At 32.1% G+C, this 144,179-nt stretch overlaps 8 protein-coding genes and 3 long non-coding RNA genes across 17 annotated transcripts; 4 read left to right on the forward strand and 7 right to left on the reverse strand.

Moving 5' to 3' along the window:
* Window positions 1-4,868: 4,868 nt before the first annotated feature.
* On the reverse strand, window positions 4,869-7,229 carry LOC123918044 (probable WRKY transcription factor 51). The gene is made up of 3 exons (XM_045969980.1): window positions 6,711-7,229; window positions 6,441-6,590; window positions 4,869-5,484 (listed from the first exon to the last, which is right to left on the reverse strand). Exons 1-3 carry the CDS (start codon window positions 7,034-7,036, stop codon window positions 5,280-5,282), a joined length of 681 nt encoding a protein of 226 aa, XP_045825936.1. The 5' UTR covers window positions 7,037-7,229; the 3' UTR covers window positions 4,869-5,279.
* On the forward strand, window positions 6,111-7,657 carry LOC123918045. Its single transcript, XR_006812682.1, has 2 exons — window positions 6,111-6,317; window positions 7,277-7,657. It is a non-coding gene; the product is annotated as an uncharacterized LOC123918045 (long non-coding RNA).
* Window positions 7,658-11,885: 4,228 nt separating this feature from the next.
* LOC123916851 (glucan endo-1,3-beta-glucosidase 5-like) lies at window positions 11,886-13,862 on the reverse strand. The gene is made up of 2 exons (XM_045968416.1): window positions 13,395-13,862; window positions 11,886-13,177 (listed from the first exon to the last, which is right to left on the reverse strand). Exons 1-2 carry the CDS (start codon window positions 13,757-13,759, stop codon window positions 12,076-12,078), a joined length of 1,467 nt encoding a protein of 488 aa, XP_045824372.1. The 5' UTR covers window positions 13,760-13,862; the 3' UTR covers window positions 11,886-12,075.
* Window positions 13,863-18,028: 4,166 nt separating this feature from the next.
* LOC123918703 (glucan endo-1,3-beta-glucosidase 5-like) lies at window positions 18,029-19,762 on the reverse strand. Its single transcript, XM_045970827.1, has 2 exons — window positions 19,398-19,762; window positions 18,029-19,178 (listed from the first exon to the last, which is right to left on the reverse strand). Exons 1-2 carry the CDS (start codon window positions 19,760-19,762, stop codon window positions 18,077-18,079), a joined length of 1,467 nt encoding a protein of 488 aa, XP_045826783.1. The 3' UTR covers window positions 18,029-18,076.
* Window positions 19,763-20,693: 931 nt separating this feature from the next.
* On the reverse strand, window positions 20,694-24,501 carry LOC123918704 (protein SLOW GREEN 1, chloroplastic-like). Its single transcript, XM_045970828.1, has 4 exons — window positions 23,745-24,501; window positions 21,687-21,836; window positions 21,222-21,302; window positions 20,694-21,047 (listed from the first exon to the last, which is right to left on the reverse strand). Exons 1-4 carry the CDS (start codon window positions 24,384-24,386, stop codon window positions 20,853-20,855), a joined length of 1,068 nt encoding a protein of 355 aa, XP_045826784.1. The 5' UTR covers window positions 24,387-24,501; the 3' UTR covers window positions 20,694-20,852.
* A 17,722-nt stretch (window positions 24,502-42,223) lies between these two features.
* On the forward strand, window positions 42,224-45,298 carry LOC123915909 (probable WRKY transcription factor 13). 2 transcript variants are annotated; one of them, XM_045967184.1, is made up of 4 exons: window positions 42,331-42,742; window positions 42,818-42,920; window positions 43,293-43,541; window positions 44,877-45,298. In XM_045967184.1, exons 1-4 carry the CDS (start codon window positions 42,595-42,597, stop codon window positions 45,046-45,048), a joined length of 672 nt encoding a protein of 223 aa, XP_045823140.1. In that variant the 5' UTR covers window positions 42,331-42,594; the 3' UTR covers window positions 45,049-45,298. The 2 variants fall into 2 exon arrangements, with proteins under 2 accessions (XP_045823139.1, XP_045823140.1); XM_045967183.1 differs by having other exon boundaries at window positions 42,224-42,920.
* Window positions 45,299-56,223: 10,925 nt separating this feature from the next.
* Window positions 56,224-57,953, reverse strand: LOC123914985. The gene is made up of 4 exons (XM_045966146.1): window positions 57,918-57,953; window positions 57,660-57,831; window positions 57,086-57,554; window positions 56,224-56,887 (listed from the first exon to the last, which is right to left on the reverse strand). Exons 1-4 carry the CDS (start codon window positions 57,951-57,953, stop codon window positions 56,224-56,226), a joined length of 1,341 nt encoding a protein of 446 aa, XP_045822102.1.
* Window positions 57,954-64,965: 7,012 nt separating this feature from the next.
* LOC123913014 (systemin receptor SR160-like) lies at window positions 64,966-69,257 on the reverse strand. Its single transcript, XM_045963625.1, has one exon. It carries the CDS (start codon window positions 68,853-68,855, stop codon window positions 65,298-65,300), a length of 3,558 nt encoding a protein of 1,185 aa, XP_045819581.1. The 5' UTR covers window positions 68,856-69,257; the 3' UTR covers window positions 64,966-65,297.
* Window positions 69,258-93,318: 24,061 nt separating this feature from the next.
* Window positions 93,319-99,465, reverse strand: LOC123915758 (UDP-rhamnose/UDP-galactose transporter 6-like). 6 transcript variants are annotated; one of them, XM_045966989.1, is made up of 8 exons: window positions 99,188-99,464; window positions 98,107-98,315; window positions 96,834-97,018; window positions 96,536-96,736; window positions 95,990-96,151; window positions 94,366-94,689; window positions 93,984-93,995; window positions 93,541-93,567 (listed from the first exon to the last, which is right to left on the reverse strand). In XM_045966989.1, exons 2-8 carry the CDS (start codon window positions 98,234-98,236, stop codon window positions 93,556-93,558), a joined length of 1,026 nt encoding a protein of 341 aa, XP_045822945.1. In that variant the 5' UTR covers window positions 98,237-98,315; window positions 99,188-99,464; the 3' UTR covers window positions 93,541-93,555. The 6 variants fall into 6 exon arrangements, with proteins under 6 accessions (XP_045822946.1, XP_045822945.1, XP_045822944.1 ...); XM_045966987.1 differs by lacking the exon at window positions 93,541-93,567 and adding an exon at window positions 98,794-98,825 and having other exon boundaries at window positions 93,954-93,995; window positions 99,188-99,465; XM_045966986.1 differs by lacking the exon at window positions 93,541-93,567 and adding an exon at window positions 98,674-98,825 and having other exon boundaries at window positions 93,954-93,995; window positions 99,188-99,465.
* Window positions 99,466-104,676: 5,211 nt separating this feature from the next.
* On the forward strand, window positions 104,677-106,131 carry LOC123916522. Its single transcript, XR_006812196.1, has 2 exons — window positions 104,677-104,824; window positions 105,840-106,131. It is a non-coding gene; the product is annotated as an uncharacterized LOC123916522 (long non-coding RNA).
* Window positions 106,132-109,696: 3,565 nt separating this feature from the next.
* On the forward strand, window positions 109,697-110,417 carry LOC123916788. The gene is made up of 2 exons (XR_006812261.1): window positions 109,697-110,200; window positions 110,326-110,417. It is a non-coding gene; the product is annotated as an uncharacterized LOC123916788 (long non-coding RNA).
* Window positions 110,418-144,179: the final 33,762 nt, after the last annotated feature.

Consider the following 144,179-nt stretch of genomic DNA (forward strand, 5'->3'; position numbering starts at 1 on the left):
TCACACGTAGGTAGAACCCTACCAAGGGAATGATGCGAACAATAGAAATTGCATTCCTTGCAATTGCCGTCTGATTTCAATTAATGGTTGATATTGTTTAAAACCGATTTAATGAATATGTAATTCAAACTATTTGATTTCAAATCAACAAATGAGATTTTTCTTTTGAACAAGCCAAAATAAAGTAACTTCATAGTTTTATACTTTTATTAATGAAACAAATTTGGATCCGTAGAAAACCATTTTGGACATTCATTTACAATGTGTTTGGAAACACCAAGTTAAGCAGTCAACTTAAAGCTAGTTCTTGGTCTTGTTGTAGATACCTTTGAATGGTAACCATGAAACTAAAGCTCTCTTAATAATCAATTATCACTGGCTGTAGTTGAAAAGTCACCAGGACCCTGAAATTTAGTGACTAGAGGATGAGATAGATATGTTATCCATGTAGGGAACCTTGTTTAGCCAATACACAAGAAATGTCGCTTGTGTAGGGAACCTTGTTATTTGAGGAAACGGATTGGGATTTCAAGTTTTATAAAAGAAGAATCCAAAATAGTGGGTAAATGCATAATGCAGTCGGTCTCACCTATTTGCAAGAAGGCTTCTTAGTCATCAAAATTAATTTGGTCACTTCCAAAGGACCATTGACCATACTTGCTAGCTAGCTGCTAGTCTAATGTTGGAAGCTAGACTTCAATCCCACTTTATAGGGAGAAATAAATATATTATCTATTCCAAAAGAAAAATAAAGAATCTCAATTATTAACAAATAAACTTAAGTTAGTCTTAAAAAAAAAATACTTACGGTCCATTTGAATTTGTCTTATTTTTGAGGTTATGAAAATAGTTTATGCAAATAAATAAATTTTTATGTTAATTCATAAGTTTTCACTAACAAAAATTATATATTTATAAACTTTTTTTTCACAAACTACCTTAAAAAGTTTATAATAATACATAAATATTTATTTATTTACATAAGTTGTTTCTCATAAGCTAAAAAATAAGTCAATTCGAACGGACCCTTAATTGTTGTCCATGCGAATGAGGTTTTCCTTCTCTAAAAAGTGAATATAAAAATTTTTTTTGGTTGACATATAATAATTAATTAGGAGTGTATATGAAATTACCAACTTTTTTATTTTTAATTTTCTATATCAATCTTATATTTACATAAGTACATATGCACTTCTTTTGTACTAACAAATATAAGAAGAAAAAAGTTCATGTATTCGGTCTATATTTAGACTAGTGATATAAATATACTTTTTTTCTTATGTTTTTTGAAATATGTAGTTTGTAACCACATACATCTTTTAAAATTTGAAGAGAAATACCAACAATAAGTGATAGAATATTTGAATTTCTTAAGCAAGTGGTCACAAGCTTTGTCCCGCCTCTTCCATATGAAGAAAATTTAGTCGGAAAGGAGAGAATCTATCTTCTACGCCCCACAAATTCTCCGACTGAAATTAATTAATGCTAAACGGAAACTTCGCATCAATAATATTTTTATCAGTGGTTCAATGCGAGCATATTTATTTTCCATTATTTTAATTGAATCAGTATCAATTAAACTCAACATCTCGATTCAATGACGACTATTAACTTTTACTTCCAAGAGACATTGTTTGTCGTTGTGTTTGATTCCAATTTTGGAGGTGTCAAGGTTGATGCTAGAGGTATAAAATTATTGTGTTCAAACTTCAAATATTTTTGGTAGAATTTGTGTCTGCCTCTAAAATAAATTCTAAAGTTAGAATTTGTAACTTTTGACTTCAAACATGATTTTTATATTCAAATTTATTGTGATCACCTATACATATGAGTAGTGTATCAAGATATAAAACCATTTTACATTTCAAATTATTTTTAACTAAAATCAATCTTGCAGAAGAAAATCATTGGAGGCCTGTTGGGATTGATTGCAATGTAAGTCTCACATTGCTAATGAAGAAAAAGAATGAGGTTAAAAAATAGCTATTGAAAGTCCCACATCGCTTAGAATTGTGAAGCAAGGAGGAAATCAAAGCTATATAATGGACCTAAGTTCTTTGTTTATAATTACACCAAGCAGTAACACTTGTAAACACTTTAAGTTTATATTTGTGTCTTTTTGCTTTTCTCTTATGCTCTTGTTTAAGAGTATTTGAGATGTAGTTCAAATATTTACTTTGGAGAGTGTGGGTGTATTGGGGCATGGGGTGATTGAGAGTGAAGTCTATGTGTTGTAACAATTTTCACATAGTGTTTATTCTCTGGTTGTTGGTTTTGACAACGACCGTGGTTTTTTTCTCCGATTTGGAGTTTCCACGTTATATTCTTGTGTTGTTGATTGCGTTCTTTTATTTTCTCTATGCCGGTTTTTCCCAACAACTGGTATCAGATCTCTTGGTTTGATTCAGGAGGAGGGAGTTCCGCTGTGAAGTTTAGACTAGAGAAAATTGATGTTTGGCTTGTGGAAAATCAAGTCAAGGATGTGGTGATGCAATCTGGGTTACACAAGGTCAGCCTGGAGAGGCGGTGATAATAATACTCAACATCAGTCTAGAGAGGCGGTGCTAAGAATACTCGGGTTACGTCTGAAACAACAACTTATTATGAGGATGCGGAGGTGCCAGTGGAAGTTGAGAATCGGTGGAGTGTTGAGTCATATGGACTTTGGAAGCTCCTATCACATGTGTTTGAAGAAGAAATACTTTTGAATCCATAGAGCTAGTTGAAGGTGGAGTTGTTCATCTTGGAGACGGGAAAGCTTGTAAGGTTCAAGGTATGGGTGAGTTTCTTTTAATACGATGTGAGGTATTTTCTTTAACTTTGATGCATAGATAGTTCTACTATTATTGGTTATGCATCTGTTACTAGTGCTGATTCTCATGTTTTGGTTAAGTTGTGGATCTTCGGGTGGGTACTTGTTAGTGACATGAGTTTAGTTGGACTAGTGAAACAAGGTTTACTAGGTGATGTAACTAAACTTGAATTGTTGGAGCCTAACAATGGTCTGAAGATGGTTTCAAAACAGTTTGAAGTTGTTCAAGTGGCACATGGGAATCGTTTGACATGGATGCAAGGTGTGTGATGATAGCGTGCAGGAATTGGTTGGCATTGATGCAAGGTACGCGGTTATCTCGATGGCTGATGAACTTCCGGAGAAAGCCAACATGAAAGTTGCACCATAAATTTTCAGCGAGGTTTCGAGATGAAATTCTTGGGATGGCTTGGTTCCAAGTGAAGAAAAATCTTGGGATTGTTTAGTTTCAAGTGAAGAAAATTCTTGGGATTGTTTAGTTCCAAGTGGAGTATACTCTTTATGGTGGAGTATGATAATTTAATTTGTCGGTATAGACAATGAGAATTATGATTGTCGGTGAAGACAATGATTGTCGGTATAGACAATGGAAGCAGAAGATAATGATTGTCGGTGTAGACAATGAAGATTGAAGACCATTACAATCAAGGTGGAGATTGTTGGGATTGATTGCAATGTAAGTCCCACATTGCTAATGAAGAAAAAGAATGAGGTTAAAAAATAGCTATTGAAAGTCCCACATCGCTTAGAATTGTGAAGCAAGGAGGAAATCAAAGCTATATAATGGACCTAAGTTCTTTGTTTATAATTACACCAAGTAGTAACACTTGTAAACACTTTAAGTTTATATTTGTGTCTTTTTGCTTTTCTCTTATGCTCTTGTTTAAGAGTATTTGAGATGTAGTTCAAATATTTACTTTGGAGAGTGTGGGTGTATTGGGGCATGGGGTGATTGAGAGTGAAGTCTATGTGTTGTAACAATTTTCACATAGTGTTTATTCTCTGGTTGTCGGTTTTGACAACGACCGTGGTTTTTTTCTCCGATTTAGAGTTTCCACGTTATATTCTTGTGTTGTTGATTGCGTTCTTTTATTTTCTCTATGCCGGTTTTGGAGGCTTCATTAAAATCCATTTTTGTTAACTGCATGACCAAACACACACATCATTGAAATCTTGAATATTTTGAAGTATTGATTCATGGTAGACGATATTCCACGTTATAGTTTTTCATATTTTACTTTCTTGTCTTTGAAATAGCAAAAGATTGTAGAAGGTCAAAGTAAAGCTGAAGTTATAGCTTCAATTCAACATCACCGAGTGGCTATGATTTGTTCCAATCCAATCTAACCCAACCAACAAATACACCAATTAATTGATAGCATTTCATTTCGATCAGTCAACACTTTTGTCATATCATATGATTGATTAACCATTTTGTCACTATTATTATCATCATCCTCTCTCTTAGAGTTTGCTATATTAGTGCATCTTCTGCGCCCCATTCATTTTCAAATTGGATGACATTGAAAATGATCAGACTACGATGTTTAGCGCCCGCGCGGAAGAAAATATCTCCTACTGTTTAACACTGTAACCAAATATAACTAAAAATAAGTCAAAACAAATTCAGGTATTTGATCAAGTTTTATCTAAATATATTAATGCGAAATTGCACTTTTTGTCACCTAATTTTTACAAACTTGTGATTTTGATCCCATAAATTTGCGACTTTGACCCATGGTCAAGTTAACACAAATATGGCAAGTGATTTACATGCCACATCATCATGTCATTGTCCACGTGGCAAGACATGTTGACGTGGTATGAGTCACTGGTCACGTGTGCGCTGACTTGATCAAAATCAGTGAAATCATCCTTTTGCAAAAGGGGTTGTCAAAAGTGCTATTTTAAAAATTATGAGGCTAAAATTGCAAGTTTGTGAAACTTAGAAGCCAAAAATACAATTTTGCCATATATTAATTTTATCCGGCCAATTTTCGTTTTTTGGAATCCACAAAATTTTATTGAACGCACGCTAAAAACTGATCACAAGATATATCAGAAAAAGAGAGGAAAAACTATATACAAGTTAACCACTGTAAGTCTGCAACAGAATGTAAGTGGCAAAAGAGCCACAAAAACAAAGCAAGATGACCTATACAAAGAGGAATAGCTAGAAGCTGAAGCTAGCTAAACACGGCTCGCAAAATTCACCGGACAGATACCACGCACATCTTTCCCCGCCGTTTCAGCTTTCGAGTACTTCTTATACTCTTTGTAATTTCTAATATATCTTTGCCATTAAAAAAAATAGCACGGCGAGCTATAATAGCCGATGCAACTTAATTGGCAACTCGATCAAACCTAATTCCCAACCTTTTATTAAGAGTAGCCAGCTATAGCCTATAGCTACATATATACTTACTAATTACTATATAATAATATGGTATATAACCTATAGACCAAATTAATTAGAAGATGATGAGTTTGCAGAAGTCCATTGATCGGAATAGACCAAATTAGAAGACACTGGACTAGTGTAGTATGAAGTGCACGGGGACTCATGATTGTGAACACCTTCATAAGTTGTTAGCACGTAGCTTGAGTCTTCCCTATCCCTTTCCACTCTTTTCTTCACTCCACATCTTTCACCTGAACACTTGTAGTAGTTCCTGCATGTATGTAAACCATTCATTCATTCATTATTGTTAAGTTTTTTTAACTTGTAAGTTAAGCTAATCAAATTTAATTATAGGCGCTCCTAATAACTTAAGTTGTTAATTTCCAATCACCTCAAGAACAAAACCAAAACACAATTTTTTTTTAATGGCAAATATATTATATATAAATACAGAAACGAAAACAGTACAAGAGAAAGTTCAGGAAAATAAAGAGGTACTAGAAGTACACCCCACCTCAAGAACAAAACCAAAACACAAATAAATGCAAAAGTGTGGCAATTATAAATCCACGAGGCCGAAGACGACTAGCAAGTGGGAGTTAGCTGATGATCTCACATAAACATAGAGTACTGATCATGTAGACAAAGAAAGAATAATTATTTGTCTTTAACTGCATCAAATTGAAACATCAACTTGCTTGCTACTACTTTTTCTGGATTCTAAAGGACAAACAAATGAGAGCCAGTAGCTCAACAAGTAGGGTTTATTAATTCTACACCATTTGTTTTACTAATTATAATTAAGCAGCCAAGAATTAATTAATTAATTAATCCATACATTACTATATAATATTAAAGCTATAAATTATTGGGATCTATATAGTTCATGTCCCCTCCATCAACTATATCAGCCGCCATACATTTATATGCTGCTGATCATACAACAAATTAATCAGACCCACCCACCATCAGCCACTATCCTATGGATCTAAATTCTACTTCACGCAGTTACACGCATTAGACAATCTCAGGTCTTGATTTCTCATCTGACGGCTATAATTCATGCTTCGTGTACATGTTTTTTATTGGATGACTAAAGTGTATGTAAGTGCTCAAACATTGATTTATTTTCAATTTACATAATCTTTAAAAGACTTACACTCATCATGACATGTAACTAAGATTAAGACGAATGGTTAAGTGATGTATATATAATTAATAAATTACCTTGGGTTTGGACTATTCTTGACTGACTTCTTTCCATACTTCCTCCATTTGTATCCATCATCCATAATCTCAAGCTGCGATCGCGTTCTAAACGTGATTCTTGGGCTCACTTCTACTGTATTTTCTTTAATCCCTCCAGTTTTGCGCTTTCTGTCAAACCAAACATTCCACAAAATATAATTAATACATTAGTAGTATTATTAGTTGTAATTAACCATTTCTGTTTAATGAAAAACAAAAATACAGATCAAGAAAATAAAAAGCACTTGCATCGTCGTGGTCGTGTTATTGTTGTTGATAGAGGTTTCATCACTGATTAATCCTTGATTAATGACAACATCGGCGGTGGTGGTGGTGGTGGAACTAGAAGCTGCCTTATCTGATGATTGTTCAGTTTCTGAACTTTGTGACCATGATGAGTAATACTCTTGATTATTAATATTATTATTGTTATCAACAAAAACAACATCATCAAGCACAAGATAATCAGAAAAGTTAATGAAATCAGATGAAGAAGAAGGAGCTATATTATTATTCTTATTATAGTGATGATAAGGGTTTGAAGCATTAGGGTTTCCAAAATAGCTAATATCCATTTTTTTGCAAATAATTAAGATAAAGATAGATAACTACTTCAAAAATCCCCACAGAATTTAATTTGGTCTTTTATGACAGCTTCATAGCTAATTGCTATTAGTATTAGTAGAAAATTTCATGGTGCATCCACTTGATATATATATATTTAAATAAATTAAATAAATATATGTAATAATAATGAAAAAATACTTTAGTTTTTTAATTCTAATATATGCTTGCTCTTTTTACATGTTATAAAGGAGAATGATCCTTCCAAACATTTTCGTGGAGGATGCAACGAAGGCTCCGCCAGTGACACGTGTCAACATCTGAGACGTGAAGGTGACGTCATTCTGATGACGTAATATTAGGTCCAGCTCATCGGACGTTTATGACACTGTTGATTGTGGACACTGATACTCCCAAATAATATCCATAAGAATATCACTTTCATGGCTGTTTAGGGTGCAAATGTAAGATAATCTTACACTATTATTAGATGACACAAGTCTTTTATATAAACTTGCGCATCAAAATTTGATTTAATGATAAGATCTATTGTTTTAATTAATAAAATTAAGTTTGCTAATGGTAACAGACTTGTTTTATTTGTATATATGTACTCATTTACGATTTAATTAGAACTTCGATTCGTGCGGTGTATCAATCTAATTATCCTAATATTAATAAAAAAATATATAATAATTGTAACATTAAAAATTAGTTTAACAATAAATTTAGAAAAACAATAAAACATTCGTACAAAAACAAAAATTATGGTATATTACGAAATACTTTTTTATAGGCTACATTGGAAGTCTTATTCGTCGTATCTTCACCGTCTTCGTCAATAATCAATATTTTTAATCATTTCTAGAGGTAACTCTTGAAATCGCAACATACAACTGACCATGTAAAAACACTGGTGACGGAAGATATCTCCCAACATGCATAAGAGATTGTCCTTAACACTTATTAATAGTCGTCATCGCAAAACAAACGATTAAAGAAAATTGACTCCGTTGAAATTTAACCATATTTTAACATTGCAGATTTAATATTAACCGATGATCAATTGATACAATATGCACTAGCAGACCAATTGTGATTTAAATTATGTCCACAAAGCGTTAAGCTCCATCAACTTTCATAGGAAAGATTTTATACGACAGTTATCATCAATTTTTTAACCTTTAGTTATCACCAATTTTTTTTAATAAGTAAACAAAACGATGTGGTTCCAAAATTATTTAAAGATATATAAAATATGAAATAAGCACATAAACAAATATAGAATAATTAGTCCATGAATTCCCTATACTACTCTTATTGAAAATGCTCTTAGAATTTTTATATTTTATTTTTTATTTTACATATTACACCTAATTAGACCCATGCATCGCATGGGTCAAAATTCTAGTTGTATATAATGGTTATAATATGCAATTAGGTTAACCCTAATTTGCATATGCAGTTTTGGAGGGAACTTTTTCACTATCTAATTTATAAAAACAATAAAAGAAATGTGTTGTCAGTGGGAATCAAACCCGGGGTCATTTACTATGAATAAAGTCTTTCAACCACTATGATATGTAAACCATTTGTGATTGAGATTACGTCCAAAAGGTGTTAACCATATCGAAACTTTACAATTGATAATAAATCTTGCCGTATTAATTTATTTATATATACTCAAATAGGAAATATTTCATATATCAGTTAACCACCATGAAATAAATTTTATTTAACTCAAATTTATTTTTTTGATATTGGAATATGTATTTAGTATGCATATATGAAAATAAAAAATTAAAATTAAAATTTTTAGCTGTTAAAAATTATTATAGTTTATTTTTTTGTATATGAAATTAGACATTATCGATTTCAAAAAAAAAGTTAGTTTTTTTTTTTTACATGAAATTAGACATTATCGATTTTTAAAAAAAAAACCTATGTAAATTTATATTTTTATCAGCCACAAAAGAAAAACACAAATCTTGAAGAAAAAAACTATTGATTTCTTTTTTTTTTAAGCAAAAAAAATTATTTATTAGGAAGTTTCTTAACCTAATTTAAAAAAAAAAATAATCCAACGTTCTACATGTGTTTTTTTTGATAAGCAAAAAATTGTATTAATAAGGAGTACAAGAAGTACTCAAATCCTTACAATACAATGAAATTCCTCAAATGCTAAGAATACATTCTAAAGGATTAACACACCAGTCATAGTACGAATAGGAGCAATCTCTACCCGACCGACCAATAAACCAAAACCACGAAATGAACTTAATTTGATCTACCAACTGATTACAATCAAATATAGTACCCCTGAAAATGATGTTATTCCGTACCCTCCAAGTACACCAAGTGGTTGCTAGCCATATCAAATGTTTCACTTTCGATCCCTTTTTCGATTTAACAATATCACCAAAGAAATTAAAATGCTTCCATCCTTCCTCATAATGATGATACGCACAGCCTACCCATTGGTAGATACTTTTCCACACTTGTTGCATCAAGTTACAATTGAAAAAGAGATGTTTGCAGTCCTCTAATTCCTTGAAACAAAATACACAAGATAAATCATGAGAATTAGTTAAAATACCTCGATAAGCAAGAGCTGCTCTTGTAGGTAATTTTTCAATAAGTAATCGCCAACCAAAAACACCAACTTTTGATGGGATATCGTTATTCCACATCCCCTGCAAAGATGTTAATACATTTGTGTTCAATTCCCGCGCAGTTCTACCATTTTGCAGTAGAGAATAGACAGATTTAACTGAAAACATCCCCTTATTGTCCGGCGTCCATCTCCACTGATCTGACTTATCCTGCATCACATCCACATCCATCAGCAGCTGCTGTAAATATAATAGTTCACCCTGTTCCTCTGAATTTAACGTTCTACATGTGTTGATTCCTTTGTCAAGTTTGTTTGGCAGTGACTTGTTTTCACCTTTTAAGTTTGATTATACGCTAAATTGTGTTTATGCAAAACCATATTTTCAATTTCCATTTATACTATAGCTATTATTTTTCAAATAATAATTAGACATTAATGATGATTGAAACAATTTGAAGTATATTGTAATCAAATCATTTTAGCCCATATTTATAGTCACAATTAGAATCAAACCGGGAAAAAAAATATTGATGTAAAAATTCTTTGTGCATCACAGTTATATATATTATCAATGAATATCACTCGTACTAACAACTTTTACAATATTTACGTAAAAAAAAAATCTTTTCACATTTCAATGGCTCATGTTAACAATTTTGTCACACTTGCACTTAATTTACTCAGAGGTGTGTATCAATTTTCATTCTGTGTCGTGATTTATCATCTTTATTTATGAAATCGATATTGTTTTAAAAAAATTTGCTAGCTTTATTTTTTAATATATATATTAAAACAGGTCCTTTGAATCTCAATCCTTTATCCGGTCAGAAGAAGTTGGTTAATGAATTACAAGTTAGATTTCGGACCTACTGCGTTGAGTTTTGCGTAACCGAAGTTACTACAGTTCTTAATTTTTTATTAGAATTTTTTTACTATAATTCTCAATGTTGTTCGATTCTAAATTTTATTGTGCGTTATTTTTATAGGGTGCAGTGATGCTTCTGAAAATGTTTTCTGTTGATTTTCGAGATGAAATTTACCGTTTTGCAAAATTGGTTGATCCGTTTGGGAATTTGAAGTATTAGTCAAAAAAATTAACAACAATATATATTTAACACATGGCTGGTATGCTTTAAAAGATTTTTAAAATATTGGATCTACGGGGGCTTGGGTTACAATTTGGTATAATTTTATGCGATAGGTTTCGTGCAGTTATAGATCTACCAAAATTTGAACCTCCTATGAAATTCAAAATAGACAAATCACGTGTTGAGTCTGACTTCGTAGATGGTCTATCAGAAGATACAGATCTACTGTCTATACTCATGAAATTGGTGTTGATGACACCACTTTCGAGAAAAAATTAACTGCTTATAACATTACAACAGAGTTTTTGGTAAGTTTTATAACAATGTATTTTATGATACAATGTGTTACATAAATATATTTACTCACACAAATTTTATGTTTTTATTTTCTTATATGGTACCGTATGAAGAGTTTGGTGAGAAAGCTTTTAAGAAGAAAATGACTACACTTGAGAATTGAGATTGTTGATGACCGTGAGAACATATGAAATTGTATTCTCATATGTGGTTCTTTTCCATACAAGCATTATAAAATTAGTGGCAAGTGGAATAGATTGGTGGCGGCATGGAGAATTGCTATGGGTATTTTCGCATGGTCAGTTATATGTTGCTGTGTCAAGAGTCACATCGATAAATGGTTGGAAGATTTTAATCGTTGATGATAACAGCAATCTTACAAATACCACTTCAAATGTCGTTTATAAAGAAATTTTTCGTAATTTATAGGATTGTTTGTACTTTCATATTTATGTAAGTTGGTGGAAATAAATTAGACAATAAATATTTTTGATTTATACGCGTATGAATTATTTTGTTTATTAGTCAAAATAGATATAATAGAATTGATCTACAATTTTTGACCCGTGCAAACGTACGGGCATGGTGACTAGTTATATGCAATGTCCTTACCAACTAAACTATGCACACGAGGTCTTACACCTAATCTTTAATACTACCTTCATCCCAATATATAAGAGTATAAGACCTTTTGCGAAAATTTGTTGTTTCATTTTATAAGACCCTTTTTAAAGTTCAAGATGAAGTAATTAAATTTTCACAAAAATACCCCTAATTAAATGAATAGAAATAAAAGATCAATGTTTCTATCTCTTAATAATTGAAGAGTAATTTTAAAAAAATGGTGTACATATTGACAAATTTAATGCAAAAAAGTACTTTTATTAATTCATATATTTTTGCCAAAACAGTCTTATAAATTGAGACAACTAACCAAAAGAAATTACAACAAGGTTAAAAATCCCACCAAATACACAAACATGGCATATCTACATTATTAATCAATCATGCTCCAATGATATATATACCATCAACATAAATTTTATTAAATTCACAATGTTATAAAAAATAATGACAATCCAATTAAAAGGATTGTCACCATACGCATTGATGTTACTATAACTCCGCTGCTCTCAATTTCTATAGGGAATAAGCATGTTCCCTTTGATGGATCCTCTGTTACAATACTACCCATTCCATTAAAATCACATGCCTCAACACTTTGATCTCTTGCTTGAAAAAATTGGTTAAAAGCATAAGATGCATTACCAGCTAATCCCAAATTATCACAAGTACAACCATATCCTAAACTTGTACAGTCAGCACCAGCACAAGCATAGTCTAATGCCCCTGGCACCAAAGAATAATTCTTAACATCTGCGCTTAGGACACACCATTTATGTTCTTGGTACTTAACACCTTTTGCTTCTTGTGGCCATTTTTCTTCTCCGTTACCAGAAAAATCTATAGGAAACTTCGCCTTTCCATCGTAGCGAAAAATTCCCCAATGACGTTCGAAAAAACCAGGTGCAATACTCTTTAAATCCTCATCAAAAAGAGAAAATAGATAAGCATCCATTGGTCCGGGGAGCATCGGAGTTCCTTTTTTGCTAGCCATGTTTTTAAGAAATCCTTGGTAAAATCTTTTTGCATTGTTAGCATTAGCATGTTTGTTACCATCAGTTGGCCAACCAATTTCACCAACAACAATTTTAAGGTCTCCATAACCGGCCTTTTTTAATGCCCAAACAAGAGTATCTAAATTTGCATCAAACACATTGCTATATTGTGTATTATTGTCACTAATTGTCATGCTTTGGTTATCAAAGAATGCAAAATCTTCTGGAAAACCTTCACTTTGATATAGACTTAGGAAAGGGTATATGTTGACGAGAAATGGCGAATTCCTTTCGTGTAGAAATTCAAGTATTTGTTTAATAACATCACGAATGTCATCTCGAAAATCTCCATCTGATGGTTTGTTTGAATTAGACGCATAAACATCTGCATTCAAAGCTGTAGTCACCTTTACTATGTCTCCATGCCCAGCCTTATCAAGAGCTTTTTGAATATTTTGCATAGCCGGGAATGTTTTCTGCACATATGCAGAGCCATAACTTTTCAAGAATGGTTCATTTCCAACTGATACGTATCTGCAATAACACAAGAAACAAAACTCAAATATTTTTTCAAACAAAATAAATATCATTATTATTAATTTTTTTTTCCTTCTCTAATTTTTCTATAAATAAAATAAATAAATTTATTATATTGTTATGATGTCATCAATGCAAAAATATATAACTGTGGTGTCTATTGTATAGGAAAATAACATTATACATGCATGCGCACGAGCACACACACACACACCTGATATTCACACCCCCATTATGAAGATGTTTGGTGACATTTATTTTTACCCAATCTTCTGCATCCGAACTACTGCTAGCAAATTTACTCAGTTGATCATTAGGAATTCCGACCATGACTTCAATGTCCATACCAGAAAAAGCCTTAACGATCCAAGAATCTGCATCAAAAAGTTTTACCTTCTTAATTCCATTATCTCTCAACATATTTGCAACAATGCTAGGACTCATAGGGTGTGATGCAAGAGCACCCCAATTGATACCAAGACCTGGTATAGATTCTGCTCCTTGGACACATTTTAGGGTGCCATAAGCTAGGACAAGTATGAAACAAATTGCTCCCATGGAGAATTGAACTCGAGCCATTGGTGTTGAGTTTCAAGCCAAATTGTAGAAGTGGTAATTTATTGATTGTAACAATTGAATTCATGAGGTTTATATATTAATAAAATGTTAAGTATATAACGAAAATAATTTATTACAACTAGAATTACAACATTTTAAGCCAATATGGTTTATGCTTAGATGTATCATTAGTTACAATGTCTAAGTTTAGTGTACTATTCTAAAAGTCGGATAGTCGTTTAACTCGTTGTTTATTTTCTAATTGTAGTTTTCATTCATTATAATATACAGGAAATGAACGGTTAAATTAACAAAGAAAAAAAAAACTAAATTATATTACTTCTAGGCATATATATCCTTTGGTTACTTTTTTCCCCGGTTTTGATAAATTAATGTATAGTTTAGACTTTTCTTTTGGGCCAAATGTATAGTATATAAATAGACTTATATTTAATTATGCATTATTAAAAATTATGAAAATTGATATTCTAAAAATATTAATCGAGACAAATTTAACAAATCTTATATGATAATATTTGTCTTTATATATTAATAAAAAAATATGATCAAAATAACTTATATAAATAATACATACAGCTAAGTTAACACTATAGTGCATATAATTAAGTGGACCCAAGTGACATCTTTTATATTATAAGCTTGTATACACAAGCAAATTCTAAACCCTAATTTGTTTTTCCTGTTTTCCCTCCATTTTATCTTGCAATTTTTATTAAAAAATAATACAATTTTGTCTTGACCATTATTCGAACCCGCAACACTTCAGTGCAAGGCAATATTTCCAACCATTATGACAAATATATCAATTGTGATTAAAATTATGTGCAATAATTGATAAGCACCATCAATTTTAAAAGTATACCATATCAAAATTATTGTTGACTATATTATTCATCACGAAATATTTTTATGTCTTTCCTGATCAATGATTTTTTTTCTACCGGATCATAAATTTAGAGAATAATTATCATATGAAATTTAGAAAGTTATTATCACGTGTAATTTAGAAAATTATTATCAAACTCAATTCTGCTAAATCAATTTTTTTTGCAATACAACCAAACACAACCATAGTCATGTCACTAATCACATTTATTATTTTGATTTTAACATTGCAGATTTAATATTAACCGATGATCAATTGATACAATATGCACTAGCAGACCAATTGTGATTTAAATTATGTCCACAAAGCGTTAAGCTCCATCAACTTTCATAGGAAAGATTTCATACGACAATTATCATCAATTTTTTAACCTTTAGTTATCACCAATTTTTTTTAATAAGTAAACAAAACGATGGGGTTCCAAAATTATTTAAAGATATATAAAATATGAAATAAGCACATAAACAAATATAGAATAATTAGTCCATGAATTCCCTATACTACTCTTATTGAAAATGCTCTTAGAATTTTTATATTTTATTTTTTATTTTACATATTACACCTAATTAGACTCATGCATCACATGAGTCAAAGTTCTAGTTGTATATAATGGTTATAATATGCAATTAGGTTAACCCTAATTTGCATATGCAGTTTTGGAGGGAACTTTTTCACTATCTAATTTATAAAAACAATAAAAGAAATGTGTTGTCAGTGGGAATCAAACCCGGGGTCATTTACTATGAATAAAGTCTTTCAACCACTATGATATGTAAACCATTTGTGATTGAGATTATGTCCAAAAGGTGTTAACCATATCGAAACTTTACAATTGATAATAAATCTTGCCGTATTAATTTATTTATATATACTCAAATAGGAAATATTTCATATATCAGTTAACCACCATGAAATAAATTTTATTTAACTCAAATTTATTTTTTTGATATTGGAATATGTATTTAGTATGCATATATGAAAATAAAAAATTAAAATTAAAATTTTTAGCTGTTAAAAATTATTATAGTTTATTTTTTTGTATATGAAATTAGACATTATCGATTTCAAAAAAAAAGTTAGTTTTTTTTTTTTACATGAAATTAGACATTATCGATTTTTAAAAAAAAAACCTATGTAAATTTATATTTTTATCAGCCACAAAAGAAAAACACAAATCTTGAAGAAAAAAACTATTGATTTCTTTTTTTTTTAAGCAAAAAAAATTATTTATTAGGAAGTTTCTTAACCTAATTTAAAAAAAAAAATAATCCAACGTTCTACATGTGTTGATTCCTTTGTCAAGTTTGTTTGGCAGTGACTTGTTTTCACCTTTTAAGTTTGATTATACGCTAAATTGTGTTTATGCAAAACCATATTTTCAATTTCCATTTATACTATAGCTATTATTTTTCAAATAATAATTAGACATTAATGATGATTGAAACAATTTGAAGTATATTGTAATCAAATCATTTTAGCCCATATTTATAGTCACAATTAGAATCAAACCGGGAAAAAAAATATTGATGTAAAAATTCTTTGTGCATCACAGTTATATATATTATCAATGAATATCACTCGTACTAACAACTTTTACAATATTTACGTAAAAAAAAAAATCTTTTCACATTTCAATGGCTCATGTTATCAATTTTGTCACACTTGCACTTAATTTACTCAGAGGTGTGTATCAATTTTCATTCTGTGTCGTGATTTATCATCTTTATTTATGAAATCGATATTGTTTTAAAAAAATTTGCTAGCTTTATTTTTTAATATATATATTAAAACAGGTCCTTTGAATCTCAATCCTTTATCCGGTCAGAAGAAGTTGGTTAATGAATTACAAGTTAGATTTCGGACCTACTGCGTTGAGTTTTGCGTAACCGAAGTTACTACAGTTCTTAATTTTTTATTAGAATTTTTTTACTATAATTCTCAATGTTGTTCGATTCTAAATTTTATTGTGCGTTATTTTTATAGGGTGCAGTGATGCTTCTGAAAATGTTTTCTGTTGATTTTCGAGATGAAATTTACCGTTTTGCAAAATTGGTTGATCCGTTTGGGAATTTGAAGTATTAGTCAAAAAAATTAACAACAATATATATTTAATACATGGCTGGTATGCTTTAAAAGATTTTTAAAATATTGGACCTACGGGGGCTTGGGTTACAATTTGGTATAATTTTATGCGATAGGTTTCGTGCAGTTATAGATCTACCAAAATTTGAACCTCCTATGAAATTCAAAATAGACAAATCACGTGTTGAGTCTGACTTCGTAGATGGTCTATCAGAAGATACAGATCTACTGTATACTCATGAAATTGGTGTTGATGACACCACTTTCGAGAAAAAATTAACTGCTTATAACATTACAACAGAGTTTTTGGTAAGTTTTATAACAATGTATTTTATGATACAATGTGTTACATAAATATATTTACTCACACAAATTTTATGTTTTTATTTTCTTAAATGGTACCGTATGAAGAGTTTGGTGAGAAAGCTTTTAAGAAGAAAATGACTACACTTGAGAATTGAGATTGTTGATGACCGTGGGAACATATGAAATTGTATTCTCATATGTGGTTCTTTTCCATACAAGCATTATAAAATTAGTGGCAAGTGGAATAGATTGGTGGCGGCATGGAGAATTGCTATGGGTATTTTCGCATGGTCAGTTATATGTTGCTGTGTCAAGAGTCACATCGATAAATGGTTGGAAGATTTTAATCGTTGATGATAACAGCAATCTTACAAATACCACTTCAAATGTCGTTTATAAAGAAATTTTTCGTAATTTATAGGATTGTTTGTACTTTCATATTTATGTAAGTTGGTGGAAATAAATTAGACAATAAATATTTTTGATTTATACGCGTATGAATTATTTTGTTTATTAGTCAAAATAGATATAATAGAATTGATCTACAATTTTTGACCCGTGCAAACGTACGGGCATGGTGACTAGTTATATGCAATGTCCTTACCAACTAAACTATGCACACGAGGTCTTACACCTAATCTTTAATACTACCTTCATCCCAATATATAAGAGTATAAGACCTTTTGCGAAAATTTGTTGTTTCATTTTATAAGACCCTTTTTAAAGTTCAAGATGAAGTAATTAAATTTTCACAAAAATACCCCTAATTAAATGAATAGAAATAAAAGATCAATGTTTCTATCTCTTAATAATTGAAGAGTAATTTTAAAAAAATGGTGTACATATTGACAAATTTAATGCAAAAAAGTACTTTTATTAATTCATATATTTTTGCCAAAACAGTCTTATAAATTGAGACAACTAACCAAAAGAAATTACAACAAGGTTAAAAATCCCACCAAATACACAAACATGGCATATCTACATTATTAATCAATCATGCTCCAATGATATATATACCATCAACATAAATTTTATTAAATTCACAATGTTATAAAAAATAATGACAATCCAATTAAAAGGATTGTCACCATACGCATTGATGTTACTATAACTCCGCTGCTCTCAATTTCTATAGGGAATAAGCATGTTCCCTTTGATGGATCCTCTGTTACAATACTACCCATTCCATTAAAATCACATGCCTCAACACTTTGATCTCTTGCTTGAAAAAATTGGTTAAAAGCATAAGATGCATTACCAGCTAATCCCAAATTATCACAAGTACAACCATATCCTAAACTTGTACAGTCAGCACCAGCACAAGCATAGTCTAATGCCCCTGGCACCAAAGAATAATTCTTAACATCTGCGCTTAGGACACACCATTTATGTTCTTGGTACTTAACACCTTTTGCTTCTTGTGGCCATTTTTCTTCTCCGTTACCAGAAAAATCTATAGGAAACTTCGCCTTTCCATCGTAGCGAAAAATTCCCCAATGACGTTCGAAAAAACCAGGTGCAATACTCTTTAAATCCTCATCAAAAAGAGAAAATAGATAAGCATCCATTGGTCCGGGGAGCATCGGAGTTCCTTTTTTGCTAGCCATGTTTTTAAGAAATCCTTGGTAAAATCTTTTTGCATTGTTAGCATTAGCATGTTTGTTACCATCAGTTGGCCAACCAATTTCACCAACAACAATTTTAAGGTCTCCATAACCGGCCTTTTTTAATGCCCAAACAAGAGTATCTAAATTTGCATCAAACACATTGCTATATTGTGTATTATTGTCACTAATTGTCATGCTTTGGTTATCAAAGAATGCAAAATCTTCTGGAAAACCTTCACTTTGATATAGACTTAGGAAAGGGTATATGTTGACGAGAAATGGCGAATTCCTTTCGTGTAGAAATTCAAGTATTTGTTTAATAACATCACGAATGTCATCTCGAAAATCTCCATCTGATGGTTTGTTTGAATTAGACGCATAAACATCTGCATTCAAAGCTGTAGTCACCTTTACTATGTCTCCATGCCCAGCCTTATCAAGAGCTTTTTGAATATTTTGCATAGCCGGGAATGTTGTCTGCACATATGCAGAGCCATAACTTTTCAAGAATGGTTCATTTCCAACTGATACGTATCTGCAATAACACAAGAAACAAAACTCAAATATTTTTTCAAACAAAATAAATATCATTATTATTAATTTTTTTTTCCTTCTCTAATTTTTCTATAAATAAAATAAATAAATTTATTATATTGTTATGATGTCATCAATGCAAAAATATATAACTGTGGTGTCTATTGTATAGGAAAATAACATTATACATGCATGCGCACGAGCACACACACACACACACCTGATATTCACACCCCCATTATGAAGATGTTTGGTGACATTTATTTTTACCCAATCTTCTGCATCCGAACTACTGCTAGCAAATTTACTCAGTTGATCATTAGGAATTCCGACCATGACTTCAATGTCCATACCAGAAAAAGCCTTAACGATCCAAGAATCTGCATCAAAAAGTTTTACCTTCTTAATTCCATTGTCTCTCAACATATTTGCAACAATGCTAGGACTCATAGGGTGTGATGCAAGAGCACCCCAATTGATACCAAGACCTGGTATAGATTCTGCTCCTTGGACACATTTTAGGGTGCCATAAGCTAGGACAAGTATGAAACAAATTGCTCCTATGGAGAATTGAACTCGAGCCATTGGTGTTGAGTTTCAAGCCAAATTGTAGAAGTGGTAATTTATTGATTGTAACAATTGAATTCATGAGGTTTATATATTAATAAAATGTTAAGTATATAACGAAAATAATTTATTACAACTAGAATTACAACATTTTAAGCCAATATGGTTTATGCTTAGATGTATCATTAGTTACAATGTCTAAGTTTAGTGTACTATTCTAAAAGTTGGATAGTCGTTTAACTCGTTTATTTTCTAACTGTAGTTTTCATTCATTATAATATACAGGAAATGAACGGTTAAATTAACAAGAAAAAAAAAAACTAAATTATATTACTTCTAGGCATATATATCCTTTGGTTACTTTTTTCCCCGGTTTTGATAAATAAATTAATGTATAGTTTAGACTTTTATTTTGGGCCAAATGTATAGTATATAAATTCAAATTGATTAGAGTAACCAATATGATTTTTTAATTTTTTTTTATCATAACCAGTTTTCTTATAGGACATAATTCATAATACATCAAAATGTTTACAAAGCACTTTTTTTTAATGAATATTACAAAGCATTTTTTTTTAATGAATATTACAAAGCACGTTTAATGGACCTAAACATATATCCGTTATGCTACACCATGTTGGTTTCACAATACATTGTTTATCTTAAATATAGCAGCAATTAAGAGAAGGGGCCACAATAGGCGGCAAAGCTTCCCCTCAAGAGCCGGGTAGGATCACAATAGGCGACAAAGCTCTCACTCAAAAGATTTAACCACTACTGTATTCTCAGGGCTGAATTCGAACCTAAGATCTGTTAAGTTGGAAGAGACTCTCACCATCTCATCCATGTGTTCTTGGGTAACAAAGGGCGTTAGATACTGTGTTGTTGGTATTTCTTTAATATAAAAATTAGTTTTCAAACATTTCTCAATCAACAGAACAAATTAGAATGATTCAAAAGGTTGTGCCAAGATAAATTATCATATTTGAAAATTTGAAATGCACTACAAGGGCTGAAAAAACAAAATCATGTTACACATTCTATTATATCATTAAAGTAGTCTAACCTTTTGCTTTTACAAGAGTGAGCTACTGCATTGCATTACTAATTATTTTCCTATTTTTTGGTCAGAAAATTGATTTCCGAGTTCCCTCTGAAACTGTACTCGGGATGTTCCTTTTGCTGCTAAGGTGATATCATCAAGAAATCCCCTTTGTGGAAACTCTTTAGGCACAAGAGCTTCATATGTTTCAAACTGCTGTGCAGCTTCCTCCTTTTTATCCAGAAGACTGTATATTATTCCCTATAACATTTTTTTTAATAAATCAATACAATAATTTCATGAATTGATCGAAATATCTTCATTCCGTGAGTAATCTCACAGCACTATATCAGAAAACTATGGCATTATCATCAATAAGAACAAATATTGAAGTTAGGGAGTATAATTGTATGCATGATTTGCAGACAAACTCACCTGGCAAAGATAAGGTCTAAAATCGCGGGGATTTTGATCGATCAAATCTTGACATCTTTTTAGGCCCTCCTCCAAGTTACCCTGCAAAGCACACAAATGATATGCTTTCCAACTAATTACCCTCAAAACTTAGGCTGTGTTTGGCTAAACAACTTAGTTAAGTACTTACACTTTACAGTATAAGCGTTTATTATATAAGTCCTTGTGTATAAAATATTTTCATAACAAAAGATAAAAAAAGTCAAATTGTTTTCGCATAAGCTGATTTCATAAGCTATCATGGAGCGTTTAAGGAAATAAGCTGAAAACAGCTTATGGCAATGTCATAATTTGTTTCCATAAGTTGTCTCAATTAGTCTCAACAGTGCTTATGCAAATAGATAAACTCAAATAAGTCAATCCAAACAGACCCTTAATAGACAAATTAAAACAGCCACATTCTTGGGTGATGGATCAGCACTTCACCTGTACAACAAGCATTTGTGCAGTTAAGATTCTTATATTTCTTTCCTCTGTAACTTTGTTTTCATTAATAGCTAACTCTAGAGCCTTGTTCAGCATTTCAAACACAGCAGCAGGACCCTCGTTGTTTTTGTTCATCACCGTAGCCAGACCCTGTAAACAACAGAGTATTACACATCTCAAGCACAACAAACAAATGATGTGCCTTAGTAACTTGAGTTCATGATATATGGTATGATAATAGAAATAATTTGTTTAATGTCACCACAAAATGCCGTCAAAGAAGAATCCAGTAGGTCTTCAAATCTGAATCTAAATTAAAATGAAAGATTTTTTTCAACTGGTATGATCAAATCCTACCTAAAGAACGAATAACAATTAACAAGGCCAAAGCAAAAAAATACTTCAATACTATGTATGGACAGTATAGTACAAAAATAAGACAAGAAGCTTGTTAAAACAAGAAATAAACAAGCTTAGTGGAAACAAGGCGCAATGACTCATATCCATCCAGTGAAACAGCCCATGTATAATATTCTGCATATTGATTGATTATCGCATGCCTAATACTTAGTCCTTTTACGATATAAAATATGAAACTAAAAAATTTTCCTTTTGGGGTTAAACTGAGAAAGGAGGAACGTGACGAAGTTGACAATTGTTTGGGGAATGAAACTGAAGATTTACATATATTATCCCATCAGTGATTTTAGTTTAGAGGTATTTTAAAAATTACAGTGTGTAAATCAGAATATAACATCATATAAATTTACAATCACAGGCCTCATCCCAATTTACAAGGCTTTTGGATGTCGATATTAATGTACACAAGCACAACCTCACTCTGAAACAATATACAGAACTCATATCTGTTTTCTATACTATTAAGGAATGAACACCATGAAATACAAATTTACGAACTCAGGGACGATATCAAATGAACTAGCATGTTAACGTGCAATCATTATTATATTTCCATAAAGAATAACCGAGGACTTATCTCTTTTGCACCATAACAATGTTTTTAGATAAGCACTTCTAATAAGCATGATTACCAGCAAGACAGTATGTGTGGGTAAACAACTTAACTAAGTGTTTATATTATATGCGGCTGCGGTTATCATATAAGTACTTATGTATATCCTATTTCTGTAACAAAAGATAAAATAAAGTCAAATAATTTTCATGTAACCTATAAATTGTTTTCATAAACTATTCTAGATAGCTTATGGAAATAAGTTGAAAACAACTTATGGACATGTTATAAGTTTTTTCATAAGTTATCTGAAACACCACAAGTGCTTATGTCAGTAGATAAGTTTACAATCAGGGACGATATCAAATGAACTAGCATGTTAACGTGCAATCATTATTATATTTCCATAAAGAATAACCGAGGACTTATCTCTTTTGCACCATAACAATGTTTTTAGATAAGCACTTCTAATAAGCATGATTACCGGCAAGACAGTATGTGTGGGTAAACAACTTAACTAAGTGTTTATATTATATGCGGCTGCGGTTATCATATAAGTACTTATGTATATCCTATTTCTGTAACAAAAGATAAAATAAAGTCAAATAATTTTCATGTAACCTATAAGTTGTTTTCATAAACTATTCTAGATAGCTTATGGAAATAAGTTGAAAACAACTTATGGACATGTTATAAGTTTTTTCATAAGTTATCTGAAACACCACAAGTGCTTATGTCAGTAGATAAGTTCATATAAGTCAATCTAACAATTCTAAGTTTCTGATCCCTCATTATCTACATTAAACCTAAACAAAACATTCCCCTCCATCCACCTTTTTAATCACAATCAATATTCAAACTTTCAGCAGAAAATGAAGCACAGACACTCCTTTTTTGTAACTAACTTATAGGCGTGCCCCGGTGTCGGACACCGACACGACACCAATACTTATATTAGACCAAATTATCTCATTTTCTCAAATTATTATCGGTGTCAACGTGTCAGTGTCCGTGCTTCATATGCGCCAACAACATGAAAAAATTCAATCAAAACAAAAAGAGATATATAGATTAAGAAACATTACATGCAAAGCTCTAACAAGAAGAGGCCTAGTCTCCAAGATTTCTGAATACACTCTTTTAGCTTTACTCAAATACCCCATTGTTTCATAACACAATGCAAGCAAAAGCCTCCACTCAACTTCATTTGGTTCCAAATCAATCAACTTCTTCATAAATTTCTCAGCTTCCTTACATTTCCCTCTCCTAAGTTTCCCATACACAACCACTTTAACAGCCTCAACATTTCTTGGATCATTCTCCAAAACTCTCTCATTCATTTCATCCTCATTGCTTTTCCCTTCTACAGTTTTCTTCTCCTTCTCTTTCAAAATTTCAGCAGAATCAACAGAAGGTACTGAAACTGCAAAAGCGATTCTTCGGTTGAAACAACAACCCATGAAAATAAACGACCCAATAAGAAAAAATGCTATCTTTTGTGAAATGAAGTTGGAAAAAGTTGTTTGAGGTGAGAAAATTGTTGAGGGTGTGAATGGGGTGCGAGAACAAGTGCAGAGTGATAAATGAGTGGAACGAAATTTGGATGAGTGAAGTGAAAGTGATAGGGGTTTGTTGCAGATATGAATTGGTGGAAGAAGAAGTGGTTTGGGGAATTTTGATTGGAATTGGGAATAGATGAAGAGAGTGGTGGTTGCGGTAGAAGTCATGGTATTGTACTGGCCGGAGACTTAGTCGCCGGCGGTCGACGCCGTTTTGAGATAGAAAGACGCTCTTTTTTTTCGAGTAAAAACTTTGGTTAGTGTCATTTTACAAATAAGGCTTAATTAGTAAAATGGTCCCTTAAAGACATTTTTGATTTCAGATTGGTCCCTTAAAGAAAAAAAGGTCCAAATAGGTCCCTTAAAGAAAAAAAAGTCCGAATAGGTCCCTTAAAGACATCTCCGTTAATCAATAGGACTAAACTGATTAACGGAGATGTCTTTAAGGGACCTATTCGGACTTTTTTTTCTTTAAGGGACCTATTTGGGCCTTTTTTTCTTTAAGGGACCAATCTGAAACCAAAAATGTCTTTAAGGGACCATTTTACTAATTAAGCCTACAAATAACATTGTAACTCATACGAATTTTACAAAATCGACCGTTGGATTGAAACATTATATCAGATGATGCATAGAAATTTTTAGAAAAATTGAAAATTATTTGACATGTTATTGAGATTCGTCAAAATTAACGATTTGTGAGTTTTATTAAATACCGTTAATTTTGATGGGTCTCAATAATCTATATGATATAATCTTTCAATTCAACAGTCGATTTTGTAAAATTCGTATTCGTTATAATATTATCCAAAACTTGTGCATCGTACACCACATAACCACTTGTTCATGTTAGCTTAACCTTTATTTGAATTGTAGTTATGCAATTACTTGTTTTAACATTCTCATCTAGAAATTTGAATACGATGGTATGATCAGGATTCGAATTACGACCCCTGCATATATGTTCAACGTCTCTGTCAATTCAACTAAGCTCGTAGGACCGTAAGACTAAATCTAAACCAAAAATAATACAATGACCAACAAAAAGCACTATAATCACTTATATGCAGAGATTATTATGGCTATGCTTCATTATCTTTTAAGTATATGTACAATATGATAAAATATATAATTTATTTATGATCAATTTTGTGTATTTAAAGTAAATTATTCATAATTTCAAGTCATTATATTCATAAAATATAAACATATATTCATATAAACAAATTGTGTTGCCAAAAAAATATTTTTGCTACAAAGAAAATCCTTATAGACATGGATGCAGATCTCCTGCAATAAATTTTCATATTGTTTTCACACAATTTCCAATCTTAATCGTTGATTACAGATCGTAAATTTTAGATCGAACAACTGATATAAAACAGCGTCAAAACTGTGGGAAAAAAACTTGAAAATTTATACACAAAAACCACCTTACACTCTAAAATTTTCTAGTCGTCCTCTTCTTTAGGTATTTGAAGGTTAGGAGAAAATTGGGCCCTACCATCACGAAGTATTGTTACCTCTTAAAATCTTTATTTTTACCGTATTTTCTTTTTTGACATAGCCTCAAAGTCTTTGTTTTTTGAGATTTGTTTGATTCAAAATTCTAAACACCTGAAGGTTTGTACATTACTTATCTTTGCCATTATAAGTTACTGTTTTTTATTTGACAAGACCGAATTTAATTAAAATACTTTTTTTTTTTTACATTAATGTCTTTTTTACAACAATAAATTTAATTCATTTCATTAATCAAATTGTTATCAATAAAATAAAAAATCAGCTAAAAATCAGAGCGACTAATTATAGAATAGACCAATACTTTGAATCACGCCCTGCTGTGCGCTGCAGTACCTGCTATTGTTGCTCTTCTAGTGAGCCTTGAACCACCGTCCATTCTTGCCACTTATGTGCCACTTGCATCCCAACTTGTTGGGCACTTAATTGTTCCGATTTTGCCATATAATTGTTGGAATATTTTATATTATTTAATTATTATATTCCAATAATTATTATGTGGGCATATATATTTATATTAATTATATTAGCTATTTATCAATTAAGAGCCTAAATTGATTAAGTGATCAAATAAAGTTAAAAGGCTATTAGATTTCTATTTAGAATTGATTAATTAATTATTTAATTAGTTAGATATGGGCTCAAATGGGTGGATGTCAGGATGGCCCATTTCGGGATAATGGGAACCCTAATGGGCCATCACCCTATATAAGGCTATGGTCCCCAATACACCGTACAAAAGCAAACACTCTCTTCTCCCCCATCTGAAGAGAATCAAGGCATCAGGGTACCGGTTGAGGAAGAACCAATCTAGCCACCATCTCTTTGTGTTTCAGGATCACTGCAAAAGAACTTTTCATCATGGATCCAGGTATTCCTAAAGATCATCTTGTCGATCCTATAATTTTATACATGTTTCTATGACTATTTTGTTTCCGCACTAAAGTATATGTCATAATATGTTGAACATGTATATGTGTTTAATCCTAATTTAGTGATTTAAGTCTAACAATTGGTATCAGAGCAGGACATGCTTGATCCTTATGAATATCTATATTTTCAATCATATTTGGTTTAATGTTATATCGATTGACTGTGTGTATATGAGCATATGATTGCATTTCTGTTTCGTTTATAATCTGCAGAATAAAATATACATGAGGTTGTGTTTAACTATTTTATTTTGCGGTTTCACGTGTACTGTCAATTTTGAAAGGATTAACTATATTGTTTTTTTTTTCGGTTGGTGTTGTTTTTTGTTTGGATAAACATGGCCGTATAGTTTTCTGCAAAATAAAATATGATTATGGTTATGTTTTTTATTTATTTTATTTTGCCGTTTTCTTATATATGATTAAGTGGTGTTTTGTAAATATGTGTATGTTGTCACTCATGGATCCAGAGTTTTTTTTTCATAGGTTGTGAATTGCAATTTTCCCTGTGGTCTTGACAGTCTTTAAATTTTGGTATATATATGATATGATACTTATCTATGTGCATATATACATTTACATATTCTTGTTTGGTTCTCTGGATAAATCCTTTGTAGCTACAGTACACGTATCTTGTTTAAATTTAAATTATTTTATTGTTTTACAAATCAAGTTGATCCAGTATTGTTGTTCAATACTGTGTTATGTGTGTTACTGCTTTAACTTGTTTTTTCAATTGATACTGTGGAAAAGTGACAATTTTAAATATTTTGGTGAATCGGTGCCAAAGTTTCTTTTATTTTTTATCAACCGGTGGTCTTCTGCAGTTGATTTATTTTCAGAAAATAAATGATAAATTGATATAAGTTTAATTTGTTTCACTTGGTTATAATTTTTTTTTAAAAAAACAAATTAACATATTTGATTTGGTTTCCAAATATGAGTATCAGTTACTATTTTGTTATCAATTTCTTTCCGTAAAGATACAAATGAATTATTGTCAATTATGGTCTTTAATTGTCAAAATCAGGTCACCTTAATTTTGTTTTGATTCATTGGTATTCAATAATTGTCTTATATGAATCATTTTCTGTCCATTTAATTAGTTTTGACCGATCATATTTCTCTCATTTAATTAAATTCAACTTCAGTGGCCAATTTTTATTTAATGGTACTTATTATTTTGAGAAACCATGGTTCCGATGGCTATTTTGTACTCAATTAAATTTTATTGTGAACAATGAATAGTAACGAGTATTATTTTTCTTACCACGTAGCAGTACACTTTGAGCACAATTAGTGTGCTTGGTTCACTTTAATAAGTAACAATTTGCTTGCCATCGTCATTCATATTTAATTATGTAAATGGTTATTCTTGGATTTATTTTAACTTTGCTACAGACGAAAATAAATTCAATGTGTTTGTACAGTACCTTTCCTTCCCCTACGTACTGCTTATGTTTGTTGAGCATAATTTTATGTGCTTATTTAATTTCAATTAACCTTAACTGATGATGTTTCTTTCATTTGATTAAATTCAACAGTGGCTAATTTTGATTCATTGGTATTTGTTATTTTGAGAAACTATATCAGTGGTTATTTGGATTCATTTCAATTTCACTATTATTATAAAGTAAAATCAATTGGATTTGTATCCTTCTGTTCTTTCCCACCGTGTACACTTATGTGCACTAGAGCACAATTAGTGTGCACTTTTATGAAAGAAATTAGTTACTTATCTCATACCCCATGAGTGCAACCAGCGTGCTGGTTTGTGCTTGAAATAAACACAGTTTTGTGTTTAGGTTCTTAGTTTAATAGTCATGCGGTTATTAAATAAATAGATAACATACAATTTTGACATTACATTTGTAGGTAATGTTTATGTGAATTTTAAGACCTTCCCATTTAATTTATTAAATTAAAATGTCTAATAATTTTAGTTGAGTTGGTTGAAACAACATGTTGCAAAAGTAATCTCTGTTGCGTAAATTTGATTCAATTGAAATTATAAAAGATGTAGTATGTAATTGTTCATGCGAGCTGTTTAAGTCGGCCAAAAGGAAGACACAGTTTGGCCGAACAATTGCATACCTGTGATGATAAATATGTGGTAATTATTAAGTTTTTTTTTCTCCATGTGGGTAATGGTTGGTGTCAAAGACGCACATTATCTGACAGGACTTATTACCAATATTTGATCATTGCGTGAGAGTACCGTTTACAGTTAATTCTTGCAATCAAAGATTGGGAATTAATGGTGTGCTTGGTATCTTGTTTGGGTCTTATTTAATTTGCATATAAAGACTATTGTGCATGTCCATATGGTTATTTGATGACATGCCTACTAATGTTATTATATGTTTATTGTTCTCTTTTCGATCCAGTTGCTGCTGCCACCGCTCCTAATTTCACTGCTCAAACCAACTCTATCTCTGTGCTAAGTGGGACTAACTTTAAGAGGCTAAAGAAAACTGCGGGAAATTTTTTCCAGAACAAGAAAACAAGGGAACAATCTAAGGAGTCCACATGTTTCTTCTGCAAGAAGGCTGGACACATGAAGAAAGATTGTTCCAAGTACGCCTCATGGCGTGAAAAGAAGGGTAATTTTCTCACTTTTGTTTGTTCTGAAATTAATTTAGTTTCTGTACCTAAGGATACTTGGTGGGTAGATTCTGGTGCTACTACTCACATTAGTATGTCCATGCAAGGCTGCCTGTGGAGCCGTCCGCCAAGTGATGCTGAAAGATTCATCTATGTGGGCGATGGCAATAAAGTTGCAGTTGAGGCTATTGGGACTTTTAGATTACTGTTAAAGACCGGTTTTCATTTGGATTTGGTTGAGACTTTTGTTGCTCCGTCTATTAGACGGAACTTAATTTCTATTTCTATTTTGGACAAATCTGGTTATACTTGTTCATTTGGAAATAATAAATTTAGTCTCTCATATGATTCAAATGTTGTTGGTTACGGTTCTTTGAATGATAATCTTTATATGCTTGATATTGAATGTCCTTATAACAAAATAATGCAAGTAGAGTCACATGGTACGAAACGAAAATTAAATGAGAATTCTGCCACTTTATGGCATAAGCGATTAGGTCATATCTCTAAACAGAGAATTCAGCGGCTTATGTCAGACGGTATTCTTGGATCCCTTGACTTGTCGGACTTTCAAGTCTGCATTCAGTGTATCAAGGGTAAGCAAACAAACAAAAGGAATTTTCATGCCGAAAGAGCTAAGGATGTCTTAGAACTAATTCATACCGATATATGTGGTCCTTTCCCTTCAGGTTCTTGGAATGGACAACGGTATTTTATTACGTTCATAGACGATTACTCGAGGTACGGCTACCTTTATTTGATTCATGAGAAATCTCAATCTATGGACGTGTTCAAGTCATTCAAAGCTGAAGTCGAACTTCAACTTGGAAAGAAAATTAAGGCTATCAAGTCTGACCGTGGTGGTGAATACTATGGTCGGTATGATGGATCAGGGGAACAACGTCCAGGGCCCTTCGCGCTTTTCCTCGATGAGTGTGGAATTGTTCCGCAATACACAATGCCGGGAAAACCCAGCATGAATGGAGTTGCAGAACGACGAAACCGGACTCTTAAGGATATGGTAAGGAGTATGATTAGTCATTCTTCTCTACCAGAGTCATTTTGGGGAGAGGCATTAAAGACCGCAGTTTATATCCTTAATAGAGTACCTAGTAAAGCAGTAGCTAAGACCCCTTATGAGCTATGGACTGGGAAAAAGCCCAGCATTAGGCACTTGCACATTTGGGGATGTCCAGCTGAAGCGAGACCCTATAGGCCTCATGAAGGTAAGTTGGACGCAAAGACAATTAGCTGCTATTTTATAGGGTATGCCGAACGCTCTTACGGGTATAAGTTTTATAACCCCATCACTAGAACAATTTTTGAAACGGGAAATGCAAGATTCCTTGAGGATGTAGAGTTTGGAGGGGAAGGAAACATAAGGAGTGTTGTCTTTGATGAAGAAACTGTTACTGACAATGATCAAGTCTTTGTACCTATTGTTGTTCCAGAAACAGATCCAGAAATTAACAATGATGTTATTCCTAACATCCCTCAAAAACAAGACAACGCTGAGTTTCTTCCTCAAGCACCACCTATAGTTCAAACTCAACAACCTCAAGGGCTGCCATTAAGAAGATCCACTAGAGAGAGGAAGTGTCCAATTTCGGATGATTATGTTATATTTCTTCAAGAACATGAGGATGACATTGGTTTGACTGAGGATGATCCCATTAACTTTAGTCAAGCTATGCGAAGTTCAAACTCTCTTAAGTGGATTGATGCCATGAAGGATGAGATGAAATCGATGACTGACAATGATGTTTGGGATCTCGTTAAATTACCCGAAGGAAAGAAACCCATTGGTTGTAAATGGATATTTAAAACCAAAAGGGATTCAAAGGGTAACATTGAGAGATATAAAGCTCGTCTTGTCGCCAAAGGTTTTACTCAGAAGGAAGGCATTGATTATAAAGAGACTTTCTCTCCGGTTTCTTCGAAAGACTCTCTTAGAATTATAATGGCATTAGTAGCTCATTTTGATTTAGAGCTGCATCAGATGGATGTAAAGACTGCGTTTCTAAATGGAAACATTGATGAAACAATACATATGGTGCAGCCAGAAAATTTTGTGTCAGGAGACCCAAAGTCTATGGTTTGCAAACTTAAGAAATCCATCTATGGCCTTAAACAGGCTTCCCGTCAATGGTATTACAAATTTCATCAAGTTATATCCTCCTTTGGTTTTGAGGCTAATCCTGTTGATGATTGCATATACCAAAAGTTCAGTGGGAGTAAATTCGTTTTCTTGGTATTATATGTAGATGATATCCTTTTGGCAAGCAACAATATAGGCTTATTGCATGAAACCAAGAGATTTCTCACAAAGAATTTTGAGATGAAAGATCTTGGGGACGCCTCCTTTGTCTTAGGAATTCGAATACTTAGAGATCGCTCTCAAGGTATTTTGGGATTGTCACAAAGGAGCTATATTGATACAGTTTTGGATAGATTCTCCATGAAAGACAGTAAACCAGGAGACACACCCGTTGCTAGAGGAGACAAATTTAGTCTTAATCAGTGCCCCACTACGGATCTTGAAAAGAAAGAGATGCATAAAATTCCTTACGCTTCGGCTGTGGGGAGTCTTATGTATGCTCAAGTTTGTACTCGTCCCGACTTAGCATTCATTGTAGGAGTTCTTGGCAGATATTTGAGCAACCCTGGTATGCAGCACTAGATAGCAGTAAAGCGTGTATTGCGCTACCTGAAGAGAACTAGAGACTTCGTACTCACTTATCGGAAGTCAGATAATTTGGAGATCATTGGGTATTCTGACTCTGATTATGCGGGATGCCCGGATAGTAAACGTTCCACATCTGGTTACATCTTCCTCTTGGCTGGAGGAGCCATTTCTTGGAAGTCTGCCAAACAGTCTTTAGTGGCTCCCTCTACCATGGCGGCAGGGTTTGTGGCTTGCTTTGAGGCATCAAATCATGCGAATTGGCTGCGGAACTTTGTCACAGGCCTACGCATCATTGAGAGCATCGAGAGGCCATTGAAGATTTATTGTGACAATAGTGCAGCTGTGCTCTACTCCAACAACAATATGAGTTCCACAAAGTCGAAATTTATCGACATCAAGTATCTTGTTGTGAAAGAGAGAGTTCAGGAGAAACAACTTTTGATAGAACATATAGGGACAGACTTAATGCTAGCTGATCCACTAACCAAAGGTTTAACGCCTAAGGCTTTTCATGGGCATGTTGCTCGCATGGGTCTTGGTTTTGAGATTGCCTTAGATTAGTGGGAGTCTTTTCCTTATTTGTATTATGTTCTATATATTTTGGTTTCAATTTTGGTACAAACATTATGTTATGTTTGATTTTCTGCAGAAATAAAACTTATTATAAGATATTATTGTTATAACAATATTAAGTTTTTGGTTATGTGCAAATATTTTTATTTTGAATTGCACCTAAGGAACTTCAGTTTGATCTCAATAAAGACTTCAGTTGGACCAGTTGGAAATAGGCATGATTTAGATATCACATTGCATGAAATTTCCATGCCACTCATCCATATCGATCTATGTCATCAAATACATTGATGTGGTGGTCATCGGGGTTCCGTCACGTTATATGTCAGTGACGACAGCCGCGGTGGTCCCATTGTTGATGTATGAGGTGGACCAGATTGTAAAGTTGAAATCTAAAGATAAATAACATTCGGATGCGCGCCTAAAGAACTATGATATAATTATTAACATATATTGCCCAAGTGGGAGATTGTTGGAATATTTTATATTATTTAATTATTATATTCCAATAATTATTATGTGGGCATATATATTTATATTAATTATATTAGCTATTTATCAATTAAGAGCCTAAATTGATTAAGTGATCAAATAAAGTTAAAAGGCTATTAGATTTCTATTTAGAATTGATTAATTAATTATTTAATTAGTTAGATATGGGCTCAAATGGGTGGATGTCAGGATGGCCCATTTCGGGATAATGGGAACCCTAATGGGCCATCACCCTATATAAGGCTATGGTCCCCAATACACCGTACAAAAGCAAACACTCTCTTCTCCCCCATCTGAAGAGAATCAAGGCATCAGGGTACCGGTTGAGGAAGAACCAATCTAGCCACCATCTCTTTGTGTTTCAGGATCACTGCAAAAGAACTTTTCATCATGGATCCAGGTATTCCTAAAGATCATCTTGTCGATCCTATAATTTTATACATGTTTCTATGACTATTTTGTTTCCGCACTAAAGTATATGTCATAATATGTTGAACATGTATATGTGTTTAATCCTAATTTAGTGATTTAAGTCTAACAATAATAACTCACAGTAGGACTGCCATTTTGCCAGCATTTTTTTTTTATTTTCATTCCCACAAATGTCAAAAATTATTTTCATACTTTCACAACTGCAATCGGGAGGAGGATGCGATCGGAAGAGGGCTGGAACCACTTGATGTCAGAACTGACCTCCGAACCAGATTAAACTGATGGTGAAAACCATACTATGTAAATATGATTGTAAACAGACCGATATAATATTAAATAATGTTTTTTTATTTAAAAATAATAATATATTAATAAAATAATTTTTTGAAACAAAATTATTTATTAAATTTATCATAATAAAGTTTATTTAACACTTCTATTTCGATCGATAATAAAGTCAATATATTTAATTTTTATGAGACCTTGTTGATTTAAGATAAAATCCAAATATTACAGTTGGTTAAATTCTTAAAGAAATGAAAAATGGGAAATTCTACTATGGCACAATCCTAAATAAATTTAGTTTAGACACACTAACAATCAAGATTAAAAATTAAAGATAAAATAATTAAATTAATATTGATTGATGTGACATTTTTATTTTTATTTTAATTTTTTTAATTGATGTGTGCGTGCCTAAGTTTGTGCATATTACCTTTGTGCCTATAGAAGAATACCTCATGAAAAATTGGTATGAGTTTTATCATATTTTTTTGGAGGTTTTATATTTTTCTCCCAGATTTTTTTTTTCTACCGTAGATTAACGAGTCTATGACTTCTAGAGACATTTTTTCTTAGTAAATCTTTTTCTTCTGTGTGGCTCTAAAGTGTTTGTTTCGGTTGTCTTACACTTAGGCTGACCCTGGTTGTATGCTAAGAAATTGCACAAACAAAACCAAATTAGTTTGAAAATGCCGTTTAAGATTAACAATTTTAGGTTGTTTGGTTCAACAGAAAAGATAGAAGGGAGAGATTTTAATGGAAGAAGGGAAGTAACATAGTAGAACTGAGATCTTTTGTATTTTTACTGATCGCAGTCAAAATATATCAAAGAGAATTTGTATACTTCGTGGTTGAGATTGACACTGAATTGTTTCTGGTGGATTTTCAATCTCATTAACTTGTACCTGGATTTGTTATAGTAGCAGAATAACACAGTTTATCACAGTTATTAATCGCAGTCATTAATTTTAAATCACATGGTCTAAATTATTCACATAGTCAAATAATATCATCCATCGATTTAAATTGGACAATTTACATCTACAACCGCGTCTGGCGAAATTTCCCATTAACACCGGAACAATAAGGCCGGAAATGTGGAGCCTGGAGCGTGCAAGAATGTCAGGCTATCATCTAACCAACCAGCCCATCACATGCAGCTTTGGTAATTGTTAGTATTTGAACAGTCATTTTCACACAGACACTTTTACACACACGACACGACCATTATTCGCTGAGATGTGATACTTTATTCTTTTAGTAGCCAGGAGGGAATGTATACAGTTCTAGTATAGTTATAGGGTATCCTTTTAACAAATTATTGAAATAATTAATACTAAGTTTGATTCTGTTTCAACATAATTATTTTGACATCAAGTAATCAAATCTCTTGTTAATCATTAATTAGTTTATTTTAAGAATAATACTAGCAACACTCTTTAACAAATACACTCCAACACACTTTCTTTTATTTTAATAGTATTCCAAACAGAAGTTTAAAGTTTGAGGAGGATTCACAATGATGAAGAAATATTTAAATGACTTAATGGAGAATGGAGATGGAGGCCAAAACGATGAAGTATATTTGCAAACACGTCGACATTCAAGTTAGTATAAAAACTTGAGATGAGTGACACAGATTAGAAACGAGTCTTATCCCATTGTAATTGGTTGTTTATATAGTCCGGCCGATATTGGCTCGATAAATGTGGCATTAGACTTATATGTGAACATTTAACTATCATTTGAATAATATATATTGAATTTGACATAGTTCAATTGATATAAACATTGTAATATGCAGAAACTAAAATTAAATACAATTTTTTTTTTCGTCAAATAGTTTAGTGACTAAAATAAATAAATGAGTTGTTCGAAATTCGAGCTCTAGTCTGTACATATATAATGCGATATTTCTGATCTTCTTATATATTAACTTTAAAATGTGAAACATATTGGCCATTAATTAAGCTACTAAAAAAAATACACATGGTGTGATTGATCTGAAAACTATAGTCATGATTATGGATATCTCCATATTCAAAGTTGAGCTAGGATACATATTCAAGAAGTGCTGAGTTCATTCATGGAGTTGGAGAGTAAGTACGTACTACTATAGAATAAAAAGGCATGATTAAATTATCAGAGAGGTAGGATACACACAGTATTGTGTTGTCACAACTCACAAGAACATGTTATAGGGTATGTATATTACTGTAGTAGGGTATATATGGGTTGTCTCTGCCAAATATTACTGTTTGTTTCTTAGAGAATATATAGCATAGATAGGGAGAGACAAGATTGAGACAAACTATTGCATACAGACACCGACCGGGAAGGCCGTGGGGTAATCATAATCATTCCTTTCCATAAAATTATTCTTCACACATCATTTCTATTTTTATTTTACTGTGTCTGTATATAATTTTGAAATTATTTGTTAGTATAATTCTTTTTAACAGTTTTACTCAATGGATTGTCTGTTGATTCATATTACAATCCAAAGATTAAATACCTTCATCAAATTGAGCTCAGTGGAATATCTGTTGATGGCAAAATACACCTGAAAATTATCCACATGTGTACTCAAGTAATTTGAACCATGCATTTTTATCAAATATCTATATCTTCAATAGGAAAACAAAAGCTATATTGAAAATCTCAAAACATATAATATATATATTGGTTTTTCTACTCTTCCTCTCGATAATTTGAAGTATTAAGAAGTCTCATACCGGTTACGATGGTCTAAATATGTGTTTATATGTAAGGGCCGCCTCCACGATCCGTTGGACCGCTTGTTATCAGGTTTCTTATCGGGTCATCCATCATTTATATTCACGCCTCAAGCCCAATAGTGTTGATCGCAAGATGATTTGTTAAGAAATTTCACATCGATTGCGACAGAAGTTATTCTCAATAGTTGTTGGATAAATATATACAATTACAAAATCTTAAGTTTTGTTGTGAATTCTTTAAAAATCACACCAATAATCTTGATGTGTGGAGCAAATCGAATAAGCAATCAAAACGTGGAAATAGCAATAATAATCACGAACAAAAGATAAGTAATAAAACTGTAAAGAACACGAAGCAATTGTTTACCCAGTTCAGTCAAAACCGACCTACTCTGGGGGAGAGAGCCACCCTCCGTTCCACTATCAATGAAAAGCTTGATTACAACGAGATTCAATACAAAAGAGTTGCAAGAATTAGACTTCAACCCTAATTCTACCCTTTTCCCAAATCTCTTCCCGTGACCAAGAGATTTCAATGATAAGTGATTACAAGATGAAAGAATCAACACCCAAAACCTAGAGATGAACCAAGAGTAACCCTCTTAACCCTAGCCGCCGTTTTGGTGAAAGAAACCCTCAAAACTTCCTCTCAAAAAACAGAAAACGTGACCCTTTAAATACCCTGCAGTGATTTCCGCCCGAGGCGCAGCTTTTTCCGCCTGGGGCGGAAATTTCCGCCTGAAACACCAAGATTTCCGCCTGGGGCGGCAAAACAGAGAGCCCCCCTTATTCTGCTTCAAATTTCCGCCTGGAACACAGGTTTTTCCGCCCGGGGCGGAAAACAGCAGACTAGTGTTGTTTTTTCACGTTTTCAAGGCAAATTTGCAACAATCTCCACCTTGCCTTTAAAACGATGGTGATGCCAACTTCCCATCAACCACCGTGCTGCTCTCTCCACTTGTTTACACCATACCCTCTTCGGCCCCCGGAGTCTACCTCTCTGTACTCCCGAAAAATGCTTGCCTCCAATTGCCCTTGGATTTTTAGGACAATACACAAGATAAACCATACCCTCTTCAAACCCCGGATTGTAGCTTTCCGTACTCTTGAAGATATGCTTGCCTCCAACCAACCTTGGAATTTTTAGGTGGTTTCACAAGCTGCAACCTCAAACTCTCCTTGTGTCCAACTACCTCCAGCAGTCTAACAAGTTACCAAGCTTGATCACCGTTGCTTCCACACAAGGTCTTCATAGCCATACCACTTTGGTGTACCTCCACCTCAAACCGAGATTCCTCCACCAAAGCCTTAAACCGGTATATCCACTATGTCTTCCACCTTGTAACTGAGTATTCTTACCACCGCCTCTCCAGGCTGATGTTGAGTATTATTCCACCGCCTCTCCAGGCTGATGTTGAGTATTATTCCACCGCCTCTCCAGGCTGATGTTGAGTATTATTCCACCGCCTCTCCAGGCTGATGTTGAGTATTATTCCACCGCCTCTCCAGGCTGATGTTGAGTAATATTCCACCGCCTCTCCAGGCTGATGTTGAGTATTATTCCACCGCCTCTCCAGGCTGATCAGCAAGCTATGAGTGTTAACTGGTGACTATGAGTGCTCCCGCACTCTCATAGCCTTCCTCCTCATCAACGGCAACGTGAGCTGACGAACTACCGCTGCCCCTTCTCTGAGGACAGTCCTTCTTGAAGTGACCCGGATCCTGACAATAGAAGCATCTGAACCTGCCACCATTATCACCTTTTGGCCTAGACTTGGACCCATATTTCTTCCCCTTTCCTCTACCGTCGTTCTCACTTCTATCCCTCATCACATTTAACCCTTCCGCACTATCATCAACCCTCAAGTCTCTCAACTTTGTCAACTCCTTGGTCCTCAAAGCTGATTGAACTTCATCCAATGTGATAGTACCTTCTTTGCCATAAAGCAACGCATCCTTGAGATTTTCAAGTGATTTGGGTAAAGCACACAACAAATGAAAGGCCTTGTCCTCGTCTTCCAAATTCACGTCAATGTTCGCCAAGTCGTCAATGATCTTGTTGAACTCTGAAAGTTGCTCCACCACAGGCTTGTTCTCCACCATTCGAAAGAAAAATAACCGTTCTTTCAAACACTGCTTATGTGCCAAAGACTTCGTCATATACAACGCATCCAGCTTGGTCCACATAGCCGCCGCAGTTTTTTCTTTAGCTACTTCCCTCAACACATTATCCGCGAGGCACAAGATAATGACACTCAAAGCCTTATCATTCATCTCGCTCTTTTCTGCGTTCGAGAGAGTATTTGGCATATTCGATATGCCCAACAATGCTTCAACACACTTTTGTTGTGTTAATATTGCCCGTACCTTCACCTTCCATAAACCGAAGTCATTTTTACCGGTGAACTTCTCAATCTCCCACTTAGAACCCATGATACTTAATTCGTTTGATCCTTTGCCCCACGGTGGGCGCCAATTGTTGTGAATTCTTTAAAAATCACACCAATAATCTTGATGTGTGGAGCAAATCGAATAAGCAATCAAAACGTGGAAATAGCAATAATAATCACGAACAAAAGATAAGTAATAAAACTGTAAAGAACACGAAGCAATTGTTTACCCAGTTCAGTCAAAACCGACCTACTCTGGGGGAGAGAGCCACCCTCCGTTCCACTATCAATGAAAAGCTTGATTACAACGAGATTCAATACAAAAGAGTTGCAAGAATTAGACTTCAACCCTAATTCTACCCTTTTCCCAAATCTCTTCCCGTGACCAAGAGATTTCAATGATAAGTGATTACAAGATGAAAGAATCAACACCCAAAACCTAGAGATGAACCAAGAGTAACCCTCTTAACCCTAGCCGCCGTTTTGGTGAAAGAAACCCTCAAAACTTCCTCTCAAAAAACAGAAAACGTGACCCTTTAAATACCCTGCAGTGATTTCCGCCCGAGGCGCAGCTTTTTCCGCCTGGGGCGGAAATTTCCGCCTGAAACACCAAGATTTCCGCATGGGGCGGCAAAACAGAGAGCCCCCCTTATTCTGCTTCAAATTTCCGCCTGGAACACAGGTTTTTCCGCCCGGGGCGGAAAACAGCAGACTAGTGTTGTTTTTTCACGTTTTCAAGGCAAATTTGCAACAAGTTTAAATTGAATAAAAATATCCAGTGTCTAACATATCGACATTTTATAAGAAAAAAATGTTAGTTCGAATGCCATTATTGCAACCTATAAGCAGTGGCACAGAAGAAATGATGCATGTTTGCCACTGCATGCCCTTTATTTTTTATGGTACAATTTCTCTAACTTAGGGATTAAAAAAATCAAAAAGTGAAAATAAGCATGAACATTTAACATCTATACGCAAATTAACTAATAAAAAGGGTTTTTGCTTTTTCTTTTATGTTACATTTAAAAAGGGTGTCAAATATATACTGATCTTATAGTATAAGCAGGAGCCAATTTATGACATCATCAAGACGTTAGCCTCACGTCAGCAAAAATATTTGCATACAATTTATTTCTTCTTGTGCTAGTGCTAGTTCGTTCTAGTTGTATACCAACAGGATGTTTGTGTTGTCAAATTGTTATGTATATGAAAAGCATTTGAAACATTTTTGCTTATTTATTTGAAAATCAACCGAAGAGCAGTTTTATTTTATTACAAATAAATTGAATGTGGGTATAAATTATTTCATATACAATTTTCAACAATCTATCATTGATTTTAGTTAAAAAAAAAAACTCTCAATGATTTAGTACTGCTAAAGAAATCCATAAGTTTGAGTGCAATTTACAATGTTGATATTATTAAGCTGAATACTTTTACTCGAGTTTAAACTTTAAATTTTGCAACTGTGTGTGAGTTTTAATAATATTTTGTCACTTCAACTAAAATCCCATTAAATTCTCATTAATTGTTCTAATCTTTGTTGGAACAAATTTTTGAGACATATCACATATGCGTTTCTTTGTAATGGTTGAAGTACCCACAGTACTTTTCTTATTATAATATTCATTTGCTTATAAAAAAAAACATATGAGTTTCTTTGAAGTCGTAGTATCTAGATCTCAAGTTTATCTTTCCTTTTTTTCCCTCTTAAATCAGCGTAATTATGATATTTGATCCAACTACGTACAAGTTATAAATTCGTATATTATTTGCTTCACTGTATAAATTAGTTAATCATAGCAACTCTTTACTTCATTGTTTTTAATTTCTACAAAATGAATATTTTTTTCACTCCAACTTCTAAGGGAAATGGATCCTGATAATCTGAAATTTGGTTAAAAAGTAAGTAAAACATAATTAAAAATTATTTCATTTAAAATTTGAATATAAGTTATCTCAAACAATTCATTTTTTGAATTTCATTTAAAAATTCTTTGATAGAACTTATTAATCATTTGAATCTAACTAATTGGATTCTACAAAATGAAATTATATATATAATCATGTAAGGCTTAGTTAAACCACTAGATAAAGCACAAAAAGAGACATTTTTCTAAACTTTTAGAGAAACTATATGCTTTCAATGGCCACATTGGTCCACATGCTTTTTGGGCATACAAAATATTAAGCTAAACACAAATGTTATACAATTAATTCAACAGATGATGACAATATTATAAGGTTGGTGATCTGAGGGAATTTTTGAAAAGAAATGAAAAAGGTAGGTGTATGTATATATGTGGGTGGGTTAGTTCAAGTTTTGGGAAATTAAATAACAAAAAGCATATGAAAAAGGCAATAAGCTTTTTTGATGCAAAAGTCAAATAGGGCCTCATTCATCTATCATAATAATCATAACTTCCCAGCTGATGCAGAGGAATATGATAGATTTGGACCCAAGATTTTTTTTTTTTTGCTAGAGATTTGCACCAAGATTCATCATCATTGTCTTGTGATATTTTTCTCTTTTACACATTGTGCCCCTAAAGAGTTAATCTTTTTATTGTAACATGATAGTAATATTAAAGGTAACCCTACAAAATGAATGATTGCCAGCTCCTCTCTTTTTCAATTTTTTTTAGAGGATCAATGGCGAATTGATGAATGATAATTTTCACTTATATATAGTTGATTAAGTATCCTTTGGTCTATTATTGTGCACTCAACAGGTTTCACTTTTGCCCATGTTATAATTATTATCTATATAGTGATGAGCTTTTGCATGTAAGTTTCATATATTCTTAAGGGCAATTGCAGAGAGGAGAGTAGAAAAAGAGCAAGCTTTCAATTAACCTTTTGTCTTGTATTGTTGACTTCATTGCTATAGTAAACCTCCACTATCGAGGAAGGACATTGTTGTAACTTAAAGTTAATGAGAAAAGCCGATTAAATAGATTAGTCTAGAATGAAAGATTATGATTTAAATATTATATTGAATATTTTTTTCATTCATATGAGACATTCGTAACTAATTATTTTCATTGTTGCCCAAATTCTAACGAAAACATCAATTGTTATAATTAAGCTCTTAAGAGACTAATGCAAAAAAAAAAAAAAAAAAAAAAAAAAAAAACCTAATCTATTAGATAACAAAATCTCATAAAAAAAAAAACACTTAATTTATAAAAAAAAATCTCATAAAAAAAAAACGCTTAAGTGCATTTATATGACCAAGAATAAATTAAATGATTTTAACACCATATTTTTAACTTATCCAAAATTTTTAAGGCATTAATAATATATGTCATTTTTCATGTATATATAAAACATTTCTTTCATTTCTAGTCGATCTGAGACTACTAGTCACTCGGGTGAATTCGAACCCATTACCCATATATAACATTTGAAGATAGAAAAGCAAATTGAAAAGGGAAAGTTGGTTGAGAAGCGAAGCGACGTTATAAGATATACTAACTATAGCTACAAGTTAATGGGTGTAACCTCAACCAAAGTTCAAAAACAAACTCTCTCACTTTGTTTCTTCAAAAGAGAACCCTACACTATAGCTACCACTTGTCTCTTATCTATATCTTCTCTTTTTCATATATACTCTCTCCAACTTTGGTTAGAGATTATATTGGATCACAAAGGTTAGAGAGAAGAAGAAGAGATCAAGAGCAAGATTATTAATATTAGAAATTTAGAATCATATTCATATTAGTGATGTCAACAACAAATATTGTTAACCACCATAGCTTGTTTGATCAAGAGCAAGATCATGAGATCCATATGCAAACCGGGTTCAATATTCCTTTCCCTTCCAACATGACCTTACCTCCTTTGGGTAATTGCCATGATCAATCTTTGAAAGGTATTAGTGCAATAACTCCTTCTTCATCACTTTCTCCTGAAGCTGCAAATTTTGCTCAAACACTACTTGCAACAGCTGTTCAAAAACCGCGACAATTCGAAGATCTCAATGATCTTACTTCTTGTTTTGGAGGAGCAGGCCAACTCCTTTCCTTGAATAGATCAAGAGGAAATTCATGGTGAGAGAATATTCCTTTTAATTTATTAAATATAGATCTTGGTGTGTCCCGAAATGAGTATCTCAGTAGTATGAGTTGAGACGCTGAAATATAGTATTGAGGTTTAGAGTTTGATCTATGCTACTAACAATTTTTTTTTTTTTTGAAAATTCGGTAACCGACCCTATAAGTGACTAATCTGAGGGGACCTCTGCTACTAACAATTAAATTGCCTATAAAAAAATAGATTGTGGTCCTTGTGCCAGATCTTTTGTATTGAGTTATTGATTTAAATTCCTAATTTGTTCCTTATATAATTTTTTTTAATTAATTTGATTTTTTTTTAATTAGACTTTGTAAAGAAATGTCTTATTGTTGCATTTTTGAATTTAGGGCATGGGGAGATCAAGTAAGTGATTGTTTGATGAGTAAAAGAAGTAGTGGAGGAGATGATCATCATCATCATCATAATCATCATATAGGGGTTTCTTCTACCATAAAAATGAAGAAAATGAAGGGAAGAAGGAAGGTGAGGGAGCCTAGGTTTTGCTTCAAGACTATGAGTGATGTGGATGTGCTGGATGATGGTTACAAATGGAGGAAGTACGGACAGAAAGTGGTCAAGAACACTCAGCATCCAAGGTATATATATTCTTTCTCTCTTTGTTGTTTTTTTTTTTTTTGGTACATTTAAATCACATTTTTTGGTACATTCTTCTCTTGTTTGGCTTTATGTTCTCTCTCCACTCCTTTAGTACTTCTTCTCATTATTGTTTATTCTTTTATATCAAAATTGTATTGTATACTAGTATATGGATATGGCTCACTACTGATTTTGGGGCTTAAGAGGGACATGACTACAATCATTGACTATATTAAAGCTAGATTTCACTTTATGTCTTATATATATGAGGAAAAAATTATGAAAGAGGTTTTTTTGTAAGAGAGGGGATATGTAAATTTGCCAATGTTGAAAGCTAGGACTCTCAAATGTTACAATGTGGAAACTTTAAGACTTTCGTATGTTAATTTGTATTTATTAAACAAGCATATGTTATAGTATAATAAGCAATGATATCGGAATGAATTATGTTATATGAACATATTTCTATGGACAAAAAGATGAACTCGGTATTTTGCTCTCTCTATGCACAATTCTTGAAGTGTGCAAAAAAGTATTGAAAAAATGGCACAAATACGTAAGTTTGTCGTGTTTTTGTTTAGAAATTTCTGTTAAAATAATATTTCTATTGGAATACAAACTGTATCAACACTGTATAGACACAATACAACATTCATTTCTCCAATTATGTGCAGAGAAAATGAGGCCTATTAAAATTATGTAAAGCGTATCCCAGACGTATAGAAATTAGATGTTTCTCCTTTACACTCATTATTAATGAACGTGTATCATGTATGATGAGCCTTTTTATGGTTACCTTTTACTTGCAATTTTGCTTTTGGACCGCGAAGAAGCAACATACGAATGATTTTGACGTTACATATTCACCTAAAATTTTAGATTTGTTTTATAAATCAATTCATTTATGTATTGTTCAAGTTCAACATCTTTGCATGTATGTCTGACTTCTTACTCAATGCTGATATACTCCCTCCGGTCTTATTTATAAGCAAAAGTTATTTTTTAGATTCATTGAACAACTGATGTATCTAGTCTATATCTAAGTTATATACATTAACAGTTCAATGAATCTAAAAAATAATTTTTGCTTATAAATAAGGCACGAGGGAGTATATATTTCAACATTTGTTTGGGGTTGGGGGAGCTAAAAGTGAGGGGATCTTCACTAATCAATACTAAAATGAATGATGAATGGCAATATTAAAACATGATAGAAAACTTGAAGACAATGATTACATGAATGTTTTAACTATTCTATGTCATATAATCTCATTTTCTTGGTCTTATGCATCCTTCTTCTATATCTCATTATATGTTTTGGGTACATTATGTAGAAGCTACTACCGTTGCACACAAGATAATTGTCGAGTAAAGAAACGCGTCGAACGATTGGCTGAAGATCCAAGAATGGTGATAACCACATATGAAGGAAGACATGCTCACTCTCCATCAAATGAACTTGAAGACTCACAAACTCACTCTGAACTCACTAATTTCTTTTGGTAGTTAGCTACTACAAACCAAACATAATAGTATTTACATATGTTTTGTTTTTTTTTTAATCATTGAGGTGTGTTATGTAGAAGAGATATGAAAATGGAATAAGTGGAGAGAAATGAGTTAAAATAGACAATGTATCTAGCTAGGAAATTATGCATATGTTTTGATTTCATTGTCAATTTTCACTCCTTTCTATCCTCTCCTCTCATTTTCAAAATAACTTATATTTAAAATTTTGGTTAGAATATTTTTTGAATTTGTTTTTTATTTAATGATATGATTTAAATATGCGTTTTGTATTACAATTTAAATTTATTTATATGGAGTGATGAGTATATATCCTAACTCATCCTTACAAAACCGGCTTGTAAGGTGAGGATTGCCTCTAGTATATAAACACTTAGTCAAGCCATCTCTCAACCGATGTGGGACTCTTAACAATTGCATTTTAGGCCGCTCGAAAGAAGAAGATTTCTCTCCAAACCCCCTGTATTTCTGTTATACTTTTCGTTTTTTTCATTTTTGTCCTTGAATAAATATTTCGGAACGCGTTTTCCAAATTTTTCTCGAATTTGGACCAGAAAAAATTCATAAAACTTCTAAAAAGTGTTCCGAAACAAGGACAAAAATGGAGAAATGGGGGTAGAAAAGAAATATGGTGGTGGGAAGAGAGAAATTCTGGAAAGAATTCAACATAATAGAAGTGGGCCGAAAAATATAATCTTAGAAATGTTTTTTCTTACCCCTACATTTAATCTTTTACCCCTACAAACAACTCAATATTCCCATTATACCCTTTTATTATTTTAGTTCACCCATACATTTGAGTTTCGAAGTTTAACCGTGGCTAAATTGGAAAATTTCGGAATGGCTTAGAAAAGTTTTCTAGTAAAAAAGTTGCAAACCGAAACAATTATAAAAAAGATTTTTGGTAAAGTGTTAGCCACAATTTATCCGTAGCTAAATATAGAATCTGGAAATCCGAAGAAATAAATCAAAAACGAAAACAGCAAAGAGATGCATAATGTTTTGAATCATAACGTAAACTTTTATGCAGAAAAGCCTTTTAAGAGTGATGATAATTTAAGCAAAATTGATTCCTAAGGTACTAAAATATGCTCCGGGTCTTCCATTAGCAATTATATTGATTGATGGGTTCCTTCTTGTATAATAGAAATACCACCCAACAAAGACGAGGAATCAATAACCCCTTTGGAATTGGGTTGATCACTTCATCATCCTCCTGTTTTTGTTTTTTTATTCATTTTATCAAAATTTTCAGATTCTATATTTAGTCACGCTCAAAATTTTCAGATTCTAGAATTGATTCTGCCTCAAGAATTGATCTACTTGAAGTTAGAAATCGTAACTTCTGATTCTAAAATTGATTTTTACATTCAAATTCTTTGTTCAACTCATTTTTGTATGAATATATCCAAACATAAATCAATTATGTCAAACTCAATTCTATCAAAATCAACTCTGTCAAACTCAATTCTGTCAAAATCAATTCTGTTCACCGCAGAACCAAACACATACTAAGTAGATACTCCTGGTCTTATACATAAGAGAAAATTCACTTTTTAGATTCATTAAAAATCTAATATATTTGATCCATAATATAGTCTAAATACATTAGATTTTTAATGAATTTAAAAAGTAAATTTTTTCTTATATATAAGATCGGAGGGAGTACTTGTTACTCCTCCAATACATAAAATAATTATGCATCATTCTCATACATATCACAACTACAAATAGATAATATATTAACTCTCTTTCTCTAGAAATATAGAAACTATAATTATTCGTATATAGCTGGCTCTTCAATATTTTCCAATTATTCGAGTTTGCTTACGGTTATTGCTTCTATAATTATAGTAGCTAAATATTCCCAATGTGCGTGTGTTACATGATTGGAAATGTGAAGTAAAAGGTTGGAAAGCTGCTCCCAATTTGCTTCCGAAATTTTTTTGCAAGGGCAGAAAAGAAAAATTAAAGTATGAGAAAATATGTGTGGAGGGGCGAAAAGAATTTATCGATAACAAATAGATGCATGGTCCAAATTTTTCTTCTTCGTATTGGAATATGAGACTTTATTTTTGGGCTATGGGCTGGTAAGTTCTAATAAGCGAAAATCTTTTCCCACCCTCCTAAATTACTTCGGAGATTTTTTCTAATTGATAAATTACTTTCGAGATACATGTTGCAAAAACTTAAATTTTATGCATATGAAAGTACATTTTTAGATAAATTATATTACTAAGATTGTAAGGCCATGTCTAGTTTTTTTTTTAAAATTTTGGAGGTTTGGAAAGTAACCCCAAGTACTAGTAATTGTTAAAAGGGAAGTCAGAGAACTACACTATCTATTTCTTATATGATCAAATATTGTAGGAAAAACATATTTAAATATTAAATAAAAAATTAGGGGAGAACAAGATTGACAAAAACTTTTGTATTTTTATCATTATAGGCAGAAGCCTGATACAAACAAATGAATTAAACCTATATAAATCATTCATAAAAACTATTCTTTTTATATCTAAATTTTAAACAAAAATAATAATCTACTATATTTTTAAGCCAATGGTTTTTGACAACTCAACACGCACGACAAAAAATGAAAAAACTAAAAAAAAACAAACACCTGTATCATATGTCATAGTAACTCATAAGTGACAATATTTTCATATTTTATTTTATCAATAAAAATTGTAACCAAGCACCCAAAGAAAAAGGAGTATTGTAGGAGTTTGTCAATATCTGGCGGGCCACATATATTTAAAAGTGTAGTAAGTATAAACTGGACTACTGGCACACACATAAGATAGTTTCACAAAAATTAGGGATACAAACTTCTCCCCAAAAAAAAAAAATTACCTAAAATGTTTTTCTTGTAAGTGCATACGATGAATATTACGATGAATATGTTAGCATGACGGTGATCTACTGTAATTTTTAAAATTGCGATGAATCACCATAATTCTAACATATTCATTGTGAACCGTTTCTACGAGTTTTTATGCATCACAATTGTAACTACATAGTATACTGCAAGCATGCATACAAATTATAACTATTCATCATAGTTTTTGTGAATGCATATGGACACCATTTTTTTTTTATAAACATTGAGATACACATTTTAAAATAGTACTAGAAAGTTTATTTATGAAATTATATATGCACACGAACAAGTTGACACATACGGAATCCATAATTTTGGGCATTATATGCGATCCAACCTTCTTTTCGAAGTACCCACGGACATTAGCTTCGATTCTTAAACCAAATGTACCATGAATACCTCATTTTCATTGACCCAAAGCAAAAATTAAAGATAGTAATTGGAGACTAAACATACGTGATTAAAAAATTGGAAGAAAAAGGAGCACGTTGTTTAAGAATAAGAGGAGCACGTGAGTCCCTATACTAATGTCCAAGTTTATCCTAAACATTTTATACTAAGCCCAATTACAAATATTAAAATCACTTAACTTTGGAAAGAATGCGCATGGCATGGATAAAATTAAATTATTAGTTTTTTATAGGTAAAACAAAAACGTAAAAAGAAGGGTCGACCTTGAAAAATTGGTTGAAAATCCTAAAAAACTAAGCAAGGGTTCCTTCAACGCACACAGCGGTGCCATCGGAGACCCCCACGTGGTCCCTCGTGTACTGCATGTTCAAACCCTTATTTCAAGGTACCCTAGCTCCGTCCATCCATTTTTAAATATCATAATTTAAGGTTTCATCATAGATAAACAAAATGAATAACTAGTATGCGTCTCTATAGATATTTAGAAGTGATTTAGATATATATTATATATGTCAAAGTTGAAGTTTGAACTCTGAATCTCACAGTTATTCATTTTAAGAATATAAATTCTATGCACAAAAAAAAATAATTAGTTTGGATTGTCTCCCGTAAATTTTCTGTCCAGTCCAATCACACCCATCCATTCTATTCGACATAGAAATAATCAAGGGCAGAGATCAAACTGGACACAGTCCAGTACGGGAAAGGATCTTCTCTCATAAAATTATATACGGATGAGATACATTGAAGACTAAATTTAAAAATAATTAATTAACATAAAAAAATAAATGTAACACTTTGGTGGCCTCTAGTTTTATATATTTGGTACCCTACTTATTTTGAAGTAAATTTAAATTTTGTCTAAAGAGTACTTATATAACATAATGCCAAAGAATATTCCTAATTTAAAATTTCATATATACATTTTTTCCTAACCCAAGTATATGGCACTTGTGTGTGACATTATATTTTTTTATTACAAACAATTAATTTGGGGGGTCATACTCATGCTCATGCATGTACAATTTTGATGGTACCCTAGCACAAAGACTTTGATAACGTGTACCATACACACACGGAATCACTTATGGTTCTTAATTTCTTTGGAATGGAGAGGAAATTGACAATGCCACTGAGATCTGAGCTGACTCAATGTATTGTAAACGTTAATGTGTGTCTAATTATAGTTTCATATGTCAATACAATAAGGGATTGGGATGGGAACATTAATTAATTTATTAGAAACATTTAACGTCTCAATTATTTTGAAAGGTAGTAGTAGAGCAAGGAGTAGTTTAGAATTAATTAAATTAATAAATTTGCGTTTGAACGCGTTGTGCATGGCCTGGCCCAGATTTGAATCTAACAACTTTTCTAATTTTAGTAGACAAGCCAAAGGTTTTATGCTGAATCATGTTCGGTGAATGAGGAACCCCAAGCATGAATTATGGAATTATTAATTCTAGTTCTAATAATAAATTCAGTTGTGTTCACTACTCTGGCCCCAAAACTTTTTTCAGTAAATTACTTACTCCTATGTTTTTTCAAAGAATGATATTGGAAGTAGACTTTTATTAGGTAGTAGTATTTGTTTTGATATTTTTATTTGTATTCCGTTTATATAAGATGTCTTTGTTTTTTAACCCTTTTTTTACGGGTCTCTGTTCATCTTGTGCAGATATTTGATTATTGATAATAAATTATGGGTGTTGCTAATGTGTGCCCTAAGGGCACATGTTAAGGAACCCAAAAGTAATAATATTATTCTATTGAAAAATACCAACACTTTGACTTTTGAAAAGTAAAATACATAACTTTTGAGATGAGTATTTCTATATTAAGTTACTCATCATGTGTCATTAGGGCACATTTTAGCATTTTCCAAAAACTTATTAGTACATTTTAGCATTTTCCATAAATTATTTCTCATTCAAAAAAAAACTTACTCCTATGTTTTCTACTCATCATCCCTCACCTAACATTTCCTATTATGCGACTAGTACTGTATATATCTTCCCTTTTTTAGTTACAATTTTTCTACGGTGATTTAAAGTGATTAATAATCTCCGTAAAATAATGGGATATAAAATAATTTCTTCCATTATTTTTTTTTAGCCTTTCACCACCAGTTTAATCTAGTTCGGGCGTCAGTTCTGGCATCAAGTGGTTTCAGTTACTTCCGATCGCAGTTGTGAGGGATCGAACCGTGATCCTCCCTACCAAGTTCAGCATCAATTACCACTGAATCAATTAACAATTTATTTCTCCCATTCAAATTGAGTTTTCAAATATAATCATCTTTTTCATATTTAACATATGAATCGTACTAATAAGTGTTTTAAGTCTTAAATGCACATAAGTCACTAGGTCTGGTTTAGTGGTGGAGAATTTGGGTAGTATGCATGAGGTCTTAGGTACTCATTGCTTAACATCGTAAAACAAAAAAAAAATCTTAAATGCACATGTTAATTAAATTAAGAACCTAAAAGAGAAAATTTTAGGATGGAAAGAACACTTTTTATACTCCCTTCTTCTTTTAATATTCGTCACAATTGATCATTAGACATAGATTAAAAATACTAGATGCATACCAGTGCGATGCACGGGTCTTATACAATGTTTTATATTATAACGTCGAAATATTATTTGCATAAACTGAAACAATATAGGTATTATAAAAATGGCTGAAAAGTTTTCACTTAATTAGCCCACAAATAAAAATATCCTAATTATTTAGAATATATTTTTACAAATCTATAAATACATTAGGTGATTCAACCAACTCATCAATGGTCATTCTCGGCGTCGGCATCAAATCATCATCTAACAGAACAACAATAAAATCGATAATCTGTCTCACACCTTGAGTTAAGATTATATATGCATGTTTTATCTGTCTATCATGTGTGAGAAAAGAAAATAGAGGTTTCTGGTTGTCAGTGACTAATTACACACACATACCAGTTAAAGAACTTCAGCCCCCTTTATGCGAGTTCCTCCTTTGTCTCTCTCAGAAAAAAAAGATATTAAAACAAAAATTATGAAGAATAAGAAGAATTATGGTCACCCATCTGCAAAAAACTGAATATTACCAAACAATGGTAACAAATAATCACATGATTTGGACAAATGAAGAGAAGCATAAAACTTGCATGAATGAAGATAATATATATACGGGTCACGATACCTATTTTTTACCCTTCTTCAACCATTTATTTTTATCTTTGACACCAAATCCTTTCTCACAATAGCATGAATTTTATCGCACCGGATGACAAAAGAAAAAAAAAAAAAAAGACAATAATATAACTTAAAAAAAAAAAAACACCAATAGAGAGAAGTATATCAAAGATAGTTTATCACCTTTCATAAAAAACAACATATAATTCATAGACACAATTTCTGTTGATTTGTATTGGTCGGTTACATTCCACGTATGAGTATTCGAACTTTCATTTTCAAATTTGATTTTTCGGCTACTATAGCAGATACATGGGTTATATAGGAGTCATGTTTTAAAATAGTGATTGTTTTTTAATAAAAAATCGGACTGTATACATACTTAAAGAACCAACTACTATATATATATATATATATATATATATATATATATATATACTAAGTCAAAAAAAAAAAAAGTATATACACAGATCCAATCCTATATGTAAGGTTTTTTTTTAATAAGACAATAATGAGATTAGTCATAAGATAAAAAATTGACCTTACCAATTCCACAATACTCTATAATTACTACAATTGTGAATAGAAATATATTTTCAAAAAATAAAGGACCAATGGTGGCCGTTAGATTTTAGCTTACAATTAGCAAGGTGACCTTTATCAGGAAAGGAAGTGGGGCCCAATTAGAGGTCACACGTGGGCTGGACAGAATGCAACAATAGATGAATGAAGGGAGGGACTTATCTTATGCACGTAAGTGAAAAAGAGCTCCAAAATTACAATTATTTCATGTGGCCCACTTGCCCCCATACGCTGCCCCTTTCATGTATGATATCCACCTCAAGTCCCATATGTAGGGTACCATGGTCCTTCCATCCCTTTACACATTTTGTAAGCAAAAAACTTAGTGTAAAGGTATCACAATGTATCATTGACATCTCTATGTTGGCATTTTAGTAATACAAAGGGACGGAATGAAGGGGTGGCAAGGGTGGGCTTCGGCCCCTCCCTCCCACTCTTAATGGTGTATATATTATATTTTCAAAGTTGTTTTTTATATATAATTATTATTAATTTGTATGTATATTTATAGTGTAAATTAATTCTGATAAATAAATCAGTGTAAAATAATTTTATATCGGTATAATTTGATCCCTATTCATATAAATTACAATTAAATTTTATGTAATATTTATTAGAAATAATGGTCAGCCCCTCGTTCAATTAATTTTTGGATCCGTCCCTGACAACATCGACACTTCATTTTCATCTACTCTAAATAAGGTGGAAATTAGTACTGTATTGGAGACGATCAAGAAAAGTTTGTGATTGTTAGAACTAAATGGATAAAGTCTATTCTTCTTGTGAAGATTGGAGAAACTATTGAACTCTTACGTGCGCTCAAATGGACAGATGAATTGCAACATCGTGACATCGATTTCGATATTGATTGTAAGAGGGTGGTGAATAGTCTTTATAGCAAAAGAACCTATAACTCCGACCTTGTAGCTATTTTAAATGATTGTAGGATTATGTTAGCAACAAGCTTTGTGAACTCTCATGTTAAGTTTATTAAGAGACAAACAAATAAAGTTGCACATAAGTTAGCTTAGGTGACTTCATCATTAGCTGGTTTTCATATCTTTAGCAATATACCGACATGTATCTATGATATTATTATTATTATTAATGAAATGATACAAGTCTTTTAATGTCAAAAGCAAAAAATATTATAATCAAAATGTAAAGTATTTTATCCATTATTGATCAGCATTGTTGTTTCAAAACATCTTTCACCCTTGTGGATATGCCTAATATGTGTTTAAGGAGAGTACAAAAAAATTCTTTTGGGATACTTATCTGACACGAGTTATACGAGTGTCTTATAGATGTCCACCACCGATCCAAGGAGTGTCGGTGTAAAGGAGAAAAAAATTAGACACATGTCTGAACTGTGACGTGTGTCATACGTGTTGGCGCAGCAGAACACAAGACTTGGTTCAGCAGGTTCTGATTGCAGGCTCAACAGGCTCAGCAGGCTCAGATTGCAGACACAAGCAAGCACAGAACGCAGGCAAGCTCATAAGCGCACAAGCTTGAGCATGAGCATGAACACAGTTTGCAAAACTGTGATGAACAAGATGAAAACTGTTCTTGATGATTTTGGTGAAAGAAGATTATGACAAACTTAGGGAAAAATAGAAATTTTTATTCATCCTTAATGGACCAAAAAGGTATTTTACAATGAATACACACTAGTGTATTTATATGGTTAGCTTGTACAACAAGTAAGCTTAACCAACTTGGCCTAACTAACTATCAACTAACCTAGTTAGTTTCTTAACAAACTAACTAACTCAAGTTAGTTCTAACTAACTTTTATTCAACAACTAACTAACTAATTCAAGATGAATTACACTTTTCAATACTCCTCCTTAATTCATACTTGAATTACAAGCAACCAAACCTAAACTCCTCCTCAAGAACTCAAACCTGTCAAGTTTTACTGCTTTGGTAAAACCATCTGCAAGTTGTACTTCTGTTGGACAATATTGCACCTCAATCATACCATTTGTCACTTGTTCTCTGATGAAGTGAAATCTGGTAGCAGTGTGCTTGCTCCTGCCATGTGAGATTGGATTTTTAGCAAGACTTATAGCAGACTTGTTATCAATCCTAAGGATTAAAGGCTTCACTGGTTCACATTTGATCTCTTTCATTACTGAATTCAACCAAATTACTTGACATGCTGCAAATGTGCCTGCTATATACTCAGCTTCACATGATGAGAGTGCAGTCACAGCTTGTTTCTTTGTACACCAAGATATTGCAGCATTGTTGAACTTGAAAACATAACCTGATGTACTCCTCCTATCAGTTATGTCTCCACATCAATCACTATCAGAATACCCTATCAAAGTACTCCCTGCACTGCTTGTACCAATAGGGAACAGCAAGTCAAGTTCCAAAGTACCTTTAAGGTATTTGAGGATTCTCTTAGCAGCTATCATGTGAGGCTTCCTTGGATCATGCATGAATCTGCTAATAACACTCACTGCATAGCAGATATCAGGCTTACTATTACACACATACCTCAATGAGCCAACTATTTGTCTGAACACAGTTGGATCAACCTTCTCTTCATCTATGCATTCATCAAACTTTGTGTTTGTCTCTGATGGATTTGACAATGAATTGCAGCTTTCCATTTCAAATTTTTCAAGTAATTCACCAATGTACTTCTGCTGGTGCATTACTATACCATCCTCTCTTCTCATAAATTCCATTCCCACAAAGAATGAAAGTTCACCAAGATCAGACATTTCAAATTCACTTTTGAGCTTATCTTTCACTTTTGCAATTTCTGCATTCTTACTTCCAGTTATGAGCAAATCATCAACATACAAGCAGATTATGACAATTTATTCATCTTTAGGACAATGTACATATACACCAAACTCAGCTGCACATTTTTTGAACCCTATCTGAATCAGAAAGTCATCAATCCTCTTGTTCCATGCTCGAGGTGCCTGCTTTAAGCCATATAGAGCCTTATACAGCTTATACATCATTGCTTCTTTCCCTTTCACTTCAAAACCTGGAGGCTGTGACACATACACCTCCTCATCTAGTGGACCATTCAAGAATGCTGACTTCACATCCAGATGGTACAGGCTCCATTTGTTCTTACAAGTCAATGCTACAACCAACCTCAGAGTTTCAATTCTAGCAACTGGTGCAAAAACCTCATTGTAGTCAATCTCATGCTTCTATAATAACCCTCTAGCAACTAACCTTGCTTTATGCTTTGAAATTGTGCCATCGGGGTTCAATTTCACTTTGAACACCCATTTCACATCAATTCTCTTTTTCTTGTCTGGCAAGGCAACTAGCTTCCAAGTCTGATTTTTCTCAATTGACTTAAGCTCTTCTTCCATAGCCTTCTTCCACACATTGCTTTTCAAAGCATCTCTGTAATTCAATGGTTCAGAATCAGCTAGTAATGCAAAGTGAATGAGATCACCCTCATCATTCACTGCATTGTCTTGAGTAACTTCACAGTCATTCAATCTAGCTGGTACACGTTTGGTTCTTTGAATTCTTGCAATCATATGAATTCTATCATCATCATCATCACTTAAGAGATTCATATTACCATCACTTTCTGTACCTTGATTCTGAGTAATGTAAGTAGCTGGTTCACATTCTTCACCTCCATCAGATTCATCACTTGAACTTAGATAGATAAAGGTTGATTGTAATTCACTGCTATACACTGGTTCTTTCTCCCATTTCCATTTCTCTTCTTCATTCACAATTACATCTCTGCTAATGTGAACCTTCTGAGTAACTGGATTGTATAGCTTGTAGGCACCAGTTGGATGATACCCTATAAGTATCATTATTTCACTTTTATCTTCAAGTTTAGTCCTTCTAGCATCTGGCACATGCTTATAACATAGTGAACCAAATATTTTGAGATGTTTCACACTTGGTTTCCTCCCACACCAAGCTTCTTCTGGCACAACTTTCAGTCTCTTTGTAGGACATTCATTCAGAATATAAGCTGCTGTGAGCACAGCCTCACCCCAGAACTTGTGTGGCAAATTCTTCTGCTTAATCATGCTTCTTGCCATATCTAACAATGTTCTGTTCCTTCTTTCTGCTAGTCCATTGTGCTATGGTGTATATGGAGCAGTAACTTCATGTGTGATGCCTTGATTTATACAGAAGTTCTCAAATTCTCTTAAGGTATACTCTCCACCACCATTAGTTCTCAAGATCTTAATTGATTTTTCACTTTCTTTTTCAATTAAGACTTTAAATTTCTTAAGCACTTCTAAAGCTTCACTTTTTAACTTCAAAGTGTATAACCAGATCATTCTACTGTATTCATCAACAAATGTAATGAAATACTTGCTTCCCCCTAATGAAACAACTTCAAATGGACCACAGATGTCACTATGAATAACTTGCAATACAGCACTAGCTCTTTTAGGCATCTCAGCTACAAAAGGTTTTCTTCTGTGCTTACTCTTCACACATATCTCACATATAGACTTCTTTGTCTTGAACTTAGGCAAACCATACACCAATTCCTTAGAATTTAAATCACTGAGGCTTCTATAGTTCAAGTGTTTATACCTTTTGTGCCAAAGTGCTTCAATCTCATCAATCACTGTGGTAGACATGCACATCATATCTACACTTGAGATTTTACACTTGTAGGTCCTGTTGTTTGACAAGCTGCACATCAAGATCAAGTTCTTCATTTTGTCAAACAGCTTCAGTGCATTGTCCTCCATGCTCACAGAGAACCCTCTTTGCACCAATTGACCTAAACTGAGAAGATTGCAGTTCATACCAGGGACATATAACACTTCAGAGATGATTACTTTGCCTCCCTTCGTACTTTTGATCACTATGTTACCAATACCTTCAGCAGCAAGTTTTCTGCCATCAGCTAGCTTTATACTAGACCTCTTGCTTGCATCAAAATTGGTTAACTATTCTCTATGTGGTGTCATATGGTTTGAGCACCCTGAGTCAAGAAACCATTCTTCATTTTTATCACTTTCATCTCCTATAGTAGCCATCATCAAGACTGACTTGACATCACTTTCTTCTGCTACATTAGCCTCTTGTTGATCCTTCTTGTACCAACACTCATCTGCAAAATGACCAGGCTTCTCACAATTGTAGCATTTCACCTTGCTTTTATCAAAGTTCTTTTTCTTGTTTTTACCTTTGACAAAACCTCCTCCTTTAGAAGATTCAGCTTTGTCATCAGTTCTTGAACTCTGATCTTTAAGCCACTTTGCTTTATCTTTCCCTTTCTTTTTATAATTCTTGCTACTATCATCTTTCTTGTTGGTTTGAGCTTGCAGGGCTTGTTGATTCACCTTTTCTGAACCTCTACTAAGTACTTTGATCTCATGTGCTTCCAGAGCACTTTGCAATTCCTCAATTTTCATAGTAGTTGTATCTTTCACATACTCTATAGCTATTACTACATTATCAAAGTTTGGAGTTAAGGATCTTAGCACTTTCTCTACTACCATTCCTCAATTTTGCATTTGATGCACAAGAGCAAGTAGTTTTGAGAAGAAATCACTTACTTTTTGATCCTCGTCCATCACCATAGATTCGTATTGCCTTCTAAACGCCTGCAATTTCACCTTTTTAACCTTGGTACCACCATCATGGTAACCCTCAAGTATATCCCAAGCTTCTTTGGACTTAGTAGATTTTGAAATCTTTTCAAAATGTTGTGCATCGCAATTTTGCTGAATATAGAACAAAGCCTTACAGTCTTTCTTCTTATTTTCTTTGTTGGATTTGCTACCAACTCATCGTATCCATTTAGAACTACCTCAAGACACTCTTGAGCTCCAAATAACGATTTCATCACTGCACTCCATCTATCCTAATTCTTCCCATCAAGAATCAGAATGTTTGTACCAAAACCTTGAGTATTCATCTTGAATCTTCAAGAAATCAATATACACAGCTCACTTAGTGTTTTTCCAATTGATTCCTTCACAATTCACTCTTGTTTCCATGTGATTGAACCAGACTCTGATACCAATTGTTGGCGCAGCAGAACACAAGACTTGGTTCAGCAGGTTCTGATTGCAGGCTCAACAGGCTCAGATTGTAGGCACAAGCAAGCACATAACGCAGGCAAGCTCATAAGCGCGCAGGCTTGAGCATGAGCATGAACACAGTTTGCAAAACTGTGATGAACAAGATGAAAACTGTTCTTGATGATTTTGGTGAAAGAAGATTATGAAAAACTTAGGGAAAAATAAAAATTTTTATTCATCCTTAATGGGCCAAAAAGGTATTTTACGATGAATACACACTAGTGTATTTATATGGTTAGCTTGTACAACAAGTAAGCTTAACCAACTTGGCCTAACTAACTATCAACTAACCTAGTTAGTTTCTTAACAAACTAACTAACTCAAGTTAGTTCTAACTAACTTTTATTCAACAACTAACTAACTAATTCAAGATGAATTACACTTTTCAATAATACGGGTGTCGAACATCGACGCGTTTCGGACACTGCAACACGCCTAATCATAGAGATGTATGTGTTTCATGGATTGCAATCGACAACACAATGTTAAGTGGGAGAAAATAAACTACGGTTCTGTTTGATAAGGCCAAATTTTGAGCTTATAGCTTATAAGCTCATATGACAAAAAAAAGATCTGTTTGGTAAACGTTTTTCAAAACGAGCTTATAACTTATTTTACTAGTTTATAGCTTATTTTTCAAACGTTATTTCAAGTTGTTTATGAGCTTATAACTTATTATTTTTTCTTCCAATTTTACTCATGTCATCTTATCTGAAAAAAGTAAATATTAATTAAACATTTTTTTTATATCATTTCATACTTACAAATTCAATCAGTTAACTTATTTGCTATAAGCTAATTTATCAACATATTTTTTTTTTACCAAAAAGAACTTAATTCTCTGTGAAATAGTTGTCACTTTAGAATATCATTGAAGCATTAATTTTTTCCCATCAATATACTATTTTTTTTTACTTAAAAAATACTAGTACGTATTACTGCATGTACGTATTACTGGTTGAAATTAATGGTTGAAATTAAAAAAAGGGTCATGCTAACCGGTGCCCCCGGGGCACTGGTTAAGGAAACCAAAAATAGAAAGTTTTGAAAAGAAAAGAGCACTTTTTAAACTTTTGATGAGTTGACTGCACAAACTTCAATGCAAAATTACTATTTTTGCATCCTTAACCAGTGCCCCGGGGGCACTGTTTAGCATTTTCCTTAAAAAAATACTATGTATTACTGCATGTACGTATTAATTAAAGCACCAAATCCTGGTCCATTTTAGACTTTCCTAATCCTATCAATTCAAGAAGGACCCTGTCTAATATGAGTAGGGTATCGTTTCCGACAGAACCTTGTGACCTATTGGCCCACGTGTCACTGAGCATGCGGGTGTCATATTCTGATAGTTGTGGCTGGGAATGTGCGAACCACACGAATATTAATTCCCAACAAAAAGCCCAACTAAGATTTTTTTCTTTCTTCTTGTCAAAAATTAAAATTAATAATTCAAAGAACTTCGTGTGAAATCTCAAAAGCTACATAATTCACACTTGCCTTAATTCAAACAACGACACCGTTATGAATCAATCAGTTATAACACCTGCTATTCACAAAAATGTACTACTTGTTGTAACACTTTCAATAATGCTACACCTGAATTATTTCCAAATTCCAACTAACACTGCACCATGGTCAATTCCGTAAACAAAATCACAATGTTCCGTTATTTGGATTTTCCAACCCACTTTCCCTCATTGATATTTATGGCTGCGTTTTGTTTTTTATTCCTTTTGCTTTTAAGTAGGAGTAGTTGGGTGAAGCAACAATAATGGAAAAATAATTAAATTATTTTTTTATTATTTAAAAGAAGAAGGAAAAATTAGAAGAAAAAAATATAATTAACCTTATTGGGGCACTGAAATAAAACATGGGAGTAGAAGATTATTTCTATTTTCAAGGGGAATATATCAACAAAAAAAAAGCACTAATGGGATGGGATGTCAATTAACCTAACGGTACGTACCATCGTATGTACTTTCCTAACGACAACAACATATGTAATTAATCTAAGGTGGAATCTAATGACAGATTATAGGACTATAGTGTTGCCAACGCGATCAGAGTTGTAACCCAAACCAGTGGAACAAAAAGGACAAGAAATGAACACAAAATAAATTAATATTAGAATTAAATTATTAATTAGAAAGAAGAAAGAAAATAACATTAATTATATGAATAATGAATAATTTAGTCTTAGCTCTGAAAGGACTTGTAAGGGATGGTTATGGTGTGTATTTAATACTAGGTGAGATGTCAGTTTACTATGCTCCAAATAAATAATAAATAATACTAAATTAAGTTCACCATTTTTATTTTTATTTTTACACAACGCCGTTGAGCTATGTTACAAAGGAATTCTACGATTAAAATGAACACCAACACTATCCTACCATAAAAGGTTAATACAATTAGGCAGAGGGTGATGTCCCGTTTTACCCTACTTATTTTCTACTTCTCCTTAAAAGAATTAGAGAAATAAAGTAAAGAAGTTGAAAATAAGAAGAAGTTGGGTCAAACATAATTTTTTACTTATTTACTACTTTTAAGGAGAAGAAAAAAAATATAAAAAAAAGTAGGGCCAAATTGAGCCTTAGAGTATAAATACCCGTAGATATAATAAGAGCGTGACTCGCAAGCCAGTTAGCAACCTGATTTATTTGTGCTTATATAGCCAAGTATTTCTCTTCTCACAAACTCTTTTTCAGAGTTTACGTTGTAAGGAATTGGAAATATCATATATTCATATGCATGTATTTTTTTCATGGATATATATACACACAAAAGTAGAATTGCACAGGTCGTAACATTACGACTATATTTTTTTAAGTTATAGTTTGACAATCAAAATTAGTTGCAATTATAAATATTTAAATTGAAAGAAATAATTACATAGAACATATTTATATACCAGTTAGAATTTATCCAGTGTAAAATAGTTTTTTTTTAAAAAAAATTATTAGTAAAAACTTGTCTCACATATGATAATTATTTTGTATTTTTTATCGGTGATAATTTATCCAGTTTTTTTTTTTTTGAAATTTTTATTAGTAAGAACTTGTGTCACATGATAATTATTTTGAATTTTTATCAGTGATAATTTATCCGAGATAATTTTTATCAGTGATAATTTTTATTAGTAAGAACTTGTGTCACATATGATAATTATTTTGAATTTTTTATCAGTAATAATTTATCCAGTATATGATAGTTAAAATTTATATATCAGTTAGGATTTACCCCTTGTAAAATAGTTTTTTGTTAAAATTTTTATTAGTAAGAACTTGTGTCACATATGATAATTATTTTGAATTGTTTATCAGTGATAATTTATCATGTATATATATGATAGTTAAATTTATATATCAGTTAAAATTTACTCCGTGTAATAGTTTTTTTGAAGTTTTTATTAGTAAGAAATTATCTCACATATAATAATTATTTTAGAATTTTTATCGGTAATAATTTGTCCCATATATCATAGTTAAAATTTATATCAGTTAAAATTTACATTAGTAAGAATGGCCAATTTTTTAAAAATATTTTACATAGTGGTTTTTTACTGACTATATTTGTAAATAGAAAAATATGTTACATGTAATTTGAAAAAGAATTATGAAAGTTTTTTTTGCATCCGCGTGATCTTGATGTAATTTGTGTGTGAATTTTGATGAAGTTCTTCATATTGTTGTTGTTTGTTAGATGGAAAAAAATATTTTTTAATTTTTCTGCAAAACACAACATAATTAAACTATTAGAACAAAAATGTAGTTTAACAAGAGTAGAGAAAGAAAGAATGGAAACAAAGAAAGAAGATGTGAAGAAAGAGGAAATGAAATGAAATGAAAATTTGTGTAGAAGATATAATAGAATTTTGAATAAGTGAAGAGATGAAAAAAAATTGAATTTGAAATTTAGTGTTATATATTGGGAACCAAAATTGAAAGAAGGAAAAAAAAAAAGTCACAACCAGTGATGTCACTGTAATGTGGTTCTTTTATAACTTGAAGGATCTTTTTCATGTGGTTGGCTTAGATGACTTGGTCCAATCTAAATGATATATTTCCCTTTGACTCACAAAATGTCATATGACTTAGATGATTTGGTTACTTGTGTACTTTTAGTTTAATTATCAAATTGAGAGTTTTGCAGAACAATTAATTTTCTTATATAGATTATATAGATAAATAAAAACTTTAGTAGTACGGGCAATTTGTCTCCTTCTAATCCATAATCTAGTAGTACCATTTTTTATTACCGATAGTTTTGGCGTAAGGTTTACAACATTATTATACGTGACCACAGAGGGGCACATTGTCCCAGTCACAAGAGAAAATAATAATTTACCACATCTATGATCCAGATCACGTGCAAAGCACGATCCATAGAGAAAAGACAAAATGGACTCATTTACTCCTTTTTTGTTAATCACAAATTAATGAGCAATCACTCATGGGGGTGAAGATTCTTGATGATTATTATGAAAATACACTAGCTAAGTTTCATATAAAAAGGATTGCAATTATGAGATTGAGGACTTTTTTTTGGTAAAAAGGAATGGTCCAACTAAATTTTCTATCCGTGGGGAAAGTTGAAGTTCTAAAACTGTTTATATTTGTGGTCCAAACAAATTATTAATCATGCTGAATACTGTGACAATAATTTACCATAACACTCTTTTTTCATAGGTCAAGGTTGGTCCATTTCTCCAATATTTTGCAATTGACATCTATCTGCTTCTTTTCCTATAGGGCACCTGGTCACAATCTTACTAATCATAAAATTTAAATTTATGAAAGAACAATGTACCCAAAAAAAAAAAAACAATTATGAAAGAACTAATTCAATTCTTTTACAAAATCATCTTAATATCTCATTTTCTTCTTATTATTATTATTTGACTTTTTAAAATATTTATTGTACTGGACGAGTTTTCTTAGATCATTGGGTCCGCCACGCCCATATGGCGAGAGGTCCAATAAAGGTGGACTACTCGCCCATGAACGGATAGGGACAGACTATGTCATAGACTCGTAGGCGGATCCGATATTATAGGCCATGTGGGCCGAACATACGGGGGAGCGGACTCAACTTCTATCCTATTAAGAAGGCACTATAGCCACCTCCACGAGACGAGGGGCGCCAACTATTGTGTCTGACACATTCTATAAACCTAATACTCCCTCCGTTCCAAAATATAAGTAAAAAGTGGTCAACAAAAGTGAATGTATTTGGTCCAAATTTTTAACCAAATACGTCAAATTTTTTGACTTATTTTTGCTTATATTTTGGGACGGAGTAAATATATACTAAACTCGAATTCAGCATCTTTGTTGACTAGACATTCACATAAATAAGTGGACAACTGGCTAGAGTTCAAACTCCAGTCTATATAAAATATAATGTCTCTACCAACTGAGCTTACCTCACGGAGACACGTAATTAACCTTCTAAATTAATCATTCTATTTGAAAAATGTACTTTACATTTCTTTCAAATGGTCCTCACTCGCGATACACGCACAGAAATATGTATTGGGAAATGCAGTGTGAGCAATTTGATTCATCTATTGAAATTTTCACTCAACCTGTAAAGTAAAGCAAAGGGGTTAACAAGCGTTTAATTTTATATTGGTCCAACAAACGTGCACGCTCAACAGAAAGGGACAGATAGTGATACCTTATATTTGGTCTAAATTTAAGTGTATTAACTGTTCCTTTTGTTTTTAACAGGAAAAATCCACATGATGAACGAATGGTAAAGTAAAACACTACACCCACCGTGTTGACTACTCATATGTATGTTCTCTCAATTAGGCCAAAAATGCTATATACTTACCTAGCTAAAGAAAACCAATAAGTAGAGTAAATTACTATCATAGGTAGAGTAATACTCTACCATAAGGCTCTTTAAAATCTAGCACGTAAAGGTAAAAAATAAGTAGGGTATAAATTTCTTAATCAAGATAAAGATGATTGATCTTACAACATTTTCAATACATATTTTAACAGCTAAAAATAAGTGGGTCAAAATCGAAATTGTGGGCTATGAAACACCGACACATACACTAAATACAGTATTGACACGTTAACATCATTGATATTTCGAAAAAATGAATAATTGAATGTAACCATATTTGTCGCCATCAATAGAATCTTTTAAGGATGATCGAAAGTGTCGGTTCGATGATAAAATGGATGGAAAACACATTTTCAATCTAAAGTGTCGGTGCGATGATAAAATGGACGGAAAGCAAATTAAACGGCCTAGGGAAAGGCCAAAAGTTCCAATTAGTCGCCATCACTTTTAAGGATGATCGAACGTGTCGGTGCGATGATAAAATGGACGGAAAACACACTTTCAATCTAAAGTGTCGGTGCGATGATCAAATGGACGGAAAGCAAATTAAACGGCCTAGGGAAAGGCCAAAAGTTCCAATTAGTCGCCATCACTTTTAAGGATGATCGAACGTGTCGGTGCGATGATAAAATGGACGGAAAACACACTTTCAATCTAAAGTGTCGGTGTGATAATCAAATGGACAGAAAGCAAATTAAACGGCCTAGAGAAAGGTCAAAAATTCCAATTAGTCGCCATCACTTTTAAGGATGATCGAAAGTGTCGGTGCGATGATTAAATGACCGAAAACACACTTTCAATCTAAAGTGTCGGTGCGATGATCAAATGGAGGGAAAACAAATCAAACACCCTAGAAAAAGGCCAAAAATTCCAATTAGTCGCCATCAATAAAACCTTTTAAGGGTGAAGATATCTGAATGATAATTGAGAAGTACTTTAAAATTTCTAACAAACATAGATGGTAACAACTGAAGCTGTTTTTTGGCAACAACAACTGAAGCTGTTTATATACAAGTTAAAACAACTTTTATGTATAAAAATAACAAGATTACATACATGATCATTGATCAAAGACCCAGGTAAGGCAAACCCTTCAAACCGTTTCCTCTTATAATATCTGAAATGATAACTTTTGAAGCGGCAAAGAAGAAAGAAAAAACTTTTGGGAAGCTTAGCTGAAAAGCATCACCTTCTTCCTCCTTTCTTGTCTTTCTCTTTTAAGAATCTTCTGGAATTTGTTGTCTCTAGTGTTTGCTTAATTCAGGGACTTCTTTAATGCTCATCTCAACCATTTCAATGGCATTGAAACCTTCATCTTCTGCGGCTATAGTAGACTGAGAATCCATACCACCAGAACCGGCTTGTATTTCCTTGAACATTGCCAAGACTTGAATCATTGTAGGTCTCCTCCAAGGTCTATCATCCAAACAAGCACAAGCTACCTTTAAATGCTGCAAAAGCTCAATCTCCATATTGGGGTCTTCTTTCATAAGCTCTTGATCAAAAACATCACTTATTTTAAGTTTGGCATGTTGTTTAACCCATCCAACAAGATTGTTATCGCCAAAATCAGCTGAATCCGTTGGTCTTCTCCCCGTCAGCAACTCCAGCAAAACTACACCATAACTGTAAACATCACCTTTAGTGGAGCATCTAAAGCTCTGATAGTATTCTGGAGGGACGTAACCCGGCGTTCCAGCCAACGTGCTTACGCTCAGATGGGTGTCCATGGCACTCATAAGTCTAGCCATTCCAAAATCAGAGACCCTTGCTTCCAAATTTTCATCAAGCAACACATTGCTTGATTTCATGTCCCTGTGAATGATATGGGGGATACAACTATGATGAAGAAAAGCCAATCCCCTTGCAGCCCCAATTGCAATCTTCCTCCTCACTGACCAATTCATCTTGATTCCAGCTTTCTTCGGGTCGTGGAGGACATCTTCTAGACTTCCATATTTCATGTACTCATAAACCAACAGTCTTTCTTCTCCAACTTTGCAGTATCCCAGAAGAGGAACAAGGTTTCTGTGCTTGATTTTTCCAATGGTTTCCATTTCAGCTGTGAATTCTCTGTCCCCTTGTCCACTTACATGTATCAGCTTCTTGATGGCCACAACACTTCCATCCTTCAACTGAGCTTTATACACGTCACCGAAACCACCTGAACCAATGAGACTATCATTGTGAAAGCCATTGGTTGCCTCTAGAAGATCCGCAAAAGTAAGCTTTCGAAGGGGCTTTTCAAACGTTGAGAGGTTTATGCTGAGAGCTTCGCGGGCACTGGTCAGTTTCCAGCCAGAATTATTGCCATTACCCGAATGAGAATTGTCAATGTAGCCATCAATAGCAGCCTCCTTTTTCTTCCTCCTCTTTCTTGTCTCAACAGCAATTAAGATCAAACCGAAAATACAGAAAAGAGCGAAAAGCAATCCCATTGCCACACTCCCTGCAAGTGACGCCTGTCTCCTATGAGACTTATGCTGTGAATTCGCACCCGCTGCAATCGTCCCACATGCAGGAAGAGGACCACCGCAGAGAGCAGAGTTGTTCTGAAAACTACCAATCTGAAACGTATCGAATTGACCAGCCATTGGAATCGATCCGGAGAGAAAATTGTTGGACAAGTACAATTCAGTGAGCAATGAAAGCCGTGTCATGGTTTCTGGAATTTGACCCTCTAGCTCATTGTATGAAAGATCAAGAATGTTGAGATTCTTCATCTTACCAAGCTCTTGAGGAATGCTACCAGATAAGTGATTATGACTCATATGCAAAATGAAGAGAAATTGCATTTCACCAATTTCCTTAGGAATAGGACCAGACAAATTGTTGTGTGAAATATCAAAAAAGATCATTGAACCATTAAGGGTAAACACTGGCTGAATGCTACCTTTGTAAACCCTAGTGAAATTGCAAGGGTTCCTCGTCGAAATTCTATTCAATTTCAGCTGACTTATCCCTGCAAATTCCAGCAAGCTTCCAGCTCCATTACACCCTCTACTACCATCATTCTTAATGTATACATATGGCTTGCTGCTAATGTAGTTAATCGCAATTTTTCCGGCTTGCTTGAACATTTCAGGAGGTATTATTCCTGTAAGTAAATTTGTATTCAGATCCAACCATAACAAGCTAGGACAATCTCCAAGCGCCGGCGGGATCTCGCCAGACAAGGTGTTATTGCTCAGCTTCAAAATAGCAAGATTAGAAAGCTTCCCAATCGACCTCGGAATCACCCCGCTAAGCCTGTTGTTCGAAAGCGAGATCCAATTCAACTTTGTGCAATTCATTAGCCCATCAGGAATGCTTCCAGTCAAGTCATTGAAATCAAGTATCAAATTCTCCAAACTCTCCATATTTTGAAGCTCTTGAGGAATTTCACCATGAAGCTGATTCAACCACAAAATCAAATCACGAAGCTTCGTAAGGGAACCTAAACTTGGAGGAATTGTTCCCGTGAAATAATTGAAGCTTAAATCAAGTGCAACAAGGTTAGAACAGTTACTCAACGTTGGTGGAATAAAACCCGTGAAACGGTTATTTTGCAGGTAAATTCCCTTCAAATTATTCCCAATTTCCCCTTCACAAATCCAATTAGGAACTGTTCCGGTGAAGTTATTAGAACTCAGATCTAACGATTCTAAATCCGTTAACTTCGACAACGACACTGGAAACTCACCGGAAAATTCATTAGACGCCACCGCAAGTTCTTTCAAACTACTCATCTCCGTTATAACTTCCATCGGAAGCTCCCCGGAGAACATGTTGTTCGATATGTCGAACGACGTCAACAAACTACACGCGCCAAACTCGCGTGGAATTGGACCAGTGAGGTTGTTAGAAGAAAGATCCAGTTCCACGAGAGTAGAGCAGTGGTCAGCAAGATGCGCCGGAATTTTTCCGGCGAAGTGGTTTTTCGCAAGGTAGAGAAACTTTATCGAACCGGAGGGAATAAAAGGAACCGGACCAGTGAACTGGTTATCGGAAACGTTGAGATGAAGAAGATGCTTACAAGGAGAAAGAGTTCTGGTAATGTCGCCGAAGAACTTGTTTGTAGAAAGGTCTAGAGATTGAAGAGAAGAACATTCACCGAACAAAGGAATAGAAACACTGAAATTATTTGCAGAAAGGTTCAAATACTTAAGAGAAGTGTAACCGGAGAAGTCGACTTCGCCGGTGATTTTGTTTCCTGCAAGAGATAAAAACTCTAACTCATGATTGATTAACCATGGGAAGAAACCGGGTCCGAAAATCTTGTTACCGGAAAGGTCAAGTAACCGGAGAGATGAACTGAAACTGAATTTAGGAGAATCAAAAGTGATACCGTTTTTGGAGAGGTTAAGAGATGTAAGAGATGAACATGAAGAAAGAAAAGACCAGTCGGAGAAAGATGAAGAGAGAGTGTTTAGTGAGAGATCTATGGTAGTGAGTGAAGGAGTGCACTTTGAATGAGAGAGTGAAATGGGAGATGAGGCAGTGAGGTTTGTGGATTTGAGAGTGAGGGTTTGAAGGTGGTCGATGGTGAGAAGATGGGTGGCGATAAGGGTGAGGTTGATGTTGAGAGGGATGAAAGTAAGGTGTATGGAAGTTATGGTGGTTTGGTTGCAGGTGATACCTGTGAATGAACATGGGTTATTGTTTGGTAGCCAATCATGGAGAAGTGATGGGTTTGGGAGAGATTGTTTGAAGTTGAGAAGTTGAGAAGTTGGGTCTTTTTGAGAAGAGGTGCATGGTGATAAGTGGAGGAGGAATAGTGAAAGAAGGAGTAAGAGAGTGTTGGTGATGTATGGGGGTTTCATTTTTACTGGATAGAAAGCTTAAGTTGATATATTTGAGTTTAGGATATGATGATGTTGGTGATGATGAGGTATTGTACTAGTTAGTATTGGGGTGGTGCCATTAGAGAGGGAGGGTTGGAAGAGAAGAAGAAGAAGAAGAAGGTTGGGACATGATGATGAAAGAGAGAGTGAAGGAAGGGTACAAGGAGAGTCAAAAGTCGGAGTAAGGATGGTAACAAGGGTATTTATCATGTTGAGGTATGGATGGATGGACACAGCTGTGTGTGTTTACTCACATGCCATGTGACACTTCTGTATTTCTTTCTTTGTTTAATTGATGATTAACTCTTGATATATTTCTATTTTTAAATTTATTTTGCTTTCTTTGTGTCTGCTATTTACTATAAAATAATGAGTTAGTAATGTCGTAATTCTTAAGTCAATTAACAATATTAATATCGTTAAGTTGAATTGAATGTATTTATTTTGATTCCAATTTGAGATCGTATAAGTATGTTTAAATTTTATGTCAAAAAAAAAGTATGTTTAAATTTTAGTGGTATTTTGTTGTTAAGTGTACTAGTTTAATAGTTAAATTTTTTTTAAAATAAAATATAGGACAAAACTTACATGCATTTTCATACATGCATTTCTTATTTTTCCTCTCATAAAGAGGTAGTTTTTTTTATTAAAAAATAATTTTCTTTTATTTTTTCAAAATGAGAAAACACAAATAATCACCTCTTTGTGAGTGGAAAAGTAAGAAATGCATGTATGGAAATGCATGTAAGTTTTGTAAGCAGTAGATATTTATAGTTAAAAAAAAGTAGTGGATATTTGACACATTAACCATTTAGTCATGGGTTACATCTCCAACAGGTAGGGGCGTCTCCGAGTTTTAGGAGGCTATGTGCAAAATATAAAAGTGGTTTCTTAATAAAAAAAAAAAAATTTTTTTTAAAAAAAATTATCGATTTAAATTGCATATAATATAAATAAAAAAATTATTCTTGTAAACATATAAATTATCAATATTAAATCAATTGCATTAAATTAAATGAATAAGAAATACAAAATAATTATCTTTGTATATAACGTCAAAAAGAACATCCTAATCTAACATTAAATTTTATGCAAAGATTAAAATGGACTAGAACTATATTTACGAGTATAGATAACTAATCTATTGATACTCATATGATATTTTATGAAATTAACAATATATAACTATTATTTTAGGGCCTAAAAATTAATCTATTAATATACATCTGATATTTTATAGGTATAAATAATACATAAGTAATATTATAGGACCTCAAAATTTTGAGTTGAGACCCTCAAAATTTTGAGGCCCAATGTCGTCGCACACCCCGTACATGTGTGCAAGACGCCTCTGCCGCTAGGTGTGTATGGAAAAATATTTGTGGCTTAATTAGTTAATTGGTCCCTTAAAGACATTTTAAGTTTCACAATGGTCCCTTAAAGAAAAAAAGGTTCGGATTGGTCCCTTAAAGACATTTCCGTTTGTCAAATTGGTCCTTTCCGTTAATTTATCAACCACAAATGTATTAGGTGGACCAACATTGAATGTGGTCCACCATATACCAAAATATATTTTTTAATCTTAACCATTTGATCTTATTTGAAAAAAAGAGACCATTGAATTTTGCATGTCTATCAAATCTAATGGTACACCATCACCAACTAAATTATTTTTCTATTTCTTCATCTCTTCCACCCATTCATCTTCAAATTGTTCATAAATTCATCAATCACTTTCAGATTTTGTATCAACTTCAAATAAACACAGAATTTTTTAAAAATTTTCTAAACTTTCTAAAATTTTAACTTCTCACAAATCCTAAATCTTGAAACAAAAATCCTAAATTTCCAAAATCTCATATCTCCACATCAACCCTCCTACAAAATCCCAAATCCTTAAGCACACCTTCACACAAAATCCTCCAACGAATTAGAGACGACAACAACATCAACACCACCCTCTGCTGAGCTTGAAATACGATGCCAAAACTTGAGCTACCACATTGCCATCACCGCTCTATCTGTAATCCATTAGTGGATTGATAGATTAATGGGTTGGAGGTTGAAGAATTAATTTTCTACCTGACAACGAGGTGGAATATTTGATGAGTTTGTTTGAACAGATAGAGTAACATCAAAATTCTTCCCTTAACAATAAGGTGGGATGTTTGATGAGCCACACATAATGGGTTGGAGGTTGAACGATTTTGTATGTGTTTAAGAATTTCTTGAATTTTGTTGGAGGTTGAAAGTTGATGTAGAGATGTGGGATTTTAGAAATTTAGGATTTTTATTTGAAGATTTGAGATTTTGAGTAAACTTGAAATTTTGGGTAAAAAAAATCTGGGTTAGTTTGATGAATTTATGAAGAACATGAAGATGAATAGGTGGAAGAAGATGAAGAAATAGAAAAATAACTTAGTTGGTGATGGTGCACCATTAGATCCCATGGACATGCAAAAATCAAATGGCCTCTTTTTTAAAAATAAGATCAAATGGTTAAAATTAAAAGATTTATTGAGGTATATGGTGGACCGCCTACAATGTTAGTCCACCATATAAATTCTGTTAAAAGTTAACGGAAAAGACCTTTTTCACTAACAGATATATCATTAAGGGACTCAGATGGAACATTTATTCATTAAGGGACCAAAGTGAAACCAGAAATTTCTTTAAGGGACCAAAATAGTAATTAAGCCAATATTTGTTGGAAGAGGTCAACCCTTTAAATGGATCTCATAAATGAATCTCAGTTACCTCAAGAGATCAGAGAATACTTTTGGTTTAATATATATATATATATATATATATATATATATATATATATATATATATATATATATATATATATATATATATATATATATATATATGATAGTTTAGTCGACAATATAGTGTTAACAAACTAAAACTCAAATCTTAATAATCATATTAAAATTCTTCTACATATGACCAAAGGTTAGTAATAATTTGAGATCTACATTCTTCAAATGACATCCAACTCTCGGAAAAAATCGACTATATATGAAATCTCTAAGAAGACAAATTTTGCCATAAATTGAAAAGATATTTGCAAGGTTGAGGAAAAATTTAGAAATTGCATATTTAATAATAGAAAAAAAAAATTAAATGTACAAATAAAAAGATGATTCTATATTTCCTATTTTCCAAACTTTTTTTGGTTAAAGCAGAAAAAATTATTTCTTTTAAAATTTTAATGCATACATTGATTACATTACTTTTAATTATATTAGTATCATTTTTATTTTTTTAACCTTTACACAGGATACTTTTTAGCACTCTTGCTTATATTATGAAATACTAAAAATGTAATACCCCTTCAAAGAAAATTGTAGTTTTAAATTAGAAATTAGAAAACTTATTCAAAAATAGAAAAATTAATGGAGTAGCACAGCTAATAGTGTCATTAAAACACAAAAAACATGCAAAATCATTTGGGGTAAAAATTGAGATCAGTTTTATAAGTAAATAACTAATTTAATTATTATATACTTTTCTTCTCTGTTTATAATATTACTTAGAAGTAAAATATTTATTCCTAAATATAAACTTATTTTAAAATAATAGTAATTATTAAATTATATCACAGATTAATATTACTAAATATCAGATTTTCTCTTTTATGTATATTTGGGGTAAGGCCTAATCCCCCATTGTATTTTCTTTTTCTTTTTCTCTTTTTAATTTAAGAGTTTTTCTAACAACATTGCACAGGATAAGAAGGTGATATTAATGCACCACTTTGTGGGTTCTCCAAATTGTATTAATGAGGCCTTTTGTTTTCTTCTCTCCTCTATTAAATTGATATTCTTTTTTCTGCTCTCACTTTTATGATCTGTTCTGCAACCCTTCCTCCACACCCTCTCTCTCTCTCTCTCTCTCTCTCTCTCGCAAAATCACCCCAACTTCTTATTCTTCAAAATTACAACAAAATCACCGTCCCCCATTCTTTAACTACCATGAACACTATCACACAAATCATCACCAAAGAGAACAACAAGAACAAGTCAAATATACAAAGGAGAAAGAGAAATTGAAATACAGTGAAGATTAAAGTCATCATATGTGGAAATCGTTTCGAGATTTACAACCTTCTGTCCGGTATTGTTGTTCCCATTTGATTTTCACTGTTATGTAACGGAATTGTCGACGTTAAGATGAAACTAAATGATGCAGTCTATGCAGTTGTTTGCCGTTAAGAAAAAATAGAAGAGAAAGACAATTTCTTCTTCTTTTTTTTTTACGGAAGAGAATGACAGTTTCTTATAAAGGTGTATAACATGTCGGAGAAGAGAGAGCAGAAAAAAAAAATATCAATTTAATAGAGGAGAGAAGGAAAAAAAAGATCTCATTAATACAATTTGGAAAACCCATAAAGTGGTGCATTAATATCACCTCCTTATCCTGTGTAATTTTGCACAGGTTAGAAAACCTCTTAATTTAATATCAGTTATAGATAGAGGATGGGGACGGGTAGGGGTGACAACATAATTGGGATGTCTACCTTTATCTTGATATCTGGATGCTCTTAATTTATAAAAAAAAAAATCATATTTTCTAAGATATATGGTCCGCTTGAATTTGACTTAATTTTTAGTTTATGAAAATAATTTATGCAAATAAATAAACCTTTTGTATTAATTCATAAGTTTTTACTGACAAAAATTGTATTTTTGTAAGCAATTTTCTCATAAACTGAAGCGAACACGCCCACACCATAAACACTACTCGGCGAACTTGTGTATGGTAGCGAAACTAGATAGCAAAAAAAGTGTTTATGAGCCTTCGTATCTCAAGACGGTGAATAAATTGACCGCTAACACAGACCAATTCATATACCAATAGCCCCATGCAATAAATCATCACAAGAATTCAAGACTCTTACAGGTCAATTCGTCTTGCGTCAAATTGAGTCAGTTAAAGGCATATCACAGTCATTCTGAAATCAATCACGAGGATTGGTTTAGATATTAAGACGAAATCAACACACTGGAGGTGAACCCGAAACATCGAAACCAACAAATCTTAACAGATCTGAAACAATATGAGAATCTAGAATGAGAACGACAATCAAACAATACAACAACCGTATGAAACAAACAAAAAAACACCATCGTTGAACCACACAAACCCGTAAAACTGGATCTGAAAGTGACGAATATGTAGAATAACCATTTACTGCAAACATTGTTTCAAGAAGTGACCCGCAAAAAACCACAACATAGCAAAGCAAGAGAGAACCATAGACACCAAAACGGTGGACCTCCTCCCCTCTCTCTCTAAAACCCAAGCAACGAAATTGAGCTTAGCAAAAGAAGAAGCCACCTACGGTGGCACCGGTCGAGAAACAACCCTTATATATGGTGAAGACTCATCCAGGTTAAATGGCGATGTCACGAAACCAACAAGATTGGTCACACCACCACAAAATCGGATCTACGTTGTGATTGCTATTTTTGATTTGTAGGCGAAAAAATGGGCTCTTTCGGTGGTGGTGGATTGCGACCGATTTTTTAAAGAGAAGGGAATTCAATTTCACTTGATTTGTATAGAATACATGTATTATATATATATATATATATATATATATATATATATATATATATATATATATATATATATATTCAACAACACGTATTTCATCTAACTTTTAACAGTATATTGAAAAAATAATACATAATTAGTAAGTCATTAGAAGTCAGATTAGATATGATATCTTTTATTTTTCCTAAATTCACATTAGAAATTTAGAGATTTAACTTGGAATGCTAGCTACCAAAATTGCACCTGTAATCCTGCATAGACGTGTGATTGTCAATTGGAGTTTCTTCCTTTGTTCACACTGCCAAAGATTGTGTATTTATTAATGTTTCATATGTGCAACCATCATTCGCATCGAATGTGATCAACTTATATCCATGTTTCCAATTGTGTTAAACCCTGATTTGCATAATCGATTGTGCAACTCTGTCATCACAGGTGAACCTCCTTCGCAATTGCGAACACCTGAAGCATAAATATAATATCGTTAGAGTAAGGCAGAACATCAAAAGTGTTAGTTAATGTGCTAATTTGATTTTATGTTAGTGGAATATGATAAAGTAGTGGAAATTATCTAATGTAAGTGAAGAGTTAATGTAAGTGAAGAGTTACATGAGTGAATTGTCATTGTTATTAGTGGAAGCACTTAGTGCTTAGTGGAGTGTTCAATTATGGATTAAACACTTAGTAGTGGTGACTCTTTGATAGTTCTAACCATCACTACTCATGCTATATATATTCATGTGTATGAGATGCATTTGATATAAGAAAAATACATGAATATTTAGCCCCAAAAATATTTTCTTACTCTATATTCTGCAACAATATAGGTTATAATATACCACCTCTAGGATACCACCAACAGAGTGGTATCAGAGCTGCAGATCCTCTCAGCTACAGCAAAAACAACAAAAAATATGGCTTCCACAACCAACCCTTCCGCAATTTATAGCAATGTTAAAGTTCCTTTGTTTGAAGGATAGAACTATGATTTTTGGGCTGTTAAAATGGAGATTCTATTCACCTCTTTGGATGTTTTGGAGTTCGTCCAAAACGGATATGAAGAACCAGCACATAAAGCAAATGAAAAGGATGAAGAATCAAGCACCTGGCTTGAAGAATTAAAGAAGATCACATATGTTGGTGTTCTCGGGATGATTCAAAGAGGAGTCTCTCTATCCATTTTCCCAAGGATTATGAGAGCAAAAACATCAAATGAAGCATGGACTATTCTACAATAAGAGTTTGAAGGAGACTCAAAGGTGCGAACTGTGAAACTTCAATCTCTTAAGAGTGAGTATGAAAATGAAAGAATGAAGGAGAATGAGAGTTTGAATGAATACTTCAATAGACTCTTTGAATTTGTGAATCAAATGAAGTCACATAGAGATACAATAGATGATCGCAGAATTGTTGATAAAATTCTAATTAGTTTGACAGAAAGATTTGATCATATGGTGGCTGTTATAGAAGAAACTAAGGACCTATCAACTATGTTTGTTCAAGGGTTGATGGGGTCTTTGAGATCTTATGAGCAAAGGTTGTTACGACGTTCTGAAAAATCAGTTGAGAGTGTCTTTCAATCTAAACTCAACATTCAGCCCAACAATGGTGAAAATAAGCCTCAAACACAAAATAGAGGTGAGTCTTCTAGAGGTGGCAGATTTAGAAGAGGCTGATGTAGAGGAAGAGGCGCGAATGGTGGAAGATGGCATGAAGGAGCATCAAATATGTGGTGCAACATTCGTAAAAGTAACACTCATGCAGAGAAGAATTGTTGGAACAAGGGCAAATCACAATGTCACAATTGCAGGAGATTCGGACACATTAAAAAAGATTGTCATTTTGGCAATCAGCAGCATGCTTCATTTGCAAAAAGAGAAAATGATGAAGGTAATTTGTTCTTTGTTTGTCAAAAAACATTTCAAGAAGATAAAAATGTGTGGTATTTGGACAGCGATTGTAGCAATCATAAGACCAGAAAGAAAGAAGCTTTTATCAACATTGATTCTTCATTTGGCTCAAAAGTTAAATTGGGCAATGGAGAACAGGGGCGTCTCCGAGTTTTAGGAGGCTCTGTGCAAAATATAAAAGTGGCCCCTTAATAAAAAAAAATTAAAAAAATTATCGATTTAAATTGCATATAATATAAAAAAAAAAACATTCTTGTAGACATATAAATTATCAATATTAAATCTTACATTAAATTAAATGGAACAAGAAATACAAAATAATTATCTTTGAATATAACGTCAAAAAGAAACATCATAATCTAAGATTAAATTTTATGCAAAAATTAAAATGGACTAGAACTATATTTACGAGTATAGATAACTATAATATATTGATACTCATGATATTTATGAACATTAACAATATATAACTATTATTTTAGGGCCTAAAAATTAATCTATTATTATACATCTGATATTTTATAGGTATAAATAATATATAAGTAATATTATAGGACCTCAAAATTTTGAGTTGAGGCCCTCAAAATTTTGAGGCCCTATGCCGTCGCACCTCGCACATGCATGCGAGCCTCCTCTGATGGAGAACATGTTGAAGTAAAAGGCAAAGGCAGCATTGGAGTTACAACAAAGCAAGGAAGCAAAGTTATTCATGACACTCTTTATGTATCAGAATTAGATGAGAACTTGTTAAGCATTGGATAACTTTTGAAGCATGACTATTCTCTAAATTTTGAGAATCTTGAGTGCAGAATTTTTGATTCAAAGAGAAGAAATGTTGTTGTTGTAAAAATGACCAGCAATAGAAGTTTTCCACTTTCTCTTAATTATGAGAAAAATTTCAGCATGATGGCTAGAGAAGATAATGACTCTTGTTTGTGGCACAAAAGACTTGGGCACTTGAACTACAATAGTTTCAAGTTGCTTTATCAAAAGAAGATGGTGTATTGGCTGCCAATAATTGAAGAAAAATCTGGTGTGTATGAAGGATGTATGCTTGGCAAGCACCACCACCAACCATTTCCAAAGGGAGGAGCATGAAGAGCTAAACAAGTGTTGGAACTTGTACACACAAATGTGTGTGGCCCTATGAATATTTTGTCTCATGCCAAAAATAGGTACTTTATCTTGTTTATTGATGATTTTATCCGCATGACATGGGTGTATTTTATGAGACAAAAATCTGAAGTTTTTGAAATTTTTAAGAAGTTTAAAGCTTTTGTTGAGAAACAAAGTGGTAGGTTTATAAAAGTATTGAGAAGTGACAAGGGAATGAGTACACCTCAAATGAATTTCACAAATTTTGTGAAGATGAAGGGGCTGAAAGATAGCTCACTGTTGGCTATACACCTCAGCAAAATGGTGTATCTGAAAGAAAGAACCAAACTGTGATGGAGATGGCAAAGTCTATGCTGTTTGAGAAAGGTTTACTTAAAACCTTTTGGCCCGAAGCTGTTAATACTGCTGTGTATTTGTTGAATAGATGTCCAACAAAGGCTGTATGGAATAAGACTACATTTGAAGCTTGAAGTGGAAGAACACCTCCTGACCTTCGGTGAACCACCTTAAAGTTTTTGGGTGTGTTTGCTATGCTCAAATTCCTAAACAAAAGAGGACAAAGTTGGAAGAAACAAGTGAAAGATGTGTCTTTATTGGCTATAGTTCCATGTCAAAGGGCTATAGACTTCACAACATGAAGACAAACAAGGTGATCATTAGCCAGGACTATAAATATATTTAATCCCAAAAATTATAACAAAAAGATGTGTTGAGTCACGAAGGGGCAGCCGAGGACACATTGGATTTTAAGAACAACTCTACAAGTGAATTGAACACCACATTTTTACCTAAAATAAGATGCTAAAATTATGGGTCATATCACTTATAAAATATTCAAGCTTCACATTTTCAACCTATGAGACTTCTCATCTCACACTTGCTACAACAAGATGACATACTTTAAATACCACTTTTTTTTAAAAAAAAATTGTAACAAACAAGTGTTGGGTATACCTCAGCTTCTCTCGTCATGAATCGAAAATGAAAAAGTGAATAACAACACCAAAATTTATCTCCTCTCATTAAATAGAAATTGGTGAGAACTGAGAATAATAGAAAGGATCACTTCACACACCGCAAGTCTATGTCTTACTTCCAAGCACTTTTGACCCACGTGTGCATTCTTGTGACGTGGCACTAATAAGTAGAGAAAGTAGAGAATTTATTTATCTTCTTAGATTTTCTATTAAAAGGGACTACAGAAATTGTTTGTACAAAAAAAATTGTTGTTAACCGACATAATATGACACATGTGGTAGATACTTGAGTCCCTTAATTATTTGATCTGAGTTTGATCTTCGACCGATGCGTATGGACAAATATTTATCGAGAGAGGTCAACCCCTTAATGAATCTCAGTTATCTCGAGGGAATTAGTCTATGCAGTTGTGCGTAAATGATACTTTCGGTTTATAAAAAGAATTGCTGCTAAGAATTTAAATTAAAATCTCATCTGTTTGGTAGAATTTTTTATTAACCAACATAATGTGACATAAGTGGTAAATACTTGAGTCCCTTAATTATTTGATACTGAGTTCGATCTCCAACCAGTGTGTATATGGAGAAACATTTGTTGGGAGAGGTCAACTTCTTAAATGAATTTCAATTACCTCAAAGAAATTAGTCTCTACATTTATGCGCGGAGGATACTTTTAGTTAAAAAAAAAAATTGTTGTTAAGAATTTAAATTAAAATCTCATATGTTTGTAAGTAAGTGACTTTTGAAAGGAAAAAAAAAGGTTTGTTATGAGTGTGGGTGACGTGATTGTTAATTTGTCACCGCTCACTTTTTTCTCTCAGCAAAAAATGAACGGTAGATAAATCCATAAACAAAAATTTATTCATTTTCTAAGTAATCTAATAGGTCCAAAAGAGCATGATTTCACAAATGGGGTCCAATATTTATTAGCTTGAATAAATGGGCACTGGAAATGGGGAAGAAAGGTTTGGCTAGTTTTATGAAAGTAAGGAACAAAATACAAAAGTTTCACTATTGGGCACAAGTAAGCGATACCGTATAGTGTAGTTGACACCATACCGGTATAATACATGTACTGTACAAGTATTGTTTATCAAATGCTATACACATAATTAAAGTTCCATTATTTGGTCACAAGTAATCGATATCGTATACTCCTTCTATCGTTATAAACAAAAATTATTTTTTAGATTCATTGAGTAACTGATGAAGCTTAACTATATTATAGTTCAGATTCATCAATTACTCAATAAATCTAAAAAATAACTTTTGTTTATAATTAAGGAGGAAGAGAGTAATTTTTTTTTATAATTCGATAGAGTATAGTTAACACCGTATGATTAATACATGTATAGTGTTGTTTATTGAATACTATACAAAATTAATGTTCCAATATTTGGGCATAAGCCATACCGTATAGTTGACACCGTATAATACATGTGTTGTAGTATTGTTTATTGAATGCTATACAAAATTAAAGTTCCACTATATGGGCACAAGTAAGCGATATTGTATAGTTGACACCGTATAATACATGTATAGTATTGTTTTTTCTCAATCATTTATAGTATTGTTTATTGAATGTTATACGAGTAATCACATATAAATATGTCTCGTGAGATTAGCTCAGTTAGTAGGAATCAGTGACGGATCTAGAAATTTTGATATGTGAGGTCAAAGTTGTTCTGGACTAGCTAAAGCTCGAGCACTATAAAGACTTGATCACGAGTGAAGGTGTATGACTCTAATACATGTTATTAAGAATTGGATAAATGACACACAAGATATATTTGTGACTCATTTCTTGCACATGGAGGACACTACCATACAGTTATTCCTCAATTTCAGTACAAACCTGACATCACCATCACGTTGAAAGAATATTCTCATATGAACAATCAGTTCAAAGTCAATTAATATAAATTACTAAAATACCCTTATTAATACTCCCTCTGGTCCTTATTATAAGAAACACTTTGACAAAATCACACAAACCAAGGAAGGTAAATTTTTTCATTAATGATTCTAACATTTTATGTTATATTCCAAAACTAACATTTGACTAGCATAAGAAATAGGCCTCTCTAATTAATGCACTAGCATTATAATGAATTATTTGATTGTATTTAATAAGGGTACAAATGGAATTGTGTCAAAGTGTTTCTTATAAAAAATACCAAATAAAAATTCCAAAGTGTTTCTTATAAAAAGGATCGGAGGGAGTAATTATTAGTGGAGTAGTTAGGCAAATTAAAATATTTACATTTGAAATCTTAGTTCGGTAGTAAAAGTTTAGTCGTATAATTTTAAAGTGCTGAATTCAACCTATAATAGAATAGTAATTTAAAATAGCTATTAGTGTTGCTTGAATTACTAAAAATGACCTCATTTTGCAATTTTTACAAAATAAAAATGGTGAATTGACATACAATAACAAGAATATATAAGGAAAAGAATCATAAATACTTCATTATTAGTATCCTAAAAAATAAAGTATATAAGCATACGAATATTGTAAAACCAATAACTTTTTATAATATAACACTAATTTATATATTATATATTTAAATTCTTCAAAAAAAATTATTATTTTTTTTTTAAGAAGCTAAATTAACCCACCCAAATTGACACAAAAAAAATTATATATTTAATATATACAAAGGTATAAAATAAGTTTGTGTTTACTAGTGCTTTCGTAAAAATTCAACAAAAGGTCTATATGGAATGTGCTAATATAGTGATGAAGCTCGTAATATGGGGGCATCACTATATTTCCAGTGGGGGCATAAGATTAAAATATTTGATTATCGGTTAAAAAGAAATTAAACATGTGGGGTCAGCTGCCCCGATTTTACTCTATGTACATCCGTGCCTGGTAGGAATCTATTATTTATATGTTTGAGAGTTTCTCTCTCATAGTACTTTTCTTATGTGTCATTCTCTATTTGATCACTTGATTAGGTGTCACTCTACTATTTACTAATCTCCTATGTGGCGACTTATTAGAACATTTCTCTAATTTTATTTATTTGACCTTTGGTTAATTTAAAAAGGCAACCATTACTATATTAATCAGGTTTAAATCACAAAAATCAAAATCAGAAAGACAATTATTGATATATTAATCGGGTTTAATCACAAAAATCAAATTTAAAAATTATAACTATATATAGAAATTTCTTATTCTTATAAATTAATTTGAACAACATTAGATGTTGAGTTTTTTTTTTCGTTTGAAAAATATCTACAATATTTTCAATTCTTATTTTTTAAGTGTATTATTATTTGATTAATAAAAAAAACTGTATTATTATTTGAGTGCATTTGTCTAAATTACCTTTAACATAAATGAGTAGTTTTAAAACAAATTATTTTTATATTATATACATATGAAAATAAATGAGGAGTCAATTTATATTCTATATTTGGAAACAATTCAAAACATTATTTATTTTGGTAAGAATTCAATACATTATTATTAGGAGATTAGGAGGCAATCAAACAACTTATAGTACTAATATTCTAAAATGGTAAGACCCCAATTTTTTTTTAAACAAGACCCCAATTTTTTTAACATACGAAAACAAATTCTTATTATGTGATAAAAAGAATTATGCTAAAAAACTAATATATTTTTATTAAAATATAAGCATTAGTTTGATAAAAAAATTATTCACATTCAATTTATTAATAAAAATTAAAATTTGAAATTTATTTTAAAATATAATTCTTCATTTTTTTTAACAAGCCAATTCTTCATATTTTATTATCTTAAAAAAATGGAATATTTGAGTTATATTCATGTGCATCAATTTATAATATAATGGAATGGAATATGCCTTATTTACAAATATATTTACTAATACGTTTTTTAAATTGAAAATGGAATCAATATATTTGACTTTAATGAATTTAATTTCACATTAAAGACAAAATTACTCATATGTAGTGAAGGGCAAAATAGACCAAAGAAAAAGTCAACTCAAACTCCCCTATCCCCTTTATATATTGTTATACATTTCATCTCTCTCAATACTCACAATTTTTTTTGTCTATTGTCACTTTTTAAAAATTTCTTTATTATTTTTTCTTTGTTCGATTTTTCTTATATTGTTTTTTTTTACTATTTAGATTATTTTATTTTGGTCTTTATATTTTTATTTTTATTTATTAATCCAATTTATTATTTGTGACACAGAAATCATTGAAAGACAATAAGAAATGCATCACATTCTGACAAAATGGATTGAATTGAGATCAAACTTGGAGTCTCTTTTTTTCTTATCTTGCTTTATCAATAATTATGAGTTGGATACAACTTGAAATATCAATGATGTATTCTCTTAATGAATGAATCAACAGAGTGATCAAATGATGTATTTTTTCAATAGTGTTATGTTCATCATTATTTATATATGAAATTTTATATGTACCTCACTATGTAGTTTTCTTACGTATTATTTTAGTTTTTGAATTCATATTAGTTATTTGTATAGTTTTTTTTTTACAATCAGTGGACTTTGAATTAGTTATTTGTATAGTTAAAAATATTAAAATAAAATCCAAATAATTATGTTTAATGATGCATAGTTTTAGGTATTAAAATTAGGTTAATTAAAAGAAATTCATTGGACTTTGAATTAGTTTACTTTTTTTTTTACAATTTGGTACTAAACAAAAATGAAACTTTCTCTTCATCAATTTGTTTATTTTTATTTAAATACATTAATTTATTTTTGGTCTTGCAATACTATCATTAATTTATTGAAATTTTCATATTTTATGAGATTTGACTTTCTCAAGAAGTTTGTATATTAATTTCTAGCTTTCTATAGAAGTCTTTATATTAATCGTGTGTTAATTACGAATTAATTATTGCACCAAAAATATTATGTCAAACTTTGGTATATAAGATAGCTACACTCAAGGAATATGATTTGATGATAAAACAAAATTTTAGAAACATTGCCAAAATTGACTAAAAATATTTTTGCTCTCAGCTTTCTTTCATCTCTTTTTTCTCATCACCCTCATCTAGGATTGTTTTTCAACCAATTTGTGAATTATTTTTTTTTACATATTATTTTCTCTTATTTAGTTTTTTTTTTATCATTTCTCATCTCTATGGCCTATATGTTTTTTCTATTGGATCTAAAGAGCATATTTAAAGACGAAGAATAAATTTTTTTATTCAATTTTTTTAATATGTTGATGAGATCCTTACAGAAACTGATGCAGATGTCTATGAGAGAAAAAATAACATGTGAGTTGGGAACGGGGAGTGGAAGATTAATATACACCCTCCCCTTTAAAATATGTAAAATTTGTATTATTTTTCATATCTAAATAAATTACATTAAATAAAAAAAAGGGTAAATGATCATTTACCCCCCTGCAAAATAAGCAAATTTTCATTTACCCCCCTGCATAGATTTTTTTTCTGTTTACCCCCTTGCAAAAAATAGATTCCCTCATTTCGCCCCCTGGGTGTACAGCAGGACAAGTGACTATGCAAACCTGTTGACGTGGCTTGTACATGTGGAAAAAATCATTTATATTTATTTTTTAAATTCCACGTCAGATAATTTTTTTTTAAAAAAAAAAATAATTTTTTTCCTACAAAATAAAAAAAAAATCTGTTTTTTTTCGCCAAAATTTTTTTAAAAAATTCCTACAAAAAAAATTAATTTTTTTTCATACAAATGATTTTAAAAAACTTTCCAACAAAAAAAAATTTCCTCCCAAAATTAAAAAAAAAATGATTTTTCTTATTTTTCTCCCAAAATAAAGATTTACTCCGAAATAAAGTTTATTTCCGAAATAAAAATTTTAAATATTTATTTTCAAACTTTTTGAATTAAAAAAAACATAATCTTTATTTTTTAAAAACAAAACTTTATTTTTTGTTATTCTCTTTGAATTAAAAAAATATTAAAATTTTAATAATTTATATTTTTCATTGAACATTAATCCGTGCAATTGCACGGGTAAGTTATACTAGTATTATATATATATGGGTCGAAATTCGAACTCCAATCATCCACTTATTCATTTTAAGAAAGTTAAATTTCCGGTCATCATACTACTTTACAAGAAAAATATAAATATTTAATTCAATCCAATATGTGATTAAGGATGTGTAAATATTAGTTTAATTTAGTATAAATAGATTATTTTTTCTCCCCACACAATTCACTATAAAGTACTTGATGTCATGCAAAAATTTGGTTAATCATGCGGTTAACAAGTGCTTTTTTTTAACTAAAGTAAAACTATATTCACTTGACCTATTTATAAGTAAAAGTCAACAAAAAAATTTGGTATTAAATATAAGCAAAAGATGTCAAAATCAACTTTTTTTTTTTTGATCTCAAATTCAACTTTATTTAATGTTATTCTTCCAAAAATACTCTCATTAATTATTCTATTTTTTTAACATTATAGAGTTCCAATGCAAATTATAAGGTCATTTTAGGAATTTCAATATAAATATAACATGAAATTAAAACAAAAAAGCTACTCCTTAATAAGTGTGTTAAATGGAATTTTAACTTAAAAAAGAGGCCAGAGAAGTATATATTAGTAGAGCACATCATATACAAACATAAGTTTAACCTTGCTAAAAATAAAAAAGATGAACATTTGAATAAATTCATAATATTCAAGTAAATAACATAAAATGACATATTCATACCTACAAATAATGTGATAAAATAAAAGAGATCAAAATATTTATACATCTGCATTTGTATAATTGACGACATAGTCGTTGGTTGAACCAGTATTAAACACTGCTTCCCGAATTTCATACTTAACTCTTTTAACAACACCTTCCTCCGACGAGAGGAAAGCATTGTGGAAGCATTTTCATTTTCATCTTCATCTTCACATTCAAAAGATTACTCCACAATGTTTTCCACCCTCCTAAAAATATGACTGATAAGAGCCACAACCAAACTTGGTTGGGACTTGTCAACGCTCTTTTCTTCCCGAATATCCAAAAAGTATATATATATATATATATATATATATATATATATTTTTTTTTTTTTTTTTAAATGAAGAAAGAAATATTAATCAGATTTATTTATTTTTAATTACTCAAATATACTAAAGAAAATACTGTATAGTGTATACCAGTAGTAGTAGTATTCATTAAAATAAAAAATTAAGTAATGAAAAAATCCAAAAAATAGGAGAAAATAAAGATCATTTACTATTATGCAGTGTAGGGACCTCAAGCTGCGATGAACACGTGGTGTTGTCAAGTGCAAGTGATTACGTAACCAGGTAGTAGTGTAAGTGTCGTAGTAACTCAGTTCATTCACCAACGATAGATTTCTTTGACTGCTCAGTCACCGACACGTTGGCCAACTTCTCACTGTTATTTCTAAATATATGATGAAAAATGTTAAACAATGCTTCGAGACATTTTTAATCATATTAAAATAGAAATTTTATTTTGAAATACGTGTAATTAATATTTTAAAAGTATAAAAATTTATTTTTTAATATTAATTTTATTTTTTATTTTCTTTTTTGGTATTTTTAATAAGTGTCCCGGGGGCTGTTTAGCATGACCCATATATAATTTATATATAAAAAATAGTACTTCATCCGTCCCAAAATATAAGAGTTAGTTTGATTAATGCATATATACCAACACACAGTTTTGATTATTAATATCTTTAATTCTGTATTAGTAAAAATTATAAAAACTTGATATTTTTAAAAGGAAAATGCTAAACAGTGCCCCTGTGCTCCCGAGGCACTGTTTAAGGAAGCAAATATGTAGTAATATGACATTGAACTTTGTGCAGTCAACGCCTCGAATTGAAAGTCTAAAAAGTATTATTTTCAATTTAAAAATTTCCTTTTTTGGCTTCCTTAACTAATGCCCCGGGGGCACCGGTTAGCATAACCCTTTTGAAAATACTCATCAAAACAAATCAAACAAAGTTTTATAAGCTAATATTTATATCTATATATTATTAAAAAAATATGGTCAAAACAAGATAAATGAATAGTATCATTTAGTCAAAATAGCTATTATATTTTGGGACAGAAGGAGTACTAGATTCCTGTGAGCATAATTCAGTTGTATGAACATTAAATGTAAAATACAAGATGAGAGTTGAAACACTGATACTCCACTGTTTCATCTTAAAAGTAAAATTTTAGCCACTAAACTATTTGAAAAATAAAAATAAAAATACTACCAGTATCTTCATCTCAATATAGAATTTTTTGCAAAATTTTGTTGTCTAATTTTATGATATATTTTTCAAAGTTTAAGGGGTTTTAATTAAATTTTTATAAAAATATCCATAATTAATTGAAGAGAAGTAAAATATCGCTATTTATATATCTTAATAGTTGAAGGGTAACATTCACCAAAATAAAAATAAAAAATAATTGAAGGGTAATTTTTTTTAAAAAAAGGGTATATTATTGATAAATTAAATACAAAAACTATTTCTTGTTAATTTTTAGACTTTTGTGAAAGAGGTTTTATATATTGGAACATAGAGTATTAAAAAAAATATTAGAGTAATATATTTATTTGAATTATACATGTGACTATTATTAAATTATATTGTACGTTAAACACATTAAATATTTTTTTTTGTATTTTAATATAAAATTATAGAATTATTAAGAGATACATTCTAAAAAGTAATAAATATATTTAAAATTTGTCTAAAAATCTTATATTCAGGGATAAATTAATTTCCGTCAAAAGAAAAAAGGATAAATTAATTTATGATCCGAGAATGATGGAGTATGAGTATTTTATAGTGAAATTAATTAACCAAGAATTATAATTACACAATGATTGTATTTTATCATCTTAATTAATTTTTCTATAAGATAATGAGTGTTGGACCAAGCCAATTTTAATTAAGAGGAAGGAAAAAAAGGATCAAATGATGAATGTATGAGAATGATAGATAGAGATAGAGAGGACACCACACGTGCACAAGCACGCGCATAAAATAATTGAAGAGTTAAATGGGTCCCACATGAAATGACTAGGTGGGGTCATGTACATTTTTGTTAGTAGAAGTTAAGTGCATCAAGATAGAAGAAGAAGAAGAACATTGAATGAAAGAGGGGCAGTGGGGGGGTGCAAAAAGCATTGATAAAAGAATCGAGTAGTTCACTAGAATTTGTGCGGACCAAAAAAGGACTAATAAGAAGCGTGCACATTTGAAGAGATTTGAATTTGAGAGTGTCTAAATTCTTATAATAAAGTTGAATAAATAAAAAGGGATGTTAATGAAAGTTTCATGATTAATTAATTGATTATATAATCAAGTGCTTTTATCATAAGCTAAAGATAGATATGGAAGGAGGAGAGAAAGGGTTGTAGGTGGGTCTTACCATCATTTTGGTATTTTTTTTTTCATTGCATCAAATAATATCAAAGTACAAAAGAAAAAAAGAGAAATGAGAATGAAAATCAATGCCACACGAGTTATAACCTTTTTTTGAGAGTGACCCTACTCAATTATTTTGGCAATGAACATGTAAATGCCAGAGAGGATGGTTTTTCAATTAACTTTGGCTATAGTACAAGATTAATACTTCAACTAGCAACTACTATGACATATGATTTAATTTAGGAATATTTGAGTGTTTTTTTTTTCCTTCCTTTCTATAATGAGATTCTGAGCTGACCAAATGCTTTCTGCACCCCCGCATATGCATAGATTGGATCAACTCAATCATTTGAAACATAGATGAAGGTTATGGAAGAAATATGTTATTGATACAAAAATTTTTATTTTGGAAATTTGCACTTTTTGACATTGTTGATTGGAATAATTAACCTATCATGTTTCAAAGCAAGTTGTAGTAAATTATAATACAAGTCTTAATGCAAAGTTGGAAATTGGTAGTAGAGTGTGTGAAGAAAATAGGAGGATAGATAAATGTACAAATACAAAGTATAATTACAAGACCATCTAATAATTTCCATTTTCCACCGAATTGTTAGGCCATATATGATGGCTTGGTTTCTTATCCACAGATAAATTCAATTATGGGACCCGTAGTAGCTGTATTAGAACCTAAATTTTGACATATTATGAGCACATTTCTCGGAAGTTTTTCTTTATGTATCATCAATTTTTTGTGTTTTAACGTTGTATAGCTAAATCAATAGTGTTCAAGATAATTCAATCGAATCTTAAAGAAGTGGATATAGATGGAATAAAATATTTGTTTTGAACAGAATTTAGAGTATGAGAAGGATTCGGTGTTGATGACTGGACTGGTCGAAGTAATTAATGGAGGTGAAAGTCGGAATTCGAGATGGAGATGACAACGATGAAAGAGGATATACAAATGAGATTAAGTCGGTATAAGTTTGAGTTGGGTGAAAGAGATTACAAATGTAACATATCTTATAAAAGATTGTAGTGTGGTGCTTATATAATATAGCTCAATAGATGTATTGAATTGATGGACGTGATATTGAATTTGATCAAACCCAAAAGTCTAGTAAAAAAAAAAATTAATTTAGAAAAATCACGTCACCTCATCTTGTTAAAATACTAACTACATCATAATTGTGTTCTATATAATGAGGAACCGTCAATTATGAAACTTAATGTGATGTGGGGTTTAGGGTTCGTGAATGTGATTCGCTGATTTGGAGTTTAGGGTTTATGAATGAGTGAATGTGGTTTGAAGGTTAGGATTCATGGATATTGGAATCGTGAGATGGATTATAAAATGAAGTTCAAAATAAAAAGTGTTGTGCCAATCGTTTCTTTCAACTTGATTTCAATTAATTGTAGTTTAGTTCCGCTATCAAGCTATTTGAGAAACACATTTGATTCATAAACTTATTATAGAATGGTTTGGTTCAATTAAACCCATTCAACATTTTTTTAACAACCATAATAATACAAAAAAGGATCACGTTCTCACAGAGATAATAGTTATCTAAAGAGCGGAAAAATTGTCAGTGGAGTTAGACTAAGTTAAAGATAAGACACGACTCCAAAGATTCAACCAAGTAAAAACATTGACAGAAATAAAGAATAATAAAATAATTTTTTGATAAAATAATATTTTCACATTTTTCATTTAAAAATATGAATCAAAATATATTTAATAAGTTTTTGGTCCCTATAAATATCTCAAATTTTGTTTTTAGTCCTTGCTTTTAAGTCGACTCATATGTATACTTCAAAATGTTGAGTTATTTTTTGTGGTCATATAAATTATAGAAACTGCTCTTGTAAAAAGTTATTTTTTAAAAAATAGATAAATTAAATATGAATTTTTAATTTTTTTAGCACATAAAAATTCATATTTAATTGATCTATTGTTATTTTTTTTTGTGAGAAAGATTTTTATAATATCGTAAACATAAATATAAAAAATCGTTCGAAAATGTTAAGAGTACCATTAGTTGACTTGAAAACACGACCAAAAATCGTGACAAAAAATATTTTAGAAAGCAAAGTTTGCTAAAATTTTTTATAGGAAATGAAAACGATTTTTTAAAAATATTTATAGGAACCAAAAATTTATTTAACCCTAAATATTTGATTAGTGGAGTTTATCATTGTTTGAGTTATCTGAATCCGGTGGAATCAATGACTAGTAAGGAAGTGATCTGGATTCTGGAACAAACTTGTACCTATTTAAATTTCTCATCTTTTGACGGTTGCTTAGTAATCGATTACCGACAAAGGATAATTTGTTGAGACATGTTCTAAATACGGAAGTTGAATTGTGTACAAGTTGGTTGCGGCAAAATTGAAACTGCAAATCACTTGTTTTTTGAACGTGGTTCTTTTGGTGCTATTTGGTACGAGGTGTTGCGTTGACTTGACATTGCTTTGGTTATTCCCATTGGAGCAGTTCATCATGCAACCCAGTTTAGTGACACTCATTTATTTGGGAGGGATGTTAGTTTGATTTTTAATCCTGTTTGAATTGCTTATTGGTCCATTTGAAAAGTGCATAACGATCGTGTATGTGGTATCTAGTGAGACTTTGATTGATAAAATTAAAGTCTTGTCTTGGTGATGGCTGGAGGCTCGGAAAAAAAAAATGAATCTCATTTGATCTTAATCATTGACGGGTTAATTCTTCAGCGTGCTTAAATTTGAATATGTAAGGTTTTTTGTGGTTACTTTGGGAGACTTTCTCAATTGTGTTACTTGTATTTGACGTTTTTAGCACAACGTGTTCGGAACAAAATAGTGAGAAAGATTAAAATTCGACAAAACTTAAAAATGAGTACATTTTACGGTCTCAAATCTTCACCATCAAATCAACCCCAACATAAACCCCATTTACATAATATTGAAGTAGGTATATAGTAGCAGTAGGTAGTATGTATTTGGACATAGAAATATTGCAGGAATTATCTTTCAACCAAGAGCCATCAGCCATCAGTAATGTTACCGACATAGATAAGCCCAGCAAACATATAATAGGCTTTTCATTGGTGATCATCTGATTCTGCAACCTTAACGGATTCGCCACAGGGATTCCTCTATATTGTCCTCAACAACCATATCTCCATCATATATCATAGGACAATCTTTTATCATAAATCAAACAAAAGTCAATATACCATAGGACTAATTTTTTATTTTAAATTTTTAGTGGACGTACGAGTACAATAACTAGAAAATTCCCTCTCTAAAGTGTAACTCAGGATTCTCTAAATTTAGTGAGTCTAATCAATAAATTATTTGATAAAAATAGTTCCTTTTAATTAATAATAAAAAAAAGTCATGCTAAACAGTGCCCCTGGGGCACTAGTTAAGCATACTAAAAAAGAAAACAAATGATAAAGTTAATTATGAGATAGAATAACTTTCCACTTCATTAAAACATTGAATGCACAATTTACGAGATAAAACTTCTATAAAACGTCATACTAAAACAAGAAAAAATTTCCTGAAGAAATTGACCATGAAAAATATGTGAAAAGTTGTTTTTTTTAGAAGATTGAGTTGTTGTAAGTTTATTAAAATAAATGTTAACAATGGGAAGAACAAAATATTTTTTTTAGAAAAAATAACAAAAAAATCTCCTCAACAATTGATTATTCCATATAAAAAAAACTACAAATGAATTTTTTATTACAATTTTTTATTATTAAATATAGTTTTTTTTGCGACTAAATTAAATATAGTTGTATACAATAATAATTAGTATTATAATCTAGATTGAAAAGGGAGTGGCTTAGCAAAAAGGAGTGGGGAATTGTAGTGTTTTTGTTACAGAATTGTGTGTTTGAAGGTTTATCTTATGTAAGGAGGTTGGATTTCATGGATGTCGAGCTCAATATTGACTCCGTCACGGTGGTTCATGTTATAACAAAGAGCATCCTGTAGAGTCCGATGAGAGCTATGTGTTGGTAAGGAATATTCGGAGTATGATGGCTTTGGGTCGGATCGGGAAGTTAATATTGTACATCCGTACTGAGAATCTAATCAATGTGCAGATGCCTTGGTTTCTATTGGCTGTATGTTGGATAAAGAAATTACTTATTATGATGACTGTCCATCTGAGATTAGAAAATTGTTGTTAGCTGATGTATTGGAGATAACTGCCCCTAATTTGATTCCTGTGTAATTTTCCTTCTTTCGGGCTTCGGCCCTCATTATCATAAAAAAAAAAAAAGATTGAAAATTAGGTTTCATGAATTTCGCTCGGTTGGTAGATATATCACATTTTTTACCATATATTTTACAAATATGACACTACTTATTAGACGAAGGGAATAGTTGATGCTAAAGATGCAAAACACTCCATACCTCAATCAAAACCAACAAGTCATTACCACAAGAGTGAATTACAAGTAGTTGATACACAATGTGTGTAAAAATATTGTAAATTGAAGGTAGTGACTTGACTCCAACTCATGGACAAAAAAACCAGCAAGCCATGTGATATACATATTGTATAAATGTGGAGTAGCAGTAGTGGTAAATTGTATAGTAGATATTTTAACCTTGAAGAGAAAAACAATGTACTAAAATTTTGGAGTAGGGACAGAACCAGGTGCTGGGTTGAAGGTGCAACAGAAGTGTTATGTTGGTACCCTTACGTGAGGCCTTAAATGTCAAATTTTTACTTAATTTTTACTGTTGTGCATGAATGCATCATTCCCCATGTCTCAGGCTTTTAATACAGGTCCTGCTTGCCCATTGTCTTAAAAGTAAAGTGTTACGTTTGCAGATCTAGCTGTTGTTGGGACCATCGACCATGGCAAGTGAATCCTACAAAATCCTTCCAGAAAGGAACCTCAATTATTCAGTATTACGTTACCCTTTAGCTCACCTAACAAAACGTTAAGCATTTACTCTGCTCTTTTTTTCTTCTTCTGAGCTCTGGCCATGAGGCCATCCATGGAGTACAATACAACTTGATCGAATTTTTATTTTTCTTAAAAGAAAAACTAATTTATATTTTTTCTTATTTTATAATAAATACACATTTTGGTTTAAATAACCGTATTTCGTCCATATATAAAAAATATTAAGCTAAACCAAATATTTAAGAAAAAATTATTTTAAATATCATTTAAATTAGTATGAAAATAAGTTAAAAGTATCTAAATACAAACATTTATAAAAAATAATTTATAAAAATTTAGAAAATTAATTTATCCGATAAAAATGATATTGTATCTCATGTCTAATTAAACTAAATAAATTTAATCAATAGTTAATTGGTTCAGTGGTGATTGACGCTAAACTTCGATCCCCGCAACTACGATCGAAAGAGGGGAAAAAACATTTGATGTCAAAACTGACCGTCGAACTAGATTGGACAGTCTAGTGAGCCGGATACTATGATGAAAACAAAACAAAAAATAAACTAAAGAAATTTAAGTAAATATTGATAAAATTTCCCACATTTCCCACCGGGTGAGATGAATAGTTAGTTCATAATTATTCACTGGACTAGTTTTTCCATTTTTGGAGTGGGTGCATATCTCATTCTAAAATTTCACATACCTAAAGAAATCCGATAGGATGAAACTAGGTCCACATTCATTGCCAATGGCTTGAGCAGTATAGCCCACATCCTATTTGCTTATCCCCTGTAAGACTGGACTCTCTTTGTTGTCATGGGGTAGCCTGTTTCAGCACAGCAATCTTCATGAAAACTTAGTTTACATTTTATTTTATTTGTAAACAAAGTGACAATAGTACTGAAATTGACATACTGTGCCAACCAGATTCGAACCCGACTAAACACATTCAGTCTAGTAATATAAACATTGTCAATTGAGTTATAGATAGTTAAGTTGCATTTTTATTATCTCTTAACTGGTACTCTTTTTGATTAAAAAATTAATACATAAAAATTATATACAAGAAATTACAATTTTTACTATTTTGATAACATTTAATGTTATAATTCTTGTAATAAATTTTTACCTAAAGGCCATTGGTTAGAGTTTTTTGGGGAGAGAAAAACAATTCTTTCTATTCTAAGGAGGACTCTAACCACCACTACTTATTTTACACTATAGTAATTATTGGTCACTTACCAGCAAAGATTCCTACATTTGAAACCAGAACAATGCAGTCAGTCATCAGAAGAAAAAAGTTGACAAGTGCCAGCCATGAAGACAAAAATGCAATAATTCTTTACTATAAAAAGTAACAATAACAGTAGCATTTTCTATTATAAAAAAAATTGGAACATAATTCAGATCCCTCTTCTAAAAAAAGAGTTGTCATCCTCCCTCCCTCCCAAACAATTCTTTAACACAAAGGCAGAGATATGTCAATATGATCTATAAATAATTGGGAATTCCCTCTAAGGTATAAAGAAAATGAATCGCTCGCCAAAAGGGCGCATGATTTTCCTATGCACTTCACCAAAAGTTTAATCACTTCCTTTCTTGTGAGCCTTAATATTTTTTATACCTTCTCAACTGATTCAGAGGACACCGGTAGTGCAGCATAATCTTGTGTCTTAGTGGTAGGAATGGAAAAGCTACGACGCTCTTTTCCCCCTGGCTTAGAAGAAGCATTACCGTACCAAACCATTCCTGCTATTGCAATTGTCATGCCTAGAACAACATGTAGATTGAGGCCCTCTTTTCCAAAGAAAATGAATCCCATGAATAGGACTAGAATAGTCTTCATATGGCCAAGGACTTGGAATGATACAGCCGTAAACCTACCAATGCAGATGAACTGGCTGAGATTTGTCCCTACTGCAATGGTGCAAGACAGAATGATGAACAACTGCAGACACCAGGAGCAGATCAGTTTAATAATAATGAACATGTAGTCAAAACAGTAATCATGGTTGTTTTGATGACAGAAGGTATACACTGTATACAAATTTTAAAGTTGACATGAAAGTGTACTAGTATGCATATTTGGATCATCTCTCTTTTTTCCTAAGGTGAATGTCAGTGTCATTTTCAGAGAGTAAGAAACAAGCAAAAACGTGCAGATTGCAGAGTATAAGTCCATGCACAGTAAACAGTTTGTCTCTACAAAGAATAAATTGTGTTTCTAAAAAATGACAGTGTTTATCCTATGGCCAAGGATAGGACCCAAGTCCAAAATGATAGAGATTAGAGGATTATTACTAGAACCAGATATGGTTCTCTAAGGAATGCCAGGGACTGGCCCACACAAATTTAGTATATATTATGAGTAACTAGTTATCATTAGTACAAATTGTCAAGTATACAGAGCGTTTGAGAATTAAATAAGAGCTATGCATGACACTAGTGTAGAGATAAAAGTCAAGATTGGTCATAAAATAATGCTCATAAAATACAATTTTTTTTAGGCTAGATTGGTCATATAAAAATGTGAAGTACTTAACATTAGGTATTTAAATGAGGCTAGATTGGTCCCAAGAAGTGCAAGTTTATATAAAATACATAAATAATTATGTCCACTTATCAGGACTACTTTCTTTACTCTAAACATTTTGGAAGAAGATACTAAAGAATACATTTGTGAAAAATGAAGCTCCACCTCTGCAAAAAGACTTAAAAGGCAGTTTCACATTTCTAGATAATTTTTTTTTTTTGATGTGCATGAATGGAAGTTAATTGGATCTGTTACAACACCTTCTACTTCAAATGCTATTTACAGACTCTTTTACTAGTCAACCAGCAAATTTGGAGATTTGAATTTGAAGTGCCATTTATAATTTTAGGCTGCAAGCAATGCTTACACGACTTACAAATTTAAAAACGAGTTGGCTGTGAAGTAGTGTGAATCAGCTAAGCTTAAAGTAGGCCATAGCAAACCTATGGATCTTTCCTCAATATTATTTAGCAACCCGACACTGAATTTAGGAATTAAATTGCACACCAAGTTAAATAATAAGCTATGTAAGTGAAATTTTGTATCACATAGGAATTTTTCCACGCAAGCACACGCCATACAGGACTAGTCCCTAAGTTTACAAGTTATTTTAATATACAAGTCTAAACCAGGTATAAATAAACTTCACAAGTCTCTTATTATCTCCCTCCATAACTGAAAATAAAATAAAAAAATAGTTGATAGAGAAACTTACAACGGATGTCAAACCATAGTCATATGCATCAACCCGTTTGTTTGTCAACCAATAATCCATAAAGGGGCCTACTAGAAGTAAGCTTGCTGCCTGTGCTGGTGCAGTGTGGCCCAACAAGTTAAATGATCCAATAGAATATTTCCTCTGAAGATAATGTACATACTGCACAAATGTAACATAAAATATCAGTCCAACGAAACCTAGATCATGAGAAACCCGAACAAAAGAGGAAGAGTTAGAACTTAGAAATATAATAAACATTTATCAAAGACCGGTTATGATTAAAATGCAGAAAAACAAGGAAAATTTGTTGCAGGCTTCCCAGTTTATCATTTTTAAATCTATAACAAGATGATTATTTTCTAAATGAATGATTAATTCTTACAAGCATCATGAACCTAGAATGAATATTTATATACTAATCTTGAACAGCCTTGGAGATGTAAATCAAATTAATCAGTTTCTATTTTTTTTATGGACTAAATTAATCAGTTTCTATCTCCCAACTAAGATTCAGGTTTGATATAGTGCCAGTGTGTTACTTACATACTGCTGCAGAGCTGTGCTACAAACTGCTATCACAGCAGCTATGAAACCCTTTGCATTGACACTGACATCGGTGACTGTACAGACCGCAACACCAGCCAAAACCAAGATAATACTAAGCTTTGTGTCCCTTGAATATCGCACATTGTCCAAGACAACTTCCAGGAGGCAAGATACTGGAATCATAGTCAGCTTAGCAATCTGACAATTTCATTTCAAAGGGAAGAATTAATTATAAATGCTTATCTTTTCGCACAAAGTTTAAAATTTGATACTAAACCAAAAGCCCAAATTTTACCTGATAAAAACCAACAGAGTTCCACATTAAACTCACATTCATGCCAACAATGGAGCAATTTGCAAACAACACAAATTTGATGATATCAGATTTTGGAAGATGAGAAGTCTGGATATATCCCAGTGATTTAAGAATGACCGTCAACAAAGTTGTTGTCGCAAAATGCATTCCAGTTAAAGTTGTGGCTGCATAATAACATTATATGTCAGGAATCTAGCACTGTGGTTCAGAAGCAATTCGTAGCATTACAGGTCAACATTAGAAGAAACCATAAACCACAGTATTCTTTGGTTGGGTAGTTATAGAAGAGATTTTTAACTGATCATCCCATACTATTCTCAGTATTTTAAAACTGCAGAGGCTGTGGGACATATAAATTAAACAATATTACTTCTGCAGGCAAAGTCAAAATCCAACCCACCCACAAGTTGATTAAAACAGCTAACCTAGTGGAAACTCTAAATGCCTATCTCGGATTTCACAACAAACGTTTTGGTTTGGTTTTTTTTTTTGCATATTTTGCTCGGATTTTTGGATTGAAACATCACAAATCCAAATAGTTTGTGTGAACAGTACAACATTGGCATGTAATCTTTGCACACCTTCTTGTCAGATATTCTTTATAAAACTCTTTTTTACTAAAATATAGTATTGCTTATTGCTTAGGAGTTACAATCATAGTTGATGCTAATTTTCCCTGTTGTATTCAACAACTATAAAAAAATAATGGATGCATTTTTCAAATCCCTGGAAAAGCTAATAGTTGATACCAAGCACCACCAATAACATCCAGATAGAGTACAATCGGCAACACATTTTAAAAGTAGTGGTATCATTTGTATAGAGAGAATGAAATTAAATTGAGGAGTATACTATTGAAAGTCTATATAGTAGTTTTCCACCAACCACTTTATCATATACCATACTTTATAGGATATTTTCTACACCACTATGCATATCAAATTTCTAGTCCATCAGATCACTAGAGAGTATGCACAGCAGAATCAGTACCTCAAGAGTAATCCAAGCCAAGCTATTAAAAATTGCAAAATCTGACCGAATAATATACACATGAAACATCAAGTATATTACAATAAAAACCTCATTTTGTGTACATGCATGTATCTTACCAAAAAGGAAAGCACACAATTAGTAGTTTATATCCAAACAATACATGGATAAAAAACCGACATTTTTAAATTAAATGAATAACCAACCAATGATTCAAAAGAAGGTACGAAAATGGGGAAAGTTGTGACAGACAAGGCCTTACCAAAACTAAAACCATATGTGGCCATCAGGGCTTTATTCACAAGGATTATTGCCACAGACGTAACTACGTTAAACAACCATGATGCTGCATCAAGGGAAGCCTTCCTATCACCCTTGCTTGCAGATGACATATTGAACTATAGCTTCCAATATACAAACAGGATTTCTCACTGGTCTGCAGCACAAGTTTAAATGCGTGCACAGTTTTATCTGTATGGAAAATAAATAATCAAAAGAAGCACAAATATTACTATAAATATGAAATCCTTATTCGCACTCATCAGACGATTTATTTTTATTTTTTAAAAAACAATTATCTAAAACTACAGATCATTTTTCCCCCTTAATTGTCAAGGGAGTGGGAAATAACTACCATAACCAATTAGATCACATTGATTTATATCAAGTGGATGTTTGGATTGACCGGGAGTTTGACGAAACCAACATTGGACGATTTTGGAAAAAGCTATACTTTGGAGATTCAACAAAATCATGGTTTCACTGTGATTTTATTAAACTCAACTCGATTCCAAACATACACGAAATATGTCATATTTTCCACTCTTACTCATCTCCACTCAGATGTTTAACAACTGCAGTAGAGCTAGGGCGGATTCATCCTTATATTCTCCGCACATGATAAAGTTAGATACACTGAGTATCAAAATCTTAACAGATAATCCTTAACTCTTTTGATCCGAACATCGACATTGAAATTAACTGCAATTAATTACAACCAAAATCTAATCAATAAATACCGATATCCAGCAAAATGAAATCATAATAGCACAATTAACAATTCTCATCAGATCCATTACTCCTTTCAATTATACAAAATAAATAACAGCAGATTTGAACTTCAAATTAACCGAAATCACGAAGTTACAATTATTCCAAAAGAAGAAGAAATAACTTGACCAAAAAGTAAACACAATCCTAAACTCAGATCCACGATCCCTAATCAAAGACTACACAATTAAGACTTAAGAAACAATACAAATCCCTAATTCACACAAATCTAGCATATTATACACAAAAACAAACGAATTAACAGAAAAGTTTCACGAATCGGATAAACAAACCTGTAACACGCGAAAGAACTAAACGATGCAGAGTGTTTAGAGGAACGCGTTGATGTGAAGGAGTGTGAGTTGACGAGAAATTGAAGAACGAAGAAGAAGAAGAAGATTGAAAAGTTTGTTTGGGTTGAAACTGAATTTGGGGTTTAGTTTTGGGATTTAAAGTGGAGTTTGAAAGGTGGTTCTGTAACGTCCAGATTCAGTGATCGAAGAAATGTAAGTTGCGGAGAAAGACGCATAGTAAACGGCATGTCATAAAAGAATACTAGTCAACTTCACATAGCCTGCATTTCTCAATTAGGTAATAATTAATTACTAACTCATTTATGCTAAATTGCTAATTAAAAAAAGTGATTAATTATTAATGCTCCTTTTTAGGGCTACACTAATAAATGTGGAGATTTTATTGCACTTGATTTCATTCATCTTCTTTCAATTTACTACTAGCATTCCTTTTTTTACTGTTTCGTTACTTTGACGAGGGACAGGAACGACCACAGTTTGATTCTCACAATTACAATTCGGAGAGACTGAAATCACCTGATGTCAAAACTAACTCTTAGACCAGTTTAGAAGATTTAGTGGACCAGATACTGGTGATAAAAACAAAAAAAAAAAATTATCGGATATTCTCATTTGTGGTGACTCTCCTAGCGCAATTTTCACCAATTTAAATTTAAATAGTGGATACACATTCTGGTCTTAATTATAAGCAAATTTATACTTTTTAGATCACTTATACATTAGTTATCCAATAAATCTAAAAATTGTAAATTTGCTTATAATTAAGGCCGGAAGGAGTACACATATATTTTTTAACAAAAAATGACCGGTAAACATTTTATTATCTTAAAATTTAGTTAGGGACCAATTATATTATGTCATGTCATATTTTTATATTAATAAAATGTTATTTTAAAATCACTAAAAAAAAAATGTTATTTTAAAATGCATTTGTGTTCCCAACTAAACACTATGTATACCAAAAGAATTTAAACTCTATGCAATTTTTTTTATTTAACAAAAAATGTCATTGATTATACATTACTATGTCTATGTTTAGTGTGTAGGAAAATGATAGACCATCAAACTATTAAATGCACGTTAAATTAAACCAATGGGTCTCTTTAGTGAGATTCTTAATTATGGTTGTTTTCATTTTGATGTGTGATCTAATTTTGCAGATGTGCACCTGTTAAAAAAACAACTTTTTTGGATAAGTCATCACACAAAAATATAAAACATACTCCGTTCAGTCTTTATTATAAGAGGAGTTTTACTTTTAAATTTATTGTAAAACCAATATATCTGGACAATATTATAGTATGGATACATTAATTTTATAATGAACCTAAAAAATAAAATTCCTCTTATAATAAGGACTGGAGGAGACACATGGCAACCTTCATTGAAGGATCCTAATCACAACTTACTGCATACCTACACATAAATAGGAATTTCATCTTTTGAAGCAAAGGCAGGCTCACGGATGCTAAGGCTTAGACTACTCCATCATCTCTAGTTATTAAATCACAATAAATCACTTTCCAGATCTATGAGCCAACTTTTAGTCAAATTAATAACTTGTCCTTGCAAAAGTGCACTCCCTCTCCACTTTTTTTCCAAGTAATACATCGGTTAAAAAATTCATCTAAGGTATCATTTGATCCAATTTATTCAGAGAATCGAACTTGAAATCTTAAAAGATCTGTTTGAAATCTTAAGAGATCTTTTAATTATTTATATGTTTGGTTCAAAATATGAGAAGGGAGGGGACCGAAGGAATTTTTTATGCAAATGTGTTTGGTTCACGAGGGAAGGGGAGGGGAATGATGATAAAACTAAATTACTTTTTTATTCTTATAATATTACAAGAGTTTCATAGTTTTAAAATTATTCGCTTTATAAATAATTAAATATAAAAACTCAATGGTCTCAAAAACTTCACAATCAAATTACTTATTGAAAATAACTTTTCTGATCTCAATGATTGATCCAACTTAATAAATAATATATAAAATTAAATTCTACACAAAAATTTAAATTAATTTGTTAATATATATAATAGACAAAAAGGAAAAGGCAAGAGTATTATGGAACTCAATATAACTAAATAAAGTTTAAAACAAAACAAAAAAATATTTAAAAAAAGAGTATTAACGTCAAGGATGAGAAAGAGCAAAGAAAAAAAAAAATGAAAATTAGGACAAAACTTACATGCATTTCGATACATGCATTTCTTACTTTTCCTCTCACAAAGAGGTAGTTTTTTTTATTAAAAAATAATTTTCTTTTATTTTTTTGAAAATGAAAAAACACAAATAACCACCTCTTTGTGAGTGGAAAAGTAAGAAATGCATGTATGAAAATACATGTAAGTTTTGTCCAAAATCTTAATATCGACGTAAAAAAAACTGTATGGAAATTTTTATAAGAAAAAATGTATGGGAATATGTCTTAAAAAGAATATAGATAACAAAAATAATATATGTAGGAAGCCATCCAAAATTAGGAAGTTAGCAACATAAAAAAAATACAAGTGAGAATAATTTTGGTATTTTAAAATAAATATGAGGATAAATATGTCAAAATAATTAAAATTGTAATATCATAACTTGTCTCTCCTCCCCTCCAAATCCCCCCAATTTGGAGGGAAGCAAAAATTAAGTTTACGAGAGATTTGACTCACCTCCTCTCCCCTCCTAAAAATTGAATCAAACATGTTTTTTTTTTTTGATAAATGAACCAAACATGTTTAATTGAAAAAATTCTCTCACCTCCCCTCCATTTACCTTGAACCAAAGAGACATACTCCCACCCAAGTCAATACTACCGCACCAACCCAAATGATATACATATTATTTAAGATTAGGGAGAACTTTTTTTTTAAGTCGTGGCTATAATTTTATAAAATACTATGTTTCTATCAACTGAATTAAGCTCATTCATAGGGATGAAGCTACATTGTAGTGAGAGGTTCAATTGAACCCCCTAAACTTAAAAATTTGAACATATACTTTTTTATACTTTGCACTTTGAACGCCCTAAAATTTTAACTTTGCATCCACCAACAAGAAGAGAAAAAAACACAAGAGAAGAAAAATGGAGAAGATGCACATTTGCTAAGATGATGCGGACAAAAGAACGAAAGAACCAATGGGCCAATTATTTTTAGGGATAAATAAGTTTTTGGTCCCTATAATATACACAATTGACCCTATAAAATTAAACCTCCCAACACTAAAATTTGTACGCATTATATGTGTATACTTTTTATGAAAAAATCATTAGGTGAAATCTCACGTAGTGTTTTCTCACCCTAATTAGAGATGAGAGAGGGTTTTCTCCCGTACATTATACTCTCCAGTTACATCTTAGCCTTTTATTTTCATTGTAATTTTATATTTTATTTTATGTGGAAAATGAATGGTTAAATTGTCCACCGGACCTCCTGCGGTGGACATTGACGGGAGGAAATCCGGTTCCATTAAAGATGACTCTTTCTCTTCAAAGCCAAACCAAATAATAACATAACGAGCCACACAATTTTCTCACTTCTCACCCTCTCCCATGTCACATTTTTTTTTACCTCACATTTCCTATATTTTAATGTAGGCCACGATGAAAGAAACTATGAAATTGCTCTTTAAACTAAGTTTTAAGGATTTCTAGATTTGAATCATCTCCTTCAATAAATTTTCAGTTATATTTTTTGAAAACTATATATCTTTTTTTTATTTTTTATTTTGACTGTACTATATCTTTTATCATGTAAGCAAATGAAATTGGACAATTTCACCACTTGTGCAAAATAATGAATTGTTGTGTTGTCCAAAATTGAGTTGGATAGACTTTCAATAGGCAATGGCAGTAGTGAATTAGTTATAAAATTGTATGTAATCCACTTTTTTAAATGTGTATAAATTAGAAACATTTTTTAAATGTTACCGATGATTCTAAAAATGTTACAAAATATAAATTGGTAACATCTTTTAAATGTTATTATTGATAATATTCAAATATGTAGCAAAAAATATTTGAGTTATATAGGCTTTATCTACTACTTAAACTGTTAATTGCTACAAAACTACAAGGTAACATTTGACAAAGATATAGTGTGTGTTTGGTTTAGCGGTGACTAGAATTGAGTTTGGTAGAATTGAGTTTGACAGAATTGATTTTGGTTAAAAATGAGTTGAGTATAATGATTTATGTTTAGATATATTAATGTAAAAGTGATTCTCAATATTTGATGTTGTTTGGATGATTTGAATTAAAATTGCTTTTGGATGCATGATTACCAAATTGGGTTTTAATATGTGTTTTCGTAAAACATAAAACAAAATTACTAAAATTACTTAGTTAAATATAATATTTAAATAAAAGCATACTCTTAAATAAATATTTCACATAGATAATATATCCTGTAATTTTTTCTCTCGATATTATGTTAATTTTTTTTATACATACAGTAGTTAGTAAAAAAAATTGGCAATCTAGAAGAATTTGTCAAAAAAATAAAATAAGTAAAATAGAAACTATCATAATGTTCTTCTTTTTTTATAAAAAAATTTGTCATTTAATTTAATTAATGGAATTTTATTTATATGAAAATAAAATTATCGGGCTAAATTACAATTTTGTCTTTTAAGTTAATTTTAAGTTTTATTTTGGTTCCTCAATTTTTTTTATTCATTTTAGTTCCTTAAATTACAAACGTAATTTTGGAGACCAAAGTATTGAACATTCATAGTTTAAGGGACCAAAATGAAATAAAAATAATTTAAAGGACCAAATTATATATATCTAGCGTTTGTAATTTAAGGGGCCAAATAAAAAATAATAATTAAAGAGACTAAAGTAAAACTTAAAATTAACTTAAAAACCAAAAATATAATTTAGCTTAAAATTTATAAAAATATATATTGGGGTTAATTACAATAAAATGTGATGATATTGAATTATATTGAGGTTAATTACAAAAAATTCTCTAATTACAATGTTTTAAGCTAAAACGGGTATAAGGGGTAATGGGGAATATACACTTTTTGGTGATACTGAATTTGCAAAATCGATTTGCTCAAACATAGAAGCTAGTAATTCCTGCTTCTATTAAACGCAAGTTTGGAGCCTAGAATCAATTTTTCCCTATAAACCCAAACATCAAAATAGTAAGATGAAATCACGTCTAAACTTGCTTAACGTGTGTTTTTTGCCATCTGCCGCCAAACCAAACATAGGCTTAGCAATATTTTTCGAATGTTACTAAATTCTAAATGATGTAGGGTCTTTTAAAATTTGCATCATGGAACTTCAAACTTGCGTCCAATTCAAAGCTGCATGTTGTAGCTTCTCAAAGGTTACGACCAATGTGCGTTGCAAAGTGGTATTGAAGTACTATATTCAAACATTGGCTAAGGGGTCACATCCGGGTCACATCCAACTCATGGTGACTTTTCATGTTGATTGAGGGTTAAAATACTCTTCTAAGTTCTTCAACTTCAAATATCAACACCTATCCCCATTGGAATATCACATAACAAGTTACAATATATTTAGGAGACAAAAGTAAAAGACCAATAATGGAGATGAAAATATTTGTTGGCTTGTGCTTCTTCTTCATTATTCTCGTAATTGCTGGTAAGTCTATATTTTCTATCTTTTTTCATTTTTATCTCAATTAAAGTATTTTGATATATGAATATAAAAAAAAAAAGTATTTTGATATATAATTTTGTTTATTAGAAAATACAATGTATGAAAGCTACAATTAAATTTAGAGTTTGATTTTTATATGATTACAGTTTAAAGATTGTTTTTAATTATACCGTCAATGAAGTTTTTTTTTTGTAAAAAACCATTTCCCGATATCCACTATTTTAAATAAAGAATAAATTTTTAAAAAATAATGTTTTCAAAAATAAAAACCATGATTTTTCAGACTCACTCATAAGCATAGAGTTTTTAAAATGGGTTGGGTCAAATGGGCCGACCCATTAGCCCATACTTTTTAAGATAATTACTTTTGTCACCCTACCGGTTACTCGCGCGTCCTACGCGTTTTCCATTTTACCCTTCCGCTGCTTCAGTAGTGGACGTTATAAAGATCCTGGCAGAGTGTTTTTCCCTCAAAATTTCTCATTTTTATAACATCCGCTACTTAAGTAGAGGACGTTATAAAAATTTTGGTTGATTATTTTTTTCTCAAAAATCTCATTTTTATAACGTCTGCTACTTAAGTAACTGACGCTATAAAAATTTATAATATCCTCTATTTAAGTAACTGACGTTATAAAAATGAGTTTTTTGAGAAAAAAACACCCTCTTACATATAATCCGCTACTTAAGTAGCAGACAGAAGTATATTGGTAATTTCGTAAAACGCATCCCAGAATCAGCAAAGTGGCAAAAGTAAACCTCACTTTTTAAAGGAGTAACTCAATGGATTAATTCGACCCAACCCACCATCAACATTTATATGTGATTTTTTGAAAAATGTTTAATAATTTTTTTGAAAATTAATAATAAAAATATGAATAATTATATAAACTTAATTAATAAACAAAATGGAATCTTAGGTAATTCTAAAAAAAAAAAAAAAAGTGGAATATTAGAAGCCACCATGAACTAAAATTTTTGTTGCTGGAAATTTAAGAAGAAGCAGTGGTGCAAAATGAGGCTTGTGAAAAACAGAGTGAATGGTTCACCGGTGATCAATGCGTTGGTTTTATATTTAGCAGCCTCGTATGTGACTATTATTGCAGGGACAAAGACAATTTACTCCATGGTACCTGCATAAATAAGAAATGCATTTGTTCATGCTGAACGTTTCCATTGTGAGATACTACTACTAGTATACTGTATACTATAATTTTGTTCATGTATAGCTAGTTTAATTTCCATGAAATAATTCATGAAATGATGAATAAGTCATTATTATTACACTTCTTCTACTGAGTATGTGCAACCTTTTATCTGCTTATTTCAATTAATCCAATTGTCCATATTTATTCGAACTTTATTTTGACACCAAATTTTTAACGAAGTGCTTATATGTATGTGCGCACTAGTAATAACATCCGTGCATTGTACGGAGAACAAATACTAGAATAATAATGTATTTGGATTGGCAAAGACCACAACACATAGCAGCAGGCTGAAGCTACTGATTCCAAAGGAAAATATTCAAACACTTTGGATGCATGACATTCGGCAATTGCACCAAATCCTAAAAAGTGAAATTGAATTTGGTTCTATTGTGCATCTCCATTTTTCTTAACCTGGCTAGTTATCCCAACTTACTCAATTGATCTTCTTACTCTCAAAACCTCCACTGCATGGAAATCTTCTTTGAATTTGAGTGATTTCATTTATTACTTTTCTTGGTGCTTATAAAAAAAAAGTAAAATAAAACTTTGAGTGCACCGGATGAAGTAATAAAATGATGCCCCTTTTAACTTTTTTTACTCAAACAATCTCATGACATCTTCATTCATAATAATCGATTGAATACAATTTAAAACACATAAAAGAATTGGTATCTCATAAAAATAGGACCCTCGGCGGTAACCCACCCCGTCTACTCTCAGGGCTGCCACTAATGGTAGGCTACTTAATCAAATTAATTAAAATCACCCTTCTTATATAGGAAAATACCTACCTTTCTACCAAGGTAATCTCTTTTTCAAAGAATTCAAATTTGGTTTCCATGTTGATGTACTTCTAGAATTGGCTCCCACCATTAGCCCCCAACAAAAGAAAAGGAACTTAACCCACAAAACCATGAATGAAAATTTGATGCCAATTCAAAGAAAAATTCCTCTAGATTAAAATCAATAAATTTGCCCTTAAAGAAATTCACTTTTAGTCTAGAAACTAATTCAAAAACTTCTCAATATTAACTTGATACTCCATAAATTCTCCCAATTTCCCTTTTCAAGGAAATTTGTGATTGATGTCATTCACAAAGTATAGTAAATTATAGTACAAAAATTCATTTATTTTAAAGCTTTTAAAACTCTCAACCTCTACCGCTTTTTTAAACTAACCCAATAATCCTTCCACTTCAATTAAAAAAAAATATATATAAATAAAGCGAAAGAATCTCCTTATCTGAATCTCTTTTCCATTGTATTTAGTTGTTGAATTTCCATTTACTAGGACAAACATTGTACTAGTGAATAAGCAAGCACTTATCACCTAATCCAAATAATTTGTTCATTTGATTTTGCCAAATCTACTATATATATATATATATATTGTGGCTAAATCTTCATTATCTAGGTCATTTCTACATTAGCATAGACTTTATTAGCCCTTTAAAATTATGTGGGTTCAAGGGCAATTTGTAAGTGACAAAGTAGGCCTACCAAATTGGTGATCACCACCCATCCCATGTGATACACACATACATTAATTGTCTATTGTCCTATTCTTAAACATAGTCCACTTGTCTCGTCTTATCTATAAATTATCTCAGTATCACCAGTGTCGGGTTTTCCCCCTTCATCTATTAAAGTTTTGCACCTAGCTTCCATGATTAATTAATCAAATCTCTTATGTGTGCAATCTAGCTAACTCCAGGGGAAAAAACCAACAAAAGCAATTGAGTTATCACTTTTGCCTTTTGGATCATAAATAACCGATAAACTTGGAAAGAATTGAAAGAAAATACAGGCTACAATTTCAACTATAGGTGAATATTTGATGATTTAAATGAACACTAATTAGAATGAAATGTGATTTTTAAGGAATTTGAATCTCTATATTTGTAGTATAAGATTCAATTTTATTTTGAAATGTGCCATTGCCGTATAGGCTGGTTGATAGACGACAAATGTATCAATGTATGTAAAGTGTACAATTAAAATCAAGAACACAAGGGACATTGTTGACATGTGAATTAGGACAAATATGTTGGCTATTGATAGCAATAACACTATTTAGTTATTATGGGTCTTATGTGGACATAACTTGTGGCATAAGTACGTATATAAAAGTAATTTATGATATGTATATAGTATAATATAACTGTACATAACTTTTTTTAGTTTGTACATGACCCTCATTTTTGCCCATACTTTGCACGAGTCCGAATACTAGTTGTTAAAATATCAGTTTATTATAAAAAATTAAAAACATTATGTAAAAGCGTTTATGCATCGATTTGAAGTGACAAGTACCACATGAAACACATATGTAAGTGTAAGATCTTGTTCTAAACTAGGTCTAAGTTCAACTCATAGTGAGTTCGACCCACTTTCGCCTCGAGCTCGGCCCAATATGACATTGGCCCGATGTCGTGCCCTCCTAATCAACGGTCACAAAAGTCAGTCCTTCTATCACAGCCGACATCGAAATGATTGACATTTACAGTCAATCATGACGTTTTAGCAGGTATCCAGACAAATATTACTGGCGAGAACGACGTATTCGTCTTCACATTTATGGCCTGATCTGCCCTGAGAACCATATAAACCATTTTTAGGTAACATTCTATCTTTAAAACCTTTTACTTCAGGTATAAACTCAGTTGAGCATCAGAGTGTCTGCAAGTACAACCCCCTTTTCCCCACCACCATACTGAAGAGGAGCACCACCAATCAATCACGTCCGTTCTAATCAGGTAAGATCATATTTCATATTCAAACCGAATAAAAATGACTAGTTTAACAATATCAATATTGTGAGCTATGTACTAGTTTATATGCACAATTTAATTTCTCTTAACCTATCTTCTGTGAAAACATCTAATACATAAGAAAATGTACAACAAATAATGGTTGGATGAGATGAGAGTGTTTGATTAAACTTTGAATGACAATGTTTCTATATATTTTCAGGTTGAAAATGTAGACATTGACAAGAGGAGGCAGGGTAAACATGTTACAGGCCTGACATATGGCCCCGCACCTATGTTGCAGTGCTTGAAGGTATTACCTTGTCTTCACATTCAGGCACATATCCAATGGCCCCAACTCAAAATTTGATGCATTTTTTCTCAAGTTTTGGCAATATACATCGACATGAATCGTGGATGTCATTGTCTAGTGACCACAAAATAAGCGACATTTTCAACTGATTTTATTTATTGAATCTAATTTCAATTTCATGGAGCTTAAAAAAAAAAGGTGAAATTATTAAATAAAATACTACTAGTTATAATTTTATAACTGCGATTAAGAAGTCTCACGTCGGATATGAGATGATCTGAGTATAGTGTATATAAATAGAGATACAATATTCTCCTTATAAGTCGGTTTTGTAGGGTTGAGTTACTCAAAACAGCTCACCCTACAAATTGAACATAAAAATTCCTAAACAAGAGTCCTAAACAAGGATTATAATGGTTTAATTTTTTCTCTTCATATTAATCTTTAAGACTGACAGAGTCCTAAAGAAGAGTTTCTCTCAAGTAATTGAACAGATTGAGAAGATAAAATCCTTAGTCTTTGTTGAATATAGGGACAAACATCATCACTGACAAATACATGCATGAAACAGTTAGGGAACATTATTAATCATATATTATATTAAGTTATTTGATTAATTGGAAGCAAATAATGATGATAGGGAAATAAGATGGCTCAAATACACGTAGGATATACATTATAGGCTGACATTAATTCATATGTAAATTAATCATGAATTTTTGTTTATCATTTCATAAAAATATAGATGTCAATCGATTTCAAAACTAGACAAAACATGATGTTGACCCTTATAGACCATTAGGGCCATGTACAATTTATCACCATATGGTTATTAAATGTACATACCCAATATACCAATAATACAAAACAGTTAACTTAGGTAGCCAGAAGGTGCCAAAATATATCTTTATATATATAGGACCTAAATTAGCATATACATATGGTATATTCATAAGAAGAAAAAAAGAGCAAATCAAAGAGTACAAGTCTAAATATTATTTCAAGATGGTTGCTACACAAAACAAACACATTCTTGTGATTATTTTTCTCATTTGCTTCTTCTCAATTCATATTCAAGTTAGAGGTACTTTTGCTTCAAATATCTATATTTAAAAAATATTACAACATTAGATTCAAAATACTATACTCCATTTTTTTTTTTATTTGGTTAATTAAATTTTCTTACATATTTTTTTTTTTGTTATGCAGCAAGAGTATTAAAAGAAAGAAGCAACCAAAGTGGTGAAGATGCCAACAAAGCCCAACATAAGGAAGTACATGTTGACATGTTTAAGCTAAAAGAAGGGGAAGAAAAAGGAGATTCTGAAGTTTTTTCCATGGATTATACTCCAGCATCAAGGAAACCACCGATTCACAATTAAATAGTTCACAATTTTTGGTATAATATATGGACAATTTGTACTGAAATTTTATAATACATTGTACGCTATTTTTGATACAAAATCATAGAAGAATTTTATTGGTGATCATAGAATTTTCGATACTTGAATAGACGATCCTATCATTCTAAGATTATGTTTCTCCTCATCAAAAGATCAATTACTTTCAAAGAATAAGTTAAAGATAAGTTTGATAAACTCATCGAGGTATAGAAAATGATTTTTTTTAGACACAAACCAAGTTAACTCATATTATTCTTCAAAGAGTTCAAGATATAAGGGATGATAACAATTATTCAATTAATGTGCGGAGAGCATAAGATATAGGTCCTATAAATAAATAGCACCATATTTCAACTAAATGATTTAGCGATGTAGCACATCATCTACAATATGAGAATGTGTATAAAATAATCCATTGGTAATTTTGAACTGATGTTGAACTGAAGAGAATGTGTATAAAATAATTCATTGGTAATTAAAACGCCAAGCCCTTTCTGCGTACGATGAGTGGCGGAATCGGGAAAAAAAATTTAGGGTGGGCCGCGAAATAAGTAAAAATTTGATCATAATTTTTTTTAGGCAAAATAGGACCAAAGTGTTATAAAAAGAATAAGATAACGGATTAAAGTGTTATAAAAAAATGATAAATGATCAAAGTATTACAAAAAAAAGATAAAGGATCTGCAAAATAATTTTGTCAAAAAATTTAAATCAATACTTTTTTTTTGACACAAAATCCATATTTTATTAAAATATATATTTGCTTTAGTGGTTCGAAACAATGTTTGGGTCCCTAAAGGTGTGGGTTCAAACCATGAAAATTAAAAATGATTTTTTTAAAAGAAAAAGGACAAAATGCAAGAAAAATGCAGCTTTGAGGATAGAACCCGCATCCTCAGTATGTAGAAGCAGGATATTACCAAGTTATCAACCGAGCTACCTTTTTAAGGGAGTCGAGGAACTCCCTTACGAATGCTTGGTTTTGTATAATTTGGGTATAAATTCAATTGTTCCTATTGACACTCTTTTATCGTTCGGTTTTTATTCTTTATTTTAATACTGATCACATTAGAATAAACTCTAAGGAAATTAGGGCCCGTTTGGTGCACAGGATAAGAGACAGGATAGGATAACTATATCATATCCTGTCTCAATCCAGTGTTTGGTGACACAACAGGATATGATAAGTTAATCCTGAAGCTTATCCTATCCTGTTTCTCTAGTTAAAATCCTTATCCTGAATTTGAGCTGGGTTACCAGCAGGATATGATAAGAAAAAAAAATCGTTGATTTATTCTATAAAATATATTTTAAAATAAAAAATTGAAAATTAATAAAATAATTTGATAGTAAATTAATAATAAAATAATTAATTTTTAAATATATATGTGATTTTCTCACAAGGGTAATTTTGTAATTTATATAATCTAAAAAATCAAAATTCTCCTAAAATTACAATATTTTAAATTAAAATAATTATTAAAAAATTGCAAAATAAGAATATTAATTTAAATTTAATAACAACTTAAATATAATTCTTTTGCAATGGTAGTTTTATTATTTACATATATCATATATTTATTTAGCTTATCTAACATGTATAATTGAGTTATTAATTTGATCATGATTCATATAAAAAACTTAATTTGTTTATTTTCTCATGATTTGTATTTAAAATTTAAAGTTATTTGATTACTTTTTCTTTTTGTACAATTACTTATTTATATTTATATTTATAAAATTCAAAGTATTACAATATAATTTTTAACAAATAACAATTGTTTTACGAGGGTAATTTTGTCATTTAAATATGTTATGTATCTTATCATATTGGTATGAACAAATATGTATTAAAAATATGATATAATAGTTATCATGTTTGTTATCCTGTGTGCACCAAACACAGGATAGGATAACTGAGGATAACTGTTATCCTGCTGATATCCTATCCTATCACTATCCTGTTGTATATCCTATCCTGTCACTATCCTATCATGCGCACTAAACGGGCCCTTAGTGGATATCGGATAGGAAACGAAACTAATTATCCCGAACGAAGGACAGTGTGCTAAGGTCCAACATGAGACCATTAAATTCAGTATCTGAGGTCTTAGTATATGATTAAAGCTTAGTCAAAATGATAAATTCAACCTAAAGTCAGAGTTAGGACTAGTTTGAGGCACACATGACATCTTGCGACACATTGAGCCTTAAGGGTAAGGATACCTAAGTTTAAACGAAAAAGTGAAACCGACTGGGGTGAGGATATTTAAGCAGAGTAAGGCAACCTAAATTAGGCTCTGACCAATTTTTAATAGAAATAGGGAACGAGTGCTTCTAAACCTATTTTATAAGACTAATCCTGATAGAGGGGAACAAGAGAATTAACCACCAAGTAGGAGTAAGGGAGGAATTCGAAAACACTTAACCACCCCGCATGGACACACACACACCTTTACTTTATTTTTCAGTCATTTACTTTCCTGCAATTCACTTTTACCCGCACAACTATCTCTAAACAACTAGTAATTTTGGCACAATCCCTGTGGAGAACGATAACTTATCACTTTATTACTTGGTTGCAATTCTGTGCACTTTAGTAAAATCACCAATTAACTAGGTAGCTATAGATGCTGCCAAAATGTGTGTGTGTATATATATATATATATATATATATATATATATATATATATATATATATATATATATATATATATATATATATATATATATATATATATATATATATATATATATGACCTAAAGTTAGCATATCCATATAGTATATTAAAGATAAGAGGAAAAAAAATCATAGAGCTAGAACATGCAAGTCTATATTGTTTTAAGATGGTTACAAAAAACAAAAGTTTTCTTGTGATTTTTGTGTTACTCTGTTCTTCTCAATCTATATTCAAGTTAGAGGTATTTTTTGATTCAAATGTCCATAGCTAAAAAAATATTAGAACATTGGATTTCGAATATTTAATTGTTGTTATTTCCTTTTAGTTTGTATTACATTTATTTATTTTTTTATGCAGCAAGAGTATTAAAAGAAAGAAGCAACCAAAGTAACGAAGATGCCAACAAAGCTCAAGAACATAGTGAAGTACATGCTAAAATGTTTAAGATAAAAGAAGGGGAAGATAATTTGGATTATGGATTTTTCTCCATAGATTATGCTCCAATATCAGCCGAACCGCTGAGTCACAATAATTAGGCAGGTTATGGGCGCGTTAGAGGACCGACTGCATAGAACCCCAAATTCTAGGCATCAAAACAATTTATACAATAATATAAATACGATTTAAATAAGATTTTAGTTCTACCAATTATTGTGTTTTTATGTTTAAGTCATATTAAGTTTTTTTTTGCTTGGACTCAGTTTCTCAAAATTCAAAAGATGTTATTCTTTTAGTCTCTCTCGTCAATTTAAATCAAGTTTTATGATTTTGAGAGTTCTCTTAATACATTTCATTATTTTTTTAATACACACACATTTCTTCTAAAATATTATTGTTGCATCTACAGGAGTTTTTTATAATTAAACTTGTTAAACCATTATTTGTATTTCTATAACACTATGATTCTTAATGTATTGCTATAACACTGAATATTTCAATGTAATACTACCAATTATATAGATTTATGTTATTCTCATTTTTAGTAAAATCACCGGTTAACTAGGTAGCTATAGATGCTGCCAAAATTATACTGAAATAAAGAAAAATAAGGGTCTAAGCTCAAAAAGAAAAATTATACTGAAATAAAGCTAGAGGTTGCAAACATCTGTTAACAATATATGCCTAAAAGCACTCGGATAATAAGAAAAACAAAACTAGAGATCAAGGAACAACCATATTGGCTAATGTATTTGCCAGCTAATTAGTTTTATGCTATCTTCCCAATCTAACTTCAACATACGACGAATCTTCTTAACAAGTGATCTCCTACGGTCTATAGGGATACAAAAACCAATATTTTTTTAAGTGTAAACTGAATATCCTTCGCACGCAACTTCAGAGATTAATCTTTCGCGTCTTGTGAGACTCAAATGGATGACAAACTCTCCCTAAAAGTTCTAACGTTATTGTATAACCAACAAGGCCTTAACACTATATTTCACTTTTACCCGCACAACTATCTCTAAACAACAAAGCGAATGCAAAACTATTCCTAACTGAAACTAGTAATTCTGGCACAATCCCTGTGAAGAACGATAACTTATCACTTTATTACTTGGTTGCGATTCTGTGCACTTGCAAAGTCACCATCAATAATAAAAATACCTGAGTTATATTAGTAATTTCCCAATATATTATGAGCAAGAATTGAGCTCAATACTTTTAAAACACTCAACTCTCATAACACAAAAAAATTGTGTTAGTGAACTGAGGCGTTAAAAAATGATAGTCTCAATGGTGAAAGTTCAGCTGGTAGAGCTCACGGTTGATGATCATTGGTGTGATTCCTCCGTTTGGAGGGGAAAAGTACCTGCTAAAATGTTAACACTCCGACGCTCAAGTCAATATTTGAATGAGGTAAAGAAATGCTAAATTGGAGGCGCATATATCATACATTGAAATTTGTGTATGAATGCTTATATAAAAGAATATTAGAGTTTAATTGTAGTAGGGCCCCCCCATGTGTAGAGGATCAGCCACACATATAATCCGGAGTGTCCAGCTGGGATAGCTTACAAACATATGCGGTGACTTTATGTGGTCGCCTTATAAATTTTGCAATTTTATCCATGCTAACACTAGTATGAGAGAAGTCAAAAATAGATAAATATCGACGGATATTTAAATGTAATAAATATTTTCCAACTATTAAATAGTAACAATAATAATAATAATAATAAAAATAATATTCAATGTATCCTTGTAAAACAATAATATTTCAATGTATAATTCTTTTTTGTGTACATATTCGATGTAATATTACTATAATTCTCAATGTATTGCTATAACATTGAATATTTCAATGTAATATTACCAGTTACATAAATTTTATGTTATTCTCATTTTTAGTAAAATCACCAATTAACTAGGTAGCTAAGATGCTGCCAAAATGCGTGTACGTATATATATATATATATATATATATATATATATATATATATATATATATATATGACCTAAAGTTAGCATATCCATATAGTATATTCAAGACAAGAGGAAAAAATATCATAGAGCTAGAACGTGCAAGTCTATATTGTTTTAAGATGGTTGCTACACAAAACAAATGCTTTCTTGTGATTTTTGTGTTCCTCTACTTCTTCTCAATCCATATTCAAGTTAGAGGTATTTTTTGCTTCAAATGTCCATAGCTAAAAAAATATTAGAACATTGGATTTCGAATATTTAATTGTTGTTATTTCCTTGTTAATTAGTTTGTATTAAGTTTATTTATTTTTTTATGCAGCAAGAGTATTAAAAGAATGAAGCAACCAAAGTAGCGAAGATGCCAACAATGCACAAGAACATAGTGAAGTACATGCTGATATGTTTAAGATAAAAGAAGGGGAAGATAATTTGGATTCTGGATTTTTCTCCATAGATTATGCTCCAATATCAGCCGAACCGCCGAGTCACAATAATTGGGCAGGTTATGGGCGCGTTAGAGGACCGACTGCATAGAAACCCAAATTCTAGGCATCAAAACAATTTATACAATAAATGAATACGATTTAAATAAGATTTTAGTTCTACCAGTTATTGTGTTTATATGTTTAAGTCATATTAAGTTTTTTTTGCTTGAACTCGGTTTCTCAAAATTCAAAAGATGTTATTCTTTTAGTCTCTCCCGTCAATTTAAATCAAGTTTTATAATTTTGAGAGTTCTCTTAATACATTTCATTATTTTTTTTTAATACACACGTATTTCTTCTAAAATATTATTGTTGCATCTACATGAGTTTTTTTTTATAATTATACTTGTTAAACCATTATTTGTATTGTGATCACCGTCGTTCCGTGATCAAAATAAATTCAAAATAATAGTAGTACAAGGTGATTAACCTTGGTCGTTCTCAAGGACTCGCAATCAGTTTAACAATATTAGAACTGTTGGAACAAAATTGATTTAAAAATGTTAGCCCGTAAATCTATAAAGGTTTTGATGATAACAAAGTATTAATAAACAATTGGAAGGACTAAAAATTTATTTTAAGTGCGCAGATATAAGCTCTGAATGAAGCTCAGAGGATGTGAATTCAGAAGTTCACAAGCGCTCAGAAGATGTTGGACTTCAGAAGTTACAACCTTCAGATGATGAAGTCTTCAGAACTTCTTGAGTGACTAAAGTTTCATCAACCTCTGAAGATTTCTTTGAAAGCTGTAAAGATTCCCTTTGCAAGTCAACTCTTCTACCAATGAAGAAAAGGACCTTTCAAGCCTGATCAGTTCAGCTACTCTCGTTTTGTCTGTCCTAACTTGAGAACGTGGGTCTTCAGACCTGTTAGCTGAATAAGGAAAGTCCACTCTGCAGTAGTCAAAGTATCTGAAACTCTTACTCAGTTTAGATACAAACAAACTGCATCAAGACAGACTGCTTGAAGACAAAAGATTATCAACTCCAACGGTTCTTTTTGCAACGACTCTTTTCTGGTGGTATATATACTAGAAGGATCAGCTGCATTATAAAAACAACAATTATTAAGGATTGAACGTGCGCTGAACAAACTCTGAATTCTGTATACAAGCTCTGAACCTCTTATCAAGTGTTTTTGCACTTTAGTCAAATACTCTGTACTCTTTGTATTTGCTCTCTTTAGGTTCATCTAAGAGCATTTGTATATTTTCATATACTTTACTATTACTTGAGGAAACTTAAGCTTGTGTGCTTAAGTGTGAAGTCTTAAGCTTGTGTGCTTGAGCATTGTTGTGAAGTCTCTTGCTTGTGTGCTTGAGCAGGTGTAATCTTGTGTGATTATAGTGAAATCCCTTGGAAGTGCAAGGGGACTGGACTACTCTCGTTTTGTGAGAGGAACCAGTATAAATTGCTTGTGTGATCTCTCTCTCTCTCTCTCTCTTAACTTGTTTTATTGTGTTATTTATCCGCTGCTGTTGTAGTTAAGTTAAGAACTTGAAAAAGGTTTAAACTTGACTAAAACACAATTCAACCCCCCCCTTCTTGTGTTTTCACACCTTCAATTGGTATCTAGAGCTCTGGTCTGTTACTTTCACTTAACAGTGAGACAGTAAAGATCTTGTGAGAACACTATGTCTGGAGGAGACGATAGTAGTACTAGAACTACCAGTGAAGCCGGTGAGGCCAGTGGTGCTGGTGGTGGTCCAAGAAATGCCTTTGGTTTTGACTACTTAAGTAATGAATCACATGAACATAGTGGCAATAGAAAAGCCCCTATATTCAATGGTGATGCATCATTATTTGAGTGGTGGAAGGAAAGACTGTATAACAATATTACTGCTATTGATCATGAGTTGTGGGATTTGGTTGAGCTGGGAGTAACTTTTGAAAACTTAAATGAACATGGAAGATTGTCCATTGAGCATAGAAAGTTACTCACACCAGCTAACTTAAAAACCTACACTAAGCATCATAGAGTAAAGGACATTGTGGTTGGTGCTATTAGACATGAGGATTATGTCAGAATAGAGAACAAGTCTACTGCTAAATCTATCTTTGACTCTATGTGTGCTACCTATGATGGTAATGAAAAGGTTCAAGAGGCTAAGGCTAGTCTCTTGATAAGGCAATATGAACTATTCACTATGCAACAAGATGAAAACATTGAGACTATGTTTACAAGGTTTCAAATCCTTGTATCTGGTCTTAAAGCTCTTAAGAGAAGTTATTCCACCTATGACCATGTTCAGAAGATTCTGAGAAGTCTTCCTATTGCTTGGAGACCTAAGGTCACTGCAATAGAGGAAGCTCAAAATCTCAAGACTCTGAGTCTTGAGGCTCTGATAAGCAATCTCAGAAGCCATGAGATGGTTCTGAATGCTGATTCAGAAGCTAAGAAGAAGTCCAAGTCTGTGGCTTTACAGTCAACTAGGACTCCTTCTAAAGCTCTTAAGACTCAGCTTCTTGACATTGAAGAAGAATCTTCTGCAGATGGTCAAGAGGAGGAAATGGGTGTAGATGAATTTGCTTTATTCACCAAGTTTCAGCAATGGAACAGATTTAACAAAAGAAATTTCAGAGGTAACAGCTCCAGAAATTTTGTCAGCAAAAAGGATGATCAGAAGAACTGCTTCAACTGTAAGAAGCCAGGACACTTTATTGCTGATTGTCCAGAAATGTCTGCTAAAGACAAAAGCAAAAGATACAGCTCAAAGAAGCAACAATTTAAGAGCAAATTGAAAAAGAGTCTGATGGCTACTTTTGAAGAGCTATCATCTGAGGAAGAAGTTGAGGAAGAAGAAGAGGCAAATCTAGCCCTGATGGCTTCAGCTGACTCAGATGCAGACTCAGAAGATGAATCAGAATCAGAATCAGATTCTGAAGTAAAAGATGAGGTATTTTCTGATTGTTCTAAATCTCAACTTATAACTGCACTTAACAAGGTCATTGAGAAACATCTCAGAGTGTTAAGTAAACAAAAAGTTTTACAAGAAAAACTTAACACCCTGACTGAACAAGCAGAACATTTTCAAGGTCTATATCAAGAAACTCTGAATAGAGTAAATGACTTTGAAAAGGGTTGTGCTGTTTGTCACAAACCTATTGATGAGCAGGAAATAGCTCTTCAACAGTTTGTGCATCTCAACCTTGGGAAGAGCAAAGCTGCTAGTAGAATTTATAATGTTTTGAGACATAGAGGAGAAGGACTTGGCTATGAATATGGTAGAACATATTCAAAGCTGAAGACCTTTGCCAAAAAGGTTGGAAAATCTTGGGTTTATTATGTTGTTCCACCAAGTGAAGAGGGAAAGAATCCTGGTATTGTTGAAAATGACAAAGATGATCTGAGTGATTTAGAAGTTGACAGCTCAGAGGAACCAAGTGCCTCAGGATCTGGAAAGAAAAGTTCAGAAGATAGAAGTTGTTCAGAACCTGAAAACATTAGTTCAGATGTTCTGAAAGCTTCAACATCTGAGACTTCAAATTCTGGATCCAAAGGAACTTCAGTACCTGAAGTTAGTCAATCTAAAAGATCAGAAGTTTTTAAAAGAAAAAATTCTAAATCTCAGATGAAGTACAGGACTCAGATTATTTATGATTCTAGAGTCAGTAGATATAATCAATCAGAACATGGGATTGATGATAAATACAAACCCTGGAATCATAAACAATCCAAATCCTGGAATTATGACAGATTTCAAAAGAAAAGGTTTCAAAAAGGTTATTATTCTAAACCAAGATCTTTCTCCAACACTAGACAACATAGTAAGCATGTTTGGACTAACAAGCGTGGACCCAGAAGATGGGTACCAAAAGCTGAAATAATGTATCATTCAGATTTACCAACTAGGAAAGGATATGTCCTACCTAGAGTATGGAAACAAGTCCTATGCAAAGGAAGAAGGGCTTATGTCCTAGACAAATGGCTGACAAGTTCTCAAGTTAACAATCAGAACTTAAAAAAAGAAGAGGAAGAATACTGGGATGACTTTATCATTAACTGTGATGAAGAGTTCTACCGCAATGATTAAAGTTGTTTCTCATACAGCCTGCCACTCAAAGAAGTATCATGAAACACTCATGGTATCTGGATAGTGGATGTTCAAGGCATATGACTGGTGACAAACAACTATTTTCTAAGCTGACTATGAAAGAAGGAGGATCTGTTGGCTTTGGAGGCAATCAAAAAGGAAAGATAATAGGTACAGGTACAGTAGGTAATTCTTCCCTATCTATTAATGATGTTTGGTTAGTAGATGGACTCAAACATAACTTATTGAGCATAAGTCAATTTTGCGACAATGGTTATGTAGTTGTCTTTAATAAGGAATCATGTACTGTATCTAAACAATCTGATAACTCCATTATATTCAAAGGTCTGAGAAAGAACAATGTTTATAAAATTAATCTTTCTGATTTGAATGAACAAAAAGTGTTGTGTCTTTTGACCCTGAGTGAAGAAAAATGGATCTGGCATAAGAGGTTAGGCCATGCTAACTGGAGGTTAATCTCTAAGCTTAGTAAGCTTGATCTTGTCAGAGGTTTACCAAAAATCAAATATCACTCAATCACACTTTGTGGTTCTTGTCAAAAAGGAAAAATTACAAAATCATCTTTTAAATCTAAAAACATTGTTTCTACTTCAAGACCATTGGAACTTCTTCACATTGATCTTTTTGGGCCAGTTCACACTGCCTCTATCAATGGAAAGAAGTATGGATTAGTAATTGTTGATGATTACAGTAGATGGACTTGGGTAAAATTCTTAAGAACAAAAGATGAAGCTTATGATGAGTTTAGCATCTTCTGCAAACAAATTCAAAATGAAAAAGGCTACACTATTTTAAAAGTTAGAAGTGATCATGGTGGAGAATTTGAAAATGAAACTTTTGAAAACTTTTGTGAAAAATATGGCATCTTGCATGAATTCTCTTCTCCTAGAACTCCTCAACAAAATGGGGTTGTAGAAAGGAAGAATAGAACTCTGCAAGAAATGGCCAGAACCATGATGCATGAAACTAATGTAGCGAAATTTTTATGGGCAGAAGCTGTAAACACAGCATGTTATGTTCAAAATAGAATCTATATTAGATCTAAATTGAACAAAACTGCTTATGAATTGTTCAAAGGAAGAAAACCTGATATTTCTTATTTTCATCAGTTTGGATGTACATGTTATATCTTAAACAACAAAGTCCATCTAAAGAAATTTGATGCTAGAGGTTATAAGGGTATCTTTATAGGATACTCTGAATGCTCAAAAGCATACAGACTGTATATTTCTGAAACACACACTGTGGAAGAAACTATGCATGTCAAATTTGATGACAAAGAGCCTGATCAAGTGTCAGAGCTTGTGGAAGGTCTGTCTAGATTTCAGGTATCAGAGGATCAATATTCAGATATTCCAAACTACTCAGAACATCCATTCTCTGAAGAACCTCTGAACATAACAGTTCCTACAGACTCTGAACAACAAAGAACTGAAGCAACTGCTGAACCTGATGTTGATGAGTCTGAAGATGATGAGCCCCCAAGAAATACCTTCAAATACAAATCATCACATCCAGAGGAACTGATCTTAGGCAACAAGGATAGTCCAAGGAAGACAAGATCTCAACTAAGAAATGAGGAATCTTTAGTTGGTCTTATCTCAATGATGGAACCTTCAAAGATTGATGAAGCTCTGAAAGATGATGCTTGGATTGTAGCAATGCAAGAAGAGCTGAATCAATTTCAAAGGAATGATGTATGGACTCTAGTGCCCAAACCTTCACACAAGAACATTATTGGAACAAAATGGGTATTCAGAAACAAGCTGAATGAACAAGGTGAAGTGGTAAGAAACAAGGCTAGATTGGTTGCACAAGGTTATAGTCAACAAGAGGGGATTGACTATACTGAAACCTTTGCACCAGTTGCTAGACTTGAAGCAATCAGATTACTTCTATCTTATGCTGTTAATCATGGAATAACCTTGTATCAGATGGATGTTAAAAGTGCCTTCCTAAATGGTTTTATTTCTGAAGAAGTGTATGTTAAGCAACCTCCTGGTTTTGAAGATGTCTCAAACCCAGAACATGTTTTTAAATTGAAGAAATCACTGTATGGTCTGAAACAAGCTCCAAGAGCTTGGTATGACAGACTCAGTAATTTCCTTCTTGAAAAGGGTTTTGAGAAAGGAAAGGTTGACTGCACACTCTTTAGAAAAACAACCAAAGAAGACATTTTAATCATTCAAATTTATGTTGATGATATTATCTTTGGTTCAACTAATGCTTCCTTGTGCAAGAATTTTTCTAAGATAATGCAGGATGAATTTGAAATGAGCATGATGGGAGAATTGAAATTCTTTCTTGGAATTCAAATCAATCAGAAGAAGGAAGGAACTTATGTTCATCAATCAAAATACACCAAAGAACTTCTGAAGAAATTCAACCTAGATGACTGCAAGATAATGAACACTCCTATGCATTCAACTACCAACATGAGCAAGTCAGATGATGAAGGAAAAGTAGATCAAAAGGTCTACAGAGGTATGATTGGTTCCTTACTCTATCTGACAGCCTCTAGACCAGATATTTTATTCAGTGTTTGCTTATGTGCAAGATTCCAGTCAGATCCTAGAGAGTCTCATCTTACAGCTGTAAAGAGAATCTTTAGGTATCTGAAAGGAACAACCAATCTTGGACTTCTCTATAAGAAATCCAATGATTATGTGCTAAATGGATTCTGTGATGCTGACTATGCTGGAGATAAAATTGAAAGAAAATCCACAAGTGGCAATTGTCAATTTGTTGGTGAAAACCTTATCTCCTGGGCTAGTAAAAGACAAACTACTATAGCTTTGTCTACAGCAGAAGCAGAATACATTTCAGCAGCTAAGTGTTGCACACAACTACTCTGGTTAAAATATCAGTTAGAAGATTATCAGGTAAGCAGTAACAATATTCCTTTATATTGTGATAATACTGCAGCCATTCATTTATCTAAAAATCCTATCCTACACTCTAGAGCCAAACATATTGAAATCAAACACCATTTTATCAGAGATTATGTTCAGAGAGGCATTATAGATATTAAGTTTGTTGATACTGAAAATCAATGGGCTGACATATTTACTAAAGCCTTACCTGTTGAAAGATTTGATTTTATAAAGAAACATCTGAACATGTTTTCAATCTCTGAATGAAATTTTTTTTGGCAATTAAAGTGTAAGAGGTTATGTATATCAGAACTTATGTCTCAGAACATCTGAAACACAAGCTCTGAAGTACTTAACTCTGATAGAGAATTTTAAATATCTCAGAGGCTCTGAACTATTTTAAGTGGGAAACGTTTAGTATTCTCTGCTGAACAGTTGTCCATTAAAATAGCAGTTACCGAGTAAATTTCTGCACGTGGTCTACGTGTGTCAGGTAGTGGGTGGTTAATGATGATTTTTGGTATTCAACTTTCTGTCAATTAGCGTAACTTCCCAAATTTGCTATTTTTGTGTTAACTGTGTACATTTAAATAAAACTTACACAATACACTTGCACACTTCTCACTTTCACAACCCACACTTTCTTTTCTCTCTAAACCTTCAACAAACTTTCTTTCTCTCTCATTAGTTCCAAACCCTACCCTAATCTCCAACAATGGCTGGTGCTTCATCTTCTTCGTCAACAAAGATTCCACCGTTTATGTTCAAAAATCTTCAGATCGTTGGGAACGAGATGGAGTTTCCAGAATCTGAACTCACTTTTCTTTCAGAGAAGATGGTTGATTTCGACGGTCTACAAGCCAATGGGTTTGACGTTAAAAAGTACTTTATCACTCAGGGATGGGATAAGTACTTCGACATGCTTAATGGTCCTATATATCCAGATTTGCTGAAGAAATTCTGGATGAAAGCTAAGGTTTTTGACAAGCATGAAGCTAAGAAGGAAGAAATTGCTGCAATTGAGAGGAATCCTAGTCTGAAAGGAAAAACTAGGAAGGAAATGGGTCTGTTGGAATTCACTGGTATACAGATTAGGTCTAATATCTGTGGGATGAATATGGCATTCTCGCCTATTCACTTCAATGCTTTACTTGGTTTGCCTAACTCTGGGATAGAGTTAGATGCATTTGAGAAGGATACCAGATACAGAGATGATCTTCTGCATCTCATCTGCACTGATTTTTCATTGAAAGGCAAAGTCAAAGGACTGACTGATGAATGCAGAGTTCTTTTCAAGATCATCTTAGCAGCTATCAGTCCAAGGGTTGGTGGGACTGATACAATCTCCTGGACTCATCGTCATCTGCTGTATTTCCTTCTGACAGGAAAGAAGGTGAATCTTGGAGACTACTTTTTTGAAAGGATATGTGAAGCAATCTTTGCTAGCAAATCTCAGAGGAAAACAACCATAGTTTATCCCAGGCTGCTATCAGACCTTCTGCATCAAGGTCATGTTGTTCAGAACTTAAAGAAATTTCATCCAGAACTGGTGGAGAAGAAGTTCTCGCCTGAAATTCTACATGCCAGTTTCCTTACCAAGATGCGTCTTATTTCTACAAAGCTAGTTCCACCTCCACAAGAATTATCTGCTCGTCTTGAAGATCGTTTGTATGTGGATGGATATTCAGTTATTTCAGAAGCTGATGCTGAGCACATCATTCAGGACTATTTGGAAGTGCTCAGAAAAGAAGGATTCATTGTTGATAGGAGTATGATTCCTCCTGCTCCTGCAAATATGTATAATCCTACAAGGAGACCTAAGAGAAAGGTTGTTTCTCAAGCTGATCAACCTAAGCCAGATCTCTTGGCTCAGAAGAGGATTAAGGTGGAGCAAGCTGATGCTGAACAGAGAACCAAGAAGAAACATGAGGAAGTTGCAAACAAGGCTGCTGAGGAATCTTCCAAAGAGCCTATTGTTGTTGAGGTAGACAGTTCATCTGAAGAATCTGAGTCTGAAGATGAAACTGAATCAGATGAAGAGACTATTGCTGCCAAACTTCGTAGAAGACAAGTTCCTGTTTCTAAAGGTAAGTCTTCTAAGTTTGTCTTTAATGAAGCTGAAATTGGGATAGGTTATACAAAACCCCTTAGGACTATTCTTCCTGAACCCACTATCATTCCAACCTCTGATAACCCTCTGTCTGAACTAGAAAAACATCTTAGTCCAGACCCTCTCAATAATCAAACCTTTACCCACAAATCTTCATCACCTCCTAAACCAAATTCACCTCAACCCCAATCACAAAAAGAAACACCTACCATTCCATCATCTGAACCAAAATCACATATTCCAATCACTGAACCAACCTCTCCCACAAAACAACCATCTCCAATTAAACCTGCTGAACCATCATCCCAACTTAAATCTCCTGAACAATCAAACCCTGAACCAACTTCTGAACCATTTCCTGAACCTCAACCTCAACCAAGTGCTGAATATACTTCTCCTGAGCGTATTCATACTTGTGCCCCCAAGCCTTCAGAGGCAGAAGTTGTTATTATTGACAACCCTGCTACTGAAACACCAAACCTCTCTACCATTCCCAATCCTTCACCCTCATCATCTAACCCTTTTAGTAATCTATCCACTCAGTTTCATGATGACTTGGTTAGACTATCTCTGTTAAAGGACAGGTTTTTAGTATGTCCTTCTGATGTGGACCTAGAAGTGTCAAGCATTAAGGCAAGGATTTGCAATGCTTTGGATGATGCTGCTGAAGAGATTAAGGCTGTCGTTGGAAGAAGAGATCTGGATGTTATAAGCTTTATGAAGGACAGTTTGGCAAGGGCTGAGTTGAAGAGATTGACTTCTTATAGTCATGAGAAATTTGAGCGTGCCAAACTTGAAGCCATTGCTGCTGCTGAACAGCGTTTATCTGCTTTCAAGGTTTGCTGGATTGATTCCAAGCTCTTTCAGAGTCTTGAAGCTCACAGGGTTGAGAAGGAACGTCTGGAAGAAGCTGCTGCTAGAGTTGCCCAGTTGGCCAATGAGCTACATCAAGAGGATGCCCCAGAAGAGGATGTACTGGATGTACTGAATCAGGATGATGTTCTGATGATCGATTACCCAGAGGAAGGTGAATCATCTGATAAAGGCAAGGCTCCTTTGGTTGAAGATCAAGATCAAGCTCCTGTGGTTGTTGATCAGTTGCAGATCTTTCAAGAAGCTCTGAGGGAGCAACAAGAAGGTTTAGAAAGGCAAAGGACAGCTCACCTCAACCTGGAATCCAAAGTGGATGGCTTAGTTTCCAATGTGGGATCGCTGAATGACAAATTTGACCAACTCTTAGCTTTCCTTAAGAAACCCTAGGATTCTATGCACATTTTCTTTATGTTTTGTTTATGTTTTGCTTGATTATTTTTTTTCTTCTGAACCTGTTATTCATTTTTTTTTTTGTCTGAACAATTTCTTTTTGGATTTTCACTTAGTTATGTGTTTTTTTTTATTTTTTTTGTGCTAATTTTCTTTGATAAATAAGACCATAAGAACACAAGATGCTTTTAAAACGATCTAACCATGTTGAGTACATTGGTACAAAGAAAAAGAAAAAGACAACCTAATCCTAATCAGATGGATAATACTCAGAAGAAATCTCAGATTTCTCCTCAGCATCCTCTGATGAAATCTCTATGGGATCTGGGTTTTGCTCTTCTTCTTCTTCTTCTTCTTCTTGTTCTTCTTCTGGAACATAGCTAGCCAAGAACTCAACATAGTCAGCATCATCTTCATTCTCTTCAGCCTCAGAATCTGATGAGATGATTATAATCTCAGCCTCTTGTGGTTTCTTGCTGTCTTCTTTATCTTTCTCATCTTCTTCGCGTTTTTCGTCTTCTTTCTTTCTCCGCAACTCTGCGATGCGTGAACTAAACCTTCTCATTCTTCCTAATCTCTCTTGATTTACTCGTTTATTCTTGTTTTTACGTGAAGAAGGCATGTTAACTCGTTCACCTTTTTATAAACTTTTAAGCGCGTTGTTTTTTTTTTTTTTTGTCTTTGAAATAAATTCACCTTTGTAACAACCACTCTTCTTCTTTGTCTGTCTTGGTTATATAAATTTTTTTTACTTTTTGATAATGACAAAAGGGGGAGTAGTTACGCATTAATTGATAAGTGATAAGTTTCAAAACTGAAACCACGCCTTTTATCTCGCTTTTATCCGTTAAGTTATAAGTTGTTACTTTTAAGTGGTCTTACGTATTTCAATGCGGAGACTAAGTTAGTTGAAACTGAAATAAATTTCATAAGTAAGGATAAGTTAAGAGTGCAATTTTAACTTAGCCTTATGAGACTTAGGGGGAGAGCTTGCAAACCTCTCACTCTGAAGAAAGATATGAAATTTGTTTTATTTCAAATTATCTTAATCTTATACTAAATTAAAATATCATGGATAAAACTTAAAGCTTTGGCTTTAAGGAGTATCAATCTTAGGGGGAGCTTGCAAACCTCACAAACCTAAGAGAAACATGATAAGTTAATTTAACAACAATTGTCAATTAATACTTATGTTTGTCATCATCAAAAAGGGGGAGATTGTTGGAACAAAATTGATTTAAAAATGTTAGCCCCTAAATCTATAAAGGTTTTGATGATAACAAAGTATTAATAAACAATTGGAAGGACTAAAAATTTATTTTAAGTGCGCAGATATAAGCTCTGAATGAAGCTCAGAGGATGTGAATTCAGAAGTTCACAAGCGCTCAGAAGATGTTGGACTTCAGAAGTTACAACCTTCAGATGATGAAGTCTTCAGAACTTCTTGAGTGACTAAAGTTTCATCAACCTCTGAAGATTTCTTTGAAAGCTGTAAAGATTCCCTTTGCAAGTCAACTCTTCTACCAATGAAGAAAAGGACCTTTCAAGCCTGATCAGTTCAGCTACTCTCGTTTTGTCTGTCCTAACTTGAGAACGTGGGTCTTCAGACCTGTTAGCTGAATAAGGAAAGTCCACTCTGCAGTAGTCAAAGTATCTGAAACTCTTACTCAGTTTAGATACAAACAAACTGCATCAAGACAGACTGCTTGAAGACAAAAGATTATCAACTCCAACGGTTCTTTTTGCAACGACTCTTTTCTGGTGGTATATATACTAGAAGGATCAGCTGCATTATAAAAACAACAATTATTAAGGATTGAACGTGCGCTGAACAAACTCTGAATTCTGTATACAAGCTCTGAACCTCTTATCAAGTGTTTTTGCACTTTAGTCAAATACTCTGTACTCTTTGTATTTGCTCTCTTTAGGTTCATCTAAGAGCATTTGTATATTTTCATATACTTTACTATTACTTGAGGAAACTTAAGCTTGTGTGCTTAAGTGTGAAGTCTTAAGCTTGTGTGCTTGAGCATTGTTGTGAAGTCTCTTGCTTGTGTGCTTGAGCAGGTGTAATCTTGTGTGATTATAGTGAAATCCCTTGGAAGTGCAAGGGGACTGGACTACTCTCGTTTTGTGAGAGGAACCAGTATAAATTGCTTGTGTGATCTCTCTCTCTCTCTCTCTTAACTTGTTTTATTGTGTTATTTATCCGCTGCTGTTGTAGTTAAGTTAAGAACTTGAAAAAGGTTTAAACTTGACTAAAACACAATTCAACCCCCCCTTCTTGTGTTTTCACACCTTCAAGAACAAAATTAAAAACTGTGAAATTGGGGGTTTTCGATTTATGAAAACAGTTACAGAGATGACGAATTTAATCAATATAAGGGTAATCAATCCATTGGTTTTAGGAAATCTTGTTTATCATCTTTCCTAGGTTCTCGTAAGATTGTTCGTTTAGTTTATGCTTTGCTGATTATAGAACTAATTTAACAAACGAAAATCAATTCTATAAAGAATCGTTGATTAAGCATCAACGTGTTCAATTAACTCTGGGGATGATCAAGCGTCACCGATAACACATATAAGATCATAACAATAATTCATTCAGCCCTTTTTACAAGCGAAAAAGCATATATCAATTTTCTATTCAAATTAATTTAAACAAGCGATAAATGAATTCGAATAGTCTCGATAGTGAATATATGAATATGAAACAAAATAATTAAGCATCAATTGTACCAAACTCATACATAAAAGAGAGACACAAAAATTGATATATGATAAGCATAAACATATGAATTGATGTTAAAACCGAACCTCAAGAATCAAGAACAAGATTCCTTACACCAACGGATCAAAAATAAAGTTTAGTTCTCCATGAGGCAGTGGCTGCTAGGGTTATTTTGTTTTTTTCGTGAAAGATAGAGTAGTCCTGACCTAGGTCATATTTTTGGTTTTATACATCAAGTAAAATGGGCCACAAAACAATTTGGGCCGAAAAATATAAGTTATGCTGAAAATAATTAAATCTTTGTAAGTATGAAACATTAACGAGTAAATATGACTCATTTGCGCTCTGAATTGGCTTTGGACTTTAACACAAAATTTGTAGCTCTTTGTCTTATCTTTCCAACGCAACTGACCGCGCTTTATTCCGATATTCCTAGCTCAATTTATAGTCTGCACAATGAGAAGGTGTCGAATTACTGTTTATTACGAAAATAAATAGCAAATCTTAAATAATAGCAAAACTAGACTCTAAACACAAAACATGATAAAAACACTAAGTTAGCAGGAGAAGTCGTAAAATTGCCATAGCACAGACTGATTAAAAAGTGCACTGATCATATTGCTATAACACTATGATTCTTAATGTATTGCTATAGCACTGAATATTTCAATGTAATACTACCAATTATATAGATTTATGTTAGGCTCTGTTGGTAAAATTAAGCTATAAGCTAGCTTAGGGGTGCTCGCGGTTCGGTTTGGATCGGTTTTGAGGCAAAAACTCATCCGATCCGAAAATAAATTCATTTGCGGTTTGGTTCGGTTTTGGATGACAAATAAAAAAAATCCGATCCAATCCGATCCAATATTATGCGGTTTAATTTGGATCGGTTTTTGGATATCCAAATTATAAATTGTAATTTTTTTAATAAATATAAATATTATAAAAAATGCTACAAAATAATAGTTTGACATTTTTGACAAAATAAATATTAAGTTTGATGTAAAATATAACATATAATATATTGAAAATTAATATTTTGGAATGACAATTACCAATTATATTCGAAACATATAAAAAGTAAAAAAAAAGATTAAATTAAACTAACATATAGTATTAACAAAATTTAAAATAGATTAAATTAATTAACAAAATTTAAAATGAAAAAAAAGTTAATTCAATATATATATTTATACTAATAAAAAGATAAATAAATATTAAAATATATGTATGCGGTTTGGTTCGGTTTGGATCGGTTTTAAGAAATCAATCCGAAATCCGATCCGATCCAGCGGTTTTCACAAAAGAACATCCAAACACATCCAAAAAACTTCGGTTTTTTACGGTTTTCGGTTTTTTTGGATCGGTTTTCGGTTTTTATTTGGATTGGTTTGGATTTGAGCACCCCTAAGCTAGCTTATAGCTGATAAGCTAGCTGATAGCAGAAAAACTAGCTGATAGCTGATAGCTGAAAAGCTGATAAATTTAAATTGGAGTGTTTGGTAAAATTAACTTTTCAAGTTACTGATAAATATAAAATGACAGAAAAGTACATCTTTAATTTTATTTTTAAAATTAATATTTATAAACATTTTTAAGTATAATTTATTTTAAATATTTAGTTTATTTAAAATTAAAGTTTGAAAATTATAAATGTGGTATATGAATTTAATTGAAATTTTTTAACTAAAATTGTTTAACTTTATTATCAGATTTTTTTTTAATTTTTTAATGGAAAATTATATCGCCTTATTTAAAATAGTAGATATGTAAAAAGAAATAAATAAATATTAATATGCTACAAAAGTATTCCGTTGAAAATAAAATTCAACAAGACCAAATGCAGTTATTGTTCCTAAACTTGGGTAGTTAATTTTTTTGAAAAAAAAATAAAAATTATTAAAAATAATATATTTTGGGTAAAATTGGAACAAAATGTAAAAAGCCATAAGCTATAAGCTCAAACGCTACTTGAAATAGCATCTCAAAAAACGCTATAAGCTAATTAGAGAAGCTTGTTACCAAACACCTCTAACAAGCTTATAAGCTAGGCCAATAAGCTATAAGCTAGCTTATTGGCCTTACCAAACACACCCTTATTCTCATTTTTAGTAAAATCACCGGTTAACTAGGTAGCTATAGATGCTGCCAAAATTATACTGAAATAAAAAAAAAGGGTCTAAGCTCAAAAAAAAAAAATTATACTTAAATAAAGCTAGAGGTTGCAAACATCTGTTAACAATATATGCCTAAAAGCACTCGGATAATAAAAAAAACAAAACTAGAGATCAAGGAACAACCATATTGGCTAATGTATTCGCCAGCTAATTAGTTTTATGCTATCTTCCCAATCTAACTTCAACATACGGCGAATCTTCTTAACAAGTGATCTCCTACGGTCTATAGGGATACAAAAACCAATATTTTTTTAAGTGTAAACTGAAAATCCTCCGCACGCAGCTTCAGAGATTAATCTTTCGCGTCTTGTGAGACTCAAATGGATGACAAACTCTCCTTAAAAGTTCTAACACTATTGTATAACCAACAAGGCCCTAACACTATGTTTCACTTTTACCCGCACAACTATCTCTAAACAACAAAGCGAATGCAAAACTATTCCTAAGCGAAACTAGTAATTCTGGCACAATCCATGTGGAGAGCGATAACTTATCACTTTTTTACTTAGTTGCGATTCTGTGCACTTGCAGATCCACCATCAATAATAAAAATACCTGAGTTATATTAGTAATTTCCCAATATATTATGAGCAAGAATTGAGCTCAATACTTTTAAAACACTCAACTCTCATAACACAAAAAAAAATCGTGTTAGTGAACTGAGGCGTTAAAAAATGATAGTCTCAATGGTGAAAGTTCAGCCGGTAGAGCTCATGGGTGATGATGATTGGTGTGATTCCTCCGTTTGGAGGGGAAAAGTACCTGCTAAAATGTTAACACTCCGACGCTCAAGTCAATATTTGAATGAGGTAAAGAAATGCTAAATTGGAGGCGCATATATCATACATTGAAATTTGTGTATGAATGCTTATATAAAAGAATTTTAGAGTTTTATTGTAGTAGGGCCCCCCATGTTTAGAGGATCAGCCACACATATAATCCGGAGTGTCCAGCTGGGATAGCTTACAAACATATGCGGTGACTTTATGTGGTCGCCTTATAAATTTTGCAATTTTATCCATGCTAACACTAGTATGAGAGAAGTCAAAAATAGATAAATATCGACGGCTATTTAAATGTAATAAATATTTTCCAACTAATAAATAGTAACAATTATAATAATAATAATAAAAATAATATTCAATGTATCCTTGTAAAACAATAATATTTCAATGTATAATTCTTTTTTGTGTACATATTCGATGTAATATTACTATGATTCTCAATGTATTGCTATAACATTGAATATTTCAATGTAATATTACCAGTTACATAAATTTTATGTTATTCTGATTTTTAGTAAAATCACCAATTAACTAGGTAGCTAAGATGCTGTCAAAATGCGTGTGTGTATATATATATATATATGACGTAAAGTTAGCATATCCATATAGTATATTCAAGACAAGAGGAAAAAAAATCATAGAGCTAGAACGTGCAAGTCTATATTAATTGTTTTAAGATGGTTGCTACACAAAACAAATGCTTTCTTGTGATTTTTGTGTTCTTCTGCTTCTTCTCAATCCATACTCAAGTTAGAGGTATTTTTTGCTTCAAATTTCCATAGCTAAAAAAATATTAGAACATTGGATTTCGAAAATTTAAAATTTGTTATTTCCTTGTTAATTAGTTTGTATTAAGTTTATTTATTTTTTTATGCAGCAAGAGTATTAAAAGAACGAAGCAACCAAAGTAGCGAAGATGCCAACAAAGCTCAAGAACATAGTGAAGTACATGCTGAAATGTTTAAGATAAAAGAAGGGGAAGATAATTTGGATTCTGGATTTTTCTCCATAGATTATGCTCCAATATCAGCCGAACCGCCGAGTCACAATAATTGGGCAGGTTATGGGCGCGTTAGAGGACCGACTGCACAGAAACCCAAATTCTAGGCATCAAAACAATTTATACAATAAATGAATACGATTTAAATAAGATTTTAGTTCTACCAATTATTGTGTTTATATGTTTAAGTCATATTAAGTTTTTTTTGCTTGAACTCAGTTTCTCAAAATTCAAAAGATTTTATTCATTTAGTCTCTCCCGTTAATTTAAATCAAGTTTTATGATTTTGAGAGTTCTCTTAATACATTTCATTATTTTTTTAATACACACGCATTTCTTCTAAAATATTATTGTTGCATCTACAAGAGTTTTTTATAATTATACTTGTTAAACCATTATTTGTATTGTGATCACTGTTGTTCCGTGATCAAAATAAATTCAAAAAAATAGTAGTACAAGGTGGTTAACCTTGGTCGTTCTCAAGGACTCGCAATCAGTTTAACAATATTAGAACCAAATTAAAAACATCTGTTAACAATATATGCCTAAAAGCACTCGGATAATAAGAAAAACAAAACTAGAGATCAAGGAACAACCATATTGGCTAATGTATTCGCCAGCTAATTAGATTTATGCTATCTTCCCAATCTAACTTCAACATACGACGAATCTTCTTAACAAGTGATCTCCTACGGTCTGTTTGGATACAAAAACCAATATTTTTTTAAGTGTAAACTGAATATCCTCCGCACGCAACTTCAGAGATTAATCTTTCGCGTCTTGTGAGACTCAAATGGATGACAAACTCTCCCTAAAAGTTCTAACGCTATTATATAACCAACAAGGCCCTAACACTATGTTTCACTTTTACCCGCACAACTATCTCTAAACAACAAAGCGAATGCAAAACTATTCCTAAGCGAAACTAGTAATTCTGGCACAATCCATGTGGAGAACGATAACTTATCACTTTATTACTTGGTTGCGATTCTGTGCACTTGCAGATCCACCATCAATAATAAAAATACCTGAGTTATATTAGTAATTTCCCAACATATTATGAGCAAGAATTGAGCTCAATACTTTTAAAACACTCAACTCTCATAACACAAAAAAAAATTGTGTTACTGAACTGAGGCGTTAAAAAATGATAGTCTCAATGGTGAAAGTTCAGCTGGTAGAGCTCACGGTTGATGATGATTGGTGTGATTCCTCCGTTTGGAGGGGAAAAGTACCTGCTAAAATGTTAACACTCCGACGCTCAAGTCAATATTTGAATGAGGTAAAGAAATGCTAAATTGGAGGCGCATATATCATACATTGAAATTTGTGTATGAATGCTTATATAAAAGAATTTTAGAGTTTTATTGTAGTAGGGCCCCCCATGTTTAGAGGATCAGCCACACATATAATCCGGAGTGTCCAGCTGGGATAGCTTACAAACATATGCGGTGACTTTATGTGGTCGCCTTATAAATTTTGCAATTTTATCCATGCTAACACTAGTATGAGAGAAGTCAAAAATAGATAAATATCAACGGCTATTTAAATGTAATAAATATTTTCCAACTAATAAATAGTAACAATTATAATAATAATAATAAAAATAATATTCAATGTATCCTTGTAAAACAATAATATTTCAATGTATAATTCTTTTTTGTGTACATATTCGATGTAATATTACTATGATTCTTAATGTATTGCTATAACATTGAATATTTCAATGTAATATTACCAGTTACATAAATTTTATGTTATTCTGATTTTTAGTAAAATCACCAATTAACTAGGTAGCTAAGATGCTGTCAAAATGCGTGTGTGTATATATATATATATGACGTAAAGTTAGCATATCCATATAGTATATTCAAGACAAGAGGTGAAAAAATCATAGAGCTAGAACGTGCAAGTCTATATTAATTGTTTTAAGATGGTTGCTACACAAAACAAATGCTTTCTTGTGATTTTTGTGTTCTTCTGCTTCTTCTCAATCCATACTCAAGTTAGAGGTATTTTTTGCTTCAAATTTCCATAGCTAAAAAAATATTAGAACATTGGATTTCGAAAATTTAAAATTTGTTATTTCCTTGTTAATTAGTTTGTATTAAGTTTATTTATTTTTTTATGCAGCAAGAGTATTAAAAGAACGAAGCAACCAAAGTAGCGAAGATGCCAACAAAGCTCAAGAACATAGTGAAGTACATGCTGAAATGTTTAAGATAAAAGAAGGGGAAGATAATTTGGATTCTGGATTTTTCTCCATAGATTATGCTCCAATATCAGCCGAACCGCCGAGTCACAATAATTGGGCAGGTTATGGGCGCGTTAGAGGACCGACTGCACAGAAACCCAAATTCTAGGCATCAAAACAATTTATACAATAAATGAATACGATTTAAATAAGATTTTAGTTCTACCAATTATTGTGTTTATATGTTTAAGTCATATTAAGTTTTTTTTGCTTGAACTCAGTTTCTCAAAATTCAAAAGATTTTATTCATTTAGTCTCTCCCGTTAATTTAAATCAAGTTTTATGATTTTGAGAGTTCTCTTAATACATTTCATTATTTTTTTAATACACACGCATTTCTTCTAAAATATTATTGTTGCATCTACAAGAGTTTTTTATAATTATACTTGTTAAACCATTATTTGTATTGTGATCACTGTTGTTCCGTGATCAAAATAAATTCAAAAAAATAGTAGTACAAGGTGGTTAACCTTGGTCGTTCTCAAGGACTCGCAATCAGTTTAACAATATTAGAACCAAATTAAAAACATCTGTTAACAATATATGCCTAAAAGCACTCGGATAATAAGAAAAACAAAACTAGAGATCAAGGAACAACCATATTGGCTAATGTATTCGCCAGCTAATTAGATTTATGCTATCTTCCCAATCTAACTTCAACATACGACGAATCTTCTTAACAAGTGATCTCCTACGGTCTGTTTGGATACAAAAACCAATATTTTTTTAAGTGTAAACTGAATATCCTCCGCACGCAACTTCAGAGATTAATCTTTCGCGTCTTGTGAGACTCAAATGGATGACAAACTCTCCCTAAAAGTTCTAACGCTATTATATAACCAACAAGGCCCTAACACTATGTTTCACTTTTACCAGCACAACTATCTCTAAACAACAAAGCGAATGCAAAACTATTCCTAAGCGAAACTAGTAATTCTGGCACAATCCATGTGGAGAACGATAACTTATCACTTTATTACTTGGTTGCGATTCTGTGCACTTGCAGATCCACGATCAATAATAAAAATACCTGAGTTATATTAGTAATTTCCCAACATATTATGAGCAAGAATTGAGCTCAATACTTTTAAAACACTCAACTCTCAAAACACAAAAAAAAATTGTGTTACTGAACTGAGGCGTTAAAAAATGATAGTCTCAATGGTGAAAGTTCAGCTGGTAGAGCTCACGGTTGATGATGATTGGTGTGATTCCTCCGTTTGGAGGGGAAAAGTACCTGCTAAAATGTTAACACTCCGACGCTCAAGTCAATATTTGAATGAGGTAAAGAAATGCTAAATTGGAGGCGCATATATCATACATTGAAATTTGTGTATGAATGCTTATATAAAAGAATTTTAGAGTTTTATTGTAGTAGGGCCCCCCATGTTTAGAGGATCAGCCACACATATAATCCGGAGTGTCCAGCTGGGATAGCTTACAAACATATGCGGTGACTTTATGTGGTCGCCTTATAAATTTTGCAATTTTATCCATGCTAACACTAGTATGAGAGAAGTCAAAAATAGATAAATATCGACGGCTATTTAAATGTAATAAATATTTTCCAACTAATAAATAGTAACAATTATAATAATAATAATAAAAATAATATTCAATGTATCCTTGTAAAACAATAATATTTCAATGTATAATTCTTTTTTGTGTACATATTCGATGTAATATTACTATGATTCTCAATGTATTGCTATAACATTGAATATTTCAATGTAATATTACCAGTTACATAAATTTTATGTTATTCTGATTTTTAGTAAAATCACCAATTAACTAGGTAGCTAAGATGCTGTCAAAATGCGTGTGTGTATATATATATATGACGTAAAGTTAGCATATCCATATAGTATATTCAAGACAAGAGGAAAAAAAATCATAGAGCTAGAACGTGCAAGTCTATATTAATTGTTTTAAGATGGTTGCTACACAAAACAAATGCTTTCTTGTGATTTTTGTGTTCTTCTGCTTCTTCTCAATCCATACTCAAGTTAGAGGTATTTTTTGCTTCAAATTTCCATAGCTAAAAAAATATTAGAACATTGGATTTCGAAAATTTAAAATTTGTTATTTCCTTGTTAATTAGTTTGTATTAAGTTTATTTATTTTTTTATGCAGCAAGAGTATTAAAAGAACGAAGCAACCAAAGTAGCGAAGATGCCAACAAAGCTCAAGAACATAGTGAAGTACATGCTGAAATGTTTAAGATAAAAGAAGGGGAAGATAATTTGGATTCTGGATTTTTCTCCATAGATTATGCTCCAATATCAGCCGAACCGCCGAGTCACAATAATTGGGCAGGTTATGGGCGCGTTAGAGGACCGACTGCACAGAAACCCAAATTCTAGGCATCAAAACAATTTATACAATAAATGAATACGATTTAAATAAGATTTTAGTTCTACCAATTATTGTGTTTATATGTTTAAGTCATATTAAGTTTTTTTTGCTTGAACTCAGTTTCTCAAAATTCAAAAGATTTTATTCATTTAGTCTCTCCCGTTAATTTAAATCAAGTTTTATGATTTTGAGAGTTCTCTTAATACATTTCATTATTTTTTTAATACACACGCATTTCTTCTAAAATATTATTGTTGCATCTACAAGAGTTTTTTATAATTATACTTGTTAAACCATTATTTGTATTGTGATCACTGTTGTTCCGTGATCAAAATAAATTCAAAAAAATAGTAGTACAAGGTGGTTAACCTTGGTCGTTCTCAAGGACTCGCAATCAGTTTAACAATATTAGAACCAAATTAAAAACATCTGTTAACAATATATGCCTAAAAGCACTCGGATAATAAGAAAAACAAAACTAGAGATCAAGGAACAACCATATTGGCTAATGTATTCGCCAGCTAATTAGATTTATGCTATCTTCCCAATCTAACTTCAACATACGACGAATCTTCTTAACAAGTGATCTCCTACGGTCTGTTTGGATACAAAAACCAATATTTTTTTAAGTGTAAACTGAATATCCTCCGCACGCAACTTCAGAGATTAATCTTTCGCGTCTTGTGAGACTCAAATGGATGACAAACTCTCCCTAAAAGTTCTAACGCTATTATATAACCAACAAGGCCCTAACACTATGTTTCACTTTTACCCGCACAACTATCTCTAAACAACAAAGCGAATGCAAAACTATTCCTAAGCGAATCTAGTAATTCTGGCACAATCCATGTGGAGAACGATAACTTATCACTTTATTACTTGGTTGCGATTCTGTGCACTTGCAGATCCACCATCAATAATAAAAATACCTGAGTTATATTAGTAATTTCCCAACATATTATGAGCAAGAATTGAGCTCAATACTTTTAAAACACTCAACTCTCATAACACAAAAAAAAATTGTGTTACTGAACTGAGGCGTTAAAAAATGATAGTCTCAATGGTGAAAGTTCAGCTGGTAGAGCTCACGGTTGATGATGATTGGTGTGATTCCTCCGTTTGGAGGGGAAAAGTACCTGCTAAAATGTTAACACTCCGACGCTCAAGTCAATATTTGAATGAGGTAAAAAAATGCTAAATTGGAGGCGCATATATCATACATTGAAATTTGTGTATGAATGCTTATATAAAAGAATATTAGAGTTTAATTGTAGTAGGGCCCCCCATGTGTAGAGGATCAGCCACACATATAATTCGGAAACCGGAGTGTCCAGCTGGGATAGCTTCCAAACATATGCGGTGACTTTATGTGGTCGCCTTATAAATTTTGCAATTTTATCCATGCTAACACTAGTATGAGAGAAGTCAAAAATAGATAAATATCGACGGCTATTTAAATGTAATAAATATTTTCCAACCAATAAATAGTAACAATTATAATAATAATAAAAATAATATTCAATGTATCCTTGTAAAACAATAATATTTCAATGTATAATTCTTTTTTGTGTACATATTCGATGTAATATTACTATGATTCTCAATGTATTGCTATAACATTGAATATTTCAATGTAATATTACCAGTTACATAAATTTTATGTTATTCTCATTTTTAGTAAAATCACCAATTAACTAGGTAGCTAAGATGCTGCCAAAATGCGTGTGTGTATATATATATATATATATGACCTAAAGTTAGCATATCCATATAGTATATTCAAGACAAGAGGAAAAAAAATCATAGAGCTAGAACGTGCAAGTCTATAATAATTGTATTAAGATGGTTGCTACACAAAACAAATGCTTTCTTGTGATTTTTGTGTTCTTCTGCTTCTTCTCAATCCATATTCAAGTTAGAGGTATTTTTTGCTTCAAATTACCATAGCTAAAAAAATATTAGAACATTGGATTTCGAAAATTTAAAATTTGTTATTTCCTTGTTAATTAGTTTGTATTAAGTTTATTTATTTTTTTATGCAGCAAGAGTATTAAAAGAAAGAAGCAACCAAAGTAGCGAAGATGCCAACAAAGCTCAAGAACATAGTGAAGTACATGCTGAAATGTTTAAGATAAAAGAAGGGGAAGATAATTTGGATTCTGGATTTTTCTCCATAGATTATGCTCCAATATCAGCCGAACCGCCGAGTCACAATAATTGGGCAGGTTATGGGCGCGTTAGAGGACCGACTGCACAGAAACCCAAATTCTAGGCATCAAAACAATTTATACAATAAATGAATACGATTTAAATAAGATTTTAGTTCTACCAATTATTGTGTTTATATGTTTAAGTCATATTAAGTTTTTTTTGCTTGAACTCAGTTTCTCAAAATTCAAAAGATTTTATTCATTTAGTCTCTCCCGTTAATTTAAATCAAGTTTTATGATTTTGAGAGTTCTCTTAATACATTTCATTATTTTTTTAATACACACGCATTTCTTCTAAAATATTATTGTTGCATCTACAAGAGTTTTTTATAATTATACTTGTTAAACCATTATTTGTATTGTGATCACTGTTGTTCCGTGATCAAAATAAATTCAAAAAAATAGTAGTACAAGGTGGTTAACCTTGGTCGTTCTCAAGGACTCGCAATCAGTTTAACAATATTAGAACCAAATTAAAAACATCTGTTAACAATATATGCCTAAAAGCACTCGGATAATAAGAAAAACAAAACTAGAGATCAAGGAACAACCATATTGGCTAATGTATTCGCCAGCTAATTAGATTTATGCTATCTTCCCAATCTAACTTCAACATACGACGAATCTTCTTAACAAGTGATCTCCTACGGTCTGTTTGGATACAAAAACCAATATTTTTTTAAGTGTAAACTGAATATCCTCCGCACGCAACTTCAGAGATTAATCTTTCGCGTCTTGTGAGACTCAAATGGATGACAAACTCTCCCTAAAAGTTCTAACGCTATTATATAACCAACAAGGCCCTAACACTATGTTTCACTTTTACCCGCACAACTATCTCTAAACAACAAAGCGAATGCAAAACTATTCCTAAGCGAATCTAGTAATTCTGGCACAATCCATGTGGAGAACGATAACTTATCACTTTATTACTTGGTTGCGATTCTGTGCACTTGCAGATCCACCATCAATAATAAAAATACCTGAGTTATATTAGTAATTTCCCAACATATTATGAGCAAGAATTGAGCTCAATACTTTTAAAACACTCAACTCTCATAACACAAAAAAAAATTGTGTTACTGAACTGAGGCGTTAAAAAATGATAGTCTCAATGGTGAAAGTTCAGCTGGTAGAGCTCACGGTTGATGATGATTGGTGTGATTCCTCCGTTTGGAGGGGAAAAGTACCTGCTAAAATGTTAACACTCCGACGCTCAAGTCAATATTTGAATGAGGTAAAAAAATGCTAAAATGGAGGCGCATATATCATACATTGAAATTTGTGTATGAATGCTTATATAAAAGAATATTAGAGTTTAATTGTAGTAGGGCCCCCCATGTGTAGAGGATCAGCCACACATATAATTCGGAAACCGGAGTGTCCAGCTGGGATAGCTTCCAAACATATGCGGTGACTTTATGTGGTCGCCTTATAAATTTTGCAATTTTATCCATGCTAACACTAGTATGAGAGAAGTCAAAAATAGATAAATATCGACGGCTATTTAAATGTAATAAATATTTTCCAACCAATAAATAGTAACAATTATAATAATAATAAAAATAATATTCAATGTATCCTTGTAAAACAATAATATTTCAATGTATAATTCTTTTTTGTGTACATATTCGATGTAATATTACTATGATTCTCAATGTATTGCTATAACATTGAATATTTCAATGTAATATTACCAGTTACATAAATTTTATGTTATTCTCATTTTTAGTAAAATCACCAATTAACTAGGTAGCTAAGATGCTGCCAAAATGCGTGTGTGTATATATATATATATATGACCTAAAGTTAGCATATCCATATAGTATATTCAAGACAAGAGGAAAAAAAATCATAGAGCTAGAACGTGCAAGTCTATAATAATTGTATTAAGATGGTTGCTACACAAAACAAATGCTTTCTTGTGATTTTTGTGTTCTTCTGCTTCTTCTCAATCCATATTCAAGTTAGAGGTATTTTTTGCTTCAAATTACCATAGCTAAAAAAATATTAGAACATTGGATTTCGAAAATTTAAAATTTGTTATTTCCTTGTTAATTAGTTGGTATTAAGTTTATTTATTTTTTTATGCAGCAAGAGTATTAAAAGAAAGAAGCAACCAAAGTAGCGAAGATGCCAACAAAGCTCAAGAACATAGTGAAGTACATGCTGAAATGTTTAAGATAAAAGAAGTGGAAGATAATTTGGATTCTGGATTTTTCTCCATAGATTATGCTCCAATATCAGCCGAACCGCCGAGTCACAATAATTGGACAGGTTATGGGCGCGTTAGAGGACCGACTGTATAGAAACCCAAATTCTAGGCATCAAAACAATTTATACAATAAATGAATACGATTTAAATAAGATTTTAGTTCTACCAATTATTGTGTTTATATGTTTAAGTCATATTAAGTTTTTTTTGCTTGAACTCAGTTTCTCAAAATTCAAAAGATGTTATTCTTTTAGTCTCTCCCGTTAATTTAAATAAAGTTTTATGATTTTGAGAGTTCTCTTAATACATTTCATTATTTTTTTTAATACACACGCATTTCTTCTAAAATATTATTGTTGCATCTACAAGAGTTTTTTTATAATTATACTTGTTAAACCATTATTTGTATTGTGATCACTGTCGTTCCGTGATCAAAATAAATTCAAAATAATAGTAGTACAAGGTGGTTAACCTTGGTCTTTCTCAAGGACTCGCAATCAGTTTAACAATATTAGAACCAAATTAAAAACATCTGTTAACAATATATGCCTAAAAGCACTCGGATAATAAGAAAAACAAAACTAGAGATCAAGGAACAACCATATTGGCTAATGTATTCGCCAGCTAATTAGTTTTATGCTATCTTCCCAATCTAACTTCAACATACGACGAATCTTCTTAACAAGTGATCTCCTACGGTCTATAGGGATACAAAAACCAATATTTTTTTAAGTGTAAAATGAATATCCTCCGCACGCAACTTCAGAGATTAATCTTTCGCGTCTTGTGAGACTCAAATGGATGACAAACTCTCCCTAAAAGTTCTAACGCTATTGTATAACCAACAAGGGCCCTAACACTATGTTTCACTTTTACCCGCACAACTATCTCTAAACAACAAAGCGAATGCAAAACTGTTCCTAAGCGAAACTAGTAATTCTGGCACAATCCATGTGGAGAACGATAACTTATCACTTTATTACTTAGTTGCGATTCTGTGCACTTGCAGATCCCCCATCAATAATAAAAATACCTGAGTTATATTAGTAATTTCCCAACATATTATGAGCAAGAATTGAGCTCAATACTTTTAAAACACTCAACTCTCATAACACAAAAAAAAATTGTGTTACTGAACTGAGGCGTTAAAAAATGATAGTCTCAATGGTGAAAGTTCAGCTGGTAGAGCTCACGGTTGATGATGATTGGTGTGATTCCTCCGTTTGGAGGGGAAAAGTACATGCTAAAATGTTAACACTCCGACGCTCAAGTCAATATTTGAATGAGGTAAAAAAATGCTAAATTGGAGGCGCATATATCATACATTGAAATTTGTGTATGAATGCTTATATAAAAGAATATTAGAGTTTAATTGTAGTAGGACCCCCCATGTGTAGAGGATCAGCCACACATATAATTCGGAAACCGGAGTGTCCAGCTGGGATAGCTTACAAACATATGCGGTGACTTTATGTGGTCGCCTTATAAATTTTGCAATTTTATCCATGCTAACACTAGTATGAGAGAAGTCAAAAATAGATAAATATCGACGGCTATTTAAATGTAATAAATATTTTCCAACTAATAAATAGTAACAATTATAATAATAATAATAATAAAAATAATATTCAATGTATCCTTGTAAAACAATAATATTTCAATGTATAATTCTTTTTTGTGTACATATTCGATGTAATATTACTATGATTCTCAATGTATTGCTATAACATTGAATATTTCAATGTAATATTACCAGTTACATAAATTTTATGTTATTCTCATTTTTAGTAAAATCACCAATTAACTAGGTAGCTAAGATGCTGCCAAAATGCGTGTGTGTATATATATATGACCTAAAGTTAGCATATCCATATAGTATATTCAAGACAAGAGGAAAAAAAATCATAGAGCTAGAACGTGCAAGTCTATATTAATTGTATTAAGATGGTTGCTACACAAAACAAATGCTTTCTTGTGATTTTTGTGTTCTTCTGCTTCTTCTCAATCCATATTCAAGTTAGAGGTATTTTTTGCTTCAAATTT

The sequence above is a fragment of the Trifolium pratense genome, linkage group LG3 (assembly GCF_020283565.1).
Source record: "Trifolium pratense cultivar HEN17-A07 linkage group LG3, ARS_RC_1.1, whole genome shotgun sequence".
Classification (NCBI taxonomy): Eukaryota; Viridiplantae; Streptophyta; class Magnoliopsida; order Fabales; family Fabaceae; genus Trifolium; species Trifolium pratense.

Coding starts and splice junctions, on each gene's coding strand:
- LOC123918044 (XM_045969980.1), bottom strand. CDS start 7,036: ATGGATATTAGCTATTTTGGAAACCCTAATGCTTCAAACCCTTATCAT. Junction 6,591..6,710: donor AATAACACGACCACGACGAT/GCAAGTGCTTTT, acceptor TTGGTTTGACAG/AAAGCGCAAAACTGGAGGGA. Junction 5,485..6,440: donor AAGAATAGTCCAAACCCAAG/GTAATTTATTAA, acceptor ACATACATGCAG/GAACTACTACAAGTGTTCAG.
- LOC123916851 (XM_045968416.1), bottom strand. CDS start 13,759: ATGGCTCGAGTTCAATTCTCCATGGGAGCAATTTGTTTCATACTTGTC. Junction 13,178..13,394: donor AATGGGGGTGTGAATATCAG/GTGTGTGTGTGT, acceptor GTGTTATTGCAG/ATACGTATCAGTTGGAAATG.
- LOC123918703 (XM_045970827.1), bottom strand. CDS start 19,762: ATGGCTCGAGTTCAATTCTCCATAGGAGCAATTTGTTTCATACTTGTC. Junction 19,179..19,397: donor AATGGGGGTGTGAATATCAG/GTGTGTGTGTGT, acceptor GTGTTATTGCAG/ATACGTATCAGTTGGAAATG.
- LOC123918704 (XM_045970828.1), bottom strand. CDS start 24,386: ATGACTTCTACCGCAACCACCACTCTCTTCATCTATTCCCAATTCCAA. Junction 21,837..23,744: donor TTCTTGTTAGAGCTTTGCAT/GTAATGTTTCTT, acceptor TGTTGTTTACAG/GGTCTGGCTACGGTGATGAA. Junction 21,303..21,686: donor CACAAATGCTTGTTGTACAG/GTGAAGTGCTGA, acceptor TGTGCTTTGCAG/GGTAACTTGGAGGAGGGCCT.
- LOC123915909 (XM_045967183.1), top strand. CDS start 42,595: ATGTCAACAACAAATATTGTTAACCACCATAGCTTGTTTGATCAAGAG. Junction 42,921..43,292: donor AGATCAAGAGGAAATTCATG/GTGAGAGAATAT, acceptor TTTTGAATTTAG/GGCATGGGGAGATCAAGTAA. Junction 43,542..44,876: donor AAGAACACTCAGCATCCAAG/GTATATATATTC, acceptor TACATTATGTAG/AAGCTACTACCGTTGCACAC.
- LOC123914985 (XM_045966146.1), bottom strand. CDS start 57,953: ATGAAATCGTTATTTGGAGCTCAAGAGTGTCTTGAG. Junction 57,832..57,917: donor GAGCTCAAGAGTGTCTTGAG/GTAGTTCTAAAT, acceptor TTCTATATTCAG/CAAAATTGCGATGCACAACA. Junction 56,888..57,085: donor GAATGGTTTCTTGACTCAGG/GTGCTCAAACCA, acceptor CAATCTTCTCAG/TTTAGGTCAATTGGTGCAAA.
- LOC123913014 (XM_045963625.1), bottom strand. CDS start 68,855: ATGAAACCCCCATACATCACCAACACTCTCTTACTCCTTCTTTCACTA.
- LOC123915758 (XM_045966988.1), bottom strand. CDS start 98,236: ATGTCATCTGCAAGCAAGGGTGATAGGAAGGCTTCCCTTGATGCAGCA. Junction 97,019..98,106: donor CACATATGGTTTTAGTTTTG/GTAAGGCCTTGT, acceptor GTTATTATGCAG/CCACAACTTTAACTGGAATG. Junction 94,690..95,989: donor ACTATGGTTTGACATCCGTT/GTAAGTTTCTCT, acceptor TGGTGTCTGCAG/TTGTTCATCATTCTGTCTTG.